At 46.1% G+C, this 144,179-nt stretch overlaps 2 protein-coding genes across 2 annotated transcripts; one reads left to right on the forward strand and one right to left on the reverse strand.

Annotated features, from left to right (window-relative positions):
- Positions 1–1,490: 1,490 nt before the first annotated feature.
- On the forward strand, positions 1,491–4,510 carry LOC129712806 (UDP-glucuronosyltransferase 2C1-like). Its single transcript, XM_055661542.1, has one exon. The coding sequence runs from the start codon at positions 1,506–1,508 to the stop codon at positions 3,108–3,110; it is 1,605 nt and encodes a 534-aa protein (XP_055517517.1). The 5' UTR covers positions 1,491–1,505; the 3' UTR covers positions 3,111–4,510.
- A 19,403-nt stretch (positions 4,511–23,913) lies between these two features.
- kif7 (kinesin family member 7) lies at positions 23,914–73,352 on the reverse strand. Its single transcript, XM_055661543.1, has 18 exons — positions 73,251–73,352; positions 70,547–70,951; positions 67,489–67,689; positions 64,844–65,766; positions 62,153–62,293; positions 55,171–55,395; positions 52,683–52,873; positions 50,725–50,852; positions 46,659–46,853; positions 45,227–45,429; positions 43,936–44,133; positions 41,510–41,635; positions 37,843–38,019; positions 36,940–37,155; positions 32,889–33,095; positions 32,157–32,355; positions 26,580–26,744; positions 23,914–24,543 (listed from the first exon to the last, which is right to left on the reverse strand). Exons 1-18 carry the CDS (start codon positions 73,324–73,326, stop codon positions 24,146–24,148), a joined length of 4,374 nt encoding a protein of 1,457 aa, XP_055517518.1. The 5' UTR covers positions 73,327–73,352; the 3' UTR covers positions 23,914–24,145.
- Positions 73,353–144,179: the final 70,827 nt, after the last annotated feature.

The following is a 144,179-nucleotide window of genomic DNA, read 5'->3' on the forward strand; positions in this document are numbered from 1 at the left end:
GCAACATCTCTGGAGTACACAAATAGGTGACTTCTGTTCAGGATCCTTCTTCAGACTGATTGTAGGCAGAGGGAGAGAGAAAGCTGTGAGAGAGATAGGGCACATCATAGCAGGCGGGGGGCGGGGTGTGTGGGGGGGGGGGGGGGGGGGGGGGGGGGGTGGGGGGAGAGGGAGTAATAGGCAGGTGGTTGACAAAGGCCAGAGATGAAAAGGCAGAAGTTGCAAGGATTGAAGAGTTACAAATTGTGAAGCTAGAGGATGGAATGTAGTTGGAGTGGTGGGGAAGGGGTGGGGAAGGGGTGGGGAAGGGGAGGAATGGTAGGTTTAAGATGCACAGGACTAACAGTGACATGGCCATACAGATTTAAAACTGGCTTACTGATAGAAGACAGAGGGTTGTGATGGAAGGACAATTCCATCGCAACAAAAGGTCTCGACTCGAAATGTCAACCATTCCTTCTATCCAGAGATCTTGTCTGTGCCGCTGAGTTACACCAGCATTTTGTGTCTATAAATAAAAGAGCAACTTACCATGCGGGACTTTATCTAACAACTTACTAAAATCTATTGAGACAACATTGTCCACCCTTGCCACATCCTCAATCAGGTTAGTGAGACGTGACCTGCCGCATACAAACCTCCACACGTCTTGCTGTGAGTCAACTACTGACACAGCTGAGCCAATACAAACAATCTCCAAGGCAGAAAAATATCTCCCCATGTTAACTCAGGAGTGATTTGTTCATGGTGTTGGGAATGGAAGTCGTATTAAAATGCTTCTTGGTGATTTATATTTAATTAACATTTCTTTTCAATACTTGATCTGGCATTTTATCCTCTCTGGCTCCCAGTTGGTTTTAGTTACAAGCTGCCAGAATTTGCAGCTCTACGCCAGAGACTATGCTAGAGGTTGATGCCCATTGATACTCAGTGCTGGGATTTACAACTCCCTGGCATGAAACAACCCAGTGGCATGAATATTGATGTCTCTATCTTCAAGTAACACTTCCATTCCCTCTCTCTCTGTCCCTTCCCCATCATAGGACTCTTGCTCATTTCACTGTTTGTATTCCTTCATTATCACCTCGTCCCCAGCCAACAATGGACCATTGTGGGCTCCAGTTTGCCCGAGTTATCAATGCAGGCTCTGCTTTCTCCTGGACCTTATTACATCTACAGTGTCCCCCTCCCTGACACAGTCTGATGAACGGTCTCAACCCGAAAAGTCACCAATTCCTTTTATCCAGAGATACGCCTGTCCCGCTGAGTTACTCCAGCTTTTTGTGTCTATGATCCTTGGTTGGATGTTGGAATTGTGAGTGTTGATCAAGAAACATAATCTACTTCTAAAGCATTAAATATTTCTCATGCTAACTCACTCAATCCACAGGACTAACTTGGCCAAGGAGTCTGCGAAAGGGCACAGTTGTATTAGCAATGTTTTTTTGTGTTTAAATAACCTTTATTTTCATTTCTTGACCAGGATCTACATACGTCTCCTCAGTATGGGGGGTTCTGGATGGAAGAGCAGAATACTGGTGCTCTTGGTCCTTGGCACTATCATCACTCTGTATTGTCCCATTAACCAGGCAGCGAATATATTAGTTGTCCCCATTGCTGGAAGTCACTGGATCAACATGAGGATTCTAATCGAAGAACTGAAGCTTCACGGACACAACATCACTGTGCTTTATCAAGCAGGGGCTTGGCACATCACAGAGAGACCTGACCTGTACAAATCCATTGTCATTCAAGTGCAAGGAACCACTGCGCAGATCGACGCAGGGGGAATAATGCTCCAAAACACACTGCTAATTGCGCAACGTGGGTGGGCCTTCTGGGGCAAAGTTAAGTCACAATTTGAAGCATTAACCTATTTGCAAAATCGTCATAAGATGATTTATAGGTTTATTGCTGATATCTTTGAAAACAAGGGTTTGCTAAACCAACTTGAAGAGGCAAAGTTTGACCTAGTGCTTACGGATCCTTTTTTTGGTACAGGTCCCATGCTTGGGTATTATTTAAAACTTCCGCTGGTGTATAATGTCCGATGGTTGGATAGCGGGGATGCACATTCCCTCTTTGCCCCGTCACCACCTTCCTATATCCCGATCTCCAGCTCGCAACTGACCGACAAAATGTCCTTTCTCCAAAGAACACAAAACGTCATCCAAAGTCTGATTCAGCTATTTGCTTTGGAACTTGTCATTTACCCCAATTACAATGAAATCTGCCATCGGTATCTGGGACCAGACACGGACATCAAGTCGATTCTCCTCAGAGCTGATGTGTGGCTGATGAGGGTGGATTTTGTGTTTGAATTCCCAAGACCCACCATGCCAAACATTGTGTACATCGGAGGCTTCCAGTGTAAACCAGCACGGCCTCTGGCAGCAGAGTTTGAGGAGTTTGTCCAAAGCTCAGGTAAACATGGACTTGTTGTAATGTCATTGGGGACCTTTGTCCGCTCTTTACCAGTGGAGATTACAATGAAAATAGCAGAAGCTTTATCTCAAATCCCCCAGAAGGTTATCTGGAGATATGATGGTGAGACCCCTCCCAATATAGGGAATAATACACTGCTGGCAAAATGGATCCCTCAGAACGACCTGCTGGGTCACCCCAACACACGAGCCTTTGTTTCACACGGAGGCACCAATGGGATTTATGAAGCCATCTACCATGGGGTGCCAGTGATCGGCATGCCTCTGATCTTTGACCAGTTTGACAATGTAGTCAGACTTGAATCCCGAGGAGCAGCAAAAGTGATCAACATTGCAACCATGCACTCCACAGATCTGTTGCAGGCACTCAACGAGGTGATAAACGGCACATCTTATGGGGACAACATGAAGAGACTCTCCGCTCTCCATCGGGACCAGCCAGAGTCGCCAATGGAGAGAGCCGTTTTCTGGGTTGAGTACGTTGCCCGACACAAAGGAGCGGGGCATTTGCGCTCAGAATTCCACCGACTCCCCTGGTATGCTTACTATTGTGTAGATGTGATGATCTTTCTGTTGTCTGTGTTACTCCTGCTCACTGTGTTGGTGGTTGGAACACTGAAGAAACTTTGTCGTATTGTTTGTAGCAAAAAGCAAAAGACGGAGTGAGATGACCCTTTTAGAGTTGGGAATCGCCCTTTTTAGTTCTTTCACGTTCTTTAAAGCTGGGTTTTCTTGCACAATGCATGGAAGCTCTTTCTCACATACCCGCAATTTTCTAAAGAGATAAAAAATGTTCCTCCTCATTATTTGCTGCACCGGCACTTTGGCTTCCAATGGCATGTGCACAAAAACACCCAAGTCCATTTTGTCCATCAACATTCTCCTATTTCTCTCCATTTCAAATATCTATATTACTCAAAGTCTGATCTTGACCACTTCCTGTTGTTCTGTATATTGATTTTAGAAAAAACGCTACCATTTACGACTGTGATTTTTGGCCATCTTACTCAGTCCCCCTTCTCTGCGCAGGACAAGAGGGTTTTTCCCATCGATGAAAAATAAAAGAGTTATTAGTGTTTAAAAAATGTTGAGATTCTCTCTCCTGAAGGCCACGTCCCTTCCGGAGGGACTATAAAACCCAGAAGTGTTGAGTGCCTCAGTCATTCTCTGCAAGATAGGGTCACATCTCTCAGTCTGTGCTGTGAATAACACTGAACACATGTCTACTAAACTGTGAGTGGTTTTACTGACCTGTCAGTGACCTTAATGTGGTTTGATAATATAGTTTGAAAATGCTAAAGCTGTGTTGCCTTTGGTTTGGAAATGCTAAAGCTGTGTTGCCTAATTAAAGTTGCCTTGCCTAATTAAAGTTGCCTTGCCTAATTAAAGTTGCCTTGCCTAATTAAAGTTGCCTTTCTTTCTATGTAATTAAAAGTCTAATCTTGACCACTTCCTGTTTGCGTATTATATTGATTTAAAAAGAAACGCTACCAAATATACGGCTGTGATATTTGGCCATCTTACTCAGAGTCCCCCTCTGCTCATCAGGTGCCGATGATTTTTGCCATCGATGAAAATTCAAAGAGTTATTATAGTTTAAAAATTGTTGAGATTCTCTCTCCTGTCAATCACGCCATGCAGGCCACATGCAGGCCTGGTGGGAGTGGGGAGGGACTATAAAACCCAGAAGTGTGGGCGTTGCTCAGTCTCTGCAAGATGGAGGAGGGAGAAGTCATGATGCGCTGTCTTTAGTGGCCTAGCACCCTGCTTGAAATTGTATGAGACTGCATTGTAATTTGGTGGCCTTGCACCCTGCTTCAAGTGGTAAGAAACTGTCGTGAGTGAGTGAGTGAGCTGCCAGCACAACAGGCTTGAGTGACTGAGCCGCCAACCCAAGAATCCATTCGGCCCACAATGTCCATACTAGCCCCCCTGGAAACCTGTCCCTTCAGCCCACAACACCAATACTAGGCCACCAATATTGGAATTGGTGTGGAGGTGAAATATTGCATTGGGGGACCAGCCCTCCCATGTGATGCTGGGACCCAATGGGTCCCACTTAGTCTAGTACTCAGTGTTTCTGTAACCACGACAGAATGCTCCTTCTCTGGCATTATTTTTCTAACCTGGCCAGAATCCTAGGTCTGACTGGAACTGAATGCCTCTACACTATTTCTCCTGGGTTGAACTTTACAACAAAGGCCTTCTCTCAGCAGAAGCCAGCCCAGGAGCAAGGTTGCATCCAGCTTTTAGTGCATTTTATACATCAATATTTTCCAATGTGGCCGTGTATGGGCTCAAATTGCTGGAGTAACTCAGTGAATGGCAGAGTAGATTTGATGGGTTGAATGGCCTAATTCTGCACCTGTCATTGTACACTATCCAGGGCAGAATGGCCTATTTTAACGTACTACATCCACCATCTCAAACATGTATTCCTTCCATCAGAGAACACAGGTTTAAGGTGAGGAGGGAAAGATTTAATGGGATCCCGAGGGGTAACGTCTTTATACAAGTAGTGTGTGGAACAAGCTATCTGGAGGAGGTAGTTGAGCCATGTACTATCGCAACATTTAAGAAACATTTAGACAGGTACATGGATAGGATAAATTTAGAGGGATATGGGTGAAAAGCCTACAGGTGGGACTAGTGTAGATCGGGCTGTTGGTTGGCATGGGCAAGTTGGGCCGAAGGGCCTATTTGCACGCTGTATGACTCTGACTCCAGCACATCATGTTGGTAGCGTGCACTGTCCAACGAATGCAATACAGTTATTCATGAAGGCCAAATTGTGAACACTTTCCAAACCAATAACTTCTATGACCAAGAACCAGGGCCGCTGAGCTACATCTGCTACAGATTGTCAACTCAAACCATGACAAACCTTTTTCAACAGTTCATATCTACCTGATTGGCAGTGTGCCCTGCCTTGCAGCATTCAAATGATATAATTGGAAGCATTATAGTCTTTGGACAATGAATACCAATCAGTTTGTGTTTTACTCTATTAAACGGTGTCAAAGGTCAAATCTCTTGAATCGTATCTATGTCTAGATCTCTAAACAGAAACTATAGTTAACATGTAGAGAACTCACGGGTTTTTGATAGGGGACGATCAGCCATGACCACAATGAATGGCAGTGCTGGCTCGAAGGGCCGAATGGCCTCCTCCTGCACCTATTTTCCATGTTTCTATGTTTCTAACTCATTTTCTTTATTAAATATGCCTGGGGCCACCACTACAAAATGTACTTTTGTCTACATCCGTTAATGGGAAGAGAATTCATCAGAGTATTGAGTATAGAAGTTGGGAAGTCATGTTGCAGTTATATAAGACGTTGATGTTTGAAGAAGGGTCTCGACCCGAAACGTCACCCATTCCTTCTCTCCAGAGATGCTGCCTGTCCCACTGAGTTACTCCAGCTTTTTGTGTCTATCTACAGGAAAGAAAGATGGAAAGGGTGCAGAGAATATTTACGATGATGTTGCCAGGACTTGAGGGTCTGAACTACAGGGAGAGGTTGAGCAGGCTGGGACTCTTCCTTGGAGCGCAGGGGGATGAGGAGTGGTCTTACAGAGGTGTATAAAATCATGAGAGGAATAGATCAGGTAGACGCACAGAGTCTCTTGCCCAGAGTAGGTGAATCGAGAACCAGAGGACATAGGATTAAATAGGAATCTGAGGGGTAACATTTTCACCAAAGGGTGGTGGGTGTATGGATCAAGCTGCCAGATGAGGTCGTTGAGGCAGGGATTATTGGAACGTTTAAGAAACAATTAGACAGGTACATGGGTGGGACAGGTTTAGAGGGACATGGAACAAACGCAGGCAGCTGGGACTGGTGAAGATGGGAGGCCGGTGTGAGCAAGTGGGGCAAAGGGCCTGTTTCTGCACAAAACCAGTCTATGACTATGAGAATCTGCAGAGTGCACTCCAGTCTGGATTAGTTTTCTCTATTGTGAAGTGGTTGAAAATATGTTTCATCTGCAATGGAACCCATCCCAGTGTCCAGCTCACAGTTCTGGCCTGAACTCCTTCCAAAAGATTTCCAGACATCTTGCTAGCATTCCCAGAAACACTTATTAAACTAAATGAATCCATTGGCTCGATTCCACTCTGGGTGTGTGGGTTCTGAGACGGCTACTGTGGGTACAGATCTCGCTTGCTCTTGGGTAGCAGAGTGGCGCAGCAGGTAGAACTGCTGCCTCACTGAGGCAGAGACCCGGATTTGATCCTGACCTCTGGTGCTGTCTGTGTGAAGATAAGGCCATAAGACATAGGTGCAGGATTAAGACATTCGGCCCATCGAGTCTGCTCCTTCCTTTGATCATGTCTGATCTATTATTCCTTCTTAGACTCATTCTCCTGTCAGCGTGGAGTTTGCACGTTCTTCCTGTGACTGCGTGGGTTTCCTCTGGGAGCACTGGCTTCCTCCACATCCCACTCTCCTCTCTGTGCGGGTCTGTAGTTTAAGTTTAGTTTAGTTTAGAGATACAGCACGGAAACAGGCCCTTCAGCCCACCGAGTCCGTGCCGGCCAGAGGTTCCAGCACACTAACATTACCCTCCACACACTAGGGACAATTTACAATTTTACCGAAGCCAATTAACCTACAAAACCTGTAGTTCTTTGGAGTGTGGCAGGAATCCAGAGATCCCAGAGAAAACCCACGCAGGTCAAGGGGAGAACATACAAACTCCATACAGATAGCACCCGTAGTTGGGATCGAATCCGGGTTTCTGGCACCATAAGGCAGCACCTCTACCGCTGCACCACCGTGTAGGTTAAATGACCTCTGTAAATACCCTTGTGTGGGTAGGGATAGAAATGAACGAGTGTAAACAGGTGATCGATGGGCGGTCTGGACTCTGTGGGCTGAAGGACCTGTTTCCACGCTATATCTTTCAATCAATCTATCAGCCTTGGCATGTGAGTGGGGTGTTTATTTGAGTGAGTCGAGGCCACCAATAATTCCCTCAGCTCCATCTTCATATTCACTGCACGTCAGCACATGAACTATCCTGATAATGATCATAAGTAGAACTACTATTCCCAACAGAGAGTAGAAACACAAACTATTTCATTAGTGGCTCAGCCATGTGGAGGGTCGGATGAAAGATCCGGAGCTATCCTCAAATCCCATCAGGACTATCGGGGAATTTAAAGTCAGTAGGACGGTGACCTCAGGACAACCAAATGACTGCAAACTAACACACAACTTGCCTGTCCTTGTTTAGTGTAGTTTAGTTTATTGTCCCGTGGACCCAGATATAGTGAAAAGCTTTTGTTGCGTGTCAACCCCTTTGCAGCTGAGCAATATCTATATCAGGCAATTAGCAACAAGCATTAAATGCTGGGTGTTGCCAGCAACAGCCGTACCCTGTGAACATTGAAATGTTCACAAACACCTAGACCTCGCCAACAGGAGCCGAGACCAGAAATCAGATGCAATCAGTTGTGTATTTTCTTTCCCCTAGACTACATGTCCCAGACTACATACAACATCTCCACCATCCGGTACACTACACCACCAACATGGTGAACAACCATTCAATGGAAAGTTCCTTCTTCTAAATCACAACTTCAGGTGCTGTCTGTGTGGAGTTTGAACGTTTTCTCCGTGAATGCTTAGGTTTTCTCGTGGACCTGTCCCACGTAGGCGATTTTTTTAGGCAACTACAGGCGACTAGTTTGTCGCCATATGTTCGCCGGGTGGTCGCCGGGAGTCGTCTCCTCAGTCGGGCAAAAAGTCGTAGCGTCTTTCTGATCGCCGCTAAATTTTCAACATGTTGTAAATTTTTCAGCAACAGTGGGTTTGACACCAATGAGAGAAAATACAGACACACACCGCGATGAACAGGAAGGTTGGCGCTGTAATTAAGATGGTGAAAGCATAGTGTACGGGAAGGGTCACTTAATTCCTTTAAAAAGGGGGGGGGGGGAGAAGGGGGAGGCGGGTGATGAGAAGGAGTGGAGACAACTTTTAAGAAGCCAGAGATACATGGCTGTGAAGCTCGGCAGACATTAACATTATCGGTCAGTTATCCTTGGTTCGTAAAACTACTGTTTACGTTTTTTCCCCCCAATGAAATTCACCGGTCAGCACCGGCTACAACCTACGGGAACCTACGACCTCCTGGCGACCCACCCACGGTACAAGAATTCTCGCTACTCTCCACGGCAGCTTCATTCTGGTCGTCGCTAATTTTTCAACACGTTGAAAAATTTGTGGCGACCATAATGAGGCCGCGACTAGTTCTGAGAATGCGGGGAACTCCTCGCGACCATGAAGGCGACTCCCCGGCAACCACCCGCCGACATGTGGCGACCACATAGTCTCCTGCAGTTGCCTAAAAATTCTCCTAAGTGGGACAGGCCCATAACTCAGCAGAACGGGCAGCTTTCGTTTGTACCTTCGATTTTCCAGCATCTGCAATTCCTTCTTAAACAGCTTCTGTGGAGAGATTTGCTAGGAAATGTTTTGGATCATTGGCTCCAGGAAGGAGAAGATTTTATCAAAGGTTTCAGATAACTGGTTTTCCTGGATTGATCAAGCCGTTTCACTGGTCGAACCACTTTATCGAGGAATCGGTGAAACTATTATGAACATTGGAATACAATATGCCAGGTATCGGAAACAAAGACAGAACGTGAGGGATTGCTCAACAGATCAAGCTGCATTAGTGACCAGAGAAACAGTTGGTGCTGAGCACCCTGCACCAGACTTGCAAAGTGAGAACACGAGTATGTTTTACATTGCAGAAAATGAGGAAACAGGGTGATGTCTGAGACTGTACCAATTACGGTCTAGTGAAACTCGATTACCATCCAGCCATATTAAAAAAAAGCAACCAGACACACCTCTACAAAAACGTTAACATAAACATCCACCACAGTGGATTCCCCACATTCCTAACTGTGTTGGAAGGCAATAAATTCTAATCTTATTCCCTCTCTATTCTCCCGCGGTGGGGGGAATCGAACCATCCGCAGTCGGGGCGATCGAAGCCCCCGCAGCCGGCAAGAGGGAGGGCCATCGCTGTTGTGATTAACTTTCACACTGTCCTGACTCACCTGGACAGACAGGGCACGTACGTGAGGATGCTCTTCATTGACTATAGCTCTGCATTCAATATGGTCATCCCCACCAAGCTCACCACCAAACTCCACCAGCTAGGCCTCAGCTCGCCGATATGCGATTGGATCCTGAATTTTCTGACGGAGCGACCGCAGGCAGTGAGACTGGGCCCGCACCTGTCCTCCACTATCACCCTGAGCACCGGCACACCACAGGGCTGTGTACTAAGCCCCATGCTCTACTCCCTCTTCACTCACGATTCGACACCAACACCATCGTGAAGCTTGCAGACAACACAACAGTGATTGGGCTGATCACCAACGGTGATGAAACAAAATACAGGGCGGAGGTGCAGAACCTGGCGGACTGGTGCGCACGTAACAACTTGTCACTAAACACCTCCAAGACGAAGGAGCTGATTATTGACTTCAGGAGGTCCCATAATGGAGAATACGCCCCAATCTCCATCTACAGGGAAAGTGTGGAGAGAGTGTCCAGCTTTAAGCTTCTGGGCTTCACATGGTCCACCAACACCGCTGCGCTGGTCAAGAAGGCACAGCAACGACTGTTCTTCCTGAGGACATTAAAAAAGACTGGTCTGCCCCAACAGCTGCTGACAACGTTCTACCGCTGCACCACAGAGAGAATATTAACGTATGGCATCTCTGTGGGTATCTCAGCTGCACGGAGGCGGAGAGGAGAGCTCTTCAGCGCGTCGTCCACAGAGCGCAGAGGATCATTGGGACACAGCTACCAGCCTTGGAGGGCATCTACCACACACGGTGCCTCAGGAAGGCCGTCAGCATCCATAAAGACTCCTCACACCCTTGAAACAGACTGTTTGAACTACTTCCCTCTGGCAGACGTTACAAGGCCTTCTACGCCCGAACCTCCAGATTCAGAAACAGCTTTATTCCCAGAGCTATAGCGGCTCTGAACCGGCCCTGCTGAGTGCCCCCCATCCCCCCTGGACTGTCTCCCTCGGATGGTCACGTCACACAGCTTATTTATTTTACTTTTCTTTTAAGCTGCATACTAAATCTCGTTGCACTGATGTGCAATGACAATAAAATTATTATTATTATTATTATTATTATTATTTACTTAACATCTGGTATTTAGAGACAGGAAAGCAACAAGTTGCAACTAAGGGACACAGCGAGAGTTGTTGGCGAGTGAGAAACAAGGGCAGTCGGCTGTAATTGTTAAATCCAGTGTTAAGTTCCACAGTTTGCAACATTCCCAGACAGAAGATACGGTTGCTGTTCCTTGGGTTTACACTTGGCATCACTGGAGTTCGATACGATCCGATAGAACTTTTATTTATCCCAGGAGGGAAATTAATCTGCCAACAGTCATGAAAACACAACAAGATAGAAGGAACATGAAATTAAAGTGACGAGTGGGGAGTCCAGGATTGGGGATGTGCAAAGATCGGGGAGTGGGGGATGGGGAAGACAAGGGGAAGCAGTCTACCCCACGACAGAAGGGGAAGGACTTGTACAGTTTGACAGCCACAGGGAAGAAGGATCTCCTGTGGCGTTCTGTGCTGCATCTAGACAAGGTGGAACCAGTCTGTTGCTGAAGGTGCTCCTCATTTTGACCAGTGTGTCACGGAGGGGGTGAGCTGTATTGTTCCCTAATGGTGGTGGCCAGCGATGGAGGTCTGAGTGAGGCATAGGTGACTGGCAGTGCTGAATCAATTTGAAAGGCAATTGGATCTGTGATGAAAGACTCCACCCACACTCCAGTTGCCAGGCCAACAGAAAGATCAAGTGATGAAAAAGAGATGAAATTAAAAATGACATTATCAGGAGTTTATTTTGACTATGGCCTCCACAAATGAACTCGCAAAACACAAAGTGCTGGAGTAACTCGGTTGGTCAGGCAGCGTCTGTGGAGGGAATGGTTCGGTGAGTCCTGATAGTGCTGCGCCAGGATAGTGCTGCTTACAGATCTCGGAGAAGGTGCTGTGTAGGATTGGGGGGTCAGAGAGGCGGGAGGCGGAGAGGGGTGGTTCATGGATATGAGCTGATGAAACATTGCTCAATGGTGTGGCCATGGTTCAGGGAGAGGTGGGAGGTGGCCTTGGAGAGCTGATGCAAGGCTAACAGGAAATAGAAGGTACACAAAAATGCTGGTGAAACTCAGCGGGTGCAGCAGCATCTACGGAGCGAAGGAAATAGGCAACGTTTCAGGCCGAAACCCTTGAAGGGTTTTGGCAAGCACATAATAAACTGATCATGTATATCATTGGGGTTATCAAGTGGGCACCTCCCTTCACTGATGTTTCGCTGGGTTTGGCCCATGGGATGGCGGAATAGACTCGATGGGTCGAATGGACAAATTCTGCTCCTGTGACTTATGAACCTACTTACTTAACTAAATCTTTCTTACTTAACCGTGACATCCCCTCTTGCATAATGGAAGCGAGTCTTAACTTCCTCTCCTCTTGCTTCCTTACATCTGCACCCATGCATTCTCTTCACAGTCTGTTGTCTAGTCTTTACTTTCCGCTCCATCAACTCGAGGTGGCACAGTGGCAGTTTGTGCCTTACTGCACCAGAGACCCGGGTTCGATCCTGACTATGGGTGCTGTCTGTGTGGAGTTTGTACCTTCTCCCCATGACCTGCGCGGGTTTTCTTCCACTTTCCAAAGACGTACAGGTTTGTACGTTAAATGGGTTCTGTGAATTGTACCTAGTGTGTCAGATAGAACTAATGTGCGAGTGATCGCTGGTCGGCGTGGACTCGGCGGGCCTGTTTCCACGCTGTATCTCGAAACTAAATGTCTTCAATCATTACATGCGACGTGGTCAAGGAAAGAGTGTTCACGTCATGGCCCTGTTTCCATCAACCGTTCCACCACCACACACAAGAAGTGACACGACGCATTGTGCAGATGCCGAGATGTGTGTTCACCTCTGGCTGAACAACGTCTAATCTTGTGTGTGGACTCGATAAGAAGAACAGGCGCAATTAAGTTGGAAAGTGTGCAGAGTAGATTCATCAGGATGTTGACAAAAAAACAAAGTGCTGAAGGAACTCAGCAGGTCAGGCAGCATCTGTGAGGGCATGGGCAGACTTCATCAGACTTATTCACCAGGATGCTACCTGGGCTCGTGAGCTCGAGTCACAGGGAAAGGATCGATAAGATGGGATTCTTTTTCCTTTGGAATGTATGAGGCTGAGGGGTAACCTGATATAGATGCATGTTCATAACACTCATGGGTAAAGTGAATGCCCACAGTCTTTCCCAGGATAGAAGATTCTAAATCAATGTCTGAAATGAGAGGGCAGAGGCTGAAGGTGACTAGAGAGTGTTTTAAGAGGGACCTCAGGGGCAATATTTCCTACTCAGAGGTAATCCATATCTTGAATGAGCTGCCAGAGAAAGCTATAGGAGCAGATATAATCTTTAAGAGGGAGTTAGATGTGGCCCTTGTGGCTAAGGGGATCAGAAGGTATGGAGAGAAGGCAGGTACGGGATACTGAGTTGGATGATCAGCCATGATCATATTGAATGGCGGTGCAGGCTCGAAGGGCCGAATGGCCTACTCCTGCACCTAATTTCTATGTTTCTATGTTTCTATGAACTGCAAATGCTGGAAACTCGAAGGTAGACAAAATGCTGGAGTCTGAAGAAGGGTTTCGACCCGAAACGTTGTCTATTTCCTTTGCTCCCTAAATGCTGCCTCACCCGAAGCAGATATAATTATATCTTTTAAAATATATTTAGACAGATATATTTGGTAGGAAGGGTTTAGAGGGCTGCAGGAAAAATGTTGGCAAATGGACATAGGTGGGCCGAAGGTCCTGCTTTAGCGCTGTATATGTCAGTAACAAGCCACCTTTCATAATTTCCACCATGTTTAAATGGGTACCACCAAACACATCTTCTCTTCCCCTCCCTTTTCATCATTCGAAGGGAATGCTTGCCTCCTGGTCCTGAGTTGGTGTATGTGTGAGATGGACTGAGCTACATCCAGGCACCCACCAGTCTGTGTAAAAACTTGCCCCACACATCTGTAAACTTGCCCTCTCACCTTAAAGCTATGCCCTCTACTCTTTGACATTTGCACCCTGGGAAAAAAGTTCTGTCTGTCTACCCTATCTATGCCTCCCAATAAGTGAGTTCAGTATTCCGACTGCGCATGCCCAGGTCATAGGTCACTAGCTATAAAGTCTCAGCAACAGTGGTGCTACATTGTGTGCAGGTTTGCGTTTCGTCCGTGGTCGGGGTCAGGCCCAGCTCTCTGTCGCTGCGGGTGCTGTTGAGTTGCTGTTGGCCGTTCCCAGACCCGTTCCTCTCCGGAGTTGGCCGGGGTGGTCTTGGGCTGGCGGGTAGGCCCCGGACCTGCATCCGCTGGCACCAGCTTGGCGCTGCCTGTCGTGCCGAGTTGGCCAGCAGCCCTCCACCTCCACCCCCCTCCCCGGGTGACCAGTACTGCACACTACACTCCAAAAGGTTCCACTTGTGAGGGTCCACATGGGTAATAAAAGTATAGAATGGACGAGGAAGACGTTTCTGCAGTGAGTACTATGAGCACCTTGGGGCAAAGTGGAGAAGCACCAGCACTAGTAGTGAGGAAGCTGTTCCGCAGTGTCACTGTACATGGTTGTTACTTGCGAGCGGAGCACCAAGGCAAATTCCTTGCATGTGAATACTTGGTCAATAAACGTATTCATTCATCATTCACAGGGAAGGGTTTCCTGAGATGAGTGTCTTGCTAAACCACTTAAATCGGATTATAGACCAGACTTCAAATTAATTAGGGCCAAAGGTTCTAATGGCCGAAAGTTTAATAAATCAAAAGAAACGAATGAACATGGCACAGGATACTGAGGAACAGAACAATCAAAGCATCACAGGAAAGTACAGAAAGTATAAGCACTAAGTAAATCAGGGAAGGAAGAATATCAATTAATAAAATGTCACCAGCTTTAGTTTGAAGATACTGCATGGAAACAGGCTCTTCCATTCCAACTAGCAGTATCCTACACACTAGGGACAATCTACAATATTTTCCGAAGCCAATTAACCTACAGACCTGCTTGTCTGGAGTGTGGGAGGAAACCAGAGCACCTGGAAAGCAAAGATCCTATAGCGGAGCAAGATAGACCACCCCTTCAAAATGCAATGGGCTGACGTGTGGTACGCAACGGAGCGGAACGTGGGCCTTTTTTTTCATCCATTTCCGTAACCCGACCCGACCCGCAGTGTAATCAACGTTGCGGGGGGACAGTTTGTGTTAATAAATTAAAATTCTGAGGATTTTTACCAAATAACTTTTATTTTTACGAGGATGTTTCCGTAACCGGCTTCCATCTCGGCACTAGTATCTTTGCACTATGGGATGTTTGGTGCGGAGACGGAAGCCGGTTACGGAAATGGGGCCGAAAATTACCCATGAATCTGCCCATGACCGTACTACGTCTTTTTCGTCGAGTGATCTATCTTGCTCGCTATAGGATCTTTGCCGGAGAGAGTGTACAAACTTTGCACAGACAGCACCCACAGCACCAGGATCCAACCATGGTCTCTGGCGCTGTGAGGCAGCAACTCTACTGCTATGCCACCCTTAGAAAAGCTTAAGGATAAATGCACGTACCTTTAGTAGCAAGACAGGTGAGTTGATGATGAAGCCACACTCAGCAAAATCAATAACCCCACTCTCACCATCGGCGGCACCACTGTCTCCCCATCTCCCCAGGCCCGCAACCTTGGCGTGATCTTTGATTCCACCCTCTCCCTTGAGCCTCACATCCGCCATGTGATTAAAACCTCCTTCTTTCATCTCTGCAACATCGCCAAACTCAGACCCTCTCTCACACCGCCCGCTGCTAAAAGACTCATCCATGCCTTCATCTCCTCCCGACTGGACTATTGCAACTCACTTCTCCTTGGCATCAGCTCCACCTACATCAACTGACTCCAACTGGTCCAGAACGCAGCCGCCCGACTCATCACCCACACCAAATCCTGGCATCACATCATTCCAGTCCTCAAACAACTTCACTGGCTTCCCATCTCCCACCGGATCACCTACAAAAACCTGATCCTCACCTACAAAGCCCTCCACCATCTGGCCCCCCCATATCTCACTGACCTCCTCTCCCCCTACCAACCCTCACGGTCCTTCAGATCCACATCAGCCGGTCTCCTCTCCATCCACAAGTCCAACATCCGCAGTTTTGGGGACAGAGCCTTCTCCAGGGCAGCTCCCAAGCTCTGGAACTCCCTCCCCCAACTGATCCGCAATTCCGTGTCCCTCACCATCTTCCAGTCCTGCCTCAAGACACATCTCTTCACCTCTGCCTATCCTTAGCCCCACGTCCCCCTCCCTTTTCATCTGTGCATTAATTGCCTCATATTGCGTTTTGAATTGAATTCTGTCTTTACTTTGTGTACTAGTCATGTCTCTATTATTTATTTCATTCCCCTTACATGTTTTGCCTCTACCTGCTAAATTTTTGCAAGGTGTCCTTGAGACTCTTGAAAGGCGCCCATAAATAACATTTATTATTATTATTATTATGGTTGATACAGGAACAAATAAGTTTGATCTAAAAATTATTACTGTGGTGTATTTGCAAGGTGACAAGTGCTGGGAGAACAATGTTCCAAGTTATTCACCGGCTCCACAAGCTGGTGGAGCTGCTGCCTCACAGCGCCAGAGATCTGGATTCAATCCTCACCTCAGGTGTTGTCTGTGTGGAGTTTGCATGTTCTCCCTGTGACCGTGAAGGTTTCCTCTGGGTGCTCCGGTTTCCTCCCACATCCCAAAGACGTGCAGGGTTAATTGGCCTCTGTAAAGAAAAAGTTGCCCCGAGTGTGCAGGGAGTGGATGAGAAAGTGGGATAATATAGAACATAGAACTTGTGTGAACAGGTGATCGTTGGTCAACGTAGACTTGGTGGACCCAAGGGCCTGTTTCCATGCTTAATCTCTAAACAAAATAAAAATGGAGAGGGTGTATATAGGAAGGACCTGTAGATGCTGGTTCAAACCGAAGATAGACACAAAATGCTGGAGTAACTCAGCGGGCCAGGCAGCATCTCTGGAGAGGAATAGGTGATAGAAACATAGAAATTAGGTGCAGGAGTAGGCCATTCGGCCCTTCGAGCCTGCACCGCCATTCAATATGATCATGGCTGATCATCCAACTCAGTATCCTGTTCCTGCCTTCTCTCTATACCCCCTGATCCCTTTAGCCACAAGGGCCACATCTAACTCCCTCTTAAATATAGCCAATGAACTGGCTCAACTACCTTCTGCGGCAGAGAATTCCAGAGATTCACCACTCTCTGTGTGAAAAAAGTTTTCCTCATCTCGGTCCTAAAAGATTTCCCCCTTATCCTTAAACTATGACCCCTTGTTCTGGATGTTTTGGGTCGAGACCCTTCTTCAGACCGCAAGATGTCACCTGTTCCTTTTCTCTGGAGATGCTGCCTGACCCACTGAGTTACTCCAGCTTTTTGTTTCCACAAAGGTAGAGGCATTGTTACCAATGGAGATGTCTGTGCAGTGCCAAGAGGTGAAATGGTCGCAGTGGATGGAGATGTGGAATGGTTTGGGCGGGGGGGGGTGGCATAAGAGGAAAGGAAGAGGCGGAGACAGTGGGCTGAGGAAGAGCCGCAGGGGAGGAGAAAGCAGGGAATACCTGAAATTAGAGAAGTCAATGTTCATACCGTTGGGGTGCAAACTGCCCAAACGAAATACAAGGTGCTGCTCCTCCAATTTACAGTGGTCCTCACTCTGGCCATGGAGGAGGCCGAGGACAAAAAGGTCGGATTTGGAATGGGAGGGGGAGTTGAAGTGCTGAGCCACCGGGAGATCAGGTAGGTTAATGCGAACCGAGCGGAGGTGTTCGGCGAAGCGATCGCCAAGCCTGCGCTTGGTCTCACCGATGTAGAGCAGCTGACATCTAGAGCATCGAATGCAATAGATGAGGTTGGAGGAGGTGCAGGTGAACCAGCTGGAAAGACGGCTTGGGTCCTTGAATGGACTCAAGGGGGAAGGTAAAGTGACACCGTGTAGCATTTCCTGTGGTTGCAAGGGAAAGTGCCAGGAGAGGGGTTGGTTTGGGTGGGAAGGGACAAATTGTCCGGGGAGTTACGGAGGGAGCGGTCTCTGCAGAAAGCCGACAGGGGAGGAGATGGGAAGATGTGGCCAGTGGTGGGATCCTGTTGGAGGTGGAGAAAATGTTGGGAGGATTATTTGTTGTACGTGACGGCTGGTAGGGTGGAAGGTGAGGACAAGGGGGACTCTGCCCTTGTTACGAGTAGGGGGATGGGGAGTGAGAACAGAGTTATGGGGTATAGAAGAGACCCTGGTGAGAGCCTCATCATTAGTAGAGGAGGGGAACCCCCGTTCACTGAAGAATGAGGACATTTCCGATGCCCTGGTGTGGAACGCCTCATCCTGGATGCAGATGCAGCGTAGACAGAGGAATTGGGAGTAGGGGATGGAGTCCTTACAGGAAGCAGGGTGGGAAGAAGTGTAGTCCAGATAGCCATGGAAGTTGGTTAGTTTGTAGTGGATGTCGGTCAGTAGTCTATCACCTGCGATGGAGATAGTGAGGTCTAGAAAGGGTAGGGAAGTGGCAGAAATGGTCCAGGTGTATTTGAGTGCAGGATGGAAGTTAGTGGTGAAATGGATGAAGTCATTGAGTTGTGTGTGGGTGCAGGAGGTGGCACCAATGCCGTCGTCGACGTAGCGGAGTTAGAGGTTGGGGGTGGGGCCCTGCTACGCCTCGAACAAAGATTGCTCGATGTACCCAACAAAGAGGCAGGCATAGCTAGGGCCCATGCGCATGCCCATAGCTATGCCTTGTATTTGGAGGAAATGGGAGGAGTCAAACGAAAAGTTATTAAGGGTAAGGACCAGCTCCTAGGCGGAGGTGAGTATCAGTAGACGGGGATTGGTTGGTTCTACGGTCGAGGAAGAAACGGTGGGCTTTAAGACCCTCCTGGTGGGGGATGGAGGTGTAGAGTGACTGGACATCTATGGTGAAGATGAGGGAGTTGGGGCTTGGAAAACGGAAGTCATGGAGGTGATGAAGAGCGTGCGAGGTGGCTTGGACATGGGTAGGGAGGGATTTAACCAGGGGGGGATAGGATGGAGTTGAGGTATGTGGAAATAAGTTTGGTTAAAAGATGTTATGTGTGGAAGTGTGTTAATTGGACATGACCAGCCCGTTCTCTGTATCATTAATGAGAACAATGAGCTTAACTGAGCAATGGCAGATGAAGGCCTGAGGTGATCAGCCTCTGCTCATCAGTCTGAAACAGGGTTTCGACCACAAACGCCACCTATTCCTTCTCTCCAGATGCTGCCTCACCCACTGAGTCTCTCCAGCATTTCTGTCAGCCTCTGCTCACACGTGACCCTGTAAGCAATTTGAACATTCAGGACAGTGACGTCAGAAGCAATTGGTCATGTGCCTGGATAGACACACAATGCTAGAGTAACTCAGCGGGACAGGCAGCATCTCTGGAGAGAAGGAATGGGTGACGTTTCGGGTCAAAACTCTTATTCAGACTCGTGTGCCTTCTCATTTTGAGTTGGCCAAGTGATAACTGTGTCGGTGCACAGAAGATGCCACACTTAATCTGCAACTGTGCACAAATATGTCAATGCTTTGTTCAATCAGAGAGTAAGTGTGTAGGCCAGACCGGTAAGGTGAACAGGCCTCTCCCTCTCCCACCCTTTGTAAAGTGAAAGATCGGTTAAGCAGACACATTTATTTGACGGGAAGCTAGTGCGAATGCTCCTTTTCATGTACAAATGCAATAGGTCGCCACCATCAACTACCTCACATCCCGCACCTAGCCAAAACAGTGTGTTGTGTGCGGCTCTGTGGCGCAGCGGTATAGTTGCTGCCTCACACCGCCAGAGACCCGGGTTCGATCCTGACTATGGGTGCTGTCTGTATGGTGTTTGTACATTCTCCCTGTGACCACATGTTTTCTCTCCGGGAGCTTCGGTTTCCTCCCACACTCCAAAGATGTACAGGTATGTAGGCTAATTAGCTAGGTATAAATGTAAATTACCCCTAGTGTGTGTAGGATAGTGTTAGTGTACTGGGACGCAGGTCGGTGCGGACTCGGTGGGCCGAAGTGTCTGTTTCCGTGCTGTATCTCTAAACTAATCTCTGCAGACTAAGAGATAGTGAATGCACAGTACCAGTAAGAATGCATTACACTAAAGTCTCCGCTCTCTCTCCATCTTCCATATGTCTAGAAAGATATGGAACACCTGGAGAACATCTCTGTGAAAATTTGCCGTGGTGTGGTATAATTGTGCGAATGTACATTGGCACTGTGCAAGAATACATGACGGCAACGTGGCACAGATGCCAGAGCTGTTGCCTGAAAGCACCAGAGTCCAGGTTCAATCCTGACCTCGGGTGGAGTTTGTGTGTTCACCCTGTGATCATGTGGGTTTCTTCCAGGTGCTCCAGTTTCCTCCTACATCTCATAGATGTGCATGCGTGTAGGTTAATTGGCCCTCTGCAATGTACCCCTAGTGTGCAGGGAGTGAATGGGATAGTGGGATAACATAGAACTAGTATGAACATGTGATGGATGGCCAGCGTGGATTCGGTTTCCATACTGCATCTACAAACTGAACTAATCTCCATATAGGTTGCAGTCCTGGCTCGCCTTGCACGGACTCTGATCTTGGCCCTGAGCCACTGTCGACGGGACCCACGTCACTGAGAGCGAGGGGGGCAGTCGGAATGGGACGGGGCCCGTCAGAGAGCGAGGTCGGGGGGCACCGAGAATGATGGGGGGGACCCGGCTGGGAACTGCCGAACACAATGGGGGAATCCAGTAGAGGGGCCGCCTGCTGCCACGTGGGGCGGTGGCAGGCAGTAGGTCGGACTGTTCGGTGAACTTTTGTAACAATGTTGGTGCCAAAACGTGGCGACACTTGTGCGGTCGGGGTGAATGCAAAACAAAGTATTTCACTGTATATAGGTACATGGGACTATAAAGTAACACTGAATCACTGTATTTGAAAACAGGCACCTGGAATGTCTTAAAGCAAACTTATGTGAATTTCAGGACTTATACACAATTTTTCCAAATCAACCAAGGAGACTTCTTACCTGGAAACAACAACAACAACAACAACTGCACGAGACAGCAGTAAAGAAATAGTTTGTATTGCTATTCGAAACATAGGCTACACAATTAAACCTGTTGCTACCGTAGAGTTTAAAAAAGTACAAAAAGCAGAAAAGTTATGTAGAAAATTGTTGAAATGCTTACAAAACTAAAACTCCTTTCTATCTGCTCAGTAGTGTCCATAGCTATGTGGCATTGAAGAGCTACATGTTACACACTGTTCTATAAAGCACTCTTGGATTAGATACAGCAGCAGTTCCAACCTTACTTGTTCACACTTGATACACCTTGTGACCACACCCTCCGTACACGTCTGATGAAGTAAAAATGAGTTGGGACAGTCTTCAGCCAAAAGCTGCTGCATTAATCGGGGAGCCAACATTGCAGGTATATTTTTATTTATTTGGGCATTTGCTGAAAGCTTGCTAACTCAAATACCGCCTCCTGCTGTAGAAGTAAAGCATTGCAGATGCAGGTTTACACCGTGCAAAAGTAACTCAGCGGGTCAGGCAGCGTCTCTGGAGGAAAAGGATGGGTGACGTGTCGGGTCTTAAGGCTGAGAGGGGTGGATGGGGGTGAAGAGCTGGAGGCGAGGAACAGCGGCATGGTGGCGTAGCGGTAGAGTTAATGTGTTAATGTGCGGGGATTGGTGGTTGGTGCGGACTCGGTGGGCCGAAGGTCCTGCGTCTGCGCTGTATCTCTAAACTAAACGAAAAGACCAGGACCAATCAGGTCTGGCAGCAAATGACCACAGGCAGGGTGGTGTCCTGGTAGGGCCATTATTGGCTGGGGAAGGTGTGATCTCAAGAGGTATACTGTGTGGTAAACGGCACAGCTGTTTACATGACTAGGGTGAGAAAGGAAGCCGGGGGGGGGGAAGAGAAAAACTCAGGAGAAGTTAGATAAAACTAGAGAATTCAACGTTCATACCACTGGATTGTAAGCTACCCGTGAAATACTTCTCCACTTTCATGGGGCCTCAGTCTGGCAAAGGTGGAGAGGCCCAGGTCTGAGAGGTCAGTGTGGGAATGGGATGGGCAGTTGAAATGGTTGGCCTCCGTGGACCAAGCGCAAGTGTTCAGAAAAACCGTGGCCAAGTCCACGTTTGGCCCCGACCGTGTAGTCATAGAAACATAGAAACATAGAAATTAGGTGCAGGAGTAGGCCATTCGGCCCTTCGAGCCTGCACCGCCATTCAATATGATCATGGCTGATCAATGGCTGAGTCCACACCGGGAACACTGGATGCAGCAGATGAGGTTACAGGAGATACATGTGAACCTGGAAGGACTGTTGGGATCCCTGGATGGAGTCAAGGGAGGAAGTCTATGGGCAGATGCTGCATCTTCTGTGGTTGTAGGGGAATGTACCGGGAGATTGTGGATGGGGATTCAGAAATAAGGGGGGTGTGAGTAGTGTACACCTGGTGGAGTGGCAGAACCACCTCTGGATGCCCACTCTACCACCCACCAAATGGAGCTCGGGGCCTAGCAGACATTGACCTGGCCGAGACAACAACCCAGCTTGAGATGTAAGTATTCCTTTGATTTAAGTTTCATTCGCAAGAAAAAGACCTCCCTACATCGTTTAGTGACACCTGTATGTATCCCTGCATATTCCATATAGACACAAAAAGCTGGAGTAACTCAGCAGGTCAGACAGCATCTCCGGAGTAAAGGAATTGCATTGGTGACGTTTCGGCCGAGACCCTTCTTCAGGCTACGTCAGGGGAGAGTCTGAAGAAGGGTCTCAATCTGAAACATCTCGGATCCCTTCTCTCCAAAGATGCTGCATGACCCGCTGAGTTACTCCAGCATTTTGTGTCTATCTTCGATGTTAACCAGCATCTGAAGTTCCTTCCTACACTGATCTTACATAATTGAATCTCCATGTGCTTTGAGAACCATTAGAAAACAAGTTGTAAACTTTTCCTCTGGAGAATACGGTTTGATCTATGCTACAAACTTCAGAACCATTACTTAATTTGTTTTTAACTCCAATGACCCATCTGAACATGAAACAAAACAGTAAGCTTCACCAGAATTTAGCAGGTAGACAAAAATGCTGGAGAAACTCAGCGGGTGAGGCAACATCTATGGAGCGAAGGAATGTTTCGATTTTCGATTTTCCAGCATCTGCATTCTTAAACCTCTTAACCAGAAATAATAGTTAACTTTTGGCACATGAAAGTGACCTGTTCCCAAACAAGGGATGAGGTTCTCAAAATTGTACAAAATGTTCCCACAACAGAATAATTAATGTTAATTCAAATTTAAACAGCAAATTGGCAGGCCGGATAATTCCAGCTGTTCCTCTCTGAAGCACAAACCACCAAAGAAAAAAAACAGAAACAAAAAGCACAAGAACATCCACAAGAAAGTAGCCAAAAGTGCTGGAGAAACTCAGTGGGTGCAGCCGCATCTGTGGAGCGAAGGAAATAGGCAACGTTTCGGGCCGAAACCCAAGGGTTTCCGCCCGAAATGTTGCCTATTTCCTTCGCTCCATAGATGCTGCTGCACCAGCTGAGTTTCTCCAGCACTTTTGTCCACCTTCAATTCCAGCATCTGCAGTTCCTTCTAAAACAATACATCCACAAGAAAATTAATGATCATTACTTTTAAAGGAAATCCAGATGGGACCAGATAAACTTAAACCTTAGGAAGTCCCAGAAGTTCCCTCCTCGTGCAAGATCAAGGTAGTGGATTTAGCTATCCAGCACTGGGATTGTTAATACTTAGTGTTGTTCTAATTCTTTTCATTGAGTTTCACCCTTAATTGCGGAAGTCATGAATCTCATTGCCGCTCTTAAGGAGTTTTGTTTAAAGTGAAGTCAGTTGAAAGACATTTACAATGTCTGCCCAGTTCATTAAAGCTTCAGCACAATGTTTTAACTGTTACTTTTCAGATTTTAGTTGATTTGTAGAAAACGAGTTGCTTTCCCTCCAAAATGTTGAAGTCAAGAGTGTTTTTTATGATGTACTACTGTTTTAGCTTAGCTTTAGCGATGGCACGGTAGTAGAGTTGCTGCCTTACAGCGTTTACAGCGCCAGAGACCCAGGTTCAGCCTCGCTGATCCCTCTCTCACATCGAGACTTCTGGGCGGACCCAACAGATCAGGTGCTCCCAAACACTAGTATATCTTAGGGCAGCACAGTGGTGCAGCAGTAGAGCTACTGCCTCACAGTGCCAGAGCTTAATCCGGACTGTGGGTGCTTGTCTGCACAGAGTTTGTACATTCTCTCGTGACCCATTGGTTTTCTCCGAGATCCTCAGTTTCCTCCCACACTCCAAAGACGTACAGGCTTGTAGGTTGATTATTATCTTGGTATAAATGTAAAAATGTATTGTCCTTAGTGTTAAATTGGGATCGCTGGTCGGTGCGGACTCGGTGGGCCAAAGGGCCTGTTTCCGCGCTGTATCTGTACAAAACAAAATGGACATCTGACCTTTTGCATTCTTAAATGTCATATGGCGCCCAACATTTGGTTATCCCACTGGATTTTTACGGACATCAATGATCCCAGGATTGAAGTAACTGATGCCTGCGTTGAGATTTGTGTGCCTGGGTGCTTTCTGGGGTTTCTGTCCGGCTGTGATACTCCAGTGCATGGCACCCTCTGCAGGCTGCACCACTCTGTTGCACAAATGGTCCAGTTCTTCCGTACCAGTCCGCTCCTCTGTTGGCAGCGACGGTCTCCGCCACGTCGGTGGCAGCGGCACGTGAACCAAATCTCGGAGCTCCTCCTTCAACCTGGTCGTCTGTTCCGGAGCCACCGACCCTGCAAACGGTTGCTCTGATGGAATACTATTGCCATTTACTTCTCCTCCAACTGCCGGGAACACTCGATCTACCGTCGGCTGAGTTCTACTGACAGCTCCGAGACCTTGGGAGGAAAGATGTGGAAGTTTGTTATTGCCCCAGATTAGCGATATTCAAATCAGTGACATTTACAAAGTGATAAAAAGCCAGAAGGATCCAGGGGAAAGACAGTGTTGTGTAGGAAGGAACCGCAGATGCTGGTTTAAACTGAAGATAGACACAACAAGCTGGAGTAACTCAGCAGCTTAGGCAGCATCTCTGAAGAAAAGGAATAGGTGACATTTCGGGTCGAGACTGAAGATTTGGGTGTCTGAAGAAGGGGTTCGACCCAAAATTGCATCACCTATTCCTTTTCTCCAGAGATGCTATCTAACCGGCAGAGTTACTCCAGCTTTTTGATTTTAAAGACACGGGATTTATTTTTATGGGTCCACCCCTTTCTTTCTAGATTTGAGATAAAACGCAGGGAATTGCAAGATGGTTTATACACAGGCCATCGGTGGCGGCTGTGATTTGTTCTGTAGCTTTTCATATCTTTCGCTTCCCTCTCCCGACTCTCAGTCTGAAGATGGGTCTCGACCCGAAACTTCACCTATTCCTTTTCTCCAGAGATGCTGCCTGACCCGCTGAGTTACTCCAGCACTTTGTGTCTGTCTTCGGTGTAAACGAGCATCTGCAGTTTCTTCCTACACAGGGAAAACCTGGTAGAGGCCAACCCACCCACGGAATCCCCATCCAGGGCAAGTTAGACTTCTTTGCCATCCTGGGCATATTAGACCTACATTTAATGCCACTTGAGGGAGTAGCTCAACAGTAACATCACACCAAGGGCTGCCAGTGGCAACTTTGCTCAGTGGGAGTTCTCACCATTTGAAAATAGTTTGGTGCAAAATACTGGGAACTTCACTGTGATATGAAAGATGGGATAAATGCATGTTTTACTTCATATATTGTAGAAGTAACAGACAGAAAGCTTCAAATATGGTCCAGGATGGAGGGCTGGTACAAAGCAGGGACAGGCATCTTTACTCAGACACAAAGTTCATGGAAAGATTCAAACAAATGGCAGCCGTTGCACAAGCCCGCGTTTCCATAACATGCATTCGTTGGCAAACTTTTTTAAAGAATGGTATAAAATAAAAATAGGAGCAGCACGGTGGCGCAGTGGTAGAGTTGCTGCCTTACAGCGCTAGACCCGGGTTCAATCCTGGCTATGGGTGCTTGTCTGTACGGAGTTTGTACCTTCTCCCCGTGACCTGCATGGGTTTTCTCCGGGAGCTCTGGTTTCCTCCCACGTTCCAAAGATGTATGGGTTTGTAGGCTAGCTGGATTGGTATTATTGTAAATTGTCCCTAGTGCGTGTATAGGATAGTGTTAGTGTGTGGGGATCGCTTGTCGGCGCGGGCCCTGTGGGTCGAAGGGCTTGTTTCCACGCTGTATCTCTAAACTAAACTAAAAAAGTCATAGAATCATAGGCATACAGCTCAGAAGCAATTCATCGGACCAACCAACTCATCATGCCAATTATGATACCCCATCTATGGAAGTTGCTATTTGCCGTGTTTCAACTATATCCCTCTAAACTTTTCCTATTCGCATACACGCCCAGAAATTGAAGCTCCAAAAATCAGGAAAGATTCATTAAAAATAAAACTGATGAACATATCGTCTCCTATAGTTTAGTGAATACAAATTATTGAATTATATTTTATTTAGAGAAACAGCATGGAGTGGATGCTGACCATCGATCACCCATTCACACTGGTTCTATGATATCCCACTTTCTCATCCATTCCCTACACATGAGGGGCAATTTACAGAGGCCAATTAACCTACAAACCTGCACGTCGTTTCAGAAACAAAACACTGAGAGGAAACCCCACTCAGTCACAGGGAAAACATGCAAACTCCACACTGACAGCGTCCGAGGTTAGGATCGAACCCGGGTCTCTGGCGCTGTGGGGCAGGGGCTGCACCGGCCCATTGTTGAAAGGGCTTCACATATTGGTCACTCTCAGGATAAAACAAACCTATTGCAGTGACTGGGCAGCAGAGGCGTGAAGTGCAGTTTAAGTTATGATTTCAGTGAATCCTCCTTACGTTTGCTCTGCTCCGCTGGATGGTTCAACAGGTAAGTGGACAGGTCTTTCAGCTTCAGGTTCAACTCATGATTGGCTTGCTTGTACCAAGCGAGCTCCTTGTCCAGCATTTGGATGCAACCCTCGTACTGCTTCTGGCGCCCAGCAAATCCTTCATCCACCTGGCCTGTGAATAGGTGGCAGAAAGGGAAACATAATTCCACCTGAACTGTAAAACTGCTGCTGGGTGCTTTTATATTAGTCATCGAGTCATACGGCATGGGAACAGGCCCTTCAGTCCAACTTGCCCATGCCGACCAACACGTCCCATCCACACTAGTGCCACCTGCCGGCATTTGACTGCTCGTTCTATGTATTCAAGCATTTGAAGTCAAGAGTCATGAGTGTTTTATTGTCGTATGTATGGAAACAGATCAAGTTATAGTCAGACAGCATGGAAACTGGTCCTTCAGCCCAATTTGCTCGTGCCAACCAAGATGCCCACCTGCATTGTGCCACCTGCGTGCATTTAGCCCATATCCCTCTAAACCTTTCCTATCCATATACCTGTCCAAATGTCTTTTAAATGTTATAGTACCTGCCTCAACAATCCCCTCTGACAGTGCGTTTCATTAACCCACTACCCTCTGTGTGAAAAAGTTGCCCCTCAGTTTCCTATCCAATCTTTCTCCTCTCACCTTAACCCTATGGCCTCTAGTTCTTCATTCCTCTACTCAAAGGTCAAAAACTTTATTTGCCATTTGTGCTTACTCACGTAGGAACTCTTGTGCGGTTGTTCAGAGAGTCAAGTCAAGTTAAAAAGACACACAGAAGACACGTAATCTATAAAAACATATACTTCTCTAGAACTAAAAAAGAAAGAAAATCCCTAAAACCCTCTATAAAGGGGAAAGTGAGAGCATTGTAAATGACACAAACCCTATATAAAAAGTGTTGATTGCATTGTAAATTGCACAGGCCCAGGAGACAATATAATATAATATGATGTAGGTCAGGACATCAGTTCATTTTGTTCTGGCCAAGAGTCTCACTGTGGCAGGGAAGAAGCTCTTAAAAAAGCGTGTTCTGTTTGTGACGATGCTGTCCGCTCGTCTGTGCCCGAGGTTGTATGTGCAGTTTTTGTGTTTAAGCAGGGAGTGAGCTGGATGTAGTGTGTCTCTGATGATTCTCTCTGCTCTTTTTTGACAGCGCTGTGTATAGATTGTATCCATGGAGGGGAGTTCCGTTCTGATAATCCTCTCTGCAGTCTTTATGACTCTTTGCAGAGCCTTCCTCTCTGTCTGTGTGGTGTTTCCATACCACACCGTGATGCCTGTGGTGAGGATGCTCTCTATCAGTCCTTTGCAGACGTGGGTGAGAGGGTGTAAAAGACTGGGTAAAAGACTGTGTGTCTATACCAATCCCTCCCATGATTTTATACACCTGTATAAAATCACCCCTCATCCTCCTATGCTCTAAGGAATTAGGCCCTAGCCAGCCCAACCACTCCCCACAGCTCAGACCATCAAGTCCTGACAACATTCTCACAAGTCTTTTCCGCACTCTTTCCAACTTGCAGCACCAAAATAGATCTGTAAACACAGTACTCGACAGGTAATATAATAATAAAACAAACAAAAAAGTTCATAATATAAAAAAAGACAGAGCCCAGTCCCTGGTGCAACCAAGACACTTTGTGAATTACCGGTCCACCACTGATTTTCCAGCACCCTTGGTTCCAGGGCCTTGTTGGATCATCCGTTTTGCCGGACTAATTGAGGTCACGTAATCATAATAACACAACAATACACCTCTAACCCACTAATTATACCTCCCTTGTCTCTAAAACACCATGGACTGCTAGAATCCTAAATAAAACAGATATTAAAATGTAAATTACATTTACAGTGAAACTTGCATTCCTTGCACGGGCAGCCCGGGCGCCGGTTAACGAGCTGCCCTCGGAAGTGCCGATGAGGGTTGGATGGATTGGCGACCGGCCGCTGGGACGAGGGGCTGCTTTCCCAGCAGACGTACAGCCCATGAGGGGCACAAACCCGAGCCCAGGTCAAGATCAGCCACCTCAGCCGGCCTCGCGGCCACATTTTCATGGACCCCTGGGGAATTTCAAGTGCCCAAACGCCCATACTGCCGAGTTGTCAGCATCGTTGACAAATCGCACTAAATCGAGGAGTCCCGATATGATCGAGATCGGCCGCCTCACCTGGCTTGGACGCCACATTATCGGGTGACTTCAGGGGGAATTTCAGGTATGCTCTCGAAATTTTGTCCGGATTAAAGGAGGTGCCGGACCATCAGTTGCTGGAAAATTGGTGGTGGACCTGCACTACTTTTGTTCATTTCCTGTAATATATTTCATTCAGAGAGCAGCACAATAATAGAACCCAGGGAGTGGTGCAGCAACAGAGACCCCGGTTCAATCCTCACCTCGGGTACCGTCTGTGTGGAGTTTGCACCTTCTCTCTGTGACCGTGTGGGTTTCCTCCATGTGCTCCGATTTCTGAACGCATTCCAAAGACATGCAGGTTTATAGGTTAATTGCCCTCTGTAAATTGCCCCTTTAGTGTGTGGGTAATGGATGAATACGTGGGGGTAACACACACCTAGTGTGAACAGATAGTTGGCGTGAACTTGGTTGGCCAAAGGGCCTATTTCCACGCTGTATCTCCAAACTAAACTAAACTAGGAGGGCAAGCAACCCGGGTTCAATCCTCACCTCTGCCGCTGCCTGTAGAGTTTGCACATTCTCCCTGTAATTGTAAAGGTTTTTTCCTCATGCTCCAGTTTTCTAGACGGAATGGAAAAGTTCTCTCTCCTTTCCAAAAGCATTTTCCATTCATCCTGCTGTCTTCCTGTGTAACAACACAGTAAACCATGTAAGATTTGCAGTTTGGTCAGGACAACTGACTGCGATCTAAAAAGGTAGACACAAAATTTTCCTTATGGAGAGTAGGCGAGTGGTGGAATCTTGGCAGGAGGGAAGTATTTACGGAATGAGAAATGTTCTCTCTCCTTTCCAAAAGCATTTGACGTTGGATAAAAATACTGTCCTATTGATATGAATAAATTGCTCATTCATCCTGCTGTTCTTCCTGTGTAACAACACACTGTAAATGTCAATGTAATGTAGTGTAATATATCTGTGTACATGGTTCCCAATGGGTACCAGTCTGACAGGCTTCCCCATCGGCATACAGATTGGGAAAGAAAGAACTGCAGATGCTGGTTTAAATCAAAGGTAGACACAAATGCTGGAGTAACTCAGCGGGTGAGGCAGCATCTCTGGAGAGAAGGAATGGGCGACGTTTCTGGTAAGACCCTTCTTCAGACTAATGTCAGGGGAAGGGGCGGGACAAAGATACAATGTAGTTGAAGATAAAGAGAGAAAGCAAGGGCTATCTCAAGTTAATGAAGTAAATGTTCATACTGCTGGGGTGTAAACTACCCAAGCGAAATATGAGATGTTGTTCCTCCAATTTGCGCCAGGCCTCAGTCTGGCAATAGAGGAGACCCAGGACAGATGGGTCAGATTGGGAATGGGAGGGAAAGTTGAAGTGCTGAACCACCAGGAGATCAGCTTAGTTAAGACGGACTGGGCAGAGGTGTTCAGTGAAACGATCGCCGAGCCTACGCTTGGTCTCTCTTTCTTGTATGAGTGGTGCTCAGGTTGATTAAAGCACGCTTATCACTGCCCGTCAGTGAGTGCATCTGCGGAGTTTGAACCACCGCTGGGGTGGTCTTTGTTCCTCCAATTTTTGGCAATAGATAGGTCAGATTGGGAATAGTTGAAGTGCTGCACTTAGTTAAGACGGACTGGGCGGAGGTGTTCAGTGAAACGATCGCCGAGCCTACGCTTGGTCTCTCTTTCTTGTGTGCGTGGTGCTCAGGTTGATTAAAGCGCGCTTATCACTGCCCGTCAGTGAGTGCATCTGCGGAGTTGAACCACAGGTCTTTGCTTTAGAGCTAGTATGCACTTAGCGATGACTCGGTCAAATTTAAAGCAGTTTCTGCAGTCATAGAAAGATGCTACTCAGAAGCAGGCACTTCACCATCCACCCCACATCCCCCAAGTCGCCACTAACCATCAAGCACCCATCATAGGATCCAGGTTGAGAGACTGTGAGGCTGGGGCTTTACTGCCTGTGCCATTGTGCTTCCCATTGAATTAAATATATTGCAAGGATTTAATAATAGTAACAAATAGATCTGTATGACCGTTGTAGAAAATGAAAAAAAAAACATCCAGGAGAATAACTGGAGGATGCTATATGGTGGACATAGAACGTAAATAGTACAGCACAGGAATGGCCCTCTGGCCCACGATGTTTGTGTATAACACGATGCCAGGTTAAACTGATCTCATCTGCCTGTACATGATCCATGTCCCTCTATCCCCTCCACTTCTCGGTGCCAATCTAAAAACCTCTGAAACGCCATTATTGCATCTGCCTCCACAACCACCCCTAGTAATGCCCTCCACACCCCACCACCCAAACTTGCCCCGCACATCTCCATTAAACATGCCCCTCTCACGTTACAGCTGTGCCCTCTAGTGTTGGGACATTCCCATTGCTGGAAAAAAGGTTTTAACTGTCGACCCGATCTATGCCTCTCATAATGTTATATACTTCCATCAAGTCTCGCCTCAACTCCAATGTTCCAGAGAAAACTATCCAAGTTTATCCAACCTCTCCTTGGAGCTGAAACCCTCTAATTGGTGTTGTCGGCAAACTTACTCACCAACCCATCCAAATTGTCCAAGTCATTTATATATAATCACAGACAGCAGCAGATCCCTGTGGAACTCCACTGGTCACAGACCTCCAGCCTGAATATCTTCCTTTCTCCATAACCTTCTGTCTTCTATAAATAAGCCAGTTCTGAATCTATACGACCAAAGTCAATGTGAATCCCGTGCATCTTAATCTTCTGGATCAGCCTACCATGAGGGGGGGGGATCTTATCAAAAACCTTACTGAAATCCACGTATACAACATCTACCGCCCTACCTTCATCAATCTCCTTTGTCATCTCCTCAAAAGTCAAGTTAGTAAAGGGCCTGTCCCACTTGGGCGTCATTTACACTACATCATTTGCATGGTGTGCATTACGCGCGCCTGGCCCGTGGTGGCGTAGGCAGTGGCGCAGTCGCACGTGGCGCCCCAGGATTCTGGGATTCACAAAATCTTCGCGTGACGCGTAAATGACGCCCAAGTGGGACAGGCCCTTAAGACACAACGCAGACAGAGTCCACCGAGTCTGCACTGACCAGCAATACACTAGCACGATCCTGCGCCACTAGGTACAATTTTACCAAAGCCAATTAACCTACAAACCTGTACGTCTTTGGAGTGTGGGAGGGAACCAGAGCACACGGAAAAAAGCCACGTGATCACAGGGAGAACGTAGAAACGCCGTTAAGACAACACCCCTAGCCAGGATCGAAGCTGGGTCTCTGACGCTGTAAGGCAGCAACTCTACCGCTGCACCACCGGGCCGCACTAATGATTATTCCTATATATTATCAGCACACCTGGGTGCACGATACAATGTAAAACTTGCCACTGTGCAGCACTACCTTGGCAGTGTTGGAGCAGGACCTGCAGGTTGCGCTCATGCTCCTTCTGCTGCAAGGTGAGGCAGCGATCGGTCTCCAGCCGCTGCCGCTCCAGCGCTGCCTCCAGCCAGTAAATGAGTTTCTGCTGCTCGTCTGCCCTCATCTCCAGCTCCATGAAGGCCAGCTGCACCTTGTGTTCCTCTTCACGCAGTGTCACCACCTGCAATCAACACAGCGACACTGCTTTAGAGCACTGCTCAATCCACCACATCAAGATTGTTAAGGGCTTGGACACGCTAGAGGCAGGAAACATGTTCCCGATGTTGGGGGAGTCCAGAACCAGGGGCCACAGTTTAAGAATAAGGAGTAAGTCATTTAGAACGGAGACGAGGAAACACTTTTTCTCACAGAGAGTGGTGAGTCTGTGGAATTCTCTGCCTCAGAGGGCAGTGGAGACAGGTTCTCTGGATGCTTTCAAGAGAGGGCTAGATAGGGCTCTTAAAAAGTCAGGGGACATGGGGAGAAGGCAGGAACGGGGTACTGATTGTGGATGATCAGCTATGATCGCATGGAATGGCGGAGCTGGCTCGAAACCCATACAGTCACAGGAAGAACAAACTCCATGCAGACAGCCCCAGAAGTAAGGATCGAACCTGGCTCTCTGGTGCTGCGATGCAGCAACTCTACCACTGTGCCACCATGCCACTCCACCCAGGATGGTGCAGTGATAGGGTATTAAAAATCCAGCGTTACCTTGTCAAAGTACTTGCACAGCAGTGCTCTGGTCTCGGATGCTGAGAGGTAGCTGAGTTTGGCCATCAGGTTCATTTCGCACTGGGACAGCATGCTGGCTGACGCACGCAGCACCCTCTGACGCCGGGTGATGGTCTCGTTCTTGTACTCTATGGCAGCATCAAGAGCCTCAATGGCCTCGTCCAGCTGGAAAAGGATCCTTTCTTCCTGGAGAGCAACAGTAGAAACATCACTGAAACACAAGGTCAAGTCTGCAAATGCCGGAAATCTGATATAAAAATGCAGCATCAGCAGATCCGAGAGAGAGAGAGAGGAGACGGGGAGGGGGTGGGGAGTGGTGTGAGGAAGAGGGGGAGAGAGGGGACGATGACAATTAACAACAAAATAATGACCTATCACCTGAACCCTGAACCATGGTTAACCCAAAATGTTCATTTTGTTTCTCCCATCACAAATTCCAGCTTGCCTGGTGTTAAAGTGACAATCTATTACTTTAGTTTAATTTAGAAGCACAGCGTGGAAACAAGTCCAACATGCTGACCATCAATCGACCGTTTACACTGGATCGATGTTACTTTCTCACCTGCTCCCTACAGACTAGGAGCAATGTTTTCAGAGGCCAACTATCACTAACTACAAACCCACACGTCTTTGGGATGTAGGAGAAAACCGCAGCATCCGGTAAAACCCACGTGGTCACTGGGAGATCATGCAAACTCCACACAGACAGCACCCAAGGTCAGGATTGCACCCGGCTCTCTGACTTCAGTTAAGCAGAGACCGGAAAACGAGTTGCTTTGGCTTGAAAACATTTATCGGGAATTTGACAGATGCCTTCAGGGTCACAAGCAGTTTCACTAAAACAGTGAGAAACTCCTTCCGGCACAGAAAACAAATTAAAGTGAATGACAGTAAAACAGAGGTGAAACCAGGTCATTCTTTTGTCTATACAGTCGGTGATTGGTAACGCTCAGGGTGAAAGAATGATGGAGGCAGCCTTGAAATAATTTTCAAAAGAGGAAAATAATTTCACTGCTTATTCTTTTTAAAGCAAGTACTGCATGTACAAAGAAAGTTGCCATTCCTGCACAGCTGTTCTTTTGCCCCAAGGGAAACATATGAACTTAACACACTTAACATTCAATTGAAAACAGATTGAAAATTTAAATACTTTCTCAGAAACTTGAAAGTGTGCACAGACTCTTCCATATGGATCAACTGGTAAATAGTTGATATCAAAGTCCAGGGTAGCTCATCTTGATTATTAAGTATAGGTAAATGACTTTATTTGGAATGTTATTAATTTTATTTGTCACTTAAATGAGTTTTTTAAAGTAATATTATTAACACATATTTCTAAAATTATAAATCCTTTTGACCAGTTTGTTCAATATTCTGATCATCGAGAGGTATTCATAGAACATTACAGCACAGGAAAAGGCCCTTCGGCCCACAATGCCTGTGCCGAAAATGAAGCCAAGGCTATCGCATATCTACCTGCACATAACCCATATCCACGTGTAGGAAGGAATTGCAGATGCGAATTTATACCAAAGATAGACACAAAGTGCTGGAGTAACACAACGGGCCAGGCAGCATCTCTGGAGAAAAAAGGGTGTGTGATATGGCGGTCTGAAGAAGGGTTCCAGCCTGAAACATCACATAACCTGTTTTCCCCCCCAGAGATGCTGCCTGACCCACTGAGTTACTCTAGCATAACCCATAACCCATATTCAGTTTGTTTTAAAAGCAGTTTCCTCGTCTCCGTTCTAAATGGCTTACTCCTTATTCTTAAACTGTGGCCCCTGGTTCTGGACTCCCCCAACATCGGGAACATGTTTCCTGCCTCTAGTGTGTCCAAGCCCTTAACAATCTTATATGTTTCAATCTTATAAGTTATATGAAACCTTTGGCGCCCTTACTAATCAAGAACCTGTCAATCTCAGCTTTAAAAATACCCATTCACTTGGTCTCCACAGGCATCTGTGGCAATGATTTTTTTTCAAAGCAGTTCAAAGACATTTGACAGCAGTATTCAAAGCCTAGGGCTTTGTCATTGCCCATGGGGTACTTCAAGGGATGGCCATGGCAATGAGGCATGGAGGGCATTTGCATCAATAGTCGCAGCAGCACATTTGACCATGGGAATAGCAGTGAGCAGATGCAGCGCAATCCAGCCCTTAGTAAAGAACACTTAAGTGACGCACCCAACAGTAATAGTATACTGTGGTGATCGAGGGTTTTGGATAGGCACATGGATATGCAGGGAATGGAGGGATATGGATCACAGGCAGGCAGAGGAGATTAGTTTATCTTGGCATTATGTTCGGTACAGGCATTGCGGGCCGAAGGGCATGTGCTGTGATCGTAAATGAAAGGAGCAGCATTTGGCCATTCGGCCCATCAAGCCTACTCCGCCATTCAATCATGGTTGATCTGTCTTCCAGTCTCAACCCCATTCCCCTGCCTTCTTCCCATAATCCCTGACAACCACACTAATCAAGAATCTATCTATCTCTGCTGTGAAAATACCCATCGACTTGGCCTCCACAGCCGTCTGTGGCAATGAGTTCCACACAATCACCACTAGTACTGTTCTATGTTCTTATGGACCCCCAATATTTTTACAGGAAGGTAAAAAGATCATGCCACTGCCACCAGCAACATGAAGGTGGAGACGAGTTACATGGCCTCGGAATCCAGACACCATAGTAACGTAAGAGCCAATTTTGAAGAGAGACCTTCACTTGATCTATGATCTCACCCCAGGTGAAAGAATCTTACTCAGCCATCACTCGCTCAAAGACTAAATTGGTCAATCATTGGAGGAGCTTCCTTTAAAACAAAAGTATGAATTATACTCGCATACCAGATCTCTCATTGTAGTGGAGAATATACTGCTTTAGTGTGTGTGTGTGAGTGTGAGTGTGAGTGTGAGTGTGTGTGTGTGTGTGTGTGTGTGTGTGTGTGTGTGTTGAATGCACAACAGCATAAGGAGAATCTGTATCAGATTCTGTGCCCGAGATCAGAATGCTTGGTGTTGCTACTAAACTTCGCAGAAACAAAGCATTTCACCTTCGGCACTGTACTACCTACATACATGTAACAAGAGAGAATCATTTAATTGATTCAACCACATTGAATTGAGATTTGTAGGTTAATTAGCTTCAGTTAATTATAAACGTACCCAGTGTGTAGGATGGTGTTAGTGTAAGGGGTTGTTGCTGGTCAGCATGGACACAGTGGGCCAAAGGGCCTCCTCCACGCTGTATCTCAGAAGTCTAAAGAGGTACTTGAGGCATGTACTAGAGCTGCATTTAAAAGACACTTGGCCAGGTAAGTGGATAGGAAAGTTTTTAAAGGGATATTAGGCAAACACAGGAAAATGGGCCTCGCTTAGATTGGGTTTGCATGGACGAGTTGGGCCAAATGGCTTGTTTCCATGTGTGACCATGCCTCTGTGACCATGAAACAATGAGTAGGCTACAACTGATTCTACACCATCTAAACACCAATGTCATGGACTCTCTGCACTCAACTGCAATAAATGGACCTGAAGAGAATAGTTGGCTAGCACAATGTAGCCATTTGTCTGATATAAGGTCATAAATGATAGGAGTAGAATTCGACCATAAGACCCATCAAATATACTCCGCCATTCAATCATGTCTGATCTATCTCTCCCTCCTAACCCCATTCTCCTGTCTTCCCCAAATAACCCCCAACATCCTCAATAATCTATTTATCTATCTCTGACTTAAAAGTATCCATTGACGGCATCCATAGCCTTCTGTGGTAATGAATTCCACAGATTCACCACCCTCTGACTGAAGAAATTCCTCTTCATTTCCTTCCTAAAGGGACGTCCTTTAATTCTGAGGCTATGACTGCCCCACTGGTGGAAACATCCTCTCCACATCCATCTATCCAAGCCTTTCACTATTGGGTAAGTTTCAATGATGATCCCCCTCATCCTTCTCAACTGCAGTGTGTAGAGGCCCAGTGCTGGCCATTCTCTCAGAAGGTAGAGGATGTAGTAGAAGTGGGGCACCTCTGCTGAGAGCAGGTTTCCCATCCGCAGCTTGTCATCCAGCTCGGTGCGCTGCTTCATCATCTGATCCTTCTCGTGCCGCAGGTTGGAGATCTCCTGGCGGACCTCCTGCTGGTCATTGGCACTGCCATCGCGCAGTTGCCCATTCTTCTCAGACAGCTCCTTCTCCAGAGATTCAATGCGGCTTGACACTCTCACAATGTCATTGCTCAGGGCCTGAGGAACGGGAGAAACACATTGAGCAATACAGTGGAAAGTTAGAATGAGACGAAACAACAATCTCCCTTTTCAATTATTCATTGCTTGATTGATTGAAAGATACAGCAATTAACTTTTTGGCCCACACGACCACGGTGACCATCGATCACTCGTTCCACTCCCTACACACTGGGGGCAATTTACAGAGGCCAATTAATCTGCAAACCCGCACATCTGAGGGACGTGGGAGGAAACCAGAGCACGTGGAGGAAGCCCACATGGTCGCAGGGAGAACTTGCAAACTCCACACAGACAGCAGCCAAGGTCAGGATCGAACCCGGGTCTCCGGCGTTTTGAGGTAGCTGCTCTACTAACTGCACCACCCCTTGAGTTCTACTGCAGCTCCATTACACTGCTCTCTGGATGAAATATATTACAGGAACTTTATCAAAGTAGTCAAGGTTCGCCACTGATTTTCCGGCAACTAATGGTCCGGCACCTCCTTTAATCTGGAGAAAATTACAAGAGCGCACCTGAAATATCCCACCGGATATCCCCCTGAAAATGTGGTGCCTGGGCCGGGTGTGGCCACTGATCTTGACCTGGGTACACTAATCTACATCTTAAATTCACCCTTATTCTATCATCCATCAGCTTCTTTCCCACGGAACACTGTCTTGCGTGACTAGATTATAGCCTTGTTACCTGACTGGATCGCAGACGCTTGCTCTCCAGACCATTCTTCTCCTGGAGCAAGGCTTCTTTCTTCTCCACAATGGTCTCTCGTTTGTTCAGCTCCTCCTCCAGGTCATCAAGTGCCTTTCGTTGTTCCAGAACCTTCTCAATCTCCATGTCTAACCACCTTTTCTGCTCTTCGATTTTCTACAAAATAATCAGTTGATACTCATGTCAGAACAAGACAGCCACAACAAGCCGCACTCTTTAAAATAAAAGCGGTCAGAAATTCTTTAGGTCTTTTGCCACGTGCCGGGAGTTTGCCGGCAAACAAGCATGGCTCAACGCCGCGGAGGACACGATCGCCGCAGACCTTGGACCAGATTGCCCGCCACGGACCGACAACGGAAGATCTGCCGGCGAGCCTGGTTCGCCCACCGCGGACTCCAAATCGAACCCGAGACACCGACGTCAACGGGAACCGCGCTGCTGAGAGCAAGGAGTGACCGCCAAGAACAATGTGGTGCCGAGAGGATCCAGTGGGGAGGGGGGTTCGCCGAGAAGGGAGGGGGACGAAGGGGGCTGAGGGGGAGACCTGCAGGGGGAGGCCTGCTGCAATGTCCAACGGCAGGCAGTAGATAGGACTGTTCGGTACTTTCTAACTTTGTCAGTGCCAGATGCGTGGCAACACTTCTGTACTTCCTAGGTTGTATGTAAAATAAAGCATTTCACTGCACTTTACCAGTGCTTAAAACCTTGATCCCCATTCCTCTAGGTGATGTGTTTGCAGGAAGGTACATACAGAGCTGCCTAGTTCTGTCAGACCATTTCAGTATTCTAGTACCTGAAAATCAGTATTTTGCTGAGGAAATCAGTATTTTTACGCGGTGCCATTTTGCCGTGTGCGGTCATACCCATGTCAGAGTACAAGAATGTATAACTTGTTTATTGCGTATTTGTAATAGTTTATTGTGTATATGTCATAGCTGCTTTCTTGCATCTCGCTCTCTATGTAAGGGAGGTTGGTAGGTGATTAGTCGCAACGCCCCTCGGAGATTGCATCTGATTGGCTGTCGAGTGAACAGCGCATTATGTGATTGGACACAATGCTCTTGGAGGCAGCGGCTGATTGGACGGGAGGAGACCGATTTGTTGATTGGACGGGAATTTTAAGGCAAGCTGGTTGGTGATTGGACGCAACCCCCTTAGAGACAGCGGTTGATTGGCCGCCAAATAATCGGGCACAAAAAATTGACAAATAGGTAAACAAAAAAATCGGAATTCCGATTTAAATCTGATATAAGGTACATAGGGTGTGTATCGATTAATTCTAGACAACAGATTTAAAAAAATAATAATCTAACCCCATTAATTCACTCAGGGTGTATTATGGTGTGTTCTACAGTATGATGTGTACAGCAAAACTTGCACTTCCAGAGTGGTCTATCGTGTTGTTTCTTCAGCGGACCACGGATTTATTTTAAGAGCAAAACATAAAGTGTTGGAGAACTCAGCAGGTCAGGCTGGATCTATGGAGGGTCCGAAGAAGGGTCTCGACCCAAAACGTCATCTATTCCTTCTCTCCAGAGATGCTGCCTGACCCGCTGAGTTACTCCAGCATTTTGTGTCTATCTATGGAGGGAATGGCTAGGTGACGTTTAGGGTCGGGTTCCTTCTTCAGGCATTTTTTAAGGGGTTGGGAAAGATCGAAAATTACACGTATTTAAATATGTTGTTACGAATATAATTAGTAGTGTGGGAGAAAATTCCATGAGCCATAATTGCCACATACATACCCAAAAGTAGAAATGTAGAAAGTTACAGTGTGTAAAAAAAAAAATTAGATAGTAAGAGCTTTGTAGTCTCCTTGTACCAATCAAAAGCCAAATTCAAAATTCTATATTTTGAAAATGGGCAAAGCAAAAAGTAGCATGTTCTCTAGAAAGGTTTATCCTAAAATAATTGATCGGAAGGATGTGATTTTCAGTCAGGACATCTGTATCATTCAGTCAGTGAGCTTGTGGTCCAGAGCCCTTCTCTATTACCCCTCTACATAAAAACAAAGTGTCAATACCTCTTCAAGGTCTACTAATCCACCGTAGCTTCAGTTGGAGGTACAGCTGAAGGGATTTGGCGCTCGGGCAATGCTATAAATTGATATGAATTTTAAAAATCCGATAGTTTAAATCGTTCAAAAGCTACAACCACAACGTGATAAATAACACTAAATAAAACTGAAGCAAATAAAGGCAAACCGAAGAACTAGCCTTGAAGGAGAGAGAGAAAACAACACACATAAATATATTTTTAAAAAAAATTCAGATAACATCCCTAAATGACGGGTACAAATTGATTGCAGATGATGCTGCCTCACCCGCTGAGTTTCTCCAGAATTTTTGTCTACCTTCGATTGTTCCAGCATTTGCAGTTGCTTCTTAAAATAACGTGGGTGAATGACTGTGCTTGCACACCAGGAAGAAGCCTGTGCTCGCGGTCCGGAGCCCTTAATGGCAGTAAGTTTTAAGAAATTCTCCCGTTAATTTTATTCAAAGGAATGCAGATCGATGTATTGGTGACACATTGTATAACTACGTGTTAACTACTTGCTGTTAACAAGTGCTAACAGTGGTAGTTAACAAACTGTTTTCGTCTCAGTTCAATCAAGTGATAAGCGACTCCAATCTTTCTGCACTACTCATTAAACCCGAGCTTTTTAAAAATGTAAAATTCCAAGGCGATTTTGCTGCAACATGGCAGGTGAAGAGGTGACTCGTTGTAACGATTATCCATGGTCGTTTTTAAAAAATAAAATCTGTATTTAACAACGCAAATTCGTACTAGCATTTTCCTACAAACTAGGGACAATCTACCATCTTATTGAAGCCAGTTAACCTGCAAACCTGTACATCTTTGGAGTGTGGGAGGAAAATGGAGCACCCGGAGAAAACCCACGTGTTCACGGGAAGAACATCCAAACTCCGTACAGACAGCACCCGTAGTCAGGATCGAACCTGGGTCTCTGGGTTTGTGAGGCAGCAACTCTACCGCTGTGCCACCGTGCCGCAGCAAATGCTGGTTGACACCGAAGATAGACGCAAAAAGCTGGAGTAATTCATCGGGTCAGGCAACATCTCTGGAAAAAAGGAATAGGTAGCGTTTCGGGTCGAGACCCTTCTTCAGACTGAGTCAGGGTTACAGAAACTTGAGGTATGGAAACTAGAGGCATGTTCTATACCTTTTTGTACCTCTAGGTTCCCTCTCCCCTGACTCTGAAGAAGGGTCTCAACCCGAAACATCACCTCTTCCTTTTCTCCAATGATGCTGCCCGACCTGTAAATATTTAATGATCCGTGCAGAACTTCAGGAAGGACCTCCATTTCCAGCATTGGAGGACCATGGTAGGAAGATGAAAAGGAAATCAAATAAACATCGGAAAAATGTGTAAGAAAGAACTGCAGATGCTGAATAAAATCAACGGTAGACACAAAATGCTGGAGTAATTCAGCCGTTGAGGCAGCATCTATGGGGAGAAGGAATGGGGACGTTTCGGGTCTCGACCCGAAACGTCACCCTTTCCTTCTCTCCATAGATGCTGCCTCACCCGCTGAGTTACTCCAGCATTTTGTGTCTAGAAACAACAGAAAAATTTTGGTTCAGATCCAAACGACTGAACTGTTCTTGCTCTCATCCATCTTACCTGCTGCTCTTCAAGGCTGATTACAGATCCATTACTGCCACTTCGCCTCTTCCTTTGGAAGGCTGCAATCTCTTCCGTTTTAATCTTAAGAATCTTTTGTTGCTGTTCATGTTTTATTTCAAGTTCCTGCACACAGGAGACAGAAAGATTAGCGCTCCATTATTTCCTCGTCTTGTTATCATGGACGCCATCTCTACAACATATTACATTTTGTCTGAAATGTCACACAGTCTGAAGTGGGGTCTCGACGCAAGACCTATTCCTTTTCTCCAGAGATGCTGTCTGACCCACTGAGTTACGCCAGCTTCTTTGTGTCATTCCCCAATCCTCTCTCTGTACTTTTCTGTTTCTCCAACCCCTGCTTTCTGAACTTGGATATCTATTATCATTTTGCCACAGCAGCAAAACAGAATATGTAATCATAGTTAGACAAAAATGCTGGAGAAACTCAGCGGGTGAGGCAGCATCTATGGAGCAAAGGAAGAGGTGACGTTTCGGGTCGAGACCCTTCTTCAGACTGATGTGGGACGAACATTAGTCTGAAGAAGGGTGTCGACCCGAAACATCACCTATTGTGTTTGAGGACTAAACGTGCATGAAACCGTTTATTCACGATGTTTGGTGCCTCTACACTACCTTCGATTTTTCTAGCATCTGCAGTTCTTTCTTAAATATAGAAACATAGAAAATAGGTGCAGCAGTAGGCCATTTGGCCCTTTAAGCCTGCACCGCCATTCAATATGATCATGGCCGATCATCCAACTCAGTATCCTGTACCTGTCATCTAGTAGGAGACTGAGGGGAGACCTGATACAATAGCAACTTTAAGAAGCATTTAGACGGACACATGAACAGGCATGGAATGAAGGGTTGTACTGTACTGTCCTAGGACCCTCATGTCAGAGTTGATGGGGAAAGTGAGTGACTGGGTGGTGGACTGGAAATTCATGGCCAGCACATCCCTCCCTGTCTGGCACTCCTTCTCAGTGCTTGCTGCGGAGGTGAAGGCATTGTAAGGTGGTTCTGTACACTTCCCAAATGGAGACCCTACGGGCTGAAAAGCTGCTCTATTCCGGGGGTACAGCTGTATAAACATTCAGCTCTTGGCTTGGAGCAGCTTTTCAGGTGCTCTTCATGCTGATTAAAGAGTTCCCAATCCAAGGAAACAAATCTTTCAATAACTGTTGAAATGGTGGCCTCGATAGCACAGCAGTAGAATTACTGCCTTAAAGCACCAGAGACATGAGTTTGATTCTGACTTTGGGTGCTGTCTGTACGGAGTTTATACGTTATCCCTGTGGCCACGTGGGTTTTCTCCAGGTGCTCTGGTTTCCTCCCACACTCCAAAGACGTGCAGGTTTGTAGATCAATTGGCTTCGGTAAAATTGACCCTAGTGTGTAGGAGAGCACTAACTAGTATGTGGGGATTGTTGGTCGGCCTGTACTCTGTGGGCCGAAGGGCCAGTTTCCACACTGTATCTCTAAACTAAACAAACCTGATATCTTGTGTTTGATCCTTCAACTACAAGGAAACAATGAAGGCTGCTCAAGATAACGGGTGAAAATCCAATATATACTACTTTGTGTCCTCACAGATAGGAAGGCAGAGTGTAGAGATGATCGCCCTGAACGCAGAGGGCCCGAACGCCGTCGGCTACAGGAGCCAAGACCGTCCCGCCAACGGATGGCTCGAGGCCCCCGACCACGGGTGAACAAAGAAGGGAAAAGATTGAACTTTTTTTCACCTTTCATCACAGTGAGGAATGTGGAGGAGTCACTGTGGTGGATGTTCATGTTAAAATGTATTTTGTGTGTTTTGTTGCTTTTTAATAGTATGACTATGGCAAATCAAATTCCTCGTATATTGCAAAACATACTTGGCTAATAAAGTATGATTGTGATTATGATTGATGTCTCACAGCACCAGAGAGCCGGGTTTAATCCTGGTCTTGGGTGCTGTCTGCGTAGAATTTACACATTCTTCCTGTAACCACATGGGTTTTCGCCAACATCCCAATGACATTTGGGTTTGCAGTTTAATTGGCCTCTGTAAATTGTCCCCTAGTGTGTAGGGAATGGACTCGAAAGTGGGATAACAAACAACCAGTGTGAATGGGTCGGCATGGACTTGGTGGGCCAAAGGGCCTGTTTTTATGTGTAGGAAGGAACTGCAGATGCTGGTTTACTCCACACATAATGCTGGAGCAACTCTGCGGACGGGCAGAATCTCTGGAGAGGAATGGGTGACATTCCGGATTGAGACCCTTCTTCAGACTGTTAATGGGTGACGTTTCGGGTGAAGAAGGTTCTCAACCCGAAACGTCACCCATTCCTTCTCTCCGGAGATGCTGCCTGTCCCGCTGAATTACCCCAGCACTTTCACCTAATTTTTATGCTTCGTCTCTAAACTAAACACCAAGGTGCACCTGCACGCGATGTTTTCCTCTGTGCATCTCCGTTTCAAATCGTCTTTTCTGGTGCATTTCCTCTTTCAATTTCTTCTGCAGGAGCGCCTGTTGCTGCTTCATCAGCTGCACGTTTCTCTCCATCTCGTGGATGCGACGTTCACTCTGTGACGAGAGTGACACAAGCCGCTCTGTGTCCCGCTTCTTCTGACTCAGCGCCTGGCAACAAGATGAAGGCCAAGATTAGCTGCAGCTTGCGTACAAAATAAAATCATTCAGTGTTTACCTTTTGAAGCAGGAAATTGAACTGTATGACAGTGAGTATAGACAATAGACAGTGGGTGCAGGAGTAGGTCATTTGGCCCTTCGAGCCAGCACTGCCATTCAATGTGATCATGGCTGATCATCCCCAATCAGTACCCCGTTCCTGCCTTCTCCCCATGTCCCCTGACTCCGCTATTTTTAAGAGCCCTATCTAGTTCTCTCTTGAAAGCATCCAGAGAACCTGCCTCCACCGCCCTCTGAGGCAGATCCTAAATGCCGATGGAAATTTACCTTCCCCTCTATTGGTTTCCGTTTAGTTTAGTTTAGTTTAGTTCAGATACAGGCCCTTCGGCCCACTGAGTCCGCGCCGACCAGCGATCCCCGTACACTAACACTATCCTACACACTCGCAATAATTTACAGAAGCAAATAAGTCTACAAACCTCCACATCTTTGAAGTGTTAGAGGAATCTGGAGCACCCGGGGAAAAGCACGCAGTCACAGGGAGAACATACAACTTCGTACAGTCAAGCACTGGAGGTCAGGTTTGAACTCAACTGCTGCGCTACAATGCCACCCTAGGAATGCTGAAGGAAACTTTCTTTCCCCTCTATGCTGGGTCTGCAGCAGGCTACAGTACCTTCTGGTACTTCACCAAAGTGGCCAGTCTTTGTTGACAAATGTTCAATTCGCCATTGAATTTGAGTTTGTGTTAAGGGCCTGTCCCACGTGGGTGTCATTTGCGTGTAATTTACGCGACATCATTTACGTGTCGTGCACGTGATGCCTGCATGGTGTGCATTACGCGCGCATGGTGCGTGGCGTGGTAGGCAGAGATGCGTGGTCGCGCGCGGCTCCCCAGGAATTTGGGATGTATGAAATCTTCGCGGGCCATCTGCGTGACGCGCAAATGACGCCCAAGTGGGCCAGGCCCTTTGTCACATCGACTGCAGAATTGGAGCCTGCTCTTGTACATGGCATCTGCAGTGTGCGATACGACCACCTCATTCGAAGGGAGTTAAGTTAGCAAACTCATCACCTCACACACCTGCACTTTGCTCTGAGCTGCCACAACTTTTTTATGGTACTCCTGGAGCTTGGTCCTCTCCATCAGGTCCCTGGGTCCCTTCTCCTCCAGATCCCGCAGCTGCCTCTGAGCCTCTCTCAGCTCTGCCCTCTCCTGCTCCGCCTCTTGTTCCAGCTCCCGTATCTTCCGAGAGTACTGCTTGTTCATCACCTGGGCATCTCTTCCTGGCCGTTCAAGCAAGTAAAAAAAACTGGTTTAACTGAAAGTTTATGGGATTACTTACAGTACAAGACATTTACAATTTCTAAATCCAGACATCAGCTTAATAATAAAAAAAGGACACAAAGTGTTAGAGTAACTCAGCGGTTCAGGCAGCATCCCTGGAGAACATGGATAGGTGACGTTTCGGGTTGGGACCCTTAGTTTAGACACAGCACAGAACATGTGCTCCGGCCCACGCCGACCAGCGATCACCTGTACACTAGCACTATCCTACACACTAGGGACAATTTAATATTTTTACCAAAACCAATTAACCTACAAACCTGTGGAGTGTGGGAGGAAACCGGAGCACCCCGGAAAAACCCACACGGTTTAGGGGAGAACATACAAACTCCGTACAAACAGCACCCGTAGTCAGGATCAAACCCAGGCACTCTGACGCTGTAAGGCAGCAACTCTACTGCTGCACCACCGTGTTCTGAAAAAGGGTCCCAAAGCGAAACATCACTTATCCATGTGCTCCAAAGATGCTGCTTGCCCTGCCGAGTCATTTTGTGTGCGTTTGTTTAAAACAGCAACAGTTTCTTGTTTCTAAAATCTTAATATGTTCAGTCACAAAGAGTCAACTGCAATTAGAAGAGGCGTTGAAGTTCCTCCACATATTTAAAAATGTTTTTGCATTTAATTAATTCGCTAAAGCCACAAACGCAATTCAACCGATAAAACTGATAACGTTAAAATGCAAAAATCTTTCATTTTGAATGTGAGAAATTTCAATCGCTGCATTAAAATGATGACAAAAGCAGTGAGATAACTGTCTTGCCCTGATATGTTAACAAGTGCAGTCAGAGCGATGTACAGTAACCTTTTACTTTGTGATAGGGCAACATTTATGATGTTTTGTTAACAAAAATGTCATCTGACAAAATTATGAAGAAAATAACTCAATGCGATAAAAATTATATTATTAAAGCCAGTGCATATTGGAAACCAATTCAAATATCCTATTGATTAATTACATATACTAATTAATTTATTACAGCAATTGATTTATTATATGACTCCTGGAATATTGCCATCTTTGTTCATCGACTGCTATTTAAATTTTCAGAAGAAACACAGATTGAATTATCAGGTTGATGGATTACCTCATGTGCGTTTTGTTGATAATGGGAAAAGGTCAATGCAAAAAAACTGTTTGATAAATCTATACGGAGTTAACCCCCTGCACCTGTTTTGACGAGTTCTTTGATCAATTCCTCCTTCATACGGATGTTGATGGCTAGTTCCCGCATCTTATGCTGTGCTTGGACAAGTCTCCACTCCGAATTCTCCAACTTGGGACGACTCACAGGAGAACTTTCCCTGAATTCATTTGAAAAGGAAAGACAGTGGGCCTCGTTGTGGTCTCCCATCCCGTGTGGAGCTGTAGAATGGGAAAGTACAATTTAAGATGCAAAATCACGAGGGGAATAAATAGGATAGGGATAGAGAGGGATAGACAGAGTTGATGTGGACAAGCTTTTCCCTTTGAGAATAGGGAAGATTCAAACAAGAGGACATGACTTCAGAATTAAGGGACAGAAGTTTAGGGGTAATATGAGGGGGAACTTCTTTACTCAGAGAGTAGTAGTGGTGTGGAATGAGCTTCCAGTGGAAGTGGTGGAGGCAGGTTCATTGTATCATTTAAAAATAAATTGGATAGGCATATGGATGAGAAGGGAATGGAGGGTTATGGTATGAGTGCAGGCAGGTGGGACTAAGGGGAAAAAAAGTTGTTCGGCACGGACTTGTAGGGCCGAGATGGCCTGTTTCCGTGCTTTTTACCCAGAGTTAAACAGAACAGAAGGACTTTTACAGTCAGATGGTAATGGGTGTACGGAACGAGCTGCCAGAGGAAATAGTGGAGGCAGGTACTATAACAACATTAATCTCATGCAGCGTAGGTTCACAAGATTAATTCCTGGGATGGCAGGACTGTCATATGTTGATAGAATGGAGCGGCTGGGCTTGTATACTCTGGAATTTGGAAGGATGAGGGGGATCTTATTGAAACATAAGATTATTACAGGTTTGGATACGCTAGGAGAGGCAGGAAAGATGTTCCCAATGTTGGGGGAATCCAGAACCAGGGGCCACAGTTTAAGAATAAGGGGTAAGCCATTTAGAACAGAGATGAGGAAAATCTTTTTCACCCAGATGGTTGTGAACCTTTGGAATTCTCTGCAGAGGGCAGTGGAGGCCAATTCTCTGGATGCTTTCAAGAGAGTTGGATAGATAGCGGAGTCAGGGGATTTGCGGAGAAGGCAGGAATGGAGTACTGATTGGGGATGATCACCCATGATCACATTGAATGACGGTGCTGGCTCGAAGGGCTGAATGACCTTCTCCTGCACCAATATTGCCTATTGACATTTAAAAGACATTTTGACTGGTACATGGATCGAAAAGGTTTAGAGGGATATGGGCCAACCACGGGCATGTGGAAGTAGTGTAGATGAGCATCATAGTTGGCATGGGCAAGTTGGGCCGACTGGAACATACTGAGCAAGTTTATTAACAATTGATTAAAACATTTTTTTAAAGCAGTAGGTAGACACAAAATGGTGGAGTAACTCGGCACGACAGGCAGCATCTCTGGAGAGAAGGAATGGATGACATTTCGTGTCGAGACCCTTCTTCAGACTGATCTATTTCTCCAGCATTTTGTGTCTACCTTAGATTTAAACCAGCATCTGCAGTCCTTTCCTACACTTAGGGCTTTTATGAAATAGATTCACCTAGAAATTCTACCGCACATCCCGTCAGTGCAAGTTTCCCACTGAGTCGGGCCAGGCCAGCAGTCGCACGACATCATAACTTTCTGCAGGTTCACTTCTATTCACGTTCCATCCACTGCAAACTTCAGCTGTGCCGAAGTCCAAGGTTACACGGACAACTGAATAGGCATTGCACACCCGGACACTTCCCTCTCCCATGTGTGAAAATCCACACCACCAGATTCACGGACAGTTTCTTCCTAGCCGTTATCACGCAACTGAACCACCCCACCAACAACTAGAGGCAGTCGTGAGGTATTATCTACCTCATTAGAGACCCTCGGACTATTTTTGATCAGTTTATTGGCTTTATCTTGCACTAAATATTATTTATGATATTCCCTTATCATGTATCTGTACACTGTGCATTGCTCGATTGTACTCAAGTATTGTCTTTACGCTGACTGGTTAGCATGCAACAAAAGCCTTCCACTGTACCCGACAATACACACATGGCAATTAATGAAACTAAATCTTGAAGACAGGATTGAGGCCAGTGATGGGTGGAGGGTGATGGCCAAATGCACCATCGGGTTGATGGTTTGCTGCAAGCACGTGGTATTAAGGTTAAAACATGACCGGTGATTGAGGTAGGCAAGGGGTGAATGGAGACTGGTGCTTCCAGGGGAAGCCTGGAGGAAATTCCAGTGTATTTAAGGGTAACGAATGTGTTTAAGATGTAACATCAAAGTAAGATGGAAGTGGACATTATTTCATTCAGCTCTGGAACATCAATCTCTCTGAGGAAAGCAAAGCATCACACAACAATTTCTAGCTCAGTCTGAAGAAGGGCCCTGACCCGAAATGTCACCAGTCCTTGTTCTCCAGAGATGTCGCCTGACCCACTCATTTTGTGTCTTTTTTTTGTAAAATAGCTTGTATCCATAATTTCCAGCCCATAATCTTATTTGTTTTTAAGTGGAAGCTATCTCTGCTGTTTAAGAAGGAACTGCAGATGCTGGAAGATCGAAGGTAGACAAACATGCTGGAGAAACTCGATCTCTATCAGTAGAGCTATCTCTACTGCCTGGGATAATACTGAACAACAGAAAATTCAATTTCAGTTTTTTGGAGTCTGCCTTAGACAAAGGATAGCTTCATTTATTCATTTCTCTTGAGTCATTGTCTTTAGGATAGAGTTGCTGAATTACAGTGCCAGAGATCCGGGTACGATCCGGACTACAGGTGCTGTCTGTACAGAGTTTGTACGTTTTTTCTGTTTTGACATGACCTGTGTGGGTTTTCTCCGGGTGCTCCGGTTTCCTCCCACACTCTAAAGACATTCAGGTTTGTAGGCGAAGTGGCTTGATAAAATTCTAAATTGTCTCGTGTGTAGGATAGTGTTAGTGTGTGGGCATAGTTGGTCGGTGCGGACTCAGTGGGCCGAAGGGCCTGTTTCCACTCTGTATCTCTAAACTAAACATCAAGGTGAAGCATTAACTCTTCCTTCTCTCTCCAACAGACAATCTCGGACCTGCTGTGTCTGTCTAGTGCTGTTGCTCGTTCAGATTTCTCACATTTACAGTTTGTTTGCTTTATGTGGAACCTGACTTGTTGTACTGTGGTGGGATTGTCAGGATTGTTGATTTCCTGTCACTGAGAAATAGTGCACCTAATATGGCACCACTGACCACTGGATAAGTTCAATCCTAAGGTCTACCAACCATCGATGCACACCAAGGGTACAGATTTTTGGCTGACGCAGTTGAAGAACTTTCTCCCAATTCTCAGGCAGTTTTCCGTGGACTATCCATCATGACATATCAGGCTACAACCACGCACTGGTATTTTATAATACCAGTAAATGGGAGAAAACCCCGGCTTAAGAAAAGGAAGGACGTTTTAGAGATACATCATGGATTTGGCCCAGAGTCCACGCCGACCATTGATCACCCTTTCACATTAGTTATCCCACCACACGCTAGGGATCATTTACAGAGTGTGGCGGCTCCCAAGGGTCGGGCCATCCTAACTGTCGAATCCCTCTGCACGGGAGTGGTTCAGTCCGGAGGTGGCCCTTAACCAGAAGGTTTAAAGGCAGGGGTTTGGGTGCCATCTTTCTCTCGTGTGGACTTCTCTACAACCGGGAGGAACACAAATAAAGGTGCCTCTCAAAATACCCGACTCCTCTCTTTCGTTTCGAGACCTACACACCACAAGAGGGCCAATTAACCTACATACCCGCATGTCTTTGAGATGTGGGAGCACCCGGAGGAAACCCATGTCATCAAAGGGAGAGAACGTGCAAACTCCACACAGACACCACCCAAGATCAGGACTGAACCTGGGACTGTGACGTTACGAGGCAGCAACTCCACCATTCCATGAGTGTACCACCATTGAGGCACAGGTTGGACGGAGACTGAAGCTTCCATGAGAAGCCTTGTTGTAAGACGTTTGGAATTTAACATAGCAACAAAGAAATGCTGATTGAAGCACTAACTGCCCATGAGTAACCAGAGCTCTAGAGATACTTACACTTCAGTATTTCACCCGGAGGACTGCTCGAGTCACTGTGTTGCTGTTGGACGAGGCTGCCTCTACTGTTCACCATGCTGCTCATTCTAGGAACGTCCCTTTTCGTCCAGGTCAGATTGATCTGCCGTCTGTTAGGGACAAATAATAATTCTCAGGATATCAGAACACTGCTAAATCTTTACAAATATGTCCATTGCCCTTTACAGGCAACGTAAAGATATTAATTCATTCATTACATCTTGCATTCATTTTTAACCTTTGTTAAATGAATATCTGTTTAGAAGTTTATAAAAATACAAGATGAATAGATTGGGTAGACCGTCAGAATTATTTCCCAGGGTGGAAATGTTGAAGATGAAAGGGCAGAGGAACAAAGGAATTAAGGAATTAACAATTCTTTAAAATCAGAGGAATAAAGTTTATGGAGCAAGTTTATTTGTTAAACACACTGAAGGTGGTGGGTGCCTGGAATGTTTAGTTTAGAGATACAATGCGGAAATAGGCCCTTCAGCCCATCGGTTCCACACCGACCAGCGATCCCCGCACACTTGGGACAATTGAAATTTATACCAAGCCAATTAACCTAAAAACCTGTACGTCTTTGTAGTGTTGGAGGAAACTGAATATCTCGGAGTAAACCCACGCAGGTCACGGGAAGAATGTACAAACTCCGTACAGACAGCACCCTTAGTTGGGTATGGAACCCGGGTCAGAGGGAATATTTAATTTGTCATCATATCCAGTACAGATATTGTAGGCCTGTTCCTGTGCTGTACTGTTTGAATAAAAGTGCAATCCTATGAAAGTCTTGCCGTTATGATGTAAATCCTCTGCCCTGCAAACCTAAACAATTATTCCTAAATATCTTGTCCATTTTTTTCCTGAATGCAATAACTCTTGTGTAATACAGATCTCCGATTTGTCAACCCCTATAGTAATGTCATAACATCAGGTTCGCAGAAAAACCGGCAACTGGACCCCCCCTACGACAATGTCTACAACAATCTACCACCTACGACCACACCTACGACAACCTACGTCCACCCACGACAAGTTACGACAAGGTAATGACCGTGTCAGCGACAAATGAAGACAATTCAGTCGCCGGTACGTGTCGCCGGTTGAAGTAAGTAGTCGCCAATAGAATTTGCCAAAGTCAGCACCGGCTACAACCTACGACAAGACAACTGTCGCCAAAAAGTTTTGAACATTTCAAAATCCAGCAGCGACGAGAAAAACGTTACGATTCTTTGGGCGACTGAGGAGACGACTCACGGCCATACAGGTGACACCCCGGTGATCATGTAGCGACAGCCTAGTCCCCTAAAAAATCGCCTAAGTGGGACAGGGGCATTAAGACACTTGAGAGTAGGCTTCTCAATGTGTAGGAAGGAACTGCAGATGCTGGTTATACACTGAAGATAGACACAAAATGCTGGAGTAACTCCGCGGGACAGTCAGTATCTCTGGAGAAGGAATTGGTGATGTTTCGGGTTTGAAGAAGGGTCTCGACCCGAAACATCACCCATTCCTTCTTTCCCGTGATGCTACCTGTCCCACTGAGTTACTCCAGCATTTTGTGTCTAAGCAGTTTTTTTAATGAGGCCACCTATCTTATTGGAAGATGTGAGTGACAAGCAAGTTTGTTTGAAGTATTGAGTGCAATGAAGAGCTTCGGGTACATTACATTAAACCTAATTAAAAGATGTGTAGGAAGGAACTGCAGATACAGTTTTACACTGAAGATAGACACAAAATGCTGGAGTAAATCAGCGGGACAGGCTACATTTCTGGAGAGAAGGAATGGGTGACGTTTCGGGTCGAGACCCTTATTCAGACTGAGCGGGTTCCATATCTTGAGTTTTTTTCTCCCCCGAAGCTTGTCTGATGGGAGAGGGGAGAAGAGGGAGTGACCGGGAAACAGCTGTTCCGAGAATATCAGTTGAGATATATCGTACCTGCTCTTCCCTTTACTCCTGCACAACTCCGCATCCTCTGGCTCCTCATCAGATGGCGACACTGTGGATTCACTGAGGTCCTCTGCGATGTATCTGTGAGGCACAGAATACTCACCCGGCAGATTCCTTTGCAAACAGTGACTGCGATCGCAAAATCCAACACCTGGATACTCCAAGGAAGATGCACCAGTCTAAAAGGCAGCGAAGGAAATTACCAAAATGAAAAATAACAGTATGTAATGGCTTAACACTTTGACCTCCTGCCGTGGCAGAAAGCAGAACCATTGTTTAGTTTAATTTAGAGATACAGTGCAGAAAGAGGCCCTTCGGCCCATCGAGTCCCTGTCGACCAGCGATCCCCGCACATTAACAGTACCCTACACACACTACAATCATGTCAAGCCAATTAACCTACAAACCTGTACGTCGCTGGAGTGTGGTGGTAGGAGACCCGAGATCCTGGAGAAAACCCACGGGGTCACAGAGAGAACGTACAAACTCCGTAAAGACAAGCACCCGTAGTCAGGATCGAACCCAGATCTCTGGCGCTGTAAGGCAGCAACTCTACTGCTGCGCCACTGGGCCGCCTTATTGTACGAACGCTTCCCATACTTTGTGCAACCTCCACAAGCAGCCAAGCAAACGCAACTCAGTGGGTAAACATTCAGCCTCATATGTTACAGAGCCATGTGAATGCAATTACCTCATCTCAGCTGGGGTGGCAGTAGGTGGGGGAGGAAATCAGAACGCTCCAACGACTGACGATTGAAACAAAATGTTGGAGTAACAGCGATTCAGGCAGCATCTCCAGAGAAAAGGAATAGGTGGCATTTCGAGTCAGAACTCTTCTTCAGACTGAAAGATCGGTGGGGGGGGGATTGGTGGAAACATGAGGGGAGGAAAGGCTAGAACAAATCAGGTGCGGCAATGGGAAGGAAGGAGCCTATAATGACCCACTGTTGGCTGGGGAAGATGCGCTAACCAGAGGGATATAAGAATGCAAACCTGTGGAACTAGTGGGACAACGGGTGGAGGGGATAGAAAGGAGGGGGGGGGGGGGGGGGGGGGGGGGGGGGGGGTGTGGGTGGGAATGCAGGAGTTACTTGAAATAAGAGAAATCACCAAGCCCTAACTACTCTATAGGAAGTTAACTGCAGATGCTGGTAGAGACCGAAGGTAGACACATAAAGCTGGAGTAACTCAGCGGGACAGGCAGCATCTCTGGAGAAAAGGAATAGGGGACGGTTTGGGTCGAGACCCTTCTTCAGACTGAGAGGCAGGGGAGAGGGAATAGAGTTATAGAGGGTGATGTAGAGAGATATAGAACAAATGAATGAAAACTATGCAAAAAATAACGATGATAAAGGAACCAGTCCATTGTTAGTTGTGGGATAGGTGAAAACGGGTTACACACAAGACGACTTTGAAACTAGTACAACGACTTGAATGTGGGAGGGACGGAGTGAGAGGGGATGCAAGGGATACTTGAAGTTAGAGAAATCAATATTCATACCACTGGTACGCTGCCCAAACAATTTATGAGGTGCTGTTCCTCCAATTTACATTTGACTTACTCTGACAATGGAGGAGGCCAGGGACAGAAAAATTCAGTGTGGGAATGGTAAGGGGAGTTATAGTGTTTGGCAACTGGGAGATCATGTAGGCTGAGGTGGACTGAGCGGAGGTGTTCAGCAAAACAATCGCCGAACCCGCGCTTGGTGTCACCTGGGACAGCGGATACAGTAGATGAGGTTGGAGGAGGTGCAAGTGAACCTACCAAGCAAATAACTAAGATGGACGACACCACTGTCTTTAATTACCGCTGAATTGCTTTGAAGTGTCAGTGCATGGGGAGTAAACATGGTCACTAATTTACTCCCAAGTTGGCAGAAGCCTCGGTAACATAATCGAGTCATTTTTCTCTGCTGATTATTTGTACTTGTCAAAATATCAACTTCCTTCTCCTCTCTAGCAGAGCTGCAGGAACTTAATGTCTCATCTAAAGGGCAATACTTCTAACAAAGTACTATTCCTATAAAATGTCAGCTCATGTTATCATTTGACACTCAAACTCTCAAAGGGTTTGTACGCACACCTTTTCATGCGACAAAAGGGCTGTGAATTGATTGCTTGAAAGATACGGCATGAAACAAGCCTCTCCGCCCACCCAATCCATGCCGATCATCCACTACCCGTTTCTGTGAGTTCCACGTTACCCCATTTTCTCATCCACTCCTTACGCACCAGAGGGAACTTACAGAGGTCAATTAACCTACCAGCCCGCACGTCTTTGGGATGTGGGAGGAAACCGGAGCACCCGGAGGAAAAGCACTCAAGTCACAGGGAGAACGTGCCAACTCCACACAGATAGCACCCGAGATCAGGATAGATCCCAGATCTGCGGTGCTGTGAGGCAGCAGCACCACCAGTGGCACCACTTTGTCGTCAGTACATTCAATAGTTTTCTCAATGGATAATTGAGACGCACCTTATTGGAAATTTGACCGGCTTGAATGCTGAGAAGGCGTTTGGAGTGTGTTGCGTTGGATCTGCCAGGATGTGCGTTGTTTGCAGGGGCGGTGTGAGGTCTGCAGCTTAGGTCTGCAAGGTGAAGGCTTTCCAGCAACTCATCCACTGTCTGGCTCTCCTCCACCAGTTTCAGTCTGCTCTGCAGAGCAACAATCTGATCCTCCTGATCCAGCAATGTTTCATTCTGAACAGAAAATAATTAAAAATAAAACATGAACACTGCCTCTACCTCTTCCCAAATATTCCTCGATGTTTCGTGGTAAGTGGTGACTTCACCAGGGGTACAGGATTCAACAAGGAGTTCACTGCTTTGCCCAAAGAGTGGTCAGAATATGCAAGGTGTCAGAGCTTATGTTGGCGAGATGCATGTAAGGGGAAGCTAATGCGTCCTGGAGAAAGGAACGGATGAACAGGATGAAAGCTTGCGGGGAAAATTCAGATCGAGCTTAACAGTGTATCTGTACACTGTGGATGGCTTGATTGTAATCATATATAGTTTTTCTGCTGACTGGTTAGCCTCAATAAAAGCTTATCTAGAGAAAAAGAATATGTGACGTTTTATGTTAGAACCGTTCTTTGCACTAAAAGTAGAGATGGTGGGGGAGGGGATGGAGAAATAAACCGGAAGCGAGAAAACGCATGGTGGCGCAGCAGTAACTCTACCTGCCTTACACGCCGGAGACCCGGGTTTGATCATGACTATGAGTACTATCTGTACAGAATTCGTACATTCTCTCCGTGACCTGTGTGGCTTTTCTCTGAGATCTTCAGTTTACTCCCACAATCCAAAGACATACAGGTTTGTAGGTTAATTGGCTTGGTATAAATGTAAATTGTCCCTAGTGTGTGTAGGATAGTGTTAATGTGCGGGAATCGCTGGTTGGTGCGCACTCGGTGGGCCGAAGGGCCTGTTTTCACGCTGTATCTTTGAACTAAAGTAAATAAATCATAGCTGGCAACATAATTATGGGACCAACCCTTAATGAGGTAATCTGTTGCTGGCTCTGATTTCTTCTGGCCATTTGAACTGTTTTCTGTGGAGCCTTGGAGGCTGAAGGGTGACCTGTTAGAAGTTTATAAAATTATGAGAGACATTGATAGGGTATACAATCAGACCCTTGTTCACTCCAGGGTGGAAATGTTAACGCTTAGAGGGCATGGCTTTAATGTGAAAGGGGCAAAGTTTCCAGGAGATGTGCAGGACAAGTTATTTTTTACACAGACAGTGGTGGGTACCTGGACTGCTCTGCCAGGGGTGGTGATTGAGGATTGTGATATTTAAGGGCTTTTAGATAGGCACATGGATATACAGAAAATGGAGGGATATGGATCACGTGCAGGTAGAGATTAGTTTAACTTGCATCATGTCGGCATGGACAGTGGGCTGGAGGGTCTATTCCTGTGCGATATTCTTTGTAATGGCTAAAAAAATACTTTGACAATTGAACACTGACACACTTCCAATTAGACTATTTAAGAGGAAATTACATAAATATTGGAAGAATATATAAAATGGGTAATAAGGACCATTGAGCAGAACTAACAAGCAGCCAGTAGAAATGGATCACGGATATCCGAGTGTACATTTGAAACCTATAACAGTATTTGTGTCTTGATAATAACACACAACCATAATTCCCACAAAAATAATAACACTGCAAGGATTGTAGAGCAACAAAAATCAGCTTTTACAAGGGAAAAGGCTTGTCAATGGGTTGATCCAAATTGGGTGCCACTTAAAAGGATAGTAAATTACAGAGAAGGATTTGTGTGGCCATATACACCACAGAAAAATTGTTTCAGTTCAGTTTGTTTATTGTCACATGTATTGGGGTACAGTGAAAAGCTTTTGTAATGTTCTAGCCAGTCGGGAGTAAAGGGAGGAATGATGTACACCAATAAAAGAGTTCAAAGAGAGTCTTGCCCGAGAAATGGTGCAAATTGGTGCACAGGTACGCAGATAGGAAAGGTTTAAAGGGACACGGGCCAAACACGGGCAAATAGGACGAGCCTAGACGGAGCACATTTGTAGCCCTGATGAGTTGGGCCAAAGGGCCTGTTTCCCTGCAATATAATTCAATGACTATCTAAAGCAGAAAATGTGTCAGACATGAAAGAAAGATTGCACGACAAGAAATTCTTGGTCACATTTCTGAAGTGAAACAAACATGATCTAATTTCTAGATTGCTGCCGTGGACATTCAATAAATGATAAAAAGAATAATCAGTTATGTACATCAAATCCAGCAGTTATGATTAATACATGCTTATCAAATTTGTCCTTTCTCTGTTATTGGTGCTTTCTTCTGCACCATTATTTAGCGCATTCTTTTCGAACTGAAATATTGTTATTAAGATGGAGAGTGCAGAGAGGTTTTACGAGGATATTGTTGTGACTTGAGGGCCTGAACTATAGGGTGGGCAGGCAGGGACTTTATTTCTTGAGGTGCAGGATGACAGGTGATGTTATGAAGTATAGATCAAGAGGGGAATAGTTAGATAAATACAATAGATAATAGGTGCAGGAGTAGGCCATTCGGCCCTTCGAGCCAGCACCACCATTCAATGTGATCATGGCTGATCATCCATAATCAGTACCCCGTTCCTGCCTTTTCCCCATATCCCATGACTCCGCTATGTTTAAGGGCCAAATCAAGCTCTCTTGAAAATATCCAGAGACCGGCCTCTGGAGGCAGAGAATTCCACACACTCACAACTCTGTGTGAAAAAGTGTTTCCTCATCTCCGTTCTAAATGGCTTCCCCCTTATTCTTAAACTGTGGCCCCTGATACTGGACTCACCCAACATCGGGAACATGTTTCCTGTCTCTAACGTGCCCAAACCCTTAATAATAGTAAGATTAAACGAGAACTTACCAGTTTGAAGTTTCATCTTCATTTTATGAATAATTACGATGAGCGATTACGTGAAGAAGGGCCGTCCGTCTGCGTCAATCTTCAAAGCGGCGGTGTTAAATCACAGATAAAAAGAAGACCTGAGAATAGTAAGATTGTGAAGAACCTAGAACTTCCATATGACCTTGATAGTATGAGGGTGGGAGCGGTGGGCACGTAATCGCTCATCGTAACTCCTCATAAAATCAAGATCGAACTTCAAATTGGTAAGTTCTCGTTTAATCTTACTATTTTACTTCGGAGTCACGTGAGTGACTACGTGAAGATTTCCAAGCTCTGTGATTTTACGCCTGTTACGAATCCAGGCGTTACACACTGAATGGATTGACCATGGATGCGTGTAATCATTAAAGCATTCAGACATTACGTAGTTAAGTAAAGACACTGTTGCTTTAAATGACAGAAAAGTTAAAAAAAAATAGTTACCCCTCCCAACCTTGGGGGGAAACTAGGGGGCAGAACTTAAAATGGTACGTGCAAACACCCCCAGTCCGGTTACGGGTTTGTTATAAAACCGGTGGACCGTTATTTCATTCGTCCATCCTGCAGCCACTAGGATGTCGTCAAGGGGCACGTCCATAGCTCTTGCTGCCGACATAGATGCAGCCCTGGTGGAGTGAGATTTAACCATATAAATGTTTACTTCTGCTACCGCCATTACCTCCTTTGACCATCTGGAGATGGTTTGAGTTGACACCTTCTGGCGTGGTTTTTTATGGCTGATGAGGACCGATTGTTCCGAGCCTCTGAGGTTCTCCGTAACTCTCAGATAGTGGTGTTAGTATGTTACCACACACACAACCGTTGGTCCTCTGGATATGCCAAGAACTGGATCTTCATCCCTGGCATGCTCCGTTTTATCAGGTTCCTGATTACGAATGTTATGTTGTTCATATTGGTGGTCATGTAGTTCAACCGTAACTTTTGCAGTGTCTGGACTCTTTGTCAGCATACCACCTTCAGGGTTAGTTATAGGCGGTCCCCACTGTCAAAGTAGGGTTAGTACCACGCTCACATCCCATGTGTTCGTGTACCTTGGCCTTCGGGGTATTAAATTGTAAATTCCCTTCATGAATTTTGTTGTAAAGGGGTGCGTTCCTATCGACCCGTGCCCTGTTGTTTGTTCTTGTTGTTTGCCCCTAGGCAAAGTCACCAACATATTTACTGTGTTTGATAGTAAATCCTAGGTAATCAATTACCCTTGTAGGTGTCAATTTTGATTTAACTGGATGGATGAGGTAACCAAGTCTTTCAAACAGGGTTTTGGTTTGCTTTGACTGATGCTTCTGCCAATTCTTGGTGACTCCAAAATGAAAATGTCCTCCAAATATGCCATTACTATGTGGTTCTGAGACCTTTGTAGACCCAGAATTGGTTTCCGTAGTTTAGTCAATAGTCTAGGAGCTGATGTCAACCCATTTGGCAGAGCCATGCCATCCAGTTAAACTTCAAATATCTCCTGCTCTTAGTGAATAGACACCGAATAGTATGCATCTTTGAGGTCGATGCATGCCATGTGACCGTTTTATAGGAAGCTCCAATAAAACAGTTTTTAGACCGTAACAAAAATTTACAGTTCTGAAAGTCTGTAATGCACAAATGAGTTTTTTAAACCTTCATCTTTAAACCTGGATGAAGTGACATCCTCCATCTGTTACCTGTCCTGAAAGGCAATCCTGCCCAAAATACTGGGCCTGCCTTGAAGACAACTCCAGTCCGAGTTTGAAGTCTGCTTGGAACCTATGTATGTTGTGCAGTAAAAATAATCACATGTTATTATCTGTTTTCTAAAACCAGATCTGAAATTCATGTTATTGTCATTTTGAACAAAAACACAAGAGTAAAATTACCAACATGTAACTGGTCCACAATCCCTTGTTTCAGTAAACCCAGACCCACCTACCTCCATGGCTACCGGTGGTCTTGTGGTAAGCCCAAAGGCCCCTGATGCGGGTTCCTTTTCTCTCCTTGATTGGGAGTAGGACTGGTAGGGAGTGTGGATTCCATGTTTCTCCTGACCTCTGCTTGGGCCTTGGTCTGAAAAACCTCATCATACTGAGCCTGCCTTGTAAGACAATTCTGGCCATAATTCTGAGTCAGCCTCGAAAGACGACTGATCATATTTCCGTGCCCAGCTTTCAAGCTACCACCGGCTTCAGTGAACCGCTTACCCCCTATGGAGGTGTGGGGTGTGTTGTCGCATACTGATGAAGTTTGCTTGTCGTTGATACCTTGATTGGTCCGACAGCTTTTGCTTCCTTCTTCTGGTCTTACATGAGAGAGGATTCGGCGGCTAGTTTCTCCAAAGTCAGCCTGATAGCGCTGTTCCCTTGCCGGCACTTGTAGCGTGCGGATATTCTGCCAACTGCTGGCTCTTGAGGCCATATGCATGTGCTTCAGTATGTTCATACTTTAGATTCGAGATCAGTTACCTACTGATCACTCGCACTCCCTTCCACTGAGAGTGAGATTTGTAGGCAGCCCTGAAAACAGGTGCTGCCGCAGGCCCCTGTGGATACCTGCGCTGACATGGCCCCTCCAGCGAACCTAAATGAGGTTCTTGCTTTGGGTCAGACTGAAACTGACCGTGGATGCTCCTCTCCTCAGAGCAGGAGACATTTGTGCAGCCCTGAAACAGGTGCTGCTGCCTGCGGGTTCTCCATAATACCCGGGCTGATAACTCCCTCCTTTGGAGTATATCATTGTGGAGCACCTCCCCATCAGGTGCTCCATGTGGGTTTTGGACGTTTAAAGACGTTACACATGAAGGAGGTTATCCTCTCCATCCGGGATCCTCCTGGCCCGACTTGTTTGCGGGCTTTCGTTTTGTTTTCCCCATGTGTGAGGCTGCTGGCACGGCCTGCTGTAGAGGCCCGTGCTGATACTGCTCCCTCTTTCGGAGCAGATCATTGTTGGAGCAACTTCTCCATAAGTTGCTCCCAGTGGGAGAGTCGTCCTCAGACGCTCTCCGTTGAGGGAGGGTATCCCTCTTCCCCGGACTCATCTGAGTCAACGGGTTGGTCAGACTTGCGGGTGGTTTTTACGTCCCGCAAGACCACCACGGGGCTCCTCCTCCTGCACCAAGTCACCTCCTGCCGGCTGCTGCCGGCGGTAATGTCGGGAACAAGACCGTCGCCCGCTACTGGGAATGCTGCGGTCTTCGGCAGCCGACTTCCCCGCGGACCGTCTCCTCGACATCTGGGCTCTGAAACTACAAAAAGCTTCAAGCCCGAAAGAACGCAGGTAAGTAGTTCAACTTTCCTTACCTGCCCATCCCGACGGCTGGGAGGATGCAGTGCCTCTGCCTGTCCGTCGTGCGCGTTGCGTTCAGACGTAATGACGCGCACGCAGACGGGCGGCCCTTCTTCACGTAGTCACTCACGTGACTCCGAAGTAAAATCTTATATATTTCAAAGAGATCCCCTCTCATCCTTCTAAATTCCAGAGTATACAAGCCCAGCCGCTCCATTCTCTCAGCATATGACAGTCCCGCCATCCCAGGAATTAACCTTGTGTTAACCCGCCATCCCGGGAATTAACTAATACAGTCTTTTACCCAGTATAGGGGAATCAAGAACCACTGGACATAGGTTTAAGGTGAGAGGGGAAAGATTTAATAGGAACCTGAAGAGTAACTTTTTCACACAAAGGGTGGTGGTTATATGGAACGAGCTTCCAGAGGAGGCAGGTACTATAACAACATTTAAAATGCATTTGGACAGGTATATAGATAGGAAAGGTTTAGAGGGATATGGGCCAAACACGGGCAGGTGGGACTGGTGTATATGGGGCATCTTGGTCAGCAAGTTGGGCCAAAGGGCCTGTTTCCGTGCTGTATGACTTCATGAGTACAAGCCAGCTCTGTGCTTCTGCTGGTCTTGGTTGAGCTGTGTTATTCAGGTCCCTTACGGAACATAGGCACAAAATGCTGGAGTAACTCAGCGGGACAGGCGAACCCTCTGGATAGAAGGAATTTGGTTTCGGGTCGAGAACCTTCTTACGGAACATATTTGCATCTGTCCTCACCTGTTGCTTAAACCGTTCCATGGCATCCTCAAGGGCTGCAAGGAAATCTCTGTTCTCTTCCTCCAGCCTCTGAACCTGTGCCTGCAGTTTTGGCACGAGCTGCTTCTGCTCTTTAGATTTGTTGCCAAATTCTGTTTTACCCTGAGAGAAATAAACAAAATCATAATAGACATCCATCACAGATAAAGTGCCTCTAGTCATTCCGAATAAGCCTAATACAGGTGCACAACCTTTTATCCGAAGATCCAAATAACGAAAACCTCCGAATAGCGGACATTTTTTCAGTCCTTGAAGGTCCTTGAAAACGTTCACCGAGGGCGGCCTGCAGAGGTGACAGCGGAACCTCCGGTCGGTCCTCGAAGAAAGGGGAACTAAATCCCCATTCATAAAAGAGAAGGTGAGGGTATATTGCGCGGGAGGGTTAATAATTGACAATCTGCTGCTGCCTGCCCGCTGAGTTAAAAAGTTCCCACGGTAGACTCACGATACACAGTGTATCGTGAGTCTTGCGTGGGAACTTTTTAACTCAGCGTGCAGGCAGCAGCAAATTGTCGCTCCCTTCAGTTTCACCCCACCTACACCCCTCTGCTTCCCGGCCATGTGTGTGACCCCTTCCCTCCCCAGATCCCCGCGCATTGCACCGGCGCGGGGGCTTTGCACTGTCTTCACGTTGGAGCCAGTGCCAGTCACCGGAGACGTCAGGACCAACGGGACACCGACCCCCAGGCCCACTGCAAGCACGGAGAACCCAGAGACCCACAGCCAGCAGCAGCCCAGCCCCGTTCCAATTCCAGAGGAACACGCTCTCCGCTGTCCCCGTAGGGACAGAAGCTGATGGCTCGGGCTGTGACGTTTCCGGCCACCCCCCTGTACAGGAGCTGAGACTGGGAACTGTGGGGTTGTTTGCAGTTGCAGAGGGAGGGGGCAAGGACGGTACAGTTCCCAGTCTCAGCTCCATTTCAGGGGGGTGGCCGGAGATGTCAGGACCAACGGGTCACCGACTGCAAGCACGGAGATCCCATAGACTCACAGCCAGCAGCAACTATAGCCCAGCCCCGCTCCAACTCCAGAGGAACCCGGGTTGCGGATGAGGGGGCACAGCTCGGGCTGTGGGCGAACTGCCACTTGTCGCTGTAGCGGCACATCGGGGAGCGGGTTCCTGTTGGTCCTGACGTCTCCGGCCATCCCCCTGGACAGGAGCTGAGAGACGTCAGGACCACCAGAAGCCGCTCCCCGATGCGCCGCTACAGCGACAAGTGGCAGTTCGCCCACAGCCCGAGCTGCGCCCCCTCACCGGAACATCGACCCCCAGGCCCACTGCAAGCACGGAGATCCCAGGGACTCACGAGCAAACTCTAGCCCAGCCCCGCTCCAACTCCGGAGGAACCCGGGTTGCGGATGAGGGGGCGCAGCTCGGGCTGTGGGCGAACTGCCACTTGTCGCCGTAGCGGCCCATCGAGAAGCGGATTCCTCTGGAGTTGGAGGGACAGGGAGACACAGCAGCTTTTGAGAATGGTGGGCAATCACTTCCAAAGTTCTGCCCACACAGTCAGTACACCTCTCCTACACTTGTCTCCCGCACTAAGATCATCTGCAGAGAATGATCCCAGCCAACCCTCCCTATTCTCTCTATTTGCAAGAAAAAAATTTGAAGACTCAAATCGCGATGTAACTTCGAGGCGCCTCGCGACCTTGCGGATACGAGCCGAGCACTCTACCACTGAGCCAGCCATTAAAATCTACGCTAAAAATCTTCCATTCCGAAAGCCGAAAAATTCTGATTTACGAAAAGTGTCTGGTCCCAAGGCTTTCGGATAAAAGGGTGTGCACCTGTAATCTTTTACAATATCAAAAAATATATATTTTTTACCTAAAATACATTTTGAATTCAACATTTGGCTTTCAATTATGTGTTTATACAGGCAGGATATTTTACAGGCAGCGCCCTTCCTTTTTGTTTAAATCTTGTTTTTTCTATAGAAAACAATAATTTGAAAATCCTGGAAAGGTTGTGCAGATCAGGAAAGTTAGAGGCTCAATTCTTCTTCTTTCATAGCCTCAAGATTTTACTTCAGAAAAGTAAAATAAGATATTTGTGCCAATTTTATAACGTATGCTTAACATACAAAATGCTGGAGCAACTCAGTGGGTCAGGCAGTATCTGAGGAGAAAGACACAGAGTGTTGGAGCAACTCAGCAGCTCAGGCAGCATCCCTGGAGAATATGGATAGGTGACTTTTCAGGTTGGGACTGTTCTTCAGAGGGAACATAGATAGGCCATGTTTCTCCCTTACTACAATCAGTCGAAAGAATGTTTATTCTTAATGTTTTTATGTTTTAATTCTTAATGGTTTACTGTATGTTGTGTTGTTGCTTGCGAGCGGAGCACCAAGGCAAATTCCTTGTATGTGTACATACTTAACCATATAATAACCATATAACAATTACAGCACGGAAACAGGCCATCTCGGCCCTACAAGTCCATGCCGAACAATGAATACAAGTCCATACTTGACCAATAAACTTATTCATTCATTCAATCTGAAACGTTGCCTGTCCATTCCTTCCACAGATGCTGTCTGACCCACCAAGTTACTTTGTGTTTTACTCAAGATACTGGCATCTGAAGTTCGTTGTGTTACCATATATGTTTAAACAGTGTTTTATGACACCTATCAGTTAGAGATATACCTGTGCTTTGGATACATTCTGAGCCTTGGATTCATCAATGGACGTACACTCAATACCACTGTCCAAGGCGGAGGCGGTGGAAAGCTCACTTCGTGTGTCTTCCACAATTGTCATCCACTCTTTCATTTTTAGCACCTGATCTACCGTGAGGTTCCTGTCCTCCTGCAGCTCCATAAAGATACGGTGGGCAGCATCCGTGCAGGTTCGGTAATGGGAGCTCTCGGCCTGGAGTCGAGCTACACCTTCCGCAGCCGACTGCGGGAAGCTCTTGGCCGCTGCCTCGCGCTGGCCGTGTTTCAGAGCCCCGTGCAAGGTTCTGATCTGTAGGTCCAGCTCACTGTTACGGTCCACCTCCTTCTTGCAGTTTATCACAACCTGGTTTTTAATGTTCTGGGCTCTTTTGGCATAATTCAAAGAGTTTAAATTCTCATCAAAGTTTAAGGAAGATGGGCCGATGCAGGTAATCATGACCGTTTTTGCATTCCCGCCAAGCGAGTCTTTCAAGATTCTGGTAATCTTGGAATCCCGATAAGGAACGTGAGACCCTTTCCTTTTAGGATCGCCCAGCACAGTGATGACATTCCCCAGTGCCAACAATCCACTGTTGATCTGAATGGATTCTTTCAAGCGTTCCCCAGTGTTGCCAGTCTTAATAATGCGCTCGGAGCCGGCCAGGTCCACGAAGTGGAACTTTGAGCTTATCACCTGCGCCGAGTTTAATCGGTCTCCAGCGGCGGCTGCCAGCCGAGTGACCCGGCCAACGCCTCGCCTCTGCTCCATGGTGACGGTAAAGATGGTGTGGGAGCGGCTGGAGTGTAGGTTGACCTGGGTGGCACCCGTGTGCTTAGCACTGTTCCCGATCTCCAGCAGGCTCAGAGCCTCATCCAAACCTTCCACGTCGCATTCCTTGACACCACAGAGCACTGGAAACAACAGAGGGATCAACAAAAAGATAAAGCAGTGGCCTCTCAGGAAACGTAATCATTGATGGATTTCTGCATGGTGGAAAAATCCAAGTGAAACTATCAGCTTTAGTGCGTTACCCTGCTTAATGGACAGCAGCCGTGTGTGACTTCATAGTCACACAGCTTGGAAACAAGCCCATCTGCCCAATTTGCCCACACCCACCAACATGTCTCAACCACACTAGACCCACCTGCCTGCGTTTGGCCCATATTCCTCTAAATCTATCCTATCCATGTACCTGTCAAAATGTTTCTTAAACGATGCAACAGCACCTGCCTCAACTACCTCCCCCGGCAGCTCGTTCCATACACCCGCCACCCTTAAGTGTGAAAAAGTGATGCATCAGGTTCTTATTAAATCTTCCCCCCACCCTCTCACAAACCTATTTCCTCTGGTTATCGATTCCCCTATGGGCAAGAGACTCAGTGTTTACCCGATCTACTCAATTGTGTATGGAATGAGAAACTAAGGTTTTTATCAATACAGCGCTCCAGTAAAGTTCAGAGAAGGGGTGAAAAGTTGTGAACGTTTTGCACCAGTCAAGCAAGGAATAGAACATGGAAGACATAACTACAGCACAAAAACAGACCCTTAGGCCCACATGTCTGTGCCGAACATGATGCCAAGAATCTTTCCAAAGACCATGCAAAACCTCCAAGTAGAAAGTACCTCCATGTGGGCCGATGGGCCGAAGGGCCTTTATTTGTGCTGTATCTCTAAACTACACTAAACTAGCGGCCATATACAGAGGTCAATTAACCTACAAACTTGCATCTTTGCGATGTGGGAAGATACTGCAGCACCTGAAGGAAACTATTGGTCACAGGATGAACACACAAACTCCACAGACAGCACCCAAGGTCAGGATTGAACCAGAGTCCGTGATTCATATAAATAGTTGATTGATAGAGAGTGTCGACAATGAATTGAAGGGAATATTTCTAAGTATGATTACTCTTTTTTTGAGTGTACTAATATTTTAAACTTTGATCTAGTGTTTTGTATATATTTTTGCAAAGTTGGAAATTCTATTAAATATTTGTAAATGATTCAGAAACTCACTTACAGACAGTTCTATAGAACACGTCGTCTATCAGCTTTTCCTCTTTGTGGCTGAGGAGAACTGAGGTTCCATCTGCATAATTTTGTCTGTCGACAAAAGGCTTTACGCAAAAAGGATCTTTCTAGCTTTACCTTGTGTTTCTGGCTTAGTTTAATTTGGAGATAGATTGTGGAAACATGCCCTTCGGCCTACTGAGTCCTCACCGACCAGCGATCACCCTTACACTAGTTCCATCCTACACATTCGGGACAATTTACAGAAGCTAATTAACCAACAACCATGCCCATCTTTGGATTGTGGGAGGAAACCGGAGCAGGCGGAGAAACCCCAGGCGGTCACAGGGAGTACGTATAAACTGTTACAAACAACAGCCATAGTCAGGATCGAATCTGGGTCGCTGCAGCCCTACCAGTGCGCCATTGTGCTGCGGTACAAAAAGCACTTTGGAGAAGACTATTTTGTTTGCATTAAATTCAGTGGCAAAACTGCTACTGACTGCAAAGTCTTCTTTGTTCTCTTAGTAAACTTTACTTGCCTCCTGAATCCAAAATTCTTCAGCTAAAGCAGCACAATTTAAAAGAAGAGCCATTTGATTTTTGAATATGAACTGAGAGACCTGTGTTTCCTTTGTCATCCTCTCGAGTGCGTATGTCCTTGCTTGCCGTCTCCACCTCCAGCAGATCTTTGAATTCTTCTTTGTATACTTCAAGGTACGACACCTTAACGGTGTGATCCACTGCATCGTTCTCATCGATCAGCTTAAATATCTCAGCCAAAGCACGGGGTATGATCCCCTGATCTTCCTCAATCACAGAAGCTGGGGAGAAAGAAGAGATTCATATCCATAATCTTTACCTAACACTGAATACCTCATTCACTGAAGAGCAACAGAACATGCCAAGTCTACCTATTTTGCAACATTGCTCCTCATAACCATGTCTGACTTAGTTCTGAACTGTCTTTGAAAATAGTAGAACAATCTGCTTGATCCAGAGTAGACACAAATTGTTGGAGAAACTCAGCGGGACAGGCGACATCTCTGGAGAGAAGGAATGGGTGATGTTTCTGGTCGTGACCCTTCTTCAGACTGATATCAGGAGAGTGGGCGGGTCAGAGGTTGAATGTAGTCGGAGACAGTAAGGCTGGTGGAAGAACTGGGAATGGGGAGGGGATGGAGAGAGAGGGAAAGCAAGGGCTATTTGAAGTTGGGGAAGTCAATGTTCATACCGCTGGGGTGTAAGCTGCCCAAGCGAAATATGAGATGCTGTTCCTCCGATTTGCACTGGACCTCACTCTGACAATGGAGGAGGCCCAGGACAGAAAGATCAGATTGGGAATGGGAGGGGGCGTTAAAGTGCTGAACAAACCGGGAGATCAGGTAGGTTAACGCGGACTGAGTGGAGGCGTTCAGCGAAATGATCGCCGAGCCTGCGCTTGGTCTTGCCGATGTACAGGAGTTGAAACCTGGAACAGCGGATACAGTAGATGAGATCGGAGGAGGTGCAATGGAACCTCTGCCTCACCTGAAACGACTGTCGGGGTCCTTGGATGGAGTCGGGGGAGGTAAAGGGACAAGTGTTGTACTTCCGGTGGCGCTGGTGCCAGGTAAAGGGACAAGTGTTGCATCTCCTGCGGTTGCTGGGGAAAGTACCTGGGGAGGGGGTGGTTTGGGTGGGAAGGAACGAGTTGACCAGGGAGTTGCGGAGGGAACGGTCTCTACGGAAAGCAGAAAGGGGTGGAGATGGGAAGATGTGGCCAGTGGTGGGATCCTGTTGGGAGGTGGCAAAGTGTTGGAGGATTATATGCTGTATGTGACAGCTGATGGGGTGGAAGGTGAGGACAAGGAGGACTCTGTCCTTGTTACAAATGGGGGGGGGGAGAGGGAGCAAGGGCAGAGCTGCGGGATATCGAGCCTCATCTATGATGGAAGAGATGTAGAGTGACTGGACATCCATAGTAAAGATGAGGGAGTGGGGGCCTGGAAAACGGAAGTCAGTGAAGAGACGAGGAGCGTGTGTGGGGACTAGGTCATAGATGGGGAGGGATTGGACCAGGGGGGATAGGATGGAGTTGAGGTATGTGGAAATTAATTCAGTGGGACATGAACAAGCAGAAACAATGGGTCTGCAAGGCAGTTCTGTTTGTGGATTTTGGGGAGAAGATAAAATCGGGCCGTGCGGGGCTGGGGAACTATAAGGTTGGAGGCTTTAGAGGGCAGAGATCCGGAAGTAACTACATCAGAAATCAGAAATGGTGTGTGATATTAAGGTCTGGTGTAGCCGGAAATAATGAAATCAGAAATAGCCGTAAATAATGAAATCAGAAACCCCTCCTCTGGGGTGGAAGTTTGCAACCTTCACGTGGTCCGCCCTGTTTCGACAAATGCAATCAACAAATGCACAATCAAATAAGATCAAATAGAACAAGTGGTCCTACAACTTTAGGCTGTGCACCCCATACACAAGAAGGATGGCCCCCACATCTGAGGAAGGATGTGCTGGTGTTGGAGGGCCCAGAGGAGGTTTATAAGAATGATCCCAGGAATCAGCAGGTGAACATATGGTGAGTGTTTGATGGCACTGGGCCTGTACTCGCTGCAGTTTAGAAGGATGGGGTCCTCATTGAAACCTACCCAACAGCAAAAGGCCTGGGTAGAGTGGACATGGAGAAGATGTTTCCACTAGTGGGTGAGTCTAGGGCCAGAGGGCATAGCCGCAGAATAAAAAGACATTCTTTTAGGAAAGAGATTAGGAGGAATTTCTTGAGCCAGAGGGTGGCGAATCTGTGGAATTCTTTGTCACAGATAGGCTATGGGCCGAGCATCAAAAATGTGTCTAGAAATGGGATTTTGTGACCCAAGTCACCAAACTACATGAAATTTTCACATATTGTGTAAAAAAAATTATATAAATCACCCCTGAAACTCGATATGAAGAAGACTTGCACATTTTTATTAAATTAGAGAAAAACCGGAAAATTTTCGTGTAATTTTTAGTCCAATCAAAGCACGTTTAACATTGATTTGTCTGCCAGTTGGCCAATCACGCGCTTTGTTTCAGGCTAGCACACAAAATGGCTGAGGGGGCTTCACAGATGCCCGTTTTACTGGAGATTCCGATTTGTTGTTCTGTGGAATAAATGTCGTGGAAACTTGCAGAACGTAATTGTATCCTACACACGCAAGAGACACTTTTACCAAAACCAATTTAGCTAGAAACCTGTACATCTTTGTAGTGTGGGAGGAAACCGGGGCACCTGGGGATAACCCACGGAGGTCACGGGGAGAACGTACGAACTCCGTACCAACAGCACCCGTGGTCAGGATCGAACATGGTTCCCTGGTGCTGGGTCTAAGGCAGCAATTCTACCGCTGCACCACTGATTTTCAGAAATGATTTGGTGGTGACTGAGCTATAAATATTCACCACGATCATTTTCTGACATGGAACAAGCTGGTTTGTAATGGACAGCAAGAATTTTGACAGACCTCGCCCTCTCTCTAGCATTAAAATAAATCCTGCGGAACCATTTCAGCGAGATAATAGGAGCAAGTGAAGTTCAAATATAGCATCCTTTCAATCTGCGTAGCTCAGCCTCTTGCATGCAAACAAACAAGACAATTTTTAGTGGAGAACTGCTGACAATGTCAAAGAGCTGACTCCTACTTCACTTACATATGTACGATCCCCCAACGGTGTAGGTTTTGCCTGATCCAGTCTGTCCATAGGCAAACACTGTGGCATTGAAACCCGCAAAAAAAGCTGTCACAAGCGGCTCCACGCAGCTTGTATACACGTCCTCCTGGGTGGAATTCTGGTCAAAGATCACATCAAAGTGAAAATGTCGGTTATGCCCTAGGGTAAGCTGCTGCGTGTCGAGGTCAACATGGACACAGGACCGATGTCTGTGGAGTAGCTCCTTGGGCAGCAGCTGCCTCACCCGAACTGCCACCTTCACTGCGGATTCTTCAGTCTTTGTGGAGCCACTCGATTTTGGAGGCATGTCTGCAGCCCAAAGTTGTCCCTTCAAGCGGTGAACTCTCCGAACAACCAAATCCCCGACAATATTGAGCTGGAGCGCTGTGGAAGAGAGTGAACATTGTCTTCCATAACATAGAATTTAACACACTGTTGAAACATTATAGCTCGAGGATGAACCAAAAGGTGTTTGGCATCATCTTCAGAACTTAATGAAGACTACAGCATACCAGGGGCTGCACGGTATTGCAGTAGTAGAGGTGTTGCCTTACAGCGCTAGAGACCTGAATTCAAAAGTGACTACAAGTGCTGTCTGTACAGAGTTTGCATGATCTCCCTGTGACTACGTGGGTTTTTCCCGGGTGCTCCAACTTCCCCCCACACCCCAAAAACGTACAGGTTTGGAGGTTAATTTAGCTTTGGTCGATAGTGTGTAGGTTAGTGCAAGTGGATTGCTGGTCGGCATGGACTCGGTGGGCCGAAGGGCCTGTTTCCGCACTGTATCGCTAAACTAAATGACATAGTCTTTAAAGAAAAAAAACTACCTTCTGCAGTTATGCTTACCACAAAGATCTGTCAGAGATGTGGGATGTCAGCGGATCTAACTTAAGTGACAGTACTTCTGATGCAAATATGAAATAGCAGTTAAAAAGGAATGATTATTCCACCAAAACAATCCACCATTCAATGATCTCACTGGGTCAAATTATATTATAATCTCATTAAATTTAGATGAGTTTAATTTAGTTTAGAGATACAGCATGAAACAGGCCATTTGGTCCACCGAGTTTGCGCCGAGCAGCAATCCCTGCACACTAGTTCTATCCTACGCAATACGGTCAATGTACAGAAGCTGATTAACATACAAACTTGTATGTCTTTGAACTGTGGGAGGCAACTGGAGCACCCGGAGAAAACCCACTTGGTCACAGGGAGAACTTACAAACTCTGTATAAACAACACCTGTAGTCAAGAACAACTCTGGGTCTCTAGCACAGTAAGGAAGCAACTCTACTGCTGTAACACTGTGCCACCCCCTGAAATATTAATGAAGGCACAAACAAACACAATGCAATTCATTGTCATAGGCAGACACACACTGTGAAAAATTACTGAACGTGAACTATTTCACTTCAACTTTTGTCACTGTGAAAATTCATTCTAAAACCATGTTTTATTCCTCTGCTGAAAGGTCTGGGCTTGTCATCAAACAATGAGGGGAGAGAGGGGGGGGGGAGAGAGAGAGGGGGGGAGAGAGAGGAGGGAGAGAGAGAGGAGGGAGGAGAGAGAGAGAGAGAGAGGGGAGGGGGAGAGAGAGGGGGGGGGAGAGGGGGAGAGAGGGGGGGGGGGCAGATGAAAGTGGAGAGTAGGAACAGGGGGGGGGAGGAGAGGGAAGGGAGGGAGGGGGGGGAGGAGAGAGAGGAGGGGGGGGGGGAGAGTGTGTGGAGGGGAGAGGGGGGGGGAGAGGGGGGGGGGGGGGGAGGGGGGGGAGAGAGGAGAGGGGGGGGGGGGAGAGAGGGGGGGGACAGAGAGAGGGGGGGGAGAGAGGGGGGGGGGGGAGAGAGGGGGGGGAGAGAGAGAGGAGGGGGGGGAGGGAGGGGGGGAGAAAGAGAGAGAGAGAGAGAGAGAGGAGGAGAGAGAGCGAGAGAGAGAGGGGGGGAGAGAGGGGGGGGGGAGAGGGGGGGGAGAGAGGGGGGGGGGAGAGAGAGGGGGGGGGGGAGAGAGAGGGGGGGAGAGAGAGGGGGGGAGAGGGGGGGGGAGGGAGAAGGAGGGAGGGAGGGGGAGAGGGGGGAGGGGGAGAGAGAGGGGGGGGAGAGAGAGAGAGAGAGAGAGGGGGGGGGAGAGAGAGTATGGGGGGGGGGAGGAGGGGGAGGGGGGGGGGGAGAGAGGGGGGGGGGAGAGAGAGGGGGGGGGGGGGGGGGGGGAGAGGGGGGGGGGGGAGGGGGGGAGGGGGGGGGAGAGAGGGGGGGAGAGAGGGAGGGAGGGGGGGGGGGGGAGAGAGGGGGGGGGGGGGGGGGGAGAGGGGGGGGGAGAGAGAGGGGGAGAGAGGGAGGGGGAGAGAGAGAGAGAGGGGGGGAGAGAGGGGGGGGGAGAGAGAGGGGGGAGAAGAGGGAGAGAGAGGGGGGGGAGAGAGAGGGGGGGGAGCGAGAGGGGGGGAGAGAGGAGGGGGGGGGGAGGGAGGGGAGAGAGAGAGCGGGGGGGGAGAGGGGGGGGAGAGAGAGGGAGGGGGGCGAGGGGGGGGAGGGAGGGGGGGGGGAGGGAGGGGGGGGGAGGAGTGGGGGGGGAGCTGGGGATGGGGGGCGAGAGCGCACCGGCGAGGTGGTGACGGAGCCGGGGGAGGGGAGGGGAGCGGGCCGCCGCCGCCAGAGACCCGGAGACGCTCGATAGAAACACGACTGACCGGGAGGGGTGGGGGTGTCCGCGGGCAGAGGCCGCAATCCGGGCCGGGATCGGGACAGTCGGCGCCGGAAACACATCAGCCCCCGCGACGGAAGAGGCGGGGAAGTTGGGCTGAGGAGGGATCACTGCGTTCCGTCTAAAAGAAGCTGTGCCCTCCTACATGGTTCGGTAACTACCAAACCCCCTCACCCCGCCGCTGCCGCTGCCGCCCTGAACTTGCACCCACTTCTCCCATCCCGCTCCCCTTCCACCTGCATTCCTTCCTCGAGCTTCATAATTCACAACTCTTCTCTCCCTTTGTCTCATTCCTTTCATCCTTTCCATCTCTGGCCTTTTCCCACAACCTGTCTGTCATAAATTCAAAAGAACACAAGGGAGCAGAATGAGGCCATTCAGCCCATCAAGTCTACTCGACCACTCAATCATGTCTGATCTATCCCTCCCTCCTCACCCCATTCTCCTGCCTTCTAGAATGTCACAAATTCACCTCCCTCTGACTAAAAAAAAATCCTCCTCATCCTCCCTAAAAGAACATCCTTTAATTCTCGAGTCCTAGACTCTCCCACTAGTGGAAGCATCCACTCTATCCAAGCCTTTCACTATTCTGAAGAAGGGTTTCGACCTGAACATTGCCTATTTCCTTCGCTCCATAGATGCTGCCGCACCCGCTGAGTTTCTCCAGCAATTTGTCTACCTTTCACTATTCTGTAGGTTTCAATGAGGTTCCCCCTCATTCTTCAAAAATCCAGCGAGTACAGGCCCAGTGCCATCAAACGCTGATCATAGGTTAGCTTACTCATTGCTGGGATCAAATAACCCTCCTCAGCTGTATTGACCTGTGGGCTTTGTTGTGCCCCTCCATTCTTCTAGTTACACCCCCCCCCCCCCCCCGCCTCCACAACAATCAATCAGAAGCAAGATCTCGACCCAAAACAGATAGAGATACAGCGCGGAAACATGCCCTTCGGCCCACCGAGTCCGCGCTGACCAGCTATCACCAGTTCTAAGGTACACAAAAATGCTGGAGAGCAGCAGGTGCAGCAGCATCTATGGAGCGAAGGAAATAGGTAACGTTTCGGGTCGAAACCCTTCTTCAGTCCCCAGTTCACCAGTTCTATCCTACACAGTAGGGACAATTTTTATCATGCCAATTAATCTACAAAATTGTATGTCTTTGCAATGTGGAAGGAAACTAGAGCACCCAGAGAAAACCAAAGTGGTCACAGGTAGAACATACAAACCAACTTGCCTGTCATGCCACACTCGGTATGCCAATGCTAATCTCAAATATGCCAGATATCTTGTCACAATGGTACTTTATGGTCACGTGTACCTCGGCACAGTGAAGTTCCTTTTCTTTTGCATACAGTTCAGTAAAAATGTTACTATACATAGGCACGATCATACTTGTGTACAAGCATGTAAGACTAGTAAATTACACTGAGACAGCATGCGAGTCACCACATTTCCATCTTCTGCTACGAGTTGAGAGTAGTGTTCAGATCTATTATTGTTGGAATTATCTGTAGGGATCCTGAAATTCCAAGTCCCAAACCTAACATGAAGTGGAACCTGCATGGTTTCTCTTAATGTATTGCCATGTATTGCCAACGAAGGGGTGAAAATGAAAGACGGCAGCAGTCAAAGCTGTTAGATATTTATTCCAGGCAGAATATGGGATGCACAACGTGAAATTAGATATGGGAGTAAGGAGAATGGAATGCAAACGGAGAGAACCGTCATTTTAAAATCTAGAAATGAGGAACTGCAGATACTGGTTTACAATAAAACAACACAAAATGCTGGTGTAACTAATCAGGTCAGGCAACATCTCTGGAAAACATGGATAGGTGATGTTTTGGTGGTGGGGGGGAGAAAGAAAGCTGGAAGAGAGGGAGGACAGGACTGATGGTAATAGCTGACAATGAGGAAAGATTGAAAAGACTAGGCTTGTATTCACTGGAGCTTAGAAGGATGAGGGGAATCTTATAGAAACATATAAAATTCTAAAATAACTGGACAAGCTAGATGCACGAAAAATGTTCCCAATGTTGGGTGAGTCCAGAACCAGGGGCCACAGTCTTAGAATAAAGGGGAGGTCATTTAAGACTGAGGTGAGAAAAAACTTTTTCACCCAGAGAGTTGTGAATTTATGGAATTCCCTGACACAGAGGGCAGTGGAGGCAGTCACTGGATGGATTTAAGAGAGAGTTAGATAGAACTCTAGGGGCTAGTAGAGCCAAGGGATATGGGGAGAAGGCAGGCACGGGTTATTGATAGGGGTTGATCAGCCTTGATCACAATGAATGGCCTCCTCCTGCACTTATTTTCTATGTTTCTATGGCACAGACGAGAGAGTTTTTGAGAGGCAGATTGTAGGACAAAGGCCAGAGATTATAAAACAGATCCGAGCCAAAAGAATAAAGAGTTGTGAATTGTGACGCTCGATTATAGAAAAGTTGTGAATTGTGAATCCGGAGGAAGGAATGTCGGTGGAGAGGGTGGGGAGAAACCAGTGTAAGCTCAGCCAGGGTTCAGTGGTGAAGGAGAGGTTTGGGGAGAAAGGAGAGGGGGAAGGAGGGAAGAAGTTACCTAAAATTGGAGAATTCAACTTTCATACTGCTGGGTTGCAAGCTGCCCAAGCTGAATATGAGGTACTGTTCCTCTAGATTGTGTGTGACCTCACTCTGGCAATGGAGGAGCCACAGGACAGCAAGATAAGTATGGAAATGGGAAGGGGAGGGAAAATGATCAGCCTTATCTTTACCATGGATGTCCAATCCCACTACATTGAGAAAGCTCGATGCCACTGTGCCCCCCAAAAGTGAGTCAAAAATTCAGAGAGTTCTGCTATAGCACGATTGTTATGATCCTAAGAAACCTTGTGTTATGGAAAATTGTGTTATAAAAAAATTGTAATAATGGGGAAAATGAATTAGGAGCTGCAGAGTCAGAGTCCCAATAACTCCCAGATCTCCATCGGGTGGCGCCACCGCAGTGGCTGCCACGCCAGCAGCTCGTTAGTCCTTTCACTCTTGGTTATTTTTAGTGTGTCTAAATGTATATTTTAATGTTTCTTAGTATGTCTCATGTGGGTGTGGTGGAGGGGAATAGGGAGAAACCGTTATTCAGTCACTTACCTGGACGGAGATGCGTCTTTTCTCTGTGTTGCATCTTCGCTCCCCCCCCCCCCCCTCCCTCCTTCCTTCACGGCCTACCAAGTGGGTTGGTGCGGCCTTTCCTACCGGAGACCGGCCCAGAGCTTCAGCGGCAGGTGCAGCGCTGAATTAGCATCGCAGAGCGGGGCGATCCCTTGCCAGGGATCGCCAGTGTTAGAGCTCCATCCAGCAGGGCCTGCTGACTTTAACTTTGTGGAGCTATGGTCTGCGGAGCTTCTAGCCACGGGTGCGGCGCTGACTTTAACATCGCGGAGGCCTGAGAACTTTTGCCGAGGATTGCCAGTGTTGGAGTTCCGTCCAGCTCGGCCTGTGGACTTCGGAAGCCAGCGTCTCCGGTAGGATGTGGCCGATTCGGAAACTCCATGCCGCAGAGTGTGTTTCTCCATTCCAACGCCAGAGTTTCGATCATCCCGGCGAGAGGGCCTGTACATCAGGCCGTCTGTGGCGGGGACAGTGGAGGGTTCAAAGGTCCCGACCATGGGTGAACAAAGAGGAAGATGACTGAACTTTATTGCCTTCCATCACAGTGTGAAATGTTGATTCCAATGTGGTGGATGTTTATGTTAAACTCTAATGTGCATTGTGTTCGTATGGCTGTTTGGTAACTCAAATTTAACTGTACCAATTGGTGCATGTGACAATAAATGTGAACTTGAACTTGCACAACGTTAATTCTACTGCAGGATTTTCAGAACGTCATATTATAGCTACAATTTTAGTTTTGTTAATGCAAGTAAACAATTCTAAAGGCTGTGTGTTACGTTGTTTAATACAATGTAATTATACAAAGATGTAGGATGCCACAGCTGGTAGAGCAAGAGTAAGGTGACGTACCTCATTGACTTTCGACCGGTGGCACTAACGTCTGTGGTAATAAAGTGCTTTGAGTTGGTTATGGTGCATATCAACTCCGACCTCCACAAGGACCTCGACCCATTACAATTTGCCTACCACCACAACAGGTCAACGGAGGATGCAATCTCACTGACTCTCCACTCTGCACTGGACCACTTGGACAATGAAAACACATATGTCAGGCTGTTGTTTATAGATTAAAGCTTGGCGTTCAATACCTTCACCCCCTCCAAGCTAGTTATCGAGCTCGTAAAACTGGGTCTCTGCGCAACTCTCTGCAAATGGATCCTCGACTTCCTCGTCAAAAGACCACAATTTGTTTGAATTGGCAGCAACACTTCGTGCTCAATAACCATCCTCAAGGATGTGTGCTCAGCCTCCTGCTCTCCTCACGACTGTGTAACCGGACCAAGTGTAAACTCCATCCTCAAGTTCACAGACGACAACACCATTGTTGGATGAATTACAGATGATGATGACTCAGAGTATAGAAGTGAGATCGATCGACCAACCAAATGGTGCCAGCACAACGTATCTGCCTCTCTGAAGAAGGGTTTCGACCCGAGTTGCGCAGACCGATCTTTCTTGCACCCAGCACGCTGATTCAATTATAAAGAAAGCACATCAACTCCCCATTCCTTCTCTCCAGAGATGCTGCCTGCCCCGTTGAGTTACTCCAGCATTTTTGTCTAACTTGCCTCTGTAAATAGCTCATTCTAACCATCCCCCAGTTTAGTTTCAGTCAAAAATCACTGAATCAAGCACTTGCGCATCTAAACTTGATTTTGACAAAACACAATTACAGTTCTACTACTATACCCAAGCACCGCAGGTTCGATCCTCGTATCTGCCTGATCAAGCCCTCTTGGCCTCACTCAAACAGAGACCCTCCAGAAGGTCACACAGTCCTAAGCGCTCTCCCAGAAGATCGACACAGGACCTTGTGGTAGCGGACTTTTATAGGGGCCGAACCACATGGGGGTGGTCTCCTTACAATCCAATTACAGAAATCAATTAACCCCATACATGACAGAAATTTCCCTACCCCAATAATACGGTAGCTAATACATTGTATTCAAACAGTGTTTCTCAGAGGAAACAAACATCGCAACATGTGCCCTGATATGCAAGAAAACCAGACAGGGCTCAATACTTAATCCAATCAACATCCAGCAAAGTAAAGTTTTGCAACATTATTTATAATGTGTATGTCTGGTTTGCATTCATCCAATCCATGCTATGCATTTTGCACCTAATTGCCAGGGTCTGCAGATGTTCCCATTCTCTTCCTGCAGCTCTGATCTAGGCTCTAGACAAACTGGTGCTGCAGCTTGTCCCATTTCTACAGAAAGCACTTTTAAATTGACCAAATGGCCGAGCAGCCCAGAAGCCTTTACTCAATTTTAGGATCCTAGCCTCTCCAATTTGGCCAGGATTAACATTCCTTCCTTTTATCATATATGATAAACCATCATTTATGATAACTAAATAGTCAGATAATCAGGTAACCAGATATACATATATGTGTCCATTAAATTCTTTATCTATCAACAACACAAGATGATGATGTTTTTTCGCAGAATCTTGTCAAGCTTCCCGAATTTTCATGGGTGTAGCTTCGCCTCCTGAGTTTTCATGGGCGTGAATTCCCTCCATCTGTATTGTTGCCCATTTTTCCATCCCTTTCCATAGTTGAACCTATAACCTATAATTCCTGAAAAACATGGGACAAAGCAAGTTACCATTCATGCACCAATGCCTCCCCATACATTCACCATGATTCTGCAATACTATCCCTTTTCCATTTCACTATCCTGCTCTATTATATTCTACTCTATCAATGTATTCCTTTTACTATTCTGTTCTATAATATACTCTTCACTAAACACTAATCAGCCCTCTCCATATTCACACAATGTTATAATATGTATATCTGATGATGGTTTCTCATATAAATTTCAGCTGGGTTCAGTCCAGATTCCCTTACAGGCATGACTAATCTAAAGCAAACGATGAAAAATGTTTCAATTCAACCAAATTCAGCCCCAGCCTCCAATTTACTATTTTTAACTTTGGTGTCCATCTCGCCCTTCTCATTCCACAGCATTGTGATTGATAGCATAATTCCATTCCAATTCCTGTGGAATTCCCAGATGTTCAAATTTAATCAATCAATTTCTATATGTTGTCAATTTTATCATCAATCCAATTAAGAATGCCAATTCAAGGGACAATTTATTTCAACCATGATAATAGAAGCCACTTTACCATCAAGGGTTAACATTTTTGGATTAATCGGTTAAATACATCGACTCTGATGTCTCCACACCCATTCAAGTTTCTCCTAATTCAATAGACTTCTCCTCGGCTCTCGGTCTAGGGGTTCTCGCTTATATTAGTTTCCTTTTTTCTCTTAAATAACTCTTTCTGAGCTGCCAGCCTGCCAGGCCTGAGAGTCACTCAGCTCTTTCTGAGCTGCCAGACCTGAGTGACTGAGCTGCCTGGCCTCAGTGACTGAGCTGCCAAGCCCGAGTCACTGAGCTGCCAGCCCAAGAATCCATTTGGCCCACAATGTCCGTACTAGCCCTCTGGAAACCAGCCCGTTCAGCCACAACACTCATACTAGCGCTCCAGAAAGCTCACCCCGCACTGGCCAGCAATATTGGAATTGGTGGGATATTGCATTGGGGGACAAGCCCTCACATGTGAAGCTGGGACCCAACGGGTCCCACTTAGTCTAGTATATATCTATATTACTAAAAGTATGATCTTGACCACTTCCTGTTCTGTATATTGATTATAGAAAAAACGCTGCGACTTACGGCTGTGATTTTTGGCCATCTTACTCAGAGTCCCCCTCTGCTGCGCAGGACAAGAGGATTTTTTCCATTGATGAAAAGTAAAAGAGTTATTAGTGTTCAAAAAATGTTGAGATTCTTTCTTCTGAAGGCCATGCCCCTTCTGGAGGGACTATAAAACCCAGAAGTGTTGAGTGCCTCTGCAAGATGTCAGTCTCTGCAAGATGGGAGAGCGAGAGGGTCACGTCTCTCAGTCTGAGCTGTGAATAACACTGAACACATGTCTACTAAACAGTGAGTGGTTTTACTGGTGTCAGTGCCCTTGATGTGGTTTGAAAATATAGTTTGGAAATGCTAAAGCTGTGTTGCCTTTGGTTTGGAAATGCTAAAGCTGTGTTGACGTTGTTGCCTTGGTTTGGAAATGCTAAAACTGTGTTGCCTTTGGTTTGGAAATGCTAAAACTGTGTTGCCTTTGGTTTGGAAATGCTAGCTGTGTTGCCTAATTAATGTTGCCTTGCCTACTTAAAGTTGCCTTGCCTTCTATATAATTAAAAGTCTAATCATGACCACTTCCTGTTTGTGCTTTATATTTTGATTTTAGAAAAAACGCTACCACATAAGGCTGTGATTTTTGGACATCTTACTCAGAGTACCCCTCCATTCATCAGGTGCCGAGGATTTTCCCATCATTGTAAAATGAAAGAGTTATTAGTGTTTAGAAAATGTTGAGATTCTCCTGTCAATCACACCATGAAGGCCACTCCCTGGAGGGAGGGGGAGGGACTATAAACCCCACAAATGTGGGTGTGGCTCACTGCAAGGTGGAGGAGGGAGAGGTCTTTAGTGGCCTTGCACCCTGCTTGAAATGGTATGAAACTGCAATTGAATTTTATGGCCTTGCACCCTGCTTGAAATGGAATTTCAAGGAATAGCGGTGAGTCAACTGCCAGCCCACCAGCTGTGAGTGAGTGAGCTGCCAGCACAGCAGGCTTGAGTGACTGAGCCGCCAGCCAAACAATCCATTCGGCCCACAATGTCCATACTAGCCCTCTGAAAACCAGTCCCTGCAGCCCACAACAGCCATACTAGTGCTCCAGGAAGCCCACACCCCCCACTGGCCAACAATATTGGAATTGGTGGAGAGGTGGAATATTGCGTTGGGGGACAAGCCCTCCCATGTGATGCTGCGACTCAACGGGTTCCACTTAGTCTGGTATATATATGGTTGTGTGTATGTGTATTTGGACACACACACACACACACACACACACACACACACACACACACACACACACACACACACACACACACACACACACACACACACACACACACACACACACACACACACACACACACACAGCCACACACACAGCCACACACACACATACTAGACTATGTGGGACCCGTTGGGTCACAGCATCACTCGGGAGGGCTGTTCCACCTCTCCACCAATTCCAATTCTGCTCGCCGAGGGGGGTGGGTGGCTGTCTGTTGCGCTAGTATGGGTGTTGCGGGCTGAAGGTAGTGGTTTCCAGAGGGCTAGTATAGACATTGTGGGCCGTATGGATGCTTGGGCAGGCATCCAACTGTTGCAACGATTTGAAAAGCCAAGTATCCAAGGCAAACAATTGGGCTGCAGCCACCCGACAACGAAAATTCATTTTGTGAACACAAACTTGTTAAAAAAGGCGAGGCAAACAATTGGGCTTCAGAAACCCGACAACCAAAATTCATTTTGTGAACACAAACTTGTTAAAAAATTTCAATTTCAATTTCAATTCAACTTTAATGTCATCGCATAAATACAAGTATCAGTACAACGAAATGCAGTTTTGCGTCAGTCCGTAGTAGTTGTACATAAAGAAAAAACAAAAAAAATAGAAAGAGAGAAGATACAGAATAATCAGGAAATACAGAATGATTAAACAAAGGGGGACGGAGGGACCAGAGAAATCTATCGTCGGGACTCCGAGTTCAGCAGTGTGATTGTGTTGTTGTAGAAGCTTTTCCTCATCCTACTAGTACGTGACCTGAGGCTCCTGTACCGCCTCCCTGATGGGAGGAGGGCTAACAGTCCATGGTTGGGGTGTGAGGGGTCCTTGATGATCTTCCCAGCCCGTCTCAGACACCGTTTTCGGTGGAGGGCATCCATGGCAGGGAGCGGGGCACCGATGATGTGCTGCGCGGTTTTCACCACCCGTTGCAGTGCCTTCCTGTCCGCAGCAGTGCAGCTGCTATACCATACCATGAAGCAGGTGGTCAGGATACTCTCTATGGTACAGCGGTAAAAGTTGGTCAGGATCTGGGGGGACAGGTGGGCTTTCTTGAGCCTCCTAAGGAAGTAAAGGCGCTGCTGTGCCTTTTTGATCAGCTTGGAGGTGTTGAGGGACCAGGACAAGTCCTCCGAGATATGTACTCCGAGGAATTTATAGCTGGAGACGTGCTCCACATCAGTCCCGTTTATATGGATGGCGGTATGACTGCCTCCTCTGGTCTGCCTGAAGTCAACAATAATCTCCTTCGTCTTTTTGGAGTTGAGGACGAGGTTATTGTTGGCACACCAGGTGGTCAGGTGCTGGATCTCATCCCTGTAGGCTGACTCATCGTTGTCGCTGATCAGTCCTACTACCGTGGTATCGTCAGCAAACTTAATAATGGCGTTGGATCCGTACTTTGGGATGCAGTCGTGGGTGAAGAGGGAGTAGAGGAGAGGGCTGAGCACACAGCCCTGTGGCACTCCGGTGTTCAGTGTTATAGTAGAGGAGGTGAGGTTATTGACCCTAACAGACTGTGGTCTGTTAGTGAGGAAATCCAGTGTCCAGTTGCAGAGGGAGGTGGAGATGCCAAGTCCACTGAGTTTGGTGATCAAGCTGGCTGGGATGACGGTGTTAAAGGCAGAGCTGAAGTCAATGAACAGCAGCCTGATGTAGAAGTTGTTGTAGTCCAGGTGGGTCAGGGCAGAGTGTAGGGCCGCCGATATGGCGTCCTCTGTAGACCTGTTGGTCCGGTAGGCAAACTGGTGGGGGTCCAGTGTGGGGGGGAGGCAGGCTTTGAGGTGAGCCAAGATCAGCCGCTCAAAGCACTTTGCAATGACAGGGGTGAAGGCGAAGCAAACAATTGGGCTGCAGACACGCGACAAACAAAACTCATTTTACAAAGCCACTTTAGAGCCGCAGCGAGGGGACTCACCGTGCTGATGTGCGTTCAGTGTTATTCGCAGCTCAGAGAGCCGTGACCCTCTCGCCTTCCGGTCTGGCAGAGACTGAGTGAGGCATGATACTTCCTGGTTTTATAGTCCCTCCCCCTGCCGCCAGCGGGGGCAGCAGAGAGAATGGGGAATTTTGTAAAAACATTAATATCTCTCTCATTTTTAATCGACGGAAAAAATCCTCCACATTCATACGGCAGAGGGGGGCTGAGCGAGTTGGCCAACAATGACGGCCGTAGGTGGCGGCGTTCTCTCCGAAATCGCAGCACAGTCGGCCTAAAGCGGTCAAGATTAGAGATTTAGTAATATAGATATGTATATAAATATATATGTGTGTGTGTGTGTGTCTATATTACTAAATCTCTGATCTTGACCGCTTTTGGCCTACTGTGCTGCGATTTCCGACAGAACGCCGTGACCTACGGCTGTCATTTTTGGCCACCTCGCACAGAGCCCCCCTCCACCTTACGGGTGCAGAGGATTTTTCCCATCGATGACAAATCAGAGAGATATTAATGTTTAAAAAAAAATCACCATTCTCTCTTCTGCCCCTGCTGGAAGGAGGGGAAGTGACTATAAAACCAGGAAGTGGTGTGCCTCACTTACTCTCTGCAGGATGGATGAAGCCAAGGGCCACGTCTCTCTGAGCTCTGAATAACACTGAACAAATGTCTACACAACTGTAAGTACCCTTAATGTGGTTTGAAAATGAAAATATGGTTTGTTTGAGTTAAAAAGGCACTGCCTGCAAATGGTTGTTTGGGTGCTTTGGCTTGAAGTTGAAAGGCACCACTTACTGCAAACGGTGGCATGAAGTTGAAAGGCACCACTTACTGCAAATGGTGGCATGAAGTTGAAAGGCACTACACTGCAAATGGTGGCATAAAATTGAAAGGCACTACACTGCAAATGGTGGCTTGGGTGTTTTGGCTTGAAGATGAAATTCACTATTTACTGCAAATGGTGGCTTGGGAGCTTTGGTTTAAAGTTCAAAATGCACTACTTACTGCAAATGGTGGCTTGGGTGCTTTAGCTTGAGGTTGAAAGGCATTACTTACTGCAAATGGTGGCTTGGGTGCTTGGCTTGAAATTGAAAGGCACTACTTACTGCAAATGGTGGCTTGTGTGCTTTGGCTTGAAGTTGAAAGGCACTACTTACTGCAAATGGTGGCAGTGGATTTGGCTTGAGTTTGAATTGCATTACTTACTGCAAATGGTGGCTTGGGAGCTTTGGCTTGAAGTTTAAAAAAATCACCATTCTCTCTGCTGCACATGCTGGAGGGAGGGGGAGGGACTATAAAACCAGGAAGTGATGTGCCTCACTCGCTCTCTGCAAGATGGATGAAGCCAAGGGTCACGTCCCTCTGAGCTCTGAATAACACTGAACAAATGTCTAGACAACTATGAGTCCCCTTAATGTGGTTTGAAAATGAAAATATGGTTTGTTTGAGTTAAAAAGGCACTGCCTGCAAATGGTTGTTTGGATGCTTTGGCTTGAAGTTGAAAGGCACCACTTACTGCAAATGGTGGCATGAAGTTGAAAGGCACCACTTACTGCAAATGGTGGCATGAAGTTGAAAGGCACTACACTGCAAATGGTGGCATGAAATTGAAAGGCACTACACTGCAAATGGTGGCTTGGGTGCTTTGGCTTGAAGATGAAATTCACTATTTACTGCAAATGGTGGCTTGGGAGCTTTGGTTTAAAGTTCAAAATGCACTACTTACTGCAAATGGTGACTTGGGTGCTTTAGCTTGAGGTTGAAAGGCATTACTTACTGCAAATGGTGGCTTGGGTGCTTGGCTTGAAATTGAAAGGCACTACTTACTGCAAATGGTGGCTTGTGTGCTTTGGCTTGAAGTTGAAAGGCACTACTTACTGCAAATGGTGGCAGTGGATTTGGCTTGAAGTTGAAAGGCACTTCTTACTGCAAATGGTGGCTTGGGTGCTTTGGCTTGAAGTTGAAAGTCACTACTTACTGCAAATGGTGACTTGGTTGTTTTGGCTTGAGTTTGAATTGCATTACTTACTGCAAATGGTGGCTTGGGAGCTTTGGCTTGAAGTTTCAAAAAATCACAATTCTCTCTGCTGCACCTGCTGGAGGGAGGGGGAGGGACTATAAAACCAGGAAGTGATGTGCTTACACTCGCTCTCTGCAAGATGGATGAAGCCAAGGGTCACGTCCCTCTGAGCTCTGAATAACACTGAACAAATGTCTACACAACTGTGAGTCCCCTTAATGTAGTTTGAAAATGAAAATATAGTTTGTTTGGAGTAAAAAGGCATTGCCTGCAAATGGTTGTTTGGGTGCTTTGGCTTGAAGTTGAAAGCCATTACTTACTGCAAATGGTGGCGTGGGTGCTTTGGCTTGAGGTTGAAATGCACTATTTACTGCAAATGGCGGCTTGGGTGATTTGGCTTGAAGTTAAAAAGCACTACTGCAAATGCATTTACTTCCTGTTTGCACTGTATATTGATTTTAGATAAAATGCTACACTTACGGCTGTGATTTTTGGCCATCTTACTCCGCTGAGCTGGTGCAGAGAATTCTTCCCATCAATGAAAAATAAAAGTGTTATTAGAGTTTAAAAAATGTTGAGAATCTCTCTCCTGTCAATCACGCCCTGAAAGCCACACCTTTTCCGGTGGGAGGGGAGGGGTTATAAAACCCGGAAGTGTGGGTGTGGCTCGGTCTCTGCATGATGGGGGAAGGAGATGTCATGACTCCGTCTGAGCTGTGAATCAACTGAACACACTGAATGTCTACTGAACTGTGAGTTTGGTGTTATGTGTGGTTTTATGGTGGTTTCACCCTGCATTAAATGGTATGAAGCTACATTTGAATTTTGTGGCCTTGGACCCTGCTTAAAGTGGAATAAAACTGCACTGAATTTGGTGGCCTTGCACCCTGCTGAAAGTGGTATGAAACTGCACTTGTATTTGGTGGCCTTCGACCCAACTTGAAGTGGTATGAAACTGCACTTGAATTTGGTGGCCTTGAACCCTGCTTGAAATGATTGGAACATGGATTTGAATTTGGTGGACTTGAACCCTGCTTGAAATGGAATTTCAAGGAATAGTCATGAGTCAACTGCCAGCCCACCAGCCGTAAGTGAGCTGCCAGCAGATCAGGCTTGAGGGACTGAGCTGCCACCCCAAGAACCCATACCAGCACTCCAGAAAGCCCCCCCACTGGCCACCAATATTGGAATTGGTGGAGAGCTGGAATATTGTGTCGGAGGTCCAGCCCTCCCGTGTGAACATGGGACCCAACGGGTCCCACTTAGTCTAGTATGTATGTATATATATATATATTTGTGTGTATATATATATACATGCATATATATACATATATACACATATACATATACATATACACATACCAGGGCTGCCAACGCTCACGCATTTTGCCCAATTCTCACGCTGATCACAGAATTTCTCATGCTCTGTCATGAGAAATTCCGTGATCAACGAGAACTTCAAAACTAATACCAACTGCTTGTGTGCGTGTCTGTTGACAAGATAGCAGCATTTCTTGTTCTCTCTATTCTCACTTGACCGACAACTGCCACACACCTCCAAACCACGTCCCCATGCAAATTTACATTGAAAGACACGCACCGGGCAGTGAATGCCATGCCGCGTCACCCATAGCAGCAAGTGAGGACATGGCCTGCTCCCGGCGTCAGTCAGAATTTAAGGATTTGCGGGAAGCCGCTGACATGAGCGAGGCCGGCGAGCGGCAGGAGAAAGGTGTTCAGACGGAGAGCAATGCCAGACGTGAGCAGGGAACTGAGGCCAGTTTTCCGTGATGTCCGGATCCCAATGCTCAGCGCTTCGTGTTTCGGTTGGCTAATGTTATTGATTTGTAATTTTTCTTCTGAGTCACGGAATATCCAAGGGGGTGGGATAAGTGTAATATTAAATGATATGCAAGGTGTCAGGCTGTCTGTCACAGCATACAGTCCCGATAACCCATTATTTCCTTCATTTAAATATTGGGATGGTAGCACTATTATCATTTGCCACTCAACTATTATGTTTGTTTACCTCACGAACTATTTCTAAAACCCCCCCCCCCCCCCCCCCAATTCCTTTGACAGGTTGAATAGAAATGTCCCTAATCTCGTTGTTTTATTAATTGAACACATAGGATTAACATCCTCAAGGAGTGTAATCAGATGGAAACTGATTCAGGTGTGATGCTTCAGATTCAGGAAACTGATTCAGGTCAGTGACAGTGTACAGTGTATAAGCTTAAGAACTTATCCAAAGAAGGGGCATATTTTAAAGGAGTGACAGAGATTCTTGCAGGGGAATGTGTGAGGAGTTATTATTTGTCTTTAGTTTTACCTTGAACCAGGACATCTGAAGATTCAAAGTTTGATATAGTAATTGTGCTGATACTAACTCCAACCAACCACGTAATGAATATCATCCATTCCTGAGATTTTATTTTTCTGATGTCTATTAAACTTCACTTGGATTTCAATCACTTCAATGTGACAGTAATTGGGAATGAAGAGTATTGGAACAAAGATTTGCCCTCGGTATATATTAACCGTAATATAATAATGTATGCATGTTGGTAGGTGCAATCAAAACAAATATAGTTTTATCATTGTTGTGTTATGAATACCACAGAAAATATTATGTACTCTCAAGATCACATTAAATAGAATATTATTGCTTAAATATATATTGTTATTGGATTTTGGATTCGGAAAAGTCCCAGTTGAGAGGAAGACAGCAAAATACTGAAAATATTGGGGGTGAAAATTACTTCAGGACAGTTTGTTAGGAAAATCAAGGAAATTGTAACAGAATACTTATACAGCTGAGTGAGTATAATTTTATGGAAGAGAAATTGTGTTCAACCAATTGATGACTTCTTTGACAAAGTAACTAGCATGTTAGATAACAAGGATGCCAATGGATGTAGTAAATTTTGTTATCCAAAATTTGGTCCGTGAAGTGCCCCATAAAAGATGACCACATTAGATAAGCACCTGTGGACTTGAACGTAATGGGTTAAGTCCAGGGGGTCAGATATGGGGCTTTATGTGTGGGCCAGATATATTTTCAGAGCAGAGGGGCTAGGAGCAAGGCCAAGTGTGCATCCAGAGTCAAGGTCTGGAATAGTACTAGGTGTGCAGTCAAAGCTGGGACAATGGGAGTGTTCAGCATTGGGTACCTAAGCAAGTAAGCAGCTATGATCAGGTTAGAATAGGGGGCCAGGTGTAAAGCTGGACTCAAGGTCAGGAATGAGAGAAGGTATGCAACTGGAGTCGGGATCAGGAGTAGTACCAGGTGTGCAGTGAGACCCAGGTTGGTCAACATGGGCCAACTGCTTGATTATAATCTGATTTCCATACATGAATATACTAAGATAATTCATGTGCTGCACCTGTTGATCAGAGCCTGGCTCTATTGTGGAATATAATTAGGAATGTAATTTAGCCTAACCTTATTCATAGCTAATCCAATTTAAAGCATAAATGTTGCATTCAAGTGTAAATTTAAATGCTCGCTAAAGTATGCACCATATTGCCCAATTTCAAGCTGAAAAATGCAAAAGCTCCGATGATAAAACACTCTCTCTTGAGCCACTACCTCATGGCACCAGAGACCTGGGTTGGATCCTGACCCCGGGTGATACTGTATCCAGGTAGGTTTACCTCCAGGCCCTCTGGTTTCCTCCCACATCCCAAAGATGGGTGGGATTGTAGGTTAATTGGCGTCTGTAGTGTGTAGGGAGTGGATGAGAAAGTGGGATAACATAAAACTAATGTGAACGGGTGAACAATGGTTGGTGTGGGTTGGTGGGCTGAAGAGTCTGTTCCCATGCTGGATCTTTCAAAGGAAGGCTCGTCAATTTTCATGGCAACCCTATGATGAACCATGTTCTTAAGAGACAATAGTGTCTGATTACTGCAAGGAGGATACATGGAAACTTTTTTTCATCCCTGGATTCATTTTTTCTTCTGCATGTTAAATTAACTTTTAAGTTGTTCTGTGGTTCCCGATAGAAATCACTTTATAACTGAATTGACCAACATAATACTAATAGTGTCCCTAACTCATCAATCATGTTAAAGTCAACTTATATGAAGGAAACATGTGTTTTAGCAGACTACCTGTATCAGCTTTTGCCTTGTAAAAATATTTAATTAAGTTTTTTTATCCCATTGCACTCATGAGAAAACACACTTTTTTAATTTCATGTTTACTAGATTAAATAGGGAAATACACGGATACGATCTCATATTAAACAAATATAGCCCATTGATCACTGTTAGATTACCTTAAACCCATTGTTGTTGATTGCATGCTGAATTAATAATTAACATTTTATGTGTGTGTGTTGAATTTTTTAAATGTTTGAACTGTTACAGGAAGAGAGAATATTTGTAATTTCTTCCAAACCATGAGATTATGAGATGCCTGTAAACACAGTGGCCGAATCTCCAAATATAGAATGGATATTGTTTAACAGGTGAAGAAGTTTATCAGTTCACTGTTAGGCAGCTGGAGGACGAGGCTTCCTAATCTGCAAGTCTGGTCCTTGTTGCGTGATAGAGTTCCTCAGCCTTCTCAATCAGTGCTAAAGGCGTTCCCAATATCAGAGGATAACTCAGATATCTTGATTGAAAGCATCAATCTTTTATCTTTACTACAATGTCCTACAAATTTGTTCAAGTTTTTCTGGGTGACTCTCAAATGTTCTTTTAACTTTCTTTAACATGTTTTACCACATGTACAGAATCTCCCTCACCCACTAAACACTGATTTCAACGTTCTGCCATCTTTAATACTATTAATTTTAATGACCTTTATTGCATTATATCCTAGAGTATTTTTTTAAGGCTTTTTAAGCATTTTTATTATGTTTTTAATTAGAAGCAATTGTACAAGGATAAAACATTTGGCAGCTAATATTATACAATTATTGTACAGCTTCAATTTTAACCTGAAAATGAGAGAAAAGAAGAGAGAGAGAACAAGAGAGGGAAAACGTAGGAAGTGAAAAGATTGTTTGAAAAAGCAGATAGAGAAGACCCCTAGACTGCCAACGTAGTGTGTCCAAAAGTGAATATACCTGCCCCTCGTCCTAACAAATTCCATTTGTACAAAAGCAGTTTTGAAAAAATCATATTGATCATATTCCATCTGACTGACTGATCCAATGTTGGATCCTAGGGCTGACACGGTGGCGCAGCTGTAGTGTTGCTACCTTAGAGCGCCAGAGACCCAGGTTTGATCCTGACTACGGGTGCTGTCTGGATGGAGTTTGTACGTTCTCCCCCTGACCTGTGTGGGTTTTCTCCGAGTGCTCCGTTTTCCTCCAACATTCCAAAGATGTACAGGTTCGTAGGTTGATTGGCTTTGATAACAATAAAAATTGTCCCCAGTGTGTGTAGGATAGTGTTAGTGTCCGGGTATCGCTGGTCGGTGTGGACTTCGTGGGTCAAAGGGCCTGTTTCCACGTTGTATCTCTAAACTAAAGTTTGAAATGTCATTTTCTTTTGAGCAACATTGTGAATGTTAAAGCTATCTTACTGCCACAAATCACCCCGATTAAAGTTGCTTGGTGCACATTCTGAGCTTTCTGTTCAAAGATGAATTGGTTTCGTCATTACACCCAGCCATTATCTGATTTCTTCCTCCATGTTACATAATTTCCCACTTTCATCAGTCACTTTCAAGCCAGTAGCTTTAGACATTTATCCATCCTAACCGAGCTCTGCGGCAAGATCTTAACTCGGAACACACCTATTTATCACTGCCCATAAATCATCTGAAGCTCTGTATTAAATTGTGACCTACATCTGAATATTGCCTTTTTCAAATCTAAACTCAATCTCCCCATTAAAACATTTAACAGAACACTGTGGCACAGGGACAGGGCCCTTAGCCTATAGTGGCTGTGCCAAACATGATACCAAGATAAACTCATCCCCTCTGCCTGCACATGATCTATCTCCCTCCATTTCCTCCATATCCACATGCCCTTGTTAAACACCTCTGTTATATCTGCCTCCACCATCACCACAAGCAGCACATTCCAGGCACCCACTGCGCTTTGTGTAAAGAAGAACTTGCCCTGGACTAGCAGTCTGACGAAGGGTTCCGACCTGAAATGTCACAAATCCCTTTTTATCCTCCTTCGAGTGGATGCGGAGAGGATGTCTCCTGTAGTGGGTGAGTCTGGGACCAGAGGACACAGCCTCAGGATAATAGAATGGAGATGAGGAGGAATATATTTGGCCAGAGGATGGAATTTATTGCCACAGATTGCAGTGGAGGCCAAGGCACTGGGTACTTTTAAAGTGGAGATTGATAGGTTCTTGGTTAGTAAGGGTGTGAAAGGTTACAGGGAGAAGGCAGGAGAATAAAGTTGTGAGAGAAAAACAGATCAGCCATGATCAATTGGCAGAGCAGACTCGACGGAACAAATGGTCTCATTGTGCTCGAATGTTTTATGAACCATCGATTTTCTCCATAGATGCTGCTTGACTGAATGAGTTACTCCAACACTTTGTGTCTTTTTTTTTGCAAGCCAGCATCTGCAGTTCCATGTGTATATCTTTAAATGTTGCCTCACCCATAATTCATTTTAATTGCAGTTTCTTCTAAGAAGTTCACAAGGGTAGTTCATGAACAATTAAAAAACATTGATGCACGGAATAAAACTGAAGATGATCCCACAATGTGAATATATGATTGTCTGTCCAACATACAGTAATGGATGAGAAGAAATCTACTGTAGCTAAATAAAGGAGAGATTAAAGCCATTGTCTTTGGTCTCACAAATAAACATGCTCAGCCACTGATTGAATCTCTCTCCATGGCAACGGCCTAAACAGATCTAGACTATTCACACTTTTGTGTCATATTTGAGCACACTGAACTTTGGACTATGCATCTGTGTAATTTCCCCATCTGCAGCACTTGTAGAATCCATCCTTGCCTCAACTCATATGTTCTTAATACCGTCTCATATGACTTTATTAATTTTTGCAATTGATTATTTCAATGTACTCTAACTCTTTAGTTTAGAGATACAGCGCAGAAACAAGTCTTTTGGCCCACCAAGTCCACGCAGACCAGCAATCCCCGTACACCAACACTATCCAGTTGGGACAATTTTAGGAAGCCGGAGGAAACCTGAGCACCTTGAGAAAACCCACACAGGTCACGTACAAACTCCGTACAGACAGCACCCGTAGTCAGGATGGAACCCGGGTATCTGGCGCTGTGAGGCAGCAACTCTACCAGCTGCACCACTGTTGTTGAAGACCCTGCTGAGGGGTTTTATTTGCAGTAACAATATTCACCTGCATTTCCACTGCACTGATGATTGGAGTCTGCGCTGCACAGCCTATTCTCAAAATGAATGACGGAGGTGTGTAAAGGTTGCCATAATCCCACAGTCACCTTGGAAACATTCTCTACCTGAATAAATATCACTAAATCAAGAAGATATGCATGCTGCTTTCATTAACCCAATAATATTACTCAGTTGCCGCAGCCTTCTAACAAAGCACATTAAAGAATTGCAAAGGTTTTGAAAATGCCTTTGACTGTGTTATTCATCAATGGCGATGAATCGAATTGTCTTTCTCGAGTTTTCCCGTCTTCACAGTGCTGAAGGCATCAGTTCACATTGGGATATAAATCCCCAACATCCATCTGTTGGCTCACCTTTGTGAGAGTTCGACAAAGGACAGACGCAGCGATTAAAGTTCCCACTCTGCACGTGACCTGCTTTCGTAGAGTCCTGGAGGCAATCAGAACAGAAACGGGACCCCTCAGCTATTGAATCTGCACTAACTTTTACACTAGTCCCACCCTAACTCATTCTGTCCACACTCCCGATTCTCCTCCCTACTCCCATGAGATTTCTACCGCTCCCAAAGACACTGAGGGTAATTTACAGTAGACACAAGGAAATGCAGATGCTGGTTTATAGAAAAAAGACTCAGAGTGTTGGAGTAGTCCAGCGGGTCAGGCAGCATCTCTGGAGAACATGGATAGGTGACGTTTAAGGTTGGGCCCTTTCTTCAGATTGAGGGCAATTTGCAATGATCAATTAACCCGCCAACTCCTACTGTTTTGTATTATAAGAAGGAAATGGATCACCCAGAGGAAACTGGTCTCAGGGAGAACATGCAAACTCCATGTAGACAGCACTCGAGGTAGGACTGAACCAAGCTTGTGGGAGCTGTGAGGCAGATATGAGTACAGGGTCGTGTTAACGCATCCCTTTGCAGCTTGTGCTAAAATATGATAATTAAGGGCTTGTCCCACTTTAACGAGGTAATTCACAAATTCTCCCGAGTTTTCCCCTGATTCAAACTCACAGACTGTTCGTAACGAGTCCGTAGGAGGTCGTAGGAGTTCATCGATATATCGCAGCGGCTCGTTATGCGAGCTGTAGGTACTCGGGGCATCAGGTAAGTCGGGACGTTTTTTCCAGCCTGATGAAAAATGTCCATGAGTAAAAAAATAGTTGGGATGGAAAAAATTGCAACTTTTTACTCGTAGTTAGTTTGTGGGTAGACCGTAGATATTCGTGGGTACTTGTAGCTTGGACAGAGAAAAAAAAGGTGAGTGATTAAAAAAAGCTTAAATCAACATCAGCACGTGACCTCTGTCACTCCAGTTCGTGAGCACATTCGTGGTAGGTCATAGGAGTTCGTAGATTACCAAAATCATGATGTATTTTTTAGGTCCTTTAAACTAGGCAGAGGTTTTGGATTAAGTCGTGAAAGTGGGACAGGCCCTTTATGCTCCTTTCTTGAGCTTCCAAATGTCATGCTCCGCCTCTTATTCATCATTCTGGCTCTTTCTGGATCTGTTACATCTTAGAGGATTTTGTCAGTGCTACTCTACATCTAAGGTGGATAGTAAAAATGGCCAGGACATTGTTCCTTTCCCTGTGAAGTGAACCTGTGCCTGTGGTAAAGGATGTATCCCAAGAATGGATTCAAATCAGTGGGGCTGATGAATGTATTGGACATAGAACAGTCCAGCACAGGAACGGACCCTTTGGCCCACAATGTTTGTGCTGAACACGATGTCAAGTTAAACTGAGCTAATTTGCCTGTACATGATCCTTGTCCCTCTATCCCCTGCATTTCCATGTGTTTACCTAAACGCCTCTTAAACGCCACTAACATCTCTGCCTCGACCACCACTCCTGGCAATGCACTCCACACATCTCTGTTAAACTTTCCCCCTCTCACCTTATAGCTGTACCCTCTAGTCAATAGGCAATAGACAATAGGTGCAGGAGTAGGCCATTTGGCCCTTCGAGCCAGCACCGCCATTCAATGTGATCATGGCTGATCATCCCCAATCAGTACCCCGTTCCTGCCTTTTCCCCATATCACCTGGCTCCGCTATTTTTAAGAGCCCTATCTAGCCCTACCAATCACCATCAGGGGCACTGAGGTGGAGGTGGTCGCCAACCACAGGTACCTTGGTGTGCAGCTTGACAGTGAGCTGGACTGGAAGAGTCATATGGAGGCGGTGTACAGGAAGGGACAAAGTAGACTGTATTTTTTAAGGAGGCTAAAGTCATTTAATATCTGCCAACCCCTACTGTGCAGTGTCTACCATTCAGTGGTGACCAGTGCTCTGTTTTTTGCTGTGGCCTGTTGGGGAGAAGGCGCCCGAATAGCGGACAAAAACAGACTGGACAAGCTGGTCAGGAAGGCCGGCTCAGTGGTTGGGGCTGAGCAACTAACGGTCCAGCAGGTGGCGGAGGCCAGAACTCTGAAAAAACTGGGTTCAATAATGACCAATCCCACTCACCCACTCCACGCCCTGAAGGTGATCAAGTGCAGCATCTTCAGTCAGAGACTGATTGCACCAATGTGCAAAACGGAGAGACATAGGAAGTCTTGTATACCAGCTGCTATAAGGTTTTATAATGCACAAAAATTTTAACTTATTAAGTATTGAAGATATCTGTGGAAATGTGTGGTGTTATGTCTGTCTTGAAGCTGTTGTGGCACTGTAATTTCCTGTAAAGGATTATTAAAGGTTATTATTATTATTAGCTCTCTCTTGAAAGTATCCCGAGAACCTGCCTCCACCTGGACATTTCCACCCTGGGAAAAGGGTCCTGACTGTCTACCAATTTTGTGATAATTGCTGTTGTCTCCAAAATCTGTATGAGGGAAATACATTTTTGTTCTAGTTGATTTTCTCTAATTTTTTAATGAAGTTTTGCTTTAAAGAACACAGTTTACAAAATGAGTCAACTCTACATTTCATTCTTAGGGAGCTACAATGGTTCTATCTCCATTATACCAGATTCTTGATGCCAATGTGGTAAATCTGTAAGTAAAAATGTCATTGGTCTGTCTGGGACTGTTTTGTGCATTTCAAGTATATCCTTTCTTCTGGCTTTACATTTCACTCCTCTTTCTCCTCATCTGACTCCTTTTGTCTCCCGTCATTTACTTCACGCACCTGCCAATTCAACTCAACTCACCTGCGTCTGCTTTCTTCCTGCTTTCTCTCCCCCCCCCCCCCCCCCCCCCCCCCCCCCCCCCCCCCCCGCCCCCACACAATCAGTCTGAAGATGGGTCACGGTTTGAAAGGCTCCTGACCAATCTCCTGTCCATTCCCTCCACAAATGGTGCCAGTCCAGACCCACGGAGTTACTCCAGCATTTTGTGTTTTGTTCAAGACTCCAGCATCTGCAGTTCATATAGAGTCATATAACATGGAAACAGGCCCTTTATCCCAACTCTCCAATGCCGACCAAGATGCCCCATCTATGCTGGTCCCACCTGCCCTCGTTTGGCCCATATCCTGAAAACCTTTCCTATCCATGCACCTGTACAGTTCCTTGTGTCTCCGTGAGTAAATGATCGTAGGGCGGTATGGTGACATAGCGTTCGAGTTGCTGCCTTACAGTTTGTATGTACTCCCCGTGACCTGTGTGGGTTTTCTCCGGATGCTCCGGTTTCCTCCCACACTCCAAAGATGTCCAGGTTTTTAGGTTAATTGGCATCGGTAAAATTGTAAATTGTCCCCAGTGTGTGTGGGATAGTGTTAGTGTGTGGGGCTCGCTGTTTGGCACGGACCCGGTGGGCCGATGGGCCTGTTTCCGCGCTGTGTCGCAAAACTAAAGTTGTGCGACTTGAATCTCTGCACGAACCTTTAATGTCAGGAATATTTTAAGCTGACGAACAGAAGGTTAAGTACTTGTTTTAATTAGTTGCAGTAGTTATTAGTGCTGCTCGCAATGCATGAGCGATCATCTGCTACTTGACAATGGACTCAGTTGGGAGCAGTACGTGCTGCATAGATTTCATCCCATTAGCTAATCGATTTAACCTGCTTCTCCCCATGCCTGTTGCCTGCCATTAGGTAATCACCTCTGCTCCTGTAAGCCACTGCCCTCGATTAATGAAGAGATTGTCATCTGCACCTGCTTTTTGTGAAAGCAAAGAGAACGCTTCTTTGTTTGCTGACTATGTTATCAGTAAAATAATGTGTGTGTACCTTTAATGTTTAATGGGTGGCGGACATTAGTGCAGGAAAAGGAAAGAGTTTCATTTCATTTGGAACACCAGTATTGTATTTAATTGATTAAAAGATACTGCATGGAAGCAGGCCATTCAGCCCACTGAGTGCATCAATCACACAATCACACTAGTTCTATGTTATTGCTCTCTCTCATCCACTCCCTGCCCAGTAGTGGTAATTTACAGAGAACAATTAACCACACATGTATGGGATGTGAGAGGAAATCCATGCGGTCACCAGAGGACCGTGCAAACTCCACACCATCAGCACCCGAGTTTAGGAGAGAAAGTTTGCGGTGAGCGTTGGGAGCTGTCCGCAGTGCCGTGCATGAGCAGACCCGGCGGTCAGACTGAGGAAGGGCCGTGGAGAGAGCGGTTGGGCTCCTTCTTCTTTCGTGTGGCGTGCACAGCCTAAAGTTGTTGGACAACTTGTTCTATTTGATCTTCCGTTTGTGCACGTCGAGTTGATTGCATTAGTCGAAACAGGGCGGACCACGTGAAGTTTGCAATCTTCCACCCCAGCGGTTGGGCTGCGCTGCCGAGAACACAGAGGGACCCGGCGTGGTGGAGATGACCAAGATCAAAGTGAGCGGACGGATGCAGAGGGGGGTGGGTGGGTGAGGTAGAGTGGAGGGGGGTGAGGGTAGAGTGGGGGGGGGGGGGGGGAGGCAGGGGGAAACAGCCTACCCCACGACGACAGAAGGGGGAACAGTTGTACATGACTCTAATGAATATTTTTGTAACTTTGTCGGTGCCAGAAACATGGGCGACTCTTTGTGTATTCTACGCAAAACAAAGACTTTCACTCTACTTAGGTACATGTGACAATAGCGTATCATTGAATCATTGGTTTAGTTTACTATTACTGACACGTGTACCAAGGTAGAGCGAAAAGCTTATGTGTGCATGCCATCCAGTCAAGAAAAATACTCTGCATGAATATAATCAAGCTGTCCACAGTACACAGATTAAAAGGGTAAAGGGTACAACATTTAGTGGACAAAGTCAGGATCGAAGGTGGGTCTCAGGAGTTGTGGGGCATCACTGTGTGCTGCCCCACAGAACTTCTAGCAAAGTTAAAATATGCGTTAGATGCAAAATGGAATTCTTTCTGCATTCTTCCCAGTGTGTGTGAGATGCAGAGAAAAGCGCCCTCCATCCAATCGCAGTAAATATCTCGAGCTGGTGTGATCTTGTTCCATCCTCACACTACAAAGATTGCACAATAATAATGTGAATGAGAACTGTACAGGTTAATCCATAATCATTCTGACAATTGGGCGGTACGGTGGCGCAGCGGTAGAGTTGCTGCCTTACAGCGCTTGCAACGCCGGAGACCCGGTTTCGATCTCGACTACGGGCGCTGTCTGCACAGAATTTCTACATTCTCCCTGTGACCACGTGGGTTTTCTCAGAGATCTTTGGTTAATAGGCTTGGTATAAATGTAAATTGTCCCTAGTGTTAATGTGTGGGGATCGCTTGTGCGCACTCAGTCTGTTTCCCCGCTGTATCTCTAAACTAAACTAATTTGTGTTAATCCCGGAGCTCGGCAGAATGAAGTGCAATCTTGTTAATCCTCACGGCCACGTGAAGTGTGGCAGCAGTGGTCACGGGATATCACTCAGGAATCCTACCCTGGGGGTGCTGGATCTGGCATTAGCCCTGCCCCCATCTGCAGGTCAAACTTATTCAACATGTCTGAGGAACAAAACATGTTCATTCGTCCCTTTGCAACTCAATAAAGTCTGAGCTGTCGCTTCCAACCGGCTGCTGATCCAGTGAGAGGGTGGATAGGAAAGTGGGATAAGATAGTACTAGTGTGAGGGGGTGATAGATGGTACAATATAGAGTACGTACGACTGATAGAGCCACTGCCTCACGATCAATCCTGCCTCAGGTGCAGTCGGTGTGGAGTCTGCACATTCTCCCTGTGACCAGCGTGAGTTTCCTTCGGGTGCTCTGGTGGCCTCCCACATCCCAAAGACATGAGGGTTTGTGGGTTAATAGTCCTCTGTAAATTGACCCAGGCGTGTTGCGAATGGATGAGAAAGTGGGATAACAGAGAACTGGTGTGAACATGTGATGGATGGTCAGCATGGACTCAGTGGGCCAAAGGGCCTGTTTCCATGCGGTATCTTTCAGTTACTTCAATTCAATGAACTTGGTCGTAGAGTGATACAGCGTGGAAACAGGCCCTTTGGCCCAACTTGCCCACACCAACCAACATGTCCCATCTACACTAGTCCCACTTACCTGCGTTTGGCCCATATCCCACGAAGCCTGTCCCATCCATGTAGCTGTCTGAATTGTTGAGATAACTCCTTTTTCTGCAATGTCCAGTGTGTGGAGAGTGGATGGGAAAGTGGGATAAGATAGAGCTAGTGTGAGCAGTTGATAGATGGTTGGTGTTGATTCGCTGGGTCGAAGGGCCTGTTTCCATCTCTAAACAAAACCAGGGGTTAAAATCCACCGTTCACAACTGATTCAGCTGCAGATATGTGGCCAACTGTGCTAGCTGGAAATGGAGGTTGACCAAGTAAACACACCACCTTGACCTCCCTATCTTTTTGTCTCGTCCTCAGAGTAGTGGGAAGTTGACCATTCCTCCCCTGTAGGCAGTGTATCTGCTTCACGGTTTTGTGCCTGGAATAGCGGCAACAAGAGAGAGGATTAACAATAAAGTGGCCCCTTCAGTGTCCCTTGTGTGGAGCTACTTGGGAGTGGTGGTGGGGGGGGGGTGTGAGGGTTGGGTGGAGAGGGGACTGGAAACAATACAACGGCAGAAAGGGAGAAGGAACCCCCTTTCCACTGGGTAGGAGAGCCTGGTGTCAAGTGGTGGCGGTTGGCAGTAGAGTGGGCCGTTCGGAACTTTTGTAACTTTGTCGATGCCAAAACGTGGCAACACTTGTGTACTGCCCAGGCTGTATGCAAAACAAAGCATTTCACTGTACCTAGGAACATGTGACAATAAAGTATCATACAATCATTCATATCTGTTTATCAGTTGCCCCAGGCTAGGGGTTAGGCATGAGGATTTGACAATGTATGTTTTATTAACCAGAAGACTGAGCAATATCAGACCCTCGGACTATCTCTAATCAGACTTTACTGGATTTTATCTTACAATAAACATTATTCCCTTTATCATGCATCTGTACACTGTGGACGGCTTGATTGTAATCATGTATTGTCTTTCTGCTGACTGGTTAGCACATACAAAAGCTTTTCATTGTACCTCGGTAAACGTGACAATAAACTAAACAAAACAATTTATACAAAGTTCTACCATTATATTGTGATCTCTGGCAACCAGAGAGGCCACCTCAAAAATTAGCCTAAATTCATGACATGAACAAAGTGAAAAGTTAGATGACTGTTTCTACCTGGAAGAACCTAATGTTGTGCCAAAGGACATTTTTTTAATGTAATAAAGTGTTTTGTTTAATTTAATTCATGTGTGGTGACACAAAGAACTGCAGATGCTAGAATCTTGAGCAGAAGACAAAGTGCTGGACAAACTCAGCGGGTCAGGCAGCGTCTGTGAAGGGAATGGACAGGCAATGTTTCAGGTCGGGGACCTTCAGACTGATGAAGGTATTTGTAGAAACAAGTGTGAACCAGTCTGAAGGAGGGTCCCGGCCTGAAGTGTCACCTATCCATGTTCTCCAGGAATGTTGCCTGACCCGCTGAGTTACTTTCTCTGACACTTTGTGTCCTTTTTGATGATGTTTAGATGCCATGTGTTTTGATGCATGGCCTTATTTGGCAATTAAAGTATCTTGTATCTTGTAGATGTTGATCGACAAAGCTGGACAAACTCAGCGGGTCAGGCAGCATCTGTGAAAAACAGGCAATCAGGTCGGGGCCTTCCATTATTTTCCAGTGTGAACCAGGACTCGGGTTCAATCCTATCCATGTTCCGGAAGCACCCGCTGGTCCAGCATCCTTTTGATTAACCCATTCTCCCTTATTTGACAGACATGTTGGTTTCCTAGGCCCTGCTCCCTATCCAGGGACTCGGGTTCTCCCCGGAAGGTGTATAAAGATCACGACATTGCATGTGAAGATGAGGAAGGGGGGCCAGATCAGATTCAGTGAAGAGTTGTCAAATCAGAAGTTAAAAATATATACAAAGTGCCCCAGATGTTGGTGGGAAGGGACTGAACGAGGGGAGGTAGAGCAGAGTCAACACATGAGAAGATAGATTCAGTGGGGAAAGAGCATGCAGTAACAATGGGCCTACATGGATGTTGTCAGTGGAAACAAGGGATTGAAGAATCACACGGAACCCACGATTTTTCAAATGCCAAAGATTTATTTTATATATTGTGTACGCAGTTTTTAATATATACACACGTGCACCAATGGGAAGAGAAAAATCGAAAATCTCACGCACTAACTGCAGAGCAAATGGAAACATCCAATATTATACCTTTCTCAGTTCTTTGTAGTTTCTAAAACCAATAATATTAACGATTGAGTATCTATTATACACATACTTGCCCAGATATTGACAATGTGGTTCCACCTGCTCATGGACAGTTGGTCCGTTGCTCATAGTCCTGATGTTAACCTGATGTTTACAAGCCACTTTTCTTTGTTCCCAGTTCTGGTCGGTTTAATACAGGAAGGATGTGGAGTCTTTGGAGAGGGTGCAGAGGAGGTTTACCAGAATTAGTGCCTGGATTAATTGGTAGTACCTACAGCGAGAGGTTGGATAAACATGGATTGTTTTTTCTGGAGCGCTGGAGGTTGCGGGGAGACCTGATAAAAGTATGTAATATTATGGGAGGCATAGATAGGGTAGGCAGTCAGACCTTCCTCTCAGGATGGAAAAATCAAATACTGGAGGGCATAACTTTAAGGTGAGAGGGGGCAAAGTTTAGAGGAGATGTGCGGGGCAATTGTTGTACACAGATGGTGGTGAGTGGCTGGAATGTGCTGCTGGGAGTGGGTGGTTAAAGCTGTTAAGTTAGTGGCATTTAAAATACTTTTAGACTTTTGAATGGACATGCAGGGAGTGGAGGGATGTTGGTTACGCGCAGGTAGATAAGTGCTGGTCTTGGCATCGTGTTCTGCACAAACATTGTGGGCTGAAGAGCCTGGTCTTGTGCTGAACTGTTCTGTGTTCTATATCTCTAGCAAGTACAACAATCCTGATTTCTCTGACGTGGTGAATCCATGTCAACTGACTCAGTGTTATAAGGGAGGCCCAGCTATTTAGGTGTGTCAATGGGATCACAGATGTCCATAATTTCACATCAGTCCTCCATTTTGTAAGATCATATCTGACCATCTTCCATTTTGTCAGGTCTACTCATGCATTACTGCTTGTCTGCAATGTTGCTTTGCCCTTGGCCATCTGCAGTAATGTCACTGTGCTTTGCTTCAATCAGCAATGAGTTCACAAGCTCACAAGCATGCACAATGTTTTCAGTTGGAAGATAAAGTGAGCTACAGTAGGAGCAGTGCCTTGCATCCTATTGCATCTATAACCTGAGGGTCTGGTTTGGGTAGTGGGTGCCTTTGGGGGCAAGGGGGTGAATGGAGGGGATTGCATTTTCTGAGCCCATGCCCCTTTCCACAGGCAGGAAGGAATGAGTTGCTGAGACCAAGGAGAAGCCAGTGCGATGAGTAGAACATAACCAGAGATAAGGCGCAATATGTTAGTGATGTTGTCCTACATGTTTCACTGCGACCTGATGCCCTGGAAATTATGGCCCAGTTTGACATCTGCTGGAAAAGACACAAAGTGCAGGAGTAACTCAGTGGGCCAGGCAGCATCTCTGGGGAACATGGGGTGTTTGAGATTTCAAGTTGGGGCCCTTCTTCAAATTGACTCAAAATGTCGCCTATCCATATTCTCCAGAGCTGCTGCCTGACCTGAGTTACTCCAGCACTTTGTGTCATTTGTTGGCAGACCAGCATCTGCAGTTCCTCGTGTCTATGTGTTGACATCTGCTGTAACTGTAATTGTGTTCAGTACAGACATTGTGTGATACGCTGTCATGTACGCTGTTCTGTGGATCAGAATGTGACTCACATGCACACCAGAAATTGCATTGGATTATTGTACGAATAAAGAAAAAGTTCCAGGGCTATTACTTATAATACTGAGTGCTCCTTTCATAGAATCCATTTAGACACTAGGTGCCGATTATCACTTTCTATGCTGTAATGTTCTCGACTCAGTTAGATGAATCCAGCACTTTAACGAGCTGAGTAAAAGTGATAATTAAGTGCCCAGTGAGGTGATAAGACGTGTACAAGACGTTTGCAGGCTGTGGGGAAAGGAGAAGGAACTAGCTTTCAAGTAAAGTAATCAAGAAAGGGTTCGAAGAAGGATTCCGACCGTAAACGTCACCTATCCATGTTCTCCAGAGATGTTACGACTCGCTGAGTTACTCCAGCACTTTGTGTCCATTTGTGTAAACCAGTATCTGCAGTTCCTTGTTTCTGCAAGACAGGGACCCAACATGACATAAGTCCTGATGCAGGGTCTCAACCCAAAACGCCTACCGTCCCTCTGCCTCCATAGGTCCTGCCTGACTCACTGAGTTCCTGCAGCAGTTTGTATTTTGCACCAGATTCCAGCATTTGCAGTCTCTATGTCACATGGGGTACAGGAAGGATATTGAGAACTTCGTAACCTGGTGCCCGGACAACAGCCTCTACCTCAACGTCAGCAAGACAAAGGAGATTGTGGTGGATTTCAGGAGTGACGCGGTACACACAGGTACATTGATGGCGCTGAAGTACAGATGGTTGAACGCTTCCATTTTTTAGGGATAAGTATCACCAGAAATCTGTTCTGGACCAGTCACATCAATACAACGGACAGGGTAGCACCCACGCCTCTACTTACTCTGGAGGCTGAGGCCATTCGGCATGTCCCCAACAATCCTCACCAATCTCTACAGATGCGTCATAGAAGGCATTTTATTGGGATGCATCACAGCATGGTTTAGAAACGGCTCCGTCCAAGACCGCAAGAAATTGTAGAGAGTTGTGGACGCAGCCCAGACCATCGCACAAACCAACGTCCCTTCCATTGACACCATTTACACTTCATGCTTCCTCAGCAAGTGCAGCAGCATAATCAAGGACCAGTCTCACCCCGGTCACTCCCTCTCCTCCACCCTCCCCCCCCCCCCCCTCCCCATCAGGCAAGAGGAACAGAAGTTTGAATGTGCACCTCCAGATTCTGGGACAGCTTCTTCCCAGCAGTTATCAGGCAACTGAACAGTCCTCTCACCAACTAGAGAGCGGTCCTGATTTCCCATCTACCTCATTGATGACCTTTGAACTATATTTAACCGGACTTTACTGGACTTTGTCTAGCATTAGACATTATTCCATTTATCCAGTATCTGTACATGTTGGAAGGCTTGATTGTAATCATGTGTAGTCTTTTTGCTGACTGGACAGCATGCAACAAAAAGCTTTTCACTATACATCGGACCAAGTAACAATAATAAACTGAACTAGATTAAACAAGGCCCTCCATTTGATTTAATTTCTTCAACAGAACATAGACCAGAACAGCACTAGAACAGGCCTGACGTCCCAAAATGCCTGTGCTGAACATGATGCCAAGACCATCACTTGTCTACCGGCACATAATCCATATCCCTCCATTCCCTGCATATCCACGTGCCTGTCCAAAAGTCTTTTAAATGACTAACATATCTGCTTCAACCACCAACCCCAGCAGCATGTTCCAGGTACTCTCCACCCCCTGTGTAAAAACAACTCTCCCTTAAACGTTGTCCCTTTCACAGAGGTTCTTTTAGTCTCACTTTCTTGGATTAGGAGATAAACCATCTTCTCAATTTATTTTACAGCTGACCTTTATTTAAATGTTACAGTAACATTTCTACACAACGGTGCGCTCGCAAGTCTTGGTTTATACTCTCTAGAATTTAGTAGATTGAGAGGGGATCTTATAGAAACTTACAAAATTCTTAAGGGGTTGGACAGGCTAGATGCAGGCTTATTGTTCCCGATGTTGGGGAAGTCCAGGACAAGGGGTCACAGCTTAAGGATAAAGGGGAAATCCTTTAAAACCGAGATGAGAAGAACTTTTTTCACGCAGAGAGTGGTGAATCTCTGGAACTCTCTGCCACAGAGGGTAGTTGAGGCCAGTTCATTGGCTATATTTAAGAGGGAGTTAGATGTGGCCCTTGTGGCTAAGGGGATCAGGGGGTATGGAGAGAAGGCAGGTACGGGATACTGAGTTGGATGATCAGCCATGATCATATTGAATGGCGGTGCAGGCTCGAAGGGCCGAATGGCCTACTCCTGCACCTAATTTCTATGTTTCTATGTTTCTAAGTCCTAAAATGGGTGTTAATACACAGGGGAGTCATATGAGATTATACCTTCACATCCATGAAGTGGCAAAAATTGTTTTTCAGAGAGAGAAATGACTCATAGAAGCAAGGAACTGCAGATGCTGGTTTACAATTAAAAAAATATACAAAGTGCTGGAGTAACTCGGCAGGTCAAGCAGCATCGCACGAGAACCCTTCTTCAGACTGATGGAATAACTACTTGATTCATAGAGTCATACAGCACGGAAACAGGCCCTTCAGTCCAACTCGTCCATGTTGACCAAGATTGCCCATCTCCGCTGGTCCCACCTGCCTGTGTTTGACCTGTATCCCTCCAAACCTTGTCTACCCATGTTTAAATGTTTTTTTTATAGTCCCTGCCTCACCTGGCAGCTCGTTTCATACACCCACCACCCTCTGTGTGAAAAAGTTACCTCTCAGATTCCTTTTAAATCTTCCTCCTCTCATAGAAACATAGAAAATAGGTGCAGGAGTTGGCCATTCAGCCCTTCGAGCCTGCACCGCCATTCCATATGATCATAGCTGATCATCCAACTCAGTATCCCATCCCTGCCTTCTCTCCATACCCCCTGATCCCTTTAGCCACAAGGGCCACATCTAACTCCCTCTTAAATATAGCCGATGAACTGGCCTCGACTACCTTCTGTGGCAGAGAATTCCACAGATTCACCACTCTCTGTGTAAAAAATGATTTTCTCATCTCGGTCCTAAAAGACTTCCCTCTTATCCTTAAACTGTGACCCCTAGTTCTGGACTTCCCCAACATCGGGAATAATCTTCCTGCATCTAGCCTGTCCAACCCCTTAAGAATTTTGTAAGTTTCTATAAGATTCGCTCAATTTTCTAAATTCTAGCGTGTACAAGCCGAGTCTATCCAGTCTTTCTTCATATGAAAGTCCTGCCATCCCAGGAATCAGTCTGGTGAACCTTCTCTGTACTCCCTCTATGGCAAGAATGTCTTTCCTCAGATTAGGAGACCAAAACTGTACGCAATACTCCGGGTGTGGTCTCACCAAGACCCAGTACAACTACAGTAGAACCTCCCTGCTCTGATACTCAAATCCTTTTGCTATTCCTTTGCAAATCCTTTCTTAAACCTATGTCCTCTGCTCCTTGATTCCCCTATCCTAGGTGAAAGACTCCGTGCATTCACCCTGTTCAATACTCTCATGAATTTACATACCTCTATAAGATCACCCCTCAGCCTCCATTGCTCCAAGCAGATTCATGGTGAGTACAGGTATCCGGGGTTATGGGAAGAAGGCAGGAGAGTGGGGTTGCGAGGGAGAGATAGATCAGCTGTGATTGAATGGCGGAGTAGACTTGATGGGCCGAATGACCTAATTCTGTTCCCACAACATACGAACATGATTGAAAGTCAGTAAAAACAGAATGCCCAGGGGATAGGCCTGCATTCTTTGGTTTGTTTGTTTGTTCGTTCGTTCCGGTGAAGGCTTTGTGTGCACACAGCCTACAGTCGCTTGTCTTTGTCTTTTTTTCACTTTTAATTTAATTTTAATTTCAAGTTTGTGTGTACCTTGTTGTGTGTTGTGACTGTTGGCAGATCCAGGGATGAGTAAAGTTTATCATATCATTTGGAATGGGGATGGAACTGCTGCTGCAAATGTCGGCTCAATCTTAATCGAGAAGGGATGTCGTTGACTTTCTGCTCCCTGGGTTTTCTCCAGAGTGGTGGCAAAGCTCGGTGTTCTGGACTTCAGGGGGTGCAACACAGCGCGCACACACACTGTGAGCGGAGCCTGGCTTCAGTGTATCCAGTCAGATGCCTGTGCCTGGAGCTGTGCGGTAGACTGCGATTTGTTGTCAAGTCTCATTCTACAACAACAAAATCACTAGTCTTCCACAAGGTGCCAGACGATCGATACCATCCAAAGCAAGACTCACACTCTTTGACCTTTAACCATCTGGTCTCGCTGCAGCTATGGGGAGATATCAAAGGTTAACGGGAACCAACGGCCTATGATTTGGAACATATTTCTAACATGATTGACATATTTTCTACTAATTTATGCAAATATGAGACAGACAGGCCAGCCTTAGATACAATGAGAGGCATGCATATAACAGGAGAGACAACTCTATGTATATGTATGTGTAGTTACATACCAGTAGACACATAAACAACTGCTTGCTCTCTGTTACCAGACATTGGACTGTAGATATACAGCACAGAAACAGACCCTTCTGCCCACCGAGCCCACACCCATCAGCAATCTATAAAGTACATTAGCACCATCTATGCACTAGGGACAATTTACAATTTTACCGAAGCCAATTAACCTACAAAGCTGTTTGTCTTTGGACTGTGGGATGAAACTGGAGCACCCAGAGAAAACCCACGCAATTACAAGGAGAACATACAAACTCTGTACAGACAGCACAAGTAGTCAGGATCGAACTCGGGTTTCTGGTGCTGTAAAGTAGCTACTCTTCTGCACATTCCTTCCATAAGCGGGGGTACAGTCCCGTTCTTCCAACCTACCTCATTGCAGACTTTAGTCTTTTTCTCTGGAACTATTATGCTACAGTGCTGGAAAACTATATTTTGCCCTCTGGTATTTTTCTCTTGTACTTTAGTTGTATTCACCTATAATATTATCTGATTTGCTTGGATAGCACGATAGCAAAAGGTTTTTTTACGGTATCTCAGCACACGTGACAATAATAGACCAATACAAAGTCTGTGGGGAAAAAATAAGAGGTAGACTGAGAAAGATTAATCGGAGAACACATACGTTTCAATAATGCAAGATATAAAATTAGATGTACTTACCATCGGCTGAGGGTATGAAACAAACAAAATGCAAATAAAACACAATTTCCTTTGACAAACAAATTTGCTATTCTTTGTAAAAAAAATAGCTGAAACTGAAAAGCTCTATATATGAAACTAGCTCTTTATATGTAACAAAATGAGGAATACCCAATGGAATGTGGGGTGGCACGGTGGTGCAGCGGTAGAGTTGCTGCCTTACAGTGCCAGAGACCCGGGTACGATCCCGACTATGGGTGCTGTCTGTATGGAGTTTGTGCGATCTCCAGGTGACCTGCGTGGGTTTTCTCCGGGTGCTCCGGTTTCCTCCCACACTCCAAGGACATACAGGTTTGTAGGCTAATTGGCTCAGTTAAATTGTAAATTGTCCCCAGTGTGTGTAGGATAGTGTTAGTATGCAGGAATCGCTGGTTGGCGCAGACTCGGTGGGCCGAAGGGCATGTTTCTGCTCTGTCTCCCTAAACTAAACTAAACTAAAAAATCCTATGAGGTAACTCAACACATTGAAGGGTTTCGGCCCGAAACGTCACCCATTTCCTTCGCTCCATAGATGCTGCTGCACCCGCTGAGTTTCTCCAGCATTTTTGTCTACCTTCGATCTTCCAGCATCTGCAGTTCCTTCTTGAACACATTGATTGATTGATTGAGTTTAGAGATACAGTGGAATCCAGAACGAATAAAGCACAACATAAGTTAGATCAAAGGAAAAAAATGTTCCCTAAATGTTTACTATAAATATGCAATTTATTTGTTTCCGTGTGATTAAGGTTCATTGGTATCAGGAGGCAGGTTCATTGGTATCATTTAAAAATAAATTGGATAGGCATATGGATGAGAAGGGAATGGAGGGTTATGGTATGAGTGCAGGCAGGTGGGACTAAGGGGAAAAAAAGTTGTTCGGTACGGACTTGTAGGGCCGAGATGGCCTGTTTCAGTGCTGTAATTATTATATGGTTATATGGTTATTAAATTTGGATTAAAAATAAAAACTGAAAACCTGCGTGAATTTTTTTTTAAATGAACCCCAGGGTGCTGGGAGTCCTGTGGTGAATTCATTTCTGGAAGCAAGCTTGCTGAATTAGGTCATCTAAGATAGACACAAAATGCTGGAGTAACTCAGCGGGGCAGGCAGCATCTTTGGAGAGAAGGAGTGGGTGACGTTTCGAGTGGAGACCCTTCTTCAGACTTAGAATTCGGCCATCCCTTCTTTCAGTGAATAATTTTGTTTGTGCTGCGGGTGCATGAACGTGAACTGGTCAAATATGTCACCATGTGAGTGACCTTGGGGTGCCGGCTAAAATCTGTCCCTTTGTTAAAGGTCGGTGGTTTTCACAAGCAGTCAGCTGAGTCACTGCTCTCAAGTTGTACACTTCAATCAGCACTGACATGTAGCTGTTAAATACAGTGACTATCTCCAAACTCTCCTCACCTTCAGCCAGTCAGAACAATGCATTGATTGAGCCATCACTGAGAATAATCTGTTTAAGAAGGAACTGCAGATGCTGGAGAATCGAAGGTAGACAAAAGTGCTGGAGAAACTCAGCGGGTGCAGCAGCATCTATGGAGCGAAGGAAATAGGCAACGTTTCGTCCCGAAACCCTTCGGGTTTCGACCCGAAACGTTGCCTATTTCCTTTGGGTTTCGTCCCGAAACGTTGCCTATTTCCTTCGTTCCATAGATGCTGCTGCACCCGCTGAGTTTCTCCAGCACTACTGAGAATAATCTCACAAGAGTACATATTTGTGGGTGCAAAGGGACTTGAGAGTGCTGGCACAGGGTTCCCAAAAGGTTAATTTGCAAGTTGAATCAGTAGTAAAGATGATAAATGCAATGTTAGCATTCATTTCTAGAGGACTAGAATATAAAAACAGGGATGTAATGCTGAGGCTTTTTAAGGCACTAGGCCTTGGGGTATTGTGAGCTGTTTTGGGCCCCATATCTGAGGAGGGATGTGTTAACATTGGAGCGGGTCCAGAGGAGGTTGACGAGAATGATCCTGGGAATGATTGGGTTATCGTATGATGTGCGTTTGACGGCACTGGGCCTGTACGCACTGGAGTTTAGAAGGATGAGGGGAGACCTCATTGAAATGTACTGAATAGAGAAAAGCTTCAATAGAGTGGATGTGGAGAGGATGTTTCCATTAGTGGGAGAGTCAAGGACCAGAGGGCACTGTCTCAGAATACAAGGACGCACCTTTAGAAAGGAGATGAGGAATTTGTTTTTGGCAGAGGGTGGTGAATCTGTGGAATTCATTGCCACAGGCGACTGTGGAGGCCAAGTCATTGGATATTTTACAAGCGGAGATTGACAGATTGTTGATTGCTAAAGTGTTAGGGGTTAATGAGAGAATAAGAGGGTTACTGCACCATACTCTAGATGGAGGGAAGGGGCAACTATTTCTATAGTGCAGAGTTGTGTAAGAAACAGCAGAAAAAGACCTCGGGTAGACAAAAATGCTGGAGAAACTCAGCAGGTGAGGCAGCATCTATTGAGCGAAGGTAATAGGCGAGACCCGAAACGTTGCCTAATTCCTTCGCTCCATAGATGCTGCCTCACCGCTGAGTTTCTCCAGCATTTTTGTCTACCTTCGATTTTCCAGCATCTGCAGTTCCTTCTTAAACAGGAAAAATATCTCGATCTTACTTTAATGTCGGTTGACTTTCCATTTCTCAATCTTCATCAATCATCGTCAATCATTAATGTTTTATTATTGTTATTAACGTTTAGTGTTTTCTGAGTCATTCATAACTGTCACTGTATGTCATGTTGTCACTTGTGGGCGGAGCACCAAGGCAAATTCCTTGTATGTGAATACTTGGCCAAGAAACTTACTTACTTACTTACTTACTTACCCAATATTCTTACCTTTTCATTCATTTTTGTTTTTAATTACAGCACAGGAGTAGATTCTTCAGCTCACAATGTCCATGCCGAACATGAAGCCAAATTGAACTAATCTCCTCACCCTGCACATGCAGATCCATCCACTCTGTGTATATCTATGTGCCCATCCAAGAGCCTCTTAAATACCACTGTAGTATCAGCCTCCACCACCACCCCTGGCAATGCGTTCCAGGCACCCTCCACTCTCAGCATAACTTGACCCTCACATCTCCTTTAACCTTGCCCCTCTCACCTTAAAGCTATGTCCTCTAATCCTTGACATTTCCATACAAGGGGAAAGACTCAAACTTTCTATCCTATCTATGCCTCTCAGTATTTTAAATGCTTCTATCGGGTCTCCTCTGTACTTGTCGCATTACTGAAAAAGTATAAACCAATCTTAAACATGTACAGCCTTGGGATAGGGAAGAAGAATCCCACTCCGTAACGTCACTTATCCATGTTCTCCAGGGATGTTACCTGACCTGCTGACTTCCTCCAGCACTTGTGTCCTTTTTTTTTGTCAACCAGCATCTGCAGTTCCTTGTGCCTCCATAACATGAAAGAAACTGTGTTGGTTATCAGTGGAATGGCTTTTGCCTCTCTTCCAGCTTTTCAGTCTCACTGACCTTATCTTTTCCTCTCTCAGTTCCACAACACACGCAGACAGATACTTTTCCCCAGCATTATCTGCAGAATTGTTTTTCTGCAGAAGTTCCCTATTCAGGAGAAAGCAATAATGAGGTGAGATACGACTCGGATCTAAAGAACCAGCCGACCAGATATCACAAGGTTGACCATCATACTGTAACTAAGCCGCAGAATCGCAGAGGGAGATGCCACTTTGCGCATCTCTTCAAACTATTGTCAAATACCATCGTTTTTATAGGATCTAGAATTGAAGGGGAATGTCACGTGGTGTTGAGCTGTACCATGTATGGTAAGAACATTAGAAACAAGGAACTGCAGACCTGAAGAAGGGTCACCTATCCATGTTCTCCAGAAATGCTGCCTGACCCGCTGAGTTACCCCATGCATGGTGAGCATGGTTGTACAAAGTGTTCACTCACGGGGAGGCATGGTGGCACAGCAGTAGAGTTGCTGCCTTACAGCACCAGAGCTCGATCCTTAGTACGGGTGCTGTCTGCATGGAATTGATCTGTGATCATATGGGTTTTCTCCGGGTTCTCCAGTTTCCTCCCACACTCCAAAGAAGTACAGGTTTGCAGGTGGATTGGCTTCTGTTAATTGTACATTGTCCCTAGTGTGAAGGATAGTGCTTGTGTATGGAGTTTCCATGCTGTATCTCTGAAGTAAAGTCTAAAGGTGAACATGAGGTCATAAGAATTAGGCCATTTGTCCCGTCGTCTACTCCGCCATTCAATCATGGCTGATCTATCTCTCTCCACTAACCCCATTCTCCTGCCTTCTCCCTTTAACTTCTGACACCCGTACTAATCATGAATCTATCTATCTATCTCTGCCTTAAAAATATCCACTGAAGGCCTCCACAGCCTTCTGTGTCAAAGAATTCCACAGATTCACCACCCTCCGACTAAAAAAATATCTCCTCGTCTCCTTCCTAAAAGAACGTCCTTTAATATTGAGGCTGTGACCTCTAGTCCTAGACTCTCCCATTAGTGGAAGCATCCTCTCCAAATCCACTCTATCCGAGCCTTTCCCTATTCTTTCAATGTTTCAATGATGGATCCCCTCATCCTTCTAAACTCCAGCGAGTGCAGGCCCAGTGCCGACAAACGCTCATAATGGGTTAATCCAAGAAGCGAGAAACTTTTAAGGGGATATGAGGGGCAGGTTTTTCACACAGGGAGGGGTGGCTATATGGAACGAGCTGCTAGGGAATGACACAGTTGAAAAGGTCAGATACTGGGATAGGAGTAGAGACGTACGGGCCCATTGTGGGCAAATGGGATGAGTGTAGATAGTGGTCATGGTGAGCATGGATGAGCTGGGCTGAAGGGCCTGTATCTGTGTTGTACAGCTCTGTGACTAAACCAAGGACAATTAACCATGACAACTCTATTTATATAGAAATTTGGTGAATTAACGAGACTGCTGCAGCACGAGGCTGACAGTTGTTGGGCTTGAAGCCGTGACTTCTGCAGGCCAGGGAGAAAGTTCTTTGTGCCCCAAAGGCAGAAGCCGTTCCTCTGCAGATTTGTCTCATTAAAGACACGCTTATGTTCTTGCACTAAGGCAGAAAATTGGCCGGCGCTCGACACGTCTTGTTTGTCTTGTGGCGTTCTGTGCAGAAGGGAAATGTCTGAGCCAGCCAGATTGATCTGTTGTTAATGCACTTTAATAGCAGGCAGCGTGAGAGAAGATGCAACACTAATGCCTTTTGTGCTCCTCGGCAGTTAATTTTGGCACCCACTGCCAAAACGCTGAGCTGGCCTGAGCCTGTCAGCCGGTGACCTCTGTCTGAGCCACTCTAATCTCGCTGCGTGCGGCAACGCTCTTTCGCTGAAGGTTTGGAATTAAATGGAAATTAAATACATTAAGAGCCACAGGCTAAGGCAGTGGATTAACTGACTTCTATTAATGAGGGAAGGTTAAGAATGGGAAGGCACTTGACATTTGGAAAATGAGATGAATTTGAATTTGCAATTACTGCTGTGCCATAATAAATGCTGTGAGATGTGTGAGCAGATTCTGCCCTGTTCCTGGGACATTTATGAATTCATATCACTTAATTAGGGCTTATGTTTACAAAGATAAGATAAAAGTGAAGACTGATGATGAGAAACGCTCTTCGAGAACGGCTGAACAAACTCTGCTAAAGGGTCGTGTTCAAGCCCATGAAGCTGCTTCTGTGGAATATCCTGGGATGTAAAATCCTTTGCACTTTGTGTTTGGCGTGCAGCAACAATGTGGAGGTGGCTCCTTCTGCCTGGAGGCAACTGGAGGTTTCTCTCTCTCTGGTTTTCTATTTTCCATTCCTATTGAATATCGTGGTATAAACGGTGCGCAGGTGGCGCAGCGGTAGCGCTGCTGACTCACAGCGCCAGAGACCCGGCTTCAGATTCAGATTCAGATTCAATTGTAATTGTCATTGTCAATGTACAGTACAGAGACAACGAAATGCATTTGATTCTTACTGCGGGTGCTGTCTGTATGGAGTTTGTATGTTCTCCACATGACCTGCATGTGCTTTACATAGAAATTAGGTGCAGGAGGAGGCCATTCGGCCCTTCGAGCCAGCACCGCTATTCATTGTGATAATGGCTGATCGTCCCCAATCAATAACCAGTGCCTGCCTTCTCCCCATATCCCTTGATTCCACTAGCCCCTAGAGCTCTATCTAACTCTCTCTTAAATCCAACCAGTGATTTGGCCTCCACTGCCCTCTGTGGCAGGGAATTCCACAAATTCACGACTCTCTGGTTGAAAAAGTGTTTTACTCACCTCAGTCTTAAATGGCCTCCCTTTTATTCTAAGACTGTGGCCACTGGACTCGCCCAACGTAGGGAACATTTTTCCTGCATCTAGCTTGTCCAGTCCTTATAGTTTTATAAGTTTCTATAAGATACCCCCTCATCCTTCTAAACTCCAGTGAATACAATCCTAGTCTTTTCTATCTTTCCTCATATGACAGTCCCGCCATCCCAGAGATCAATCTCGTTAACCTACGCTGCACTGCCTCAATCACAAGGATGTCCTTCCTCAAATTCTCCAAGATCTTTGGTTTCCTCTCACACTCCAAATACATTGATGTTTGTAGGTTAATTGGCTTGGTATAAATGTAATATTGTCCCCACTGTGTACAGCATATTGTTAATGTGTGGGATGGCTGGTCGGCACGGACTTTGACGGGCCGAAGGGCCTGTTTCCGTATTGGTGGAAATGTGTCATCCTCGATAACATTCAGCACGGGACCGCCTCAAGGCTGCGTGCTCAGCCCCCTGCTGTACTCACTCTATACTCATGACTGCATAGTCGGACATAGTGCAAACTCCATCAAGTTGGCCGACGCCACCACTGTTGTGGGACGTATCACTGACGGGGACGAGTCAGAGTATAGAAGTGAGATCGACCGATTGACCAGCACAATAACCAGCAAAACCAAGGAACTGATTGTGGACTTCGGAAGGGGTAGGATGGGGACCAACAGTCTCGTTTATATCAATGGGTCGATGGTGGAAAGGGTCAAGAACCTCAAATTCCTGGGCGTGCATATTTCCAAAGATCTCTCCTGGTCCCAGAACACTGATGCAATGATAAAGAAAGCACATCAGCGCCTCTATTTCCTGAGAAGATTACGGAGAGTCGGTATGTCAAGGAGGACTCTCTCGAACCTCTACAGGTGCACAGTAGAGAGCATTCTGACCGGTTGCATCGTGGCTTGGTATGGCAACCTGACCGTCCGGCAGCAGAAAAGGCTGCAAAAAGTTGTAAACACTGCCCAGTCCATCATCGGCTCTGACCTGCCTACCATCGAGGGGATCTACCACAGTCGCTGCCTCAAAAAGGCTGCCAGCATCATCAAGGACCCACACCATCCTGGCCACTCACTCATCTCCCCGCTGCCTTCAGGTAGAAGGTACAGGAGCCTGAAATCTGCAACATCCAGGTTCGGGGCAGCTTCTTCCCCGCAGCCATCAGACTATTCAACACAACTCAAACAAACTCTGAACTATAACAACCTATTGCACTTTATCTGTTGATCAGTGTATATATATATTCTATGGTATATGGACACACTGATCTGATCTGTATTTATGCCGACAATATCTGATGTGCTGCAGCAAGCAAGAATTTCATTGTCCTATCTGGGACGCATGACAATAAACTCTCTTGACTTGACTGGTTCGAACCCGGGTCTTCGGCGCTGCAAGTGCTATAAGGCAGCAACTCTACTGCTGCGCCACCGTGCCGCTATGAATGAATGAATGAATTAATTAATTGATTGATTGATTGATTGATTGAGTAGTGTTTAGAGATACTGCATACAATCAGGCCCTTCAGCCCACCGAGTCTGCGCCGACCAGTGATCCCCACACACTAACACTATCCTACACAAACTAGGGACAATTTACAATTATACCAAGCCAATTACCATACAAAACTGTCTGCCCTTGGGGTGTGGGAGGAAGCTGGAGCTCCCGGAGAAAACCCACACAGATCACGGGGAGAACGTACAAACTCCATACAGATTGATTGATTGAAAGGTACGACAATGGAAACTGGCCCTTCAGCCCACCTAGTCCATGCCGGCCACACTAGTTCTCTGTTATTCTTCTTTCTCATCCACTCCCTACACACAAGGCGCAATTTGTCAGAGGCCGATTAACCTACAAACCCGCACGTCTTTGGGATTGGGAGGAACCCAGATCAACCGGAGAAAACTCACGTGGTCACCGGGCGAACGTGCAAACTCTACACAGACAGCAGCCGAGGTCTCTGTCGCAGTGAGACAGCAGCTTTACCAGCTGCACCACCGTGCTTCCTTCACGCTGAGTGTACAGAATGGAAATCAGCGGGACTTTTGGACTGCAAAGGCCAAGTCTGATCCTATCAGCAGCTTGGGTGAGCAGTAGCAGAAATATCATCTCCACACTTGCTCTGGCAACAGCACAGCGAATAGAACCCGGCCACCAGTACTTCCCATCCGTTGCTGAGAAATCCAAACACATTCTGCCTTCCCAACGCTGAATCTGAAAGTGTCAGCATGGCATTTTTAGGATTAAAGATAAGAAGCAATTAAAAAAAAAAAGTGTCCTTAGCTTGCAGAAATGTATTTTTTGTTTCACTCCTGAGTCTTGTCTCAGATGAATTAAATTTAAATTAAAGATACAACATATAACCAAGCCCATAGAAGCCATCGATCACCTGTTCACACAAGTTTACATTATTTCACTTTTGCATCCACCCTGCACACAAGGGGCCATTTTATAAAAGCCAATTATACTGCAAACCCTCACGTCCATGTGATGTGATCGGAATTTGGAGCACCCAGAGGGAGAACCTGCAAACTCCACACAGAAGATCAGCTGAGGTCAGGATTAAACCCGGATCTTCGGCGCTGTGAGGCAGCAGCTCTACCAGCTGTGCCATTGTGCCGCCTTGTGCCAATATGTCAGGCATCTAACTTCCAGCCATCAGAAAGTTCTGTTTCTCTCTCTACGGATGCTGCCTGACCTGCGGAGTGTTTCCTGTTTCCTGAGTTTTCCCAGACATTCCTTGATGTGCCGGCCGATGCCCAGTATGTTCAAAGCTTCTGGAAACTAAGGATTTTGTAAAAGTCTGCAACAGGTTAAATAATCCAAAAGAATGAAGACATGTTAAGAGAATTATACAGCATGATTGTCTTCCTCTGTGCCCTCGTTCTTCTCTCTTCAATACGTTCCCGCTAGTCCGTGCATTCTTCCCCAGCCATGAACAATTCAATAACTCACTGCTCATCAGCATTTCCTGGCCCTGTCCAATGTTCTGTCTGTTTGCGCAATTAACATCTAAGCTTTGTTTTGGCCCTACACTGATAACAATACTGCCTGACCTTCCACCGTTATTTCCATTACACATTTAATTAAGGAGGAATTAATGCCATCAACATTTTATTTAACCATTTATTTTTCTTCAGTGTAAACCTTCAAAATGCTCTGCCTCAAGGGCGGTGGAGGCCGGTTCTCTGGATACTTTCAAGAGAGAGCTAGATAGCGGAGTCAGGGGATATGGGGAGAAGGCAGGGACGGGGTACTGATTGTGGATGATCGGCCATGATCACATTGAATGGCGGTGCTGGATCGAAGGGCCAAATGGCCTACTCCTGCACCTATTGTCTATTGACCAAACTGCAGAGCAAATCTCTCTCAGCTACAGGCGTCTGATACTCTCAGGTAAAATGAAGTGAACTGCCCCATGATATTGCTATTATTTAATAATTGCACAGTCACTGAACCACAGAAATAGGCCCGAAGTCCCAACTTGTCCATGTCAACCAAGATGCCCTCTAATAGCCCTGTCCCACACTACAAGTTCATTTCAAGAGTTCTCCCAAGTTTGCCCTGATTCGAACTCGGAGATTTACGGTAATGGCCACTTGTCGGTATTCGGGGCTCCATTGCTTACCTGCTGTTAGCGGTTCTTCCCGAGTACCTTCCGTTAGCGTTACGAGCCGCTAAGTGATGTCCCCGAGCTCCGACGTACCCGCTATGTTCATTCTCCGTGCTTACCACGAGTTTGATTTTTTTTAAACTCGGAAGAACTCTTGGAATGAACTCGTACGGTGGAACAGGGCTTTAAGCTGGACCCACTTGCCCACGTTTGGCCCATATCCCTCTAAACCTTTCCTATCCATGTCCCTGTCCCAATGTCTTTTAAATGGTGCTTTTGTACCTTCCTCAACCACTTTAGACTTTAGAGATACAGTGCAGAAACAGGCCCTTTGCTCCACCGAGCCTGCACCGACCACCGATCCCTGCACACCAACACTATCCCAAATGCTAGGGAACAATTTACAATTTTACCGAGGCCAATTAACCTACAGACCTGTACGTCTTTGGAGGTTGTGGGAAAACTCACGCAGGTTGCAGGAAGAATGTACAAACTGCGTACAGACAACGCCCATAGTCAGGATTGAACCCGGCTCTCTGGAGCTGAAAGGCAGCACCTCTACCGCTGAGCCACCATGCTGCCCCTCATGTCACTTCATCTGTCCATATACCCACCTCCATCTGAGTGTGAAAAAGTTACCCCTGAGGTTTCTATTAATTATTTCCCCTCTCAACTTAAACCTTGACCCCCCCTTGACCCCCCTTCCCTGGGTAAGAAGACTGCATTCACCCTATCTATCCCCGCATGATTTTATATACATTTAGAAAATCATCCCTTGGAATAAAGTCCACCCCTGCTCGAGTTCACTGTACATGTCACCCCCGGGTTACAAACACTCGACTTACAGACACCCGTGCCTGTACAAGTGAGTATGGACACAAAAAGCTGAAGTCACTCAGCAGGACAAGCAGCATCTCTGGAGAGAAGGAATGGGTGACGTTTCGGGTTGAGACCTCAGACCTCTCCCATTCCTTCTCTACAGAGATGCCGCCTGACCCGCTGAGTTACTTCAGCTTTTCGTGTCTATCTTCTGTTGAAACCAGCATCTGCAGTCCCTCCCTACACATACAAGCGAGCCTATGGTGGATGGGTGGGATGGATGGGGTGGAATTGCCCAGGCATCTTCTACGGGTAAGGGTGGGGCATTTCTGTGTGCCTTCTGCCCCCACAACCCCCTGCCCCCACCCTCTGAGCCACAACGAGGGGCGCAGGTAGGATAGACAGTCAGAACCTTCGCCCAGGGTGGGGAAATAAAATACTGGAAGGCATAGCTTTAAGGCAAGAGGGGCAAAATGTAACGGAGTTGTGCGAGGCAAATACATTTGCACAGAGGGTGGTGGGAGCCTGAAACACACTGCTGTGGGTGGTGGTTGAAGCAGGAACGTCAGTGGCATTTAAAAGACTTTTGGATATAGAGGGATATAGATCACATACGGGTGGATATGTGACGGTCTTGGCATTGCAAACGCCACAGGAATTGTGGGCTGAAGGGCCCGTTCATGTTCTTTGTTCGATCGGAGGCTGGGTGGGGCTGAGCAGACCCACTCCTCACTCAGTGAGTCGGCAAGACTACCCCCCCCCCCCCCCCCCCCCCCCCCCCCCCCCGCCGCTCCACTCTCTCCGTCACAGCTGTTTCAGTGATCCTCTACCACAATTTGTTTTTGTTCATCGCCAACTGTTCGGGCTACAAACAGTTCTCCGGGAACAGAGGAACAGAACCCTTTTGTAATCTGGGGACTTCTGTTCTCTAATCCAATTTCAGAAGTGTCCCAATGCGGCTTTATTCACAGCAGGATGTCACAATTGGTGCAGAAATGTTGTCAGGATTGTACAATGGGCTCTGTTGCAGCAAGGGTCAGATATGAGACGGACTCTGATGCTGCCGGTGTGGGCTCCCTATATATCAGCGAGATCAGGTGTAGACTTGGCGATCGTTTCGCTGAACACTTGACCTACACAATCTTCCAGTTGCCAAACATTTTCACTCTTCCCACACCCACAATTACCTTTCTGTCCTGGGCCTCCTTCATTTTCAGAGTGAGGCCACACAAATTGGAGGAACTGCATCTCATATTTCGCTTGGGCAGCTTACAATCCAGTGGTACGGATATTGATTTAAAGTATTTTCTATTCCCTTCTCTCTCCCTTCTCCCCCACCCTAGTCGGCCTATTAGTTCCACTGTTATCACCCTTGTATCCCTTGTATTGACTTTAGAGATAGAGCATGGAAACAGGCCCTTCAGCCCACCGAGTCTGCGCTGACCAGTGCTCCCCGCACAATAACACCATCCTACACACTGGGGATCATTTACAAGTTACAGAAGCCAATTGTGTGCAACCTGTACATGTTTGGAGTTTGGGAGGAAACTGGAGCACCTGGAGAAAACCCACGTGGTCACAGGGATAACGTACAAACTCTGTACAGACTATACCCGTGGTCAGGATCGTACCCGGGTCTATGGCGCTGTAGGGCAGCAACTCTACTGTTGTGCCACCGTGCCATCGTTAGTACCTGACCCGAAACGTCACCAATTCCTTCTCTCCTGAGTTGCCGACTGACCCGCTGAGTCACCCCAGCATTTTAGTCATAGAGTGATACAGTGTGGAAACAGACCCTTCGGCCCAGCTTGCCCACACCGGCCAGCATGACCCAGCTACATTAGTCCAACCTGCCTGCGCTTGGTCCATATCCCTCCAAACCTGTCCTATCCATGTACCTGTCTAAATGTTTCTTAAACGTTGGGATAGTCCCAGCCTTAACTACCTCCTCTGGCAGCTTGTTCCATACACCCACCACCCCCTTTGTGTGAAAAAGTTACCCCTCAGATTTCTATTAAATCTTTTCCCCTTCACCTTGAACCTATGTCCTCTGCTCCTTGATTCCCCTACTCTGGGGAAGAGATTATGTGATGTGATCATTCTGTGTTTATCTTCGGTTAACAGCATCTGCAGTTCCTTTCTACACACTCTGATGCAGCCTGACCAGCATTCCAGTATTCGGGAAGATTTTCATTCTCCTTCCTTGAGCTGGTTTGAATCCTCATACCAAAATTAAAATGTCATGTTAATTTTATTACAGACATCCCAATCTTTATGTTCTCCAGCTCCAAGGCCCATCTACTGCGTTCTCCAACCTGATTCTTGCCAAAAACATACCTTTGTTTTGCCGTTCTTTCCCACACACCTTGTGAAGCTCCGTGCTGGTGTTGGGTACAGCAGCTTGCAGAGTTGTCCATCTTCAGTGAGGTGGAAAAGGCTTCGTTCCAACATCAATTATTTCAGGATATTGAGGAACCCAAAATGTCGCATCTTCCTCACAACATCTGTATTGGGATTAGAATAATTCTTGCATGAAGTGATTTTCTATCCAGTCGAGAAACAATTGTATACACATATTGTCAGCATTTGTTTTACACAAACTCTAACATTTTGACTAAGACAATAACAATTAGCTTCATAATAGTTTTACATCAGCATACATAAATAAATTATCATTAACTAAGCTTTCATTTGAGCTTTCTTAAGCATCCAATACCTTCTGCTCCATTTCCCCTTCTTAAGTTCTTAAGTCATAGGAGCAGAATTAAGTCATTCGACCCATTGAGTCTACTCTGCGCTGGTCTATCTGTGGAGTGTGGGAGGAAACCAGAGCACCCGGAGAAAACCCACGTGGTCACGGGGAGAACATACAAACTCCATACAGACAGCACCCGTAGTCAGAATGAAACCCGGGTCTCTGCCGCAGTAAGTCGGCAAACCTACTGCTGTGCCACCATGCCTGGGCTGGATAATGGGAGGAATGGGTGGCACTAGGGAGACGGGGTAAACTTAGGGGCCAAAGGAAAGAGAAAGGGGTGAGGGGGGAGGTGTTACTTTAAACTGGAGAATTCATTGTTCATGCTTCACTTGATTCACCAATTCCACAAGCAATCTATTACAAAGGCGGTCTGATTATCAGGCATTTTTGCTGTCACTCCCCTTTTGGTACAATCACAGTGACAGTTCTGATGCCCTCATCCATTTACAAAGACGGCTTAGGAAGTTCAGCATGTCCCCTACAACTCCCACCAACTTCTACAGATGCACAATAGAAAGCGTTTTATCAGGATGCATCACAGCACAGTTTGGGAACAGCTCCATCCAAGACCGCTAGAAATTGCAGCAAATTGTGGACACAGCCCAGATCATCACAAAAACCAACCTCCCTTCTATTGTCTCCATTTATCCCTCACGCTGCCTCGGCAAGGCCAGCAGCATAATCAAGGACCAGTCGCAACCCGGCCACTCTCTCTTCTCCCCTCTCCCATCAGGCAAAATGTACAGAAGTGTGAAAACGCACACGTCCATATTCAGGGACAGTTTCTTCCCAGCTGTTATCAGGCAACTGAACCATCCTACCACAACCAGAGACCACTATCCACCTCATTGGTGACCCTCGGACTATCCTTGAGTGGATTTTACTGGCTTTACCTTGCACTAAACGTTATTCCCATATCATGTATCACGTTACAGAGAAAGGTTGAACAAGTTAGGGCTTTATTCTTTGGAGCGCAGAAGGTTAAGGGGGGACTTGATAGAGGTCTTTAAAATGATGAGAGGGATAGACAGAGTTGACGTGGATAAGCTTTTCCCACTGAGAGTAGGGAAGATGCAAACAAGGGGACATGACTTGAGAATTAAGGGACAGAAGTTTAGGGGTAACTTGAGGGGGAACTTCTTTACTCAAAGAGTGGTAGCTGTGTGGAATGAGCTTCCAGTGAAGGTGGTGGAGGCAGGTTCGTTTTTATCATTTAAAAATAAATTGGATAGTTATATGGACGGGAAGGGAATGGAGGGTTATGGTCTGAGCGCAGGTAGATGGGACTAGGGGAGAATACGTGTTCGGCACGGACTAGAAGGGTCGAGATGGCCTGTTTCCGTGCTGTAATTGTTATATGGTTATTATATGGTTATATGCATCTATACACTGTAAATGGATCGATTGTAACCATGTATTGTCTTTCTGATGATTGGATAGCACGCAACAAAAGCTTTTCATTTTACCTCGGTACACGTGACAATAAACTAAACTGTAAACTGAACGCTCACCCACCGCCCATGATGGACTCACTGTCACCTGCAACCCTCCTCCACAACCTTGCGCTGCCCCCGATGGCCATCTGCAACATTATGTCCCTGGGCACACCTTTGACCTCTTGCTGCTGAAAACCCTGTGGCCAGTATCCCTGCCCTGAGCCACACTGTCGCTGCCCATCTGAAGATCGCCCACCTTTGATGTTTGAGGCAGTGGCAGTAGGCAAACCCGGTTAATTCCCAGGATGGCAGGACTGACATATGATGAAAGAATAGATCGACTGGGCTTGTATTCACTGGAATTTAGAAAGATGAGAGGGGATCTTATAGAAATATAAAATTATTAAGGGATTGGACATGCTAGACGCAAGTAACATGTTCCCGATGTTAGATGAGTCCAGAACCAGGGGTCACAGTTGAAGAATAAGGGGTAGGCCATTTAGAACTGAGATGAGGAAAAACGTTTTCATAAAGAGAGTTGTGAATTTGTGGAATTCTCTGCCACAGAAGACAGTGGAGGCCAATTCACTGGATGTATTCAAGAGAGAGTAAAGGGCCTGCCCCGCTTTCCCGAGTTACTCACAAATTCTCCCGAGTTTTCCCATTGATTCAAACTCGGAGAATGTCCATAGCCAGTCCATAGGAGGCCATAGGAGACAGTAGATATATCTTAGCAGCTCGTTATGCCAGCTTTAGTTACTTGGGGCATCAGGTAAGTGACAGCATGACAAAAACGTCCACGAGTAAAAAGAGTCGGGAGGTGGAGTTCGTAGATCACAAAAATCTTGATTTTTATTTAAGATCCTTTCAACTTGGCAGAGGACTCGGGAAAGTGGGACAGGCCCTTTAGATATAGCTCTGAGGGCTAATGGAATCAAGGGATATGGGGAGAAAGCAGGAAAGGGCAAGGCCGTCTTAACGCATGGGCACGTTGGGCAGTTGCCCGGGGCCTCACGAGTATAGGGGTCCCATGCTGATCTATGTATGTTGTGGCTTTCTGTCAATAAATAAATACTGGATTGCAAGCACGGATTCATGAAGTGAATGAATTCGCCATCTATGTTCCCTGCGCTGGACTCAGCCTGAACTTGGTGGGTGTAAAAGTGGCAGAGTGTTGTCTACAGACTGTCAAATTCCTTGATTTTGTTCATTGTCTGTATTCCTTTATCTCTGCTTCTACACATGGATGGAATGTTCCGGCATCACCTTTAGGTTGACCATGTTGTGGCCAAGCGTCTGTTTGACACGAGATGGTCGTCACCTTTTGATGACGTTCATGCTCTGTTTGGAGAAAATGAAACATGCACTCGATTCTGTATCAGCTGACACTGAACAGGAAGTGAATGCAAGGCAAGAGGGAGGAGGATTGAGCGGGAAAATGGAGAAACAAGAAACAATCTTTCTCACAATTCTTTGGAATGACATTCTTGAAAGAGCAAAGAAAACAAGCAAGGTCCTGCAGTCAGAGGATGTGAACAAACTCGTTGCCATGAGTCTCCTTGAGTCTCTGAAAACCTCTCTTCAGGAAATTAGACAGATTTAGTGAATACGAATTGAAAGCCAGGAGTCGGTGTCCAGATTCAGATTATAGAAGATTATTGTGAATAACGGGAACAAAAGCGAAGTGTGCGTCTTACTAGATATGACGGATCTGAAGAAGATCAAAATAACTTTGAATATAATAATTTCAAAATAACTTGAAATGTGTGTTTGCCAATGTTGAAATTAAACTCAGAATGTTCACGTGCATGATGGTGACCAACTGTGCAGGAGAACGTTCATTTTCAAGACTGAAACATATTAAAAAATCAGATTTGCAGCACAATGGGGCAGCAGCGTTTGAACGGGCTTTAATTTTATTGACATTGTTATTCCTGTGAGTGGTTGTGTAGGTAGGGGCCCCAATGCGCTGCTTTGCCCGGGGGCCTATATTGCTGTTAAGACAGCCCTGGGAACCGGATACTGATTTTGGATGATCATATTGAATGGCGGGTGCTGGCTCGAAGGGCTGAATGGCCTACTCCTGCACCTTTTGTCTGTGTTTCTATGTTATGTTTCTATGCCACCACTCTCCTTTTCATCGGACGATTCAATGGTTGTGTCACAGAAGAGGTCGATTCCGCCATCCTCTCGAACCCGGCTCTTTGTAGTGCGATCCATTCAGCGCCATTGCCCATTCTTCCCTCGTAGCTCTGCAAATTATCCTCTCTCATTAGCCCAACCAATTGCTACTGAAAGCCCTCAGTGTTTCTGTCTCCACCACTTCTTGAGACAGTGAACTCCAGACCAGTAACCACTAGGAATGAATGCCATTGCTGACACGTACTTCTTAATTATAGAGTCTGACCATCAATTTCTGCCACCATCTCATTTCCCGCTGTGCTTCCCCTCACCCCCCCCTCCACACTTCCTGACTGCAGTGACAGGCTGATGCACGGATCTCCCTGCTCTACTCACCTGGCCCTCTGCTGCCTCTTGTAATACTCGAGTCATTCTGAAGACAAATCATTCACAAAACAAAAAGCCTTTTTGATTTCTCTGCACACAAACAATGTGGCGTAAATCAAATTGAAGCAATATTCTCCCACTTGGCAGCACACAGAGGTAGAGTTGCTGCCTTTACAGCGCCAACGACCTGGGTTTGATCCTGACTACGGCTGCTGCCTGTCCGGAGATTGTACGTTCACCCCGTGCGTGACCGCGTGGGCTTTCCCGGGTGCTCCGGTTTCAATAGACAATAGACAATAGACAATAGGTGCATTCGGCCCTTCGAGCCAGCACCGCCATTCAATGTGATCAAGGCTGATCATGCCCAATCAGTACCCCGTTCCTGCCTTCTCCCCATATCCCCTGACTCCGCTATCTTTAAGAGCCCTATCTAGTTCTCTCTTGAAAGTATCCAGAGAACCGGCCTCCACTGCCCTCTGAGGCAGAGAACTCCACGCTCACAACTCTCTGTTTGTGTTTCCTCGTCTCCGTTCTAAATGGCTTACCACTTATTCTTAAACTGTGGCCCCTGGTTCTGGACTCCCCTAACATCGGGAACATGTTTCCTGCCTCTAACGTGTCCAAACCCTTAATAATCTTATATGTTCTATCCTTCCACATTCCAAAGACGAAGAGGTTTGTAGGCTAATTAGCTTTGGTGAAAATTGTAAATTGTCCCTAGTGTGTAGGATAATGTTAGTGTCGGCGATCGCTGGTCAGCACGGATTCGGTGGGCCGAAGGGCCTGTTTCCTTGCTGCATCTCTAAACTCTAAACTTTCCGCTAAAGAAAATGACAGTCTTATCTCATTCCCCAGTAAGTAAAAATTGTTTTCTGATTTAATTTTTCCCACAAAGACAGAACGTTTAGAATAAAATCAGTCAATATATTCTTCAAATAGGTCAATATCACCAAAGAAAATATTATTTATATTGTTGAAGGACTTTATCACAACTCAATAATTCAAAAGGGCTTCAGATATCAAATAGCTTTTATGATTGTTACGACTGTCCCAGCCACTTTGTATACAACACCAATGATTAGTCTACCTGGAGAGCTCTCCAATCTATAAGGTCCACCCAAACAACCAAACGGTATTGTTTGTTCATTTCTAACATGTTTTAGGAAATATTATCTCCTTAAGTCATTAGTTATAGAGTCACACAGAATGGAACCAGGCCCTTTGGCCCAACTCATGCATGCCAACCACGATGCTCCATCTAAGATGGTCCCATTAGCCCATGTTTGGCCCATATCCCTCTACATCTTTCCTATCCCTGTACCCGTCCAATTCCTTTCAACTAGAGGTGCAAATGGCCTGTTGCTGGTTTATTAACTCAGTTTGTTACTGATTTGTTACCTGGTTTATTTCCTGAAACCCCATTGGCATAGCTGGCAGATCCGCTGCCTCACCGCGCCAGAGACCCCGGTTCGATCCTGACCTCGGTTGCTGTCCGTGCGGAGTTTGCACGTTTTCCGTGCGACCACGCGGATTTCTCCCGGGTGCTCCAGTTTCCTCACACATCCAAAAGGGATGTTGGTTTGTAGGTTAATTGACTGTGAAAATTGCCTCTATTGTGTTGGGAGTCGATGAGAAAGTGGGATAACTTAGAACATGTGAATGGGTGATCAGCGGTTGGCATGTACTCAGTGGGCTGAAGGGCCTGTTCCATGCTGTATCGCTAAAGCAAAAAAAAAATGAAGGCATCCCCAGAGACATTCTTACTGTGGTGGTGTCTTTGCCCAGGGTACTCTGGTTTAATCCTACATCCCAAAGTCATGCTGGTCGTCAGGTCAAAAGGACATTTTAATTTCCCCGAGTTGTGTAAGTGAGGGGCAGAATCTGGAGGGGGGGTTAAAGGGAATGTGGGGACAGTAACTCACAGGGGAAATTACTGGTGGCATGTGAGTAAGATAGATATGCCATTTATTGTCACTATACATGTACAATGAGATTAAAAGCAGCTCGTACTCAGTACATACATATAATTTAGTACAAAAAACAAGAAACAGAAAACAAAAACAAAAGGGAGAGGGGGGGGGATAGGTGCACAATTCTGCGGCGCTATATACATATCTATAAAGGCAAAATGGTGAAGGAGATGTTTAAAGATTATATTAAATATTAAAAATGTTTTTAAAAAATGTTAAAAATTACAGTTACAATACACATTACAGTTCCAAATTTCATTACGTGGATATAATAGATGGAAGTCCGGGTGTTGGGCTGTGAAGTCAGTGCATGTGTGAATTAAGAGTAGTTATAATTTTCGGAAAACAACTATTCCTGAGTCTATTCCTGAGTCCTGAGTCTGTCCTGAGTGCTCTGTACAGTGCCATAGATACCATGGATCAAAATGGCCCCTTTTGTTGGATGGAGAAATGGAAGCATTAAATATTGTGTGTAGTTCTGGTCGCTTTGGAGAGGGTGCAGAAGAGGCTCACCACAATGCTGCCTGAATTAGAGGGTATTACCTATAAGGAGAGGTTGGACTGTTTTCTCAGGAGCGCCAACTCGAGGGAAGACCTAATAGAAGTTTATAAAATTATGAGAGGCCTTGACAGTCAGATCCTCTTTCCCAGCGTGGAAATGTCAAAGACTAGAGGGTACATCTTTAAGGTGAGAGGGGCAAAGTTTACAACAGATGTGTAGGGCAAGTTTTTCACAGACGGAGTGACGCTTTGCCTGGGGGGTGGTGGTGGAGGCGGATGCGACAATGGCATTTAAGAGGCATTTAGATAAACACATGGATATGCAGGGAATGGGTTATGTGCAGGTGTTGATCTTGGCATCATGTACGTCACAGACATTGTGGGCCACAGGGCCTGTTCTTGTGCTGCACTGTTCCACGTTCAATGTTAACTAAATCACCAAAAGCAATTAACAGAGAATATTCTGTGATCGTCATGGCCACACAGAGGCTTGCGTCTGATGAAATAGATTTTCTTTTTGCTTCAGGCATAAGCTTTTCCTTCTGAGGTAACGGGCGGTGCAGCAGAGATCGCTGGTATTCTTGCCGCCCCCCCCCCCCTTCCTTTCCCTTCCCTTCCCAGCACGGGCGTTTGTCCAGGAACGGGGATTGGCTCGCGTTAGTGGAGATACTAATTGCTGGCAGGGTCGATCGCACCTTTTCCTATGTGGCGACGAGCTTGTGCCAGAAAACCACTGATTGCATCGATAACGAAGGCACCCAGAGGCAGGGAGCAGCTGACCAGGCACGGGGGTGGGAACATGGAATCAGGAGAGTGGCCTAGCTCCTTCAGATGCTGTTGCAACAGCCTGGCTAAATAAGGAAACAATTGTAAGCAGGCTGGAGATTATCAGTGGGATCCTACCGCAACTAGGGAGCGCACAGCGGCAAAGTTACTGCCAGAGACCCGGGTTCTATCCTGACTATGGGTGCTTCTATGTACAGAGTTTGTACTTTCTCCCCGTGACCACATGGGGTTTCTCCAGGTACTCCAGTTTCCTCCCACACTCCAAAGACACATTGGTTTGTAGGTTAATTGTCTTTGGTAAAAATTGTAAATTGCTGCGAGTGTGTAGGATAGCGCTAGTGTACGGGGTGACCGTTGGTCGGCGTAGGCTTAGTGGGCCGAACGTTCTGTTTCCGTGCTGTGTCTCCAAACTAAAATAAGATTCTGGCCAGACAAGACATTATATGGGGCGGTTACATTACATTTAACAATGTGGACATAACATTGTCCACTATAGGATAAATAGTATACAAATCAGTTACTTCCATAATGAACTATTGTTTTTGAATGGTGAACTAAAACCCATGTACTGTAAATTGTCCCTCGTGTGTGTAGGATGGTGTAGTGCGTGGGGGTCGCTGGTCGGCGCAGACTCGGTGGGCCAAAGGGCCTGTTTCTGCGCTGTATCTCAAAACTAAACACATCTAAACTAAAAAGAGGAATGAGATTTTTTAATACAAGAGTGTATGTTATTCAATAGATCGATTTTCAACACAGCTACTTCAACTGCATGTGTTGTTCTGTTAATTGAAGCAGATTCTGCACCCATGACATCTAACAAAGGATAGTGTAAACTCCTTCCCTTTGTTGGAATCACTTTAGTGCAGGCTGTTGCATCTCGTTGCCAATTAGTAAAACTCACTTCCTGCAGCCTCGAGGAGTCTCAGTTTAATGTGCTCCTGCTGTGGCCAAAGGTTAATTACTCAAAGATTCTTCCAGTCAATCGTTGAAATGTGTCAACAACCTCAGGTTCTGCAGCAGCCACCAAACCCCCAGCATGCAGAACATTTGCAGCACGATCGTTTCATCAGTATCAGCTCCAGCACATACTCAATCTTTAGAATAATGAGCTTTCCACAACATTTGTTAAAAGCAAGCAGGTCAGTCCTTAAATGGACAATAGACAATAGACAATAGGTGCAGGAGTAGGCCATTCGGCCCTTCGAGCCATTTCATGTGATCATGGCTGATCATCCCCAATCAGTACCCCGTTCCTGCCTTCTCCCCATATCCCCTGATTCCACTATTTTTAAGAGCCCTATCTAGCTCTCTCTTGAAAGCATCCAGAGAACCCGCCTCCACCGCCCTCTGAGGCCGAGAATTCCACAGACTCATCACTCTCTGTGAGAAAAAGAGTTTCCTCGTCTCCGTTCTAAATGGCTTACTCCTTATTCTTAAACTGTGGCCCCTGGTTCTGGACCCCCAACATCGGGAACAAGTTTCCTGCCTCTAGCGTGTCCAAGCCCTTAACAATCATATGTTTCAACGGGACTGAGCCTGGACAATGACAGAGAGCAGAGTGCCCATGATTGTAGACACAAAATGCTGGAATAACTCAGCGGGTCGGGCAGCATCTCTGGAGAGAAGGAATAGATGACATTTCGGGTCGAGACCTTTTAGACTGAGAATCGGGCGAGAGGGAGCAGAGAGATATGAACAGGTGCACAGAACAAATTAATGAAAGATATGCAAAAGGACGGCTCAAAGGCAGCAACGATGATGAAGGGGAGCCCACAATGGTCCAATGGCTGTGGGGAAAGGCATAACGAATGATACACACGGAAACTCAGCAGGACGACAGTGTAACTAGTACGAAGACTAGGATGGGGGAGGGACAGAGAGAAGGGATGCAAGGGTTACTTCAAGTTAGAGATATACCGCTGGGCTGTAAGCTGCCCAAGGAAAATCTGAGATGCGTGTGGCCTCCTCCACTGTCACAGTTCGACCACATGTAAATTGGGGGAACAGCACCTCATATTTCAGGACAGAAAGGTCAGTGTGGAAATGGGAGGGGAAGTGGGAGTTAAAGTGTTTTGGCAACCGGGAGATCCCATTAGTATTTTCTTTTGAAAGTTTTATACTGAGTTGTCAGTTTGGATTAGGAAAAAAAATAAAATCCAAATTCCTGCACCTCATTTTCTTCCAGTGGACCTCAGCTTTGAAAGTGTTCATATGCAAATGAACGCCTTCAGATTTCCCCAAATTTACTTCATGTTTCACAGTAATCTTCAGCATTGGGTGAACATAGAAACATAGAAAATAGGCGCAGGAGTAGGCCATTCAGCCCTTCGAGCCATTCAATAGGATCATGGCTGATCATCCAAAATCAGTACCCCGTTCCTGCTTTTTCCCCATATCCCTTGATATGGGGAAAATCTAACACTAAATCCAACTCAAGCTTCAAAGGAGAAGGGAGCAACATTGAATCACTCATTTCTCCACTATGTCACACAGTTTCCTTCAACACTATGCAGAATACTCATACGAAGATATTTTCACCACTTGATTAAACGTCATAACTAATTTAACACAAGTGCCTAACAAGACAGCGCACTGGTTTCTCTCGTGTTGAAGGATGAGGGGAGGGCTGACAGAAGTTTATAAAAATGATGGGAGATCAGATAGTGTCGACTGTCAGAACCGTTTTCCCACTGTGAAAATGTCAAAGAATAGAGGGCTTCGCTTTAAGGCGAAATGGACAAAGTTTAAAGGAGAATTTCCAGGGCGAGATTTTAACAAAGTGGGTGCGGAGAGTCCGGAACACTTTGTCAGGGGCAGTGGTGGAGGCAGATGCGATAGTAACATTTAAGAGGCGATTAGATAGGTACATGGATATGCAGGGAATGGAGGGATATGGATCACGTGCAGACAGATGAGATTAGTTTAGCTTGGATTCATGTTTAGCACAGACATCGAGGGCCAAAGGACCTGTTCTGTGCTGTACTGTTCTACAGTCTATGTTTAAAAGAAAAGCAGGGGAGAGAATGAGAGAAGAAGCTAAAGCATTAAAATGGCGTTGCAGAGACAATCAAAGAGTGTTGGATATTCACAGAAGACATAGAGAGAAACCAAGCTATGTTTAATGAAAGAAACATATGTGACTAACAGTACCACACAAGAGATATAGTCACATAGAGGAGACAGAGCTTGCTTTGCTTTGATTTATTTGCTACGAATGCATTATTTAAAATAATATATATTATTAACTGAAGGAATATTGATTCAATTTGATACAATTACTTGGTTTCTGGTTGGGATTTTTAAAATATTGAACTACCTTTACTGTGGCACAGAATCTATGCTTACAAGAGCCTTGACTGCACCATCAAACAAAATGGCTCCTGACTTCAAAATGGATACCAGGTAGAGAAGACAAAGCTAATTTGCTCTGTATTTTTCTAATTTTTGTTATCTGGCTTGGCTTCAAAAATTTGTTTCTCCTTACACACTGAATGCATTAGAGCCAAATATTTAACGCTAACATATTTTTATAGAGACATAGTCATAGAGTGATACAGTGTGGAAACAGGCCCTTCGGCCCAACTTGCCCAACATTATCCCAGCTATACCACCTTCCCGCGTTTGGTCCATATCCCTCCAAACCTGTCCTATCCATGTATGTTTAACTTTTTCTTAAACGTTGGGATGCTCCCTGCCTTAGCTACCTCCCCTGGCAGCTCGTTCCATACACCCACCACCCTCTCTGTGAAAAAGCTACCGCTCATATTCCTATTAAATCTTTTCCCCTTCAACTGACACCTATAATAGTAAGATAAAACGAGAACTTACCAGTTTGAAGTTTGATCTGTATTTTATGAGGAGTTACGGTGAGGGATTACGTGAAGTACCAGTTCAGCACGCAGGCGCGGCATACTTCAAAGCAGCGGTGTGGAATCACAGATAGACACAGTTATTGAAGTAAACATAGTAAAGATAAGGAGACATCAGTTTATGAATTTGACCCATATTATTGAGGGTGGGAGCGGAGGGCATGTAATCCCTCATCGTAACTCCTCCTAAAATACAGATCAAACTTCAAACTGATAAGTTCTCATTTAATCTTACTATTTTACTTCGGAGTCACGTGAGTGATTCCGTGAAGATTTCAAAGCTCTGTGATTTCAAACCGTGTAACAGTTATTACTACATCACTGCCGAAGTCTTTGAGGGAGGAAGTGTGTTATCGTAACCAACCCATGAATCTGTTTGTAGAAAAACACATTGGTATTTATTAACAATAACAACAAAGAATTTAAATTGCTTCCCTGGGCTTAAATTAAATATTTGCAGTCTGTAAAATCTTTCCTGCAAATAAAACAGGTTTTGCCAATGGCTTATTATAAAATTTCTGAACGGTCTTTCCCCCCACCATCCTGCTGTAGCCAGGATGTGGTTTATAGGCATGTCCATTCTTTTAGCCGTTGACATGGATGCTGCCCTGGTGGAATGAAATTTATACATGTTAGTTTTTATCCCAGCAGCTTTTAGCACCTGCTTGAGCCATCTCGAAATGGCTCGTCACCCGACCTTAAGGTTTTTTATGACTGACCCACAAAGCTTTTCATCTCCCTCGAATATTTTGGTTGTGTCTATGTAGGATAGTAGGGTCATGGCACATAACCGTGTTTCTGGCGGGTAAGCCCGGAATTCCATGACTGGATTAGGTGTTCCTGGTCTGCTCTGTTTGATCATTCCCTGGATAACGACAGAGATCTGGTCTGGAGCTGTGAGCATGGTGTCCAGTCGCAATAGGTGTAGTGACTGGACCCTCTGTGCAGATACAAGTGCCATCAACATGAGTGTTTTGAGCATAGATGGTTCCAGGTTGAGGGATCTGGCTGGTGGCCATCCCCTGAGGTATGTCAGGACCACACTGACATCTCATATATGGGTGTACCTTGGTCTAGGGGGTTAGAGTTGTAAATACCCTTCATTAGTTTGACCACCAGCTGGTGGGACCCCATGGCCTGTTGTCCTGGAGCTGGTTTTAAATAGACAGGCAGGGCACTTCTAGCTGTGTTGATGGCTCTGTAGCTGAAGTCCTTCATCGTGGTGAAGGTTCGCCAGGAATTCCAGTACGTTGGTAACTGTAGCGGTTGAGTAGGTGGTCCCTGTATCCAAGCAGTACTTCTCCCATTTTTTGATGCTGGACAAGTGCTGTTTTTTAGTGGATATTCGGAGGGATGCTGACATGGTATCGACGGTTTGTTATGATAATCCCAGTCCCAGAAGTGGTTTGTGCAGAATCTGCAACCCAGGAGTTTGATTTTTTTCATGGCACGGGTGGCTTGTGCCCGACACTGGGTGTTAATAACTCTGGGTCACTGGGGAATACCATCGGAGTTTCAACAACCATGTCAGGGAGTATTGGGAACCATGGCTGCGTAGGCCAGTCGGGTACTATCAAAATACCTGAAGCAGAGTCCATTTGTACTGTGTGTAGTCCCCGACTGATGAGGCAGAAGGGAGGAAATGCATAGAAGAAGAATTTCCCCAATCCAGCATGAACGCATCTACCGCTGCTGCCTCAGGGTCTGGTTCCCAAGCGACATACGTAGGTACCTGGTGATTTAGCCTTGATGCAAATAAATCGATATCTGGTGTTCCATATTGCTTGATAACTTTTGTGAAAAATTTTTGGGGGTTTTTTAACATCCATTCGATGTTGTCATTAAATTTACGTGACCTGGTGTCTGCCACTGTATTTAGCTTACCTGGCAGGTAATTTACTGATAGCCAAATATTTCTTTGGACACACCATTGCCAAATTGTGTTGATCAACTTGTCGCATGATACTGATTTTATGCTGCCCATATGGTTAATGTAGGCCACCACCGTAGTATTATCTATTTATAACCGTACATGCAAGTGATGCATATTTGTGCATATGCTTTTAAACCATAAAAGTCACCCAACATCTCTAGATAATTAATGCCCAGTGTAAGTGGTAACGATGATTCTGGGTTAGTCCATCTACTACTTGTGCTGGATATAGAGTTAGTTGCTCCCCAGCCTGGAGCACTGGCATCTGTTTGGATAACTGACGTAGGGTTAGTGATGATAATAGGCTGAAACTATGTCAAACATTTTTTGCCCACCACTGTAGTATTACTTCAGTGGGTAACTTCATGAAATGATCATAATGACCTGTATGTCGTTATTGGTACAAAGGTCCGAATTATGTAGCCGGAAATGCTGCTACCATTTCCCCAATTACTCTGTTACTTGTCGAGTAGTTGGTAGTTTGTTGACCATTAAATTGTTGCATGATTGTGCCAATGCAACTATGTTGTCTCTTGGCAATGTTACAGTCACGTAGACTGAATTAATTGTGAAGCGCAATTAGTCCATGATAGAGGATGGCTTCAACTTAGATTTATCTGGATGTAAGACAACCCCAGGGTTTTGAACAATAAGAAACTATTCTATTCTATTCTATAACTGTTTGGTAGCTGAACAGCTAACATAGTCAATTTCATGGTCTTGCCTACCATTTAGGATATCATCAAGATATGCCATGACAATATGTTTTTGTCTTCTGAATATTGCCAGAGCTGGTTTTAGTGTCTTGGTGACACTCTTGGGCTGATGTGAACCCATTGGGTAACACTTTAAACTGCTATAGCTGCCCCATCCAGGTAAATTTCAGGTATCTGCGATGATCCTTGTGAATGGTACTAAATAGTAAACATCTTTAAGATGAATGCTTGCCATGAAGTATCCTTTGGAATTTAGTTGTTTGGCAGTAACAACCGGTTCCATTTTGAAATGTATATACTTAACAAACATATTTAGTGAAGTTAAGTCAATGACAATGCGACATCCACCATCTTTTTTGGGTTTAGTGAATATATTTGATACGAATTGCAAGGGTTCAGGTTTTCCCATGATACCCTTTGTAATTATTCTCACCAGTTCAGCTTGTCCCTCCTGTTTCTTTAACGGAGAGGGGAAAAATACCCTCTGGGGTGAATGTTGACCTGGTGGCAATTTTTCTAGTATGAATTGTATTTGTATTCACTAATGCCATTGAGTATATACTGATCACTCGTGATAGACTCCCATGTGTTAGTATTACTCTATATACTGATAGGAACCAGACCCACCTACCTCCATGGTTAAGCCGCGCATGCGTGCTGAGCGGGTTCTTCACGGAATCACTCACGTGACTCCGAAGTAAAATTTATATTATTCTTCGGTCATGGTAAACTGTTCTTCATATGTGTTTGTCTTAGTGATAATATTAGGTATAAGAAGAAGCACTAAACAAACGAGAGACATCCACGAACTCCTACGGACCCGCTACGGACATTCTCCGAGTTCGAATCAGGGGAAAACCCGGGAGAACTCTTAAAGAACCTCGTACAGTGGGACAGGCCCTTTAGGTTGAGTGGAGCTAAAGAGACTAGCGCATTAAATGTTAGCTAACTCCACAAGCTATTGGCCACCTTATTTTTTCACACCTGACTGATACAAGCAGGTTAGAATCACAGAATGAACAGAGGGTTGAACAAATACAACCCTGCTTCCCTGAGTCTGATATGAGAGCGGGGAGGAGGGGGAGTGAGAGTGTGTGGGGGTGGGGGGGAGGGGTAGTAGTGCGTGGAGGGGGCAGTGTAAGGACAGGGACCAGAGTGGGCATGATAAAGAAGAAGGTTCTTGCATTGCCACATTTCTCCTCTCATAATTGATCATTTTCATGTGTCATTTTTAAAAGTTTAGTTTAGAGATACAGAACGGAAACAGGCCCTTCAGCCCATCGAGTCCGTGCCGACCTCCGATCCCCGCACACGAACACTATCCTGGACACACTTGGGACAATCTACACTTATACCAAACCAATTAGCCTACAAACCTGTACGCCTTTGGAGCGTGGGGGAAACCTGAGGTCCCGGGGAACATACAAACTCTGTCCATGCAGCACACATAGTCGTCATCTTAAAACACATTTAGAAAAGATGCAATTTGCCACCGTAGTTCACTATGAAGTGTGGTCGTGGAAGTTCATTAAATGCAAAGAAAAAAGGGGTGGCACGGTGGCGCAGCGGTAGAGTTGCTGCCTTACAGCGCTTGCAGTGCCAGAGACCCGGGTTCGATCCCGACTACTGGTGCTCTCTCAACGGAGTCTGTAACTTCTCCCAGTGACTGCATGGGTTTTCTCCAAGATCGGTTTCCTTCTACGTTCCACAGATGTACAGGTTTGTAGGTTAATTGCCTTGGCATAAGTGTAAATTACCCCTAAATTGAGGATAGGATCCGCCCACGACCCAGTGGGCCGAAGGGCCTGTTTCCACGCTGTATCTCTAAACTAAACAAAACTAAACTCATCTCCTTAACTTGTGTAGGAAGGAACTGCAGATTCTGATTAAAACCAAAGACAGACATAAAATGCTGGAGTAACTTTGCGGGACAGGCAGCATCTCTGGAGAGAAGGAATGGGTGACGTTTCAGGTCGAGACCCTTCTTTAGACTGGTTAGGGATAAAGGAAACGAGAGATATAGACGATGATGTGGAGAGATAAAGAACAATGAATGAAAGATATGTCAAAAAGTAATGATGATAAAGGAAATAGACCATTGTTTTCAAGAAGGAACTGCAGATGCTGGAAGATTGAAAGTACACAAAATTGCTGGAGAAACTCAGCGGGTGCAGCAGCATCATAGATGCTGCTGCACCTGCTGAGTTTCTCCCGCAATTTTGTGTACAATAGACCATTGTTAGCTGTTTGTTGAAAACGAGACTCTGGTGCGACTTGGGTGGGGGAGGGACAGAGAGAGAGGGAATGCCGGGGCTACTTGAAGTGGGAGAAATCTATATTCATACCACTGGGCTGTAAGCTGCCCAAGCGAAATATGAGATGCTGTTCCTCTAATTTGCGTTTAGCCTCACTCTGACAATGGAGGAGACCAAGGACGGAAAGGTCTGTGTAGGAATGGGAAGGGGAATTAAAGTGTTTAGCAACCGGGAGATCAGGTTGGTTCAGGCGGACTGAGCGAATGTGTTCAGTGAAACGATCGCCCAGTCTACGTTTGGTCTCGACAATGTACAAGAGTCCACATCTTGAATAATGGGTACAGTAGATGAGGTTTAAGGAGGTGCAAGTGAACCTCTGCCTAACCTGAAAGGACTGTCGGGATCCCTCTCTCTCTATCCCTCCCCCTCCCAAGTTGCACAAAACCTACAAACCTGTACGTCTTTAGAGTGTAGGAGGAAACCAGAGCTTCCCTGAGAAAACTCACGTACGTCACGGAGTGAATGTAGAAACTCCATACAGACAGCACCTGTAGTCAGGGTTGAATCCAGATCTCTGGCACTGTAAAGAGGCTGTCCCACTTGGGCGACCTAATCCATGAGTTCTGGCGAGTTTGCCCTCGACTCGTACTCGCAGCATGGTCGACACGAGGTCGTAGGGGGTCTTCGTAACTGTCCTTCATGCTCGAGAGTGGTCCCCGCGTACTCGAGGCCTCAGCTAGGTCGCGGCGTATTTTTCAACATGTTGAAAAATGCCCGCGAGTAAAAAAAGGGTCGCCATGGAAAAAATCAATTCTTTCTTTACTCGTAGGTTTAGCCGTAGTAGGTCGGCATGTTAGTCTAGGTAATCGAGGGTAGTCGAAGGTAGTCGGAGATAGTCTTCATCATAGTCGAAGGGAGGTCAAAGGAGATTGAAGGAGATCGTCTTCACTCTCCACTATTTGGTGTCCAATTTTCCTGAAGTTAGTCGTATCTAGTCGAAGCTAGTCTTCAACATAGTCGAAGGAGGTCTTCAACATTACATTTTTTCAAACTCTCCTAAACTCTTCTAAACTCGACAATTAGGTCGCCCAAGTGGGACAGCCCCTTAAGGCAGCAACTCTACCGCTGCGCCACCGTGCCATATATGCAGCGCAAAAATATTCACTGTATCTCGGTACATGTGACAATAAAATACTACTGAACTTTTACTATTGAATATCAGCACTATCCCCGCTACTGCCGACCTCATTGATGAATCTGTCATAAATTCACAATAAGTTCATCACTTCTTCGATCAGAATTAGGCCATTCGGCCCATCAAATCTACTCCACCATTCAATCATGGCTGATCTCAAATTCAGCTCAACATTATGCCAGACAAGACTAGTAAAGTGCAGGACAAATGGGAGACCACAAATTCATTCCCAATATAAGACCATTACTCAGAATATTCGATGGAGCACAGACTTAACTATTCCGAAATCAGATAGATCTGCTATATCCTGATAGTTGTGGTCCTCAGCAACCTTGTGGTATAGAAATTTGCGTTCTCAAGTCAAGTCAAGTCAATTTTATTTCTATAGCACATTTAAAAACAACTCTCGTTGACCAAAGTTCTTTACCTCAGTGCAGGTACTAACGTGCTACATACAGTGGTACACAGATCGAACAATACATACATAAATACATACATACAGACAGCGCTCCATCAGAGGACCTCACGAAACGCTTGTGAGTAGAAATAAGTTTTTCGGTGTTTGTGTACTTTGCATTTCACTGTACCGAATAGGTACATGTGAGCATAAAGTAACGCTGAATCATTGAATCCCTTAAGGGCCTGTCTCATTTAGGTGATTTTTTCGCCGACTACCGGCGGCTGTCACAGTTGTAGCAGGTCGCTGAAAAAGTAGCGACTGGACAATGTCTACGACAACCTACCACCTAGTCGACATCCAGCTGCGGCAAGCTGCCGACAACCAGCGACCCATTAGGACGTCTACCTACGACCACACCTATGGCAACCTACGTCCACCCGCGACAAGCTACGACAAGCAACGACCCTGTCGGCGACAACTGAACACAACTGAAGACAATTCGGTCACCGATACCTGTCGGCGGTTGAGGTAGATGGCGTAGGTGGTCGCCAATGGAATTCACCAAAGTCAGCACCCGGCAACAACCAACGTCATCCTAGCGACAACCTACCACAGGAGAAGACAAGCTACGTCAAGCCCACAGGCGCCAAAACGTTTTGAACATTTCAAAATCCAGCGGTGACCAGAAAAACATTACGACTCTTTAGGCGACTTGAGGAGACTCCTCACGACCATACAGGCGTCACCCTGCAACCATGTGACTACCGCCTAGTTGCCTGTAGTCGCTAAGTGGGACAGGCCCTTTAAGCTCGCTATTGCTCCATTTCTTGCTCAAGTGTTCATCCCACATCGTGCTAGTCTGTCCGCAGGGAACAATGGATAAAAGAAATAGAGAAAGAGTAAGTGAGAGATAAAGAGAAAGAGAGAGAGAAAGAGTAGACTGAAAGAGCAAGAAGAGAAAAAAAGAGTTACTTTACTACGATGAACCACGCTCCAAAAACATGTGACATTATGCAAAAGTTTTCTATCCTGTTAGTGGCTGTGGGAGAGATACTCAAATTTGCAAAGCATAAAAATACATAACAGTAGATTAAAATAATGTTATAGAATAATGAAAGGCACAGATAGAGTGGATGTGGAAAGGATGTTTCCACTGGTGGGAGAGTTGAGGTCCAGAGGTCATAGCCTCAAAATTAAAGGGCGCTCTTTTGGAAAGTAGGTGAGGAGGAACTTGAGTCAGAGTGTAGTTAATCTGTGGAACTCATTGCCGCAGAGGGCTGTGGAGGCCGTCAGTTGATGTTTTTAAGGCAGAGATAGACAAATTCGTGATTAGAATGGGCGGCAAGGGTTATGGGGAGAAGGCAGGGATAAGAGATTAGGAGGCAGAGATCAGCCATGATTGAATGGCGGAGTGGACTCGATGGGCTGAATCACATAATTCTACTCCTGTAACTTGTGAACGTGAACTGCAAGCGCTCACAGTTGCAGACGGATAAATTACAGACTGAAGCATCCCTTGTTCAGTAAAGTGACATTCACTGGCCACTCACTGTGACTGATCCATCATGGGTGGTGTGAAGTGTCTCTCAGATCCACCGTTTTTCTCCACGTTAACTCACCTAATCCCTCAGCGCAGGGCCACTGGCCGACGCTTTGCTCCCCGGGGACTGACACAGGCGACCCTCGGGGAGAGGGGACCAAGGTCGGCCCTGCTCCCACAGCCTCCGCACGTGCTGTTACACAACTCCCAAATGTGGAGTCTTCCAGCAGCAGCCCTGCTCATTCTGCTGCAACCATTTGCACAGCTCACACTGCCTCTGTCTCCTCCACCTCATGTAAAGATTGTGACCCCCCCAGATCACTGCTGGCATTGGTGATGTTTCAGTTTCCGTTTAGTTTACTGTGACGTGGACCGAGGTACAGTGAAAACCTTTGTTGCATGCTAACCAGTCAGCAGAAAGACAATGCATGACTACAATCATAGTGTCATAGAGTGATACAGTGTGGTCATAGAGTGATCCAACTTGCCCACACCAACTTGTCCCAGCTACACTAGTCCCACCTGCCTGCGCTTGGTCCATATCCCTCCAAACCTGTCCTATCCATGTCCCTGTCTAACTGTTTCTCAAACGTTGGGATAGTCCCTTCCTCAACTACCTCCTCTGGCAGCTTGTTCTATACACCCACCACCCTTTGTGTGAAAAGGTTACCCCTCAGATTCCTATTAAATCTTGTCCCCTTCACCTGAAACCTATATCCTCTGGTCCTCAATTCCCCTACTCTGGGCAAGAGACTCTGTGCGTCTACCCGATCTAGTCCTCTCATGATTTTATACACCTCTATAAGATCACCACTCATCCTCCTGCGCTCCAAGGAATAGATTCCTAGTCTACTCAACCTCTCCCAGTAGCTCAGACCTTCTAGTCCTGGCAACATCCTCGTAAATCTTCTCTGTAGCCTTTCCAGCTTGACAACAGCTTTCTTGTAACACGGTGCCCAGAACTGAACACAATACTATAAATGTGGCCAACGTCTTATACAACTGCGACATGACCTCCCAACTTCTATACTCAATACTCTTGACCGATGAAGGCCAATATGCCAAATCGAGCCGTCCACAGTGTACAGATAAATTCTATTGTCGGAGTAGAGATATCACAGAGTGGAGCGATTGTAACGTGTGATTACAGATCCACATCTACGACCAGCACACAAATAGGTGCCTGACTTGGCCGCCATCTTGGATCCAGCTTTCAGATGCTTAATAGATGTTGTGGGAATAAGCTGCTTCACCACTCCTCAGACCACTACTCAGGGCATCACGGTGGTGTAGCGGTAGAGTTGCTGCCTGACAGCGCTTGCCGCGTCGGAGAACCGGGTTCGAACCTGACTACGGGCACTGTCTGTACGGAGTTTGCACGTTTGCCCTGTGACCGCGTGGGTTTTCGCCAAGATCTTCGGTTTCCCCCCACACTCCAAAGATGCACAGGTTTGTAGGTACATTGGCTTGGTGTATGCATGAATTATCTCTAGTTTGTGTAGGATAGCGTGAGTGTGCCGGGTGATCGCTGGTCGGCACGGCCTCGGTGGGCCGAAGGGCCTGTTTCCGCACTGTATCTCTAAACTAAAGTAAACTAAACCGCTGCTTTCCAGACTGCAAGTACTCTCTGGGCGAACAAATTCCTCCTCAAATCCTCTCGAAAACTCTTATTCCAGCCTTAAAACTATCCCCTCTGGTCGATGAAACCCCTGCCATGGCGGAAGGTTTCCTACTCACCCCATTATCTATGCCTGTCATAAATGTATTCCCAATGCATTTCGTTGTCTCTGTACTGTACACTGACAATGACAATTAAAATTGAATCTGAATCTGTATATTCCTCTGTCAGCTCACACCTCAACTACTTTGCAAAAACAAGAAAACAAACCCTGTCTTTCCAATCTTTCCTCATAAATGAAATTCATTTAACAAATTAAGAAATGTTTCATTAAGAAACATTCAAGTAGGAATTTCATTGTTCCATCTGGGACAAATGACAATAAAACTTTCTTGACTCATGACTCTTGATATTCCACCCTGGCTACTTCCTGGTGAACCTGCGTCTTGCTAACTCGTCATTTTCTCATAAGGTCATAAGAAATAGTAAAATTAGGCCATTCAGCCCATCAAGTTTACTCCGCCATTCAAGCATGGCTGATCTATCTCTTCCTCCTAACCCCATTCTCCTGCCTTCTCCCCATAACCTCTGACACCTGTACTAATCAGGAATCTCTGCCTTAAAAATATCCACTGACTTGGCCTCCATAGCCTTCTGTGACAAAGAATTCCACAGATCCACCACCCTCTAAAGAAATTTCTCCCCGTCTCCTTCCTAAAAGAACGTCCTTTAATTCTGAGGCTATGAACTCTAGTCCTAGACTCTCCCATTAGTGGAAACATCCTCTCCACATCCACTCGTTCCAAGCCTGTCAATATTCTGTATGTTTCAATGAGGTCCCCCCTCATGCTTCTAAATTCCAACGAGTAGAGGCTAGTGCCGACAAATATTCATCATAGGTTAACCTGGGATAATTCTTGTAAATCTCCACTGGACCCTCTTCAGAGCCAGCACATCCTTCCTCTGGTTTGGTGCCCACAATTGCTCACAATATTCCAAATGCGGCCTTACCTGTGACTTATAGAGCCTCAGCATTACATCACAAGCCCTCTTGAAATAAATGCTAGCATTGAGTTTGCTTTCTTTAATACCGATTTAACTTGCAGATTAACCCCCCCCCCCCCCCCCACCTCCCCATTCTCAGCATCTTGAATTACTTATTGAGTCAAAAACATAGAACAGAACATAGAACAGCACAGCGCAAACCAAACCCTTCAGCCCACAATGTCCTCACCTTCTCCATCATGGTCTGGTTTGGCTCAGCCACCAAGCACGACACCTGGAGGCTGCAGCGAATCGTCCGATTAGCTGAGAAGGCTGTTGGTTGCAACCTTCCCTCCATCGATGAACTGTACATTGCAAGGGTCAGGAACCGAGCGGGCAAGATCACCTCTGACCCCTCTCACCCTGGCCACAAACTCTTTGAATCGCTTCCCTCTGGAAGGCGACTCCGGACTGTCAAAGCTGCCACAGCCAGACATAAAAACAGCTTTTTTTCCACAAGTAGTAGCTCTACTCAACAACCAAAAATCTGTAGCCTCCTTTTGCTCTGGTATTTTATTTAACTCACATGTTTAATCGACAATGTTTTATTATTAATGTTTAATGTGACATTCCTAACTATCACTGTATGTCATGTTGTCGCTTGCGGGCAGAGCAACAAGGCAAATTCCTTGCATGTGAATACTTGGTCAATAAACTTATTAATAATGTTCACAATAAACATGATGCCAGCATCTTCCTGCACAATATCCATGCCCCTTCATTCCCTGTATATCTATCTGATGATCCAATAGCCTTGTAAATGCTGCTATTGCAACTGTCTTCACCACCAACATGTCATGCCGACCGACATGCCCCATCTACACTGATCCTACCAGCCTGCGTTTGGCCCGTATCCCTCTAAATCTATCGTATCCATGTACC

The sequence above is a fragment of the Leucoraja erinacea genome, chromosome 33 (assembly GCF_028641065.1).
Source record: "Leucoraja erinacea ecotype New England chromosome 33, Leri_hhj_1, whole genome shotgun sequence".
Lineage (NCBI taxonomy): Eukaryota > Metazoa > Chordata > Chondrichthyes > Rajiformes > Rajidae > Leucoraja > Leucoraja erinaceus.

Bases quoted from the DNA above. Each gene is read 5' to 3' on its own strand.
- LOC129712806 (XM_055661542.1), top strand. From the start codon at position 1,506: ATGGGGGGTTCTGGATGGAAGAGCAGAATACTGGTGCTCTTGGTCCTT.
- kif7 (XM_055661543.1), bottom strand. From the start codon at position 73,326: ATGTGTTTCCGGCGCCGACTGTCCCGATCCCGGCCCGGATTGCGGCCT. The intron at 65,767-67,488 runs GTCTCTCAGTTC...TGTTGTTTCCAG, and splicing joins GGATGACAAAGGAAACACAG to TGCTCTGTGGTGTCAAGGAA. The intron at 33,096-36,939 runs GTGCCCCACTTC...GTTGCTCTCCAG, and splicing joins GAAACCTGCTCTCAGCAGAG to GAAGAAAGGATCCTTTTCCA.